The 144,179-nt window shown below is 39.3% G+C and overlaps 4 protein-coding genes, 1 non-coding gene and 1 pseudogene across 5 annotated transcripts; 1 reads left to right on the forward strand and 5 right to left on the reverse strand.

The window, feature by feature from the left end:
* Positions 1 to 31,140: 31,140 nt before the first annotated feature.
* Positions 31,141 to 49,065, forward strand: LOC145766304 (cyclin-dependent kinase 6-like). Its single transcript, XM_082577984.1, has 11 exons — positions 31,141 to 31,259; positions 34,712 to 34,902; positions 38,352 to 38,471; positions 40,913 to 41,048; positions 41,930 to 42,097; positions 42,900 to 43,009; positions 43,250 to 43,300; positions 46,179 to 46,314; positions 46,380 to 46,448; positions 47,562 to 47,980; positions 48,638 to 49,065. Exons 2-11 carry the CDS (start codon positions 34,715 to 34,717, stop codon positions 48,972 to 48,974), a joined length of 1,734 nt encoding a protein of 577 aa, XP_082434110.1. The 5' UTR covers positions 31,141 to 31,259; positions 34,712 to 34,714; the 3' UTR covers positions 48,975 to 49,065.
* Positions 49,066 to 51,654: 2,589 nt separating this feature from the next.
* On the reverse strand, positions 51,655 to 77,319 carry LOC145767255 (microsomal triglyceride transfer protein large subunit-like). The gene is made up of 19 exons (XM_082579046.1): positions 77,186 to 77,319; positions 76,665 to 76,796; positions 76,270 to 76,352; positions 75,321 to 75,449; positions 68,760 to 68,867; positions 67,482 to 67,598; positions 66,930 to 67,075; positions 66,178 to 66,266; positions 65,589 to 65,674; positions 64,969 to 65,129; positions 64,194 to 64,362; positions 63,566 to 63,679; positions 62,814 to 63,244; positions 61,666 to 61,764; positions 61,198 to 61,318; positions 60,505 to 60,732; positions 59,360 to 59,484; positions 58,536 to 58,706; positions 51,655 to 54,251 (listed from the first exon to the last, which is right to left on the reverse strand). Exons 1-19 carry the CDS (start codon positions 77,241 to 77,243, stop codon positions 54,107 to 54,109), a joined length of 2,712 nt encoding a protein of 903 aa, XP_082435172.1. The 5' UTR covers positions 77,244 to 77,319; the 3' UTR covers positions 51,655 to 54,106.
* A 1,219-nt stretch (positions 77,320 to 78,538) lies between these two features.
* Positions 78,539 to 78,746, reverse strand: LOC145767711 (small nucleolar RNA U3). The gene has a single exon (XR_014288865.1). It is a non-coding gene; the product is annotated as a small nucleolar RNA U3 (small nucleolar RNA).
* A 3,682-nt stretch (positions 78,747 to 82,428) lies between these two features.
* LOC145767243 (hemoglobin subunit alpha-like) lies at positions 82,429 to 102,668 on the reverse strand. Its single transcript, XM_082579031.1, has 4 exons — positions 102,448 to 102,668; positions 100,687 to 100,803; positions 96,491 to 96,611; positions 82,429 to 85,211 (listed from the first exon to the last, which is right to left on the reverse strand). The coding sequence occupies exons 1-4, from the start codon at positions 102,543 to 102,545 to the stop codon at positions 84,981 to 84,983; spliced, it is 567 nt and encodes a 188-aa protein (XP_082435157.1). The 5' UTR covers positions 102,546 to 102,668; the 3' UTR covers positions 82,429 to 84,980.
* On the reverse strand, positions 92,512 to 92,702 carry LOC145767714 (small nucleolar RNA U3; annotated as a pseudogene).
* Positions 102,669 to 121,788: 19,120 nt separating the features above from the next.
* Positions 121,789 to 136,998, reverse strand: LOC145766866 (protein NLRC5-like). Its single transcript, XM_082578568.1, has 5 exons — positions 135,181 to 136,998; positions 129,880 to 130,041; positions 124,184 to 124,336; positions 122,514 to 122,682; positions 121,789 to 121,802 (listed from the first exon to the last, which is right to left on the reverse strand). Exons 1-5 carry the CDS (start codon positions 136,996 to 136,998, stop codon positions 121,789 to 121,791), a joined length of 2,316 nt encoding a protein of 771 aa, XP_082434694.1.
* Between the last annotated feature and the right edge of the window lie 7,181 nt (positions 136,999 to 144,179).

Consider the following 144,179-nt stretch of genomic DNA (forward strand, 5'->3'; position numbering starts at 1 on the left):
CAATGCGTGGTAAACATTCAATGCGAAGGTCAGGCCTGGACTTCAGGCGCCAGCTTTGTGATCCTGGGCTTTGTGGTAGGCTACTGAGGACAATTCTTGTGTCGCTTCGACATCCTGGCGATTGCGCTTCTTTGTCTTCCTTCCCAAGACAGTTAAAAATCCTTGTTCACAGCGATACGTTGTTGAAAAAGATGTCAGGATATTTAATGCCCGTGTCGCTAATGTTGGTGCGTCCTGGAGTCTGCTAAACCAGAAGGTTTCTAAGCCTTTCCCATTGAAATCAAGTTTCAATGCTTTGTTCATTCGGAGAGTGATAAATTCTTCTTTGGCCGAAAAGTCGTCATCATCCACCTGGCTGTCATCACATGTGAAGGGCTCAGTGCACCATTGAAAACTAGCCGTGTTCAAATTCGGAAAGTAGTTGTCCATCTTCTTGGCTAGCTGGCCTAAGTGGTCAGCTATGTCCTTCTTCAACGCCGCTGTCAACTCAAGTCCATTGCCTCCGAGATACATGTCAAACGTCTAAAACTGTGCTTCTTCCAACTCGCTTGTTCCACAATTTAACCTTTGCGATAAATGCTGCTCCGGCTACTTTGGTGTCGATCACAGTTACATTCTTGCCTTGAATTAAAAGATTGCCTTTGTTCGATTCACCAAAGATATCAGCCAGGTAGCACAGCTGGGAAATCCACTGTTGGTTAGAGAAGTATTCAGTCAAGTCGGACTTCTTTTCTATCAGAAAAACATGGACAGCCTCACGAAGTTCGACCAGGCGGGTTATCCTTTGCCATGAGACAGCCATCGTACTTCTGTGTGGTACAGTAATACTTCGTATATATTTCTCCCATCTTCTTGCACAGTTCCTTGTAAAGACGACTGTTCCATTCCTTCGCTTTTATAAAGTTTACAACCTCCGGTCTCGTTACCCGCCGAAAACAGGTAAATTACCCCCCGGGGGTAATTTACCCCCAGGTTGGGAAACACTGGGTTAAACAATACTTGAGGCTTGTACTGGTTAAACGAGCTGATGGCAAAAGTAGCCATTTTTACATCATTTTAACGCCCTGCAATGTTGCCTTGAAATAAAGTTGTCTCAACTTTTCGGCAGGATATGTATTCTAATTTTAACAATGAGGATTATTGCGTTACATTGATCGTTTGTTAAAAAGAAACGTCACAGAGTAATCAAGTCTCCGCTGGGTTCCGCACGTGCTTAGGCAAATGTGGCGACCTTACTCACGCTGATACAGTTCAGGCAAAAAATATGTACGGTTGAGATATTAAATGTCTGCTGAAAGGGCCAGTCCGGTAGGACATGCTTGACCGCCGGAAAAAAGTACAAATTTTGAGGACTGGATCAATAATGTTCAGGAGCAAGCATCTCATTGATGCACACCTTGCACGGTTGAATAAATAAATCTGTTTTGAAATATATTCTGCTGTTTTTCTCGCATAAACAGTTAGTGGGCCAGGAAAGAAAATATGTTGAGAACCACTGGATTAGATTATAGTTTTGTCATTTTATTGTATGTTACTCTAGCTTTTCTTACATAATACATGCAAAATTACTTTTTCTTTTGCAAAATTACTATATGCAACGAGTCACATACCGGTATCGTAGTAAAAAACATTTGCTATTTAATTTTCATTTGTTACAATGTTAATTGTTGTGGTGTTGTTCAGCTATGTTTGCTTATGGTTAAAAAAAGCAATAGTACAATTCTAAAAACTTGAAAACGCATAGGCCTATCAAAAAAGTAAGTTAATTTTTCAGAATTTATATGAGGAAAAAATAAAACAACAAAACGAAAATAAAAAATAGACAGTTTTTATGTTGATGCCCTTAATGCTATACCCTGGTGCATTATCAAAAGTGCTGATCGCCTTAAGGGGAACAGTGGAACACTCTTGGTGCATTAACTTATCAAGAAGAGGCAAGGTAGACAAAGAAAACCGATGTAGAGATCAAAAAGTTAACACAACTTTCAGATTGCGTATACCCTATACCATACGCAGTCCAGAGTTACTGCCAGAGTAGACCAAAAGTGACCAAACGAGGGTTGCCAGATTTGATGGTTGTAGCAAGTTCAACAAAAATAAGATGAAAGTTAAAACAAAACCTTGCGACAAATATCATTGTTGTGTTTGAATAAACAAATTGTTTGAAACAAGACATCGCTTAGAATGTTTGAACCATGGCAAGCTGAATTGCAAACATAAGCTGCTTGTTTGAGTCGTAGTTGATAAACTGCATAATATTCTACCCATTTGCGAGTTTTCTCAAACCAATTTCGAAACGGCATGCCTCTTGCAATAGCAGTAACTTCTGGACGGCTACAACGGAGTAGCAGTTTAAAAGTTACTGCCAGACTATAAGCTGCAAGAGCTGCCAGGGTGCTAGGCGCGTCGGCAAAGGAGTCAAAAGCGAAAATTTTGGAACTAAGCTAAATTAACCTGTTGCTCTCAAACGGGTGCTAAGTGTTCAGGGGTGAAGTAGGTTGCATCCCTCTCAAACTAAGGCATAATTTTTCAGTTAAATTTAATCCATGCTTAAAATTATCACTGTGACTTATTGAATGGTTAGAACTTTAATTATTTTTCCAAAAAAATTAATGAAATATTTGGCAACCCTGGTCACTTCTAGACTGCAGTGACTTCTGGACCGCTACACAGAAACACAAAATCTTACCACAAAGCCGTTTCAAAACGCAATGCACCAGGCCTTGCAAGACTAACAAAAATGGTACAGAGTGCAGTACAAGTTGAAACAGCATAGAAATTACCGATAATAACCACTACGGTACTTTAGAGCAGGGGTCACCAACCTTTTTTTCACGCGGGCCACTTTGACACTAAGGAGAGCTGTGGCGGGCCGCACTAATAAAATTTTAAGTAGGTTGATTCTTATACTAAAAAAGATTAAAGAACGCATTTCGTACCCAGTATCCAGCGTTACATTTTGTTAATATTTATCTTAGAATACCGCAGCAACAAAATTAGTCAAACAACGCTACTGCCAGTCTAAGCTCCTTCAACAACACTTTTGACTTTTTTAACAATTCCTAATAAACGAGGCCATTTGTTTTGCGCACATAGCGAGGCGAGCGGTTTCATCAGAATATTCATTGCCAAGCAAGAGTACGGTGTTGTTACTTTGCTTTACAAAAGATATCTTGCAAGTTGCAATTAACAACAGTTTCAGTAAACAAGGAAATGTTTGACACATTGCAATACAGGCAACACTAGTGACCTGCAAACATATCAGCGAAAAATAGGCTTCAATAACAAGAAGAAACCAGGCACCATGAAACAAACGCTTGTGGAAATCAAGAAAAAACGCTTCTATTGTAACTCATGAACAGTGGTTTCCTTTAAAAAAGCAATGAGTTGGCTTTTCATCCTTTTTGTGAGAGTCTATAAAACCGTCTTTCTTTGATTAATTATTATTAGACAACTGTCACTTGCGGTGCTTATCAGCATGGCAAGAATTGTTGATTGACAACATTTTGCAGTAGCCTACTAAGCTAAATATTTTCATAATACAGCCAGAAAAAGGCTTTAAATTTATATACAATATTTTGCCAATTTATTATAAATTGAGTTGGCACACCGATCTATTTTGCCAACAAAAACTTGCATAAACAGAACACTGCTTGTGAAACACAATAAACATGAAACGCACACTAGTGTTTACATGGCATTTACAAACTTAAAATAAGCAACCTTATGCTCACAGACAATTTCGAAACCAGACGTTTTAATCAACCACTGGGACAGTGTAGCTGGACGTCTCATTGGAATAATTTTAAGCGACCCCTACCTAGAACAACAATCTAATTGGTCGGTCGGTGGTAGAATCGCATGTAAAGCGAAAATATGCTTCCCGAAAAGTATATTTTGCCTTCATGCTCTTTAACTCCACAAGAAAAGTATTTTTGGTTATACTTGTGCGCTGATACCTTCCGCGGGCCGCACATAGCAGCATGGCGGGCCGCATGCGGCCCGCCAGTTGGTGACCGCTGCTTTAAAGGAATGATAAGCTACGTACCAAACCATAATAAACCACCAACAAGGACCAAGATATATTAGGGGCAACACTAAAAGGCGGAAACGCGGAAATAAGCGCTTAAAACTGCCTACAGCTCAAGAGAAGACATTTTGTAAAGTTGAAACGATAGTAAAGTACAAGTAGAAGTTAAACAACGACTTTAATTTATTATGAGAAACAACACTTTCAAATGTGTTACATTAGATTGGTTTTTGAGTAAGTAAAAAACTCAACCAAATAAAAATATATATACAGTACGCCGAGTACGGTACTATTACGAAATCTCATATATTTGCTTTTTGTCATAAAGTATATTCACAAAATTGGACTGCATTCTTATTAAGGAAAATTGGACTGCATTTAGGAAATTGGACTGCATTTAAGACTGCATTCTTATTTTTTAAAAGTAAAATGCAAATGTTGCAACATTTCATTCTTTCATAATGGAGTTATCGCTATGTTAAACAATATGGACACCAAGATCGTATTTCTGCGTTTTCTACATCGGTGTTAAAGCGCTACTTCTGCAGACAATACGCCATTTCACGCTCGGCTTATTTCCGCGTTTCCGCATTTTAGTGTTGCCCATATATTAGATTAGACCAACTTCTAAAGTTTCTGCATGCTCAATATTGGTACACTAAGACAATATTTTCTAGAGTGCCACCTGACTTTGGTTATCTTTCAGGTCCCTTGTTGTCATCTTTGCTTTGCGAATACAATTTTTCTTACCGGCCTGGGTTTTTTTTCGGTCATTTATCGGTTATTGACCAATTTTTTAACAAAATGTTTGAAAAAAATATAGTCAATTCGGTCAAAATGTCCGATAAAATATATACGATAGTCAATTCAGTCAAAATGTCTGAAAAAAAATATACGTTGTATCAGCTACTTGAAAAGGAATATTGTCATTAGAAAAAATGACCGAAATAAATAAAAAATGACCGAATTTTTTCCAGTCATTTCAGACAGATGACCGAAAAGTCTCAGCGAAAAAAAAAAACCCAGCTTACCGGTACTATAGACTAAAATATCAATATGTATTTCTCTCATTCCTGTTTTTCAAAATGAAAGAAACTGAACTGAGTAAGATACATTTCCTATGTTAAATTAAGAAAGCTGTGCGCTCTTCCTCTGCATCCATTCACCAAGTATCTGTTATTTACATTTCAATTGGCCTGTCTCAATAGACATTAGTTAGGGTTGCTTAACAATGTTAATGTAGGTAAGCTATGTTGGAAACTTTGGTAAGCATTTAGACCATCTGAAACCATCTTACTCATAGAGCATGGCGTGAGTAGTTATGAAGCGAAAGTTTCAAGACATAACCTAAACACAACCTAACTTGGTGACAAATATTAGCCTGTTTTTGTCTGGCTCTTGTCTTGAAGGGGACGGCTCCAAAATCAGTGTTTCCAGTAAAAAAATTAATTTCCTCCCAATTGCCAAACAGTTTTAAGAAACAGTCAAAAAGTGATTCGAAGTTGAATTATTTTGATATTCAATTTAATCCAACATTTGCTTAAAAACTTGAACTTTTCAGATTTTCTATCCAATCTTTGTGTATTTCTGAAGCACAAGATCTTCTCTATTTTCCAACTGCTAATAAGCCAACGTTTTTTTTCCCTGTTATATTTTAGTAAAACTATGGCAAACGCTGTATTATAGCACACAATCACAGATTGGTCGTTGACTTAATCTTGTTTGCTGATTTGAATACTCATCATTGATTTTTTAATCTGGGAATGAAGATTCAAACCCACAGTAGTTTTTTTTTGTTTTCTTTTAGTGTCAGTGGCTAAACCCTTCTTATTTGAAGTAGTGGGCCTGCCTCTGCACACATGTGTGCAGTGATGTACGCGCATACAAAAAAATATTGACGCCGTCAGCGTAAACGCAAAAGTTCAAAAAACCATACGCCGTATGCGTCAACGTAACTTGTAAAAAAAGTTGGCGGCGTCAGCGCATACACTAGCGTAAACTCATTTTGTTTGCTAGGTGCCAAACATTTACACGGTATAAACCACTCGAAACAAACAAGTTTTATTTTGAATTTCCACGAAGAAACACAAGCATCTGAAACAGTGGCGGATTCAGAACGTAATTTGTGGGTGGGCCTAGGAAATATCTTGATGGGCCTTCACCAATAGCAATAGGCCTAATGCCACGGCGGGCCAGCATACAAAAATTTAGTGGTACCGGAGCTTCTACAACCTACACAAGGCGGAGTCTCCTAGGTTTCGAGTTAAAAAAGGTGATTATGTCATCATAATTCGAACTGTCAATGAGTTAGATGTCTTTCGTTAAGTCGTTAGAAAACGTTATGAAAGTTGAAACTGAACTAAAAAAAAACTGAAAACGAAGCACAGCAGATTATTGAAACTAAGTTTACTGAAACTACATTAAGTAAACTGCTGTACTGGCATAGGTAGGCGCGTAGGCCTACTGGTATCCAAAATTTATAAATATGCTTACTAGGATGCTAATTATCGTTCGAAATTCAAAACCACGGAATAGGCTACAATTTGGACTGAGCTAAAACTGACTGAAATGGAACACTATAGGCTACACAAAAACTGTTTTTATGAATGCAAAGGAATGAACAAGCGGTTCGTAAAACAAGTTCGTCTATGATGTGTATAGGCTAGGCTAACAATGCATGCCAATTAAGCTAGCGCAAGACGGACTATATAGTCCGTCTTGAGCTAGCGTGATAAAGAGGTGGCAAGTTTGTGAATGTTTATGGGTTGTTAATATCATGCTGTGAAATATTGCTGCCACAGACAATTCAGTGCCACTTGGTTGTTCTAGTGTTAAACATTAATAGGCCTATGTTTTTTTTTCATGAATCTGATTTTGGGTGGGCCCACTGTCAATCTGGGTGGGCCTGTATCAATCAGGCCCACCCGGTAGATCCGCCCCTGAATTCTGAAAGTGTTCATCTGACATTTTGGTGTGGTTTGGTTTCAATATGTTATTGCCCATTGAAAACATTCTTTCAACTGCAGCGCTGGAAGGTATTGGCGTGTTGTAGCGAAAAAAAGACATTAAAAACTATGCGTTGACGCTGTGCGCTAAAAAACCGCGACAACTTTACGGCGTAGCCTCAAGCGATAACTATCCAAAAAAATGTGGCCGTAAGCGTTAGCGTAAACAAAAAGTCTACGCCGCAAGTCTACGGCGTAGAATTTGCGGCGTATCCGTACATCTCTGCATGTGTGCATGGTTGTGTAATGTGTAGCCTATAGTTAGATTTATAAAGCTTTGGTAGAGAGTTTGCTTTGTTGAACCATAGAGAAATAAAACATAGTAACTATAGCGGGTTTAGCATACTTTATTTCTATACTTTACTTCATTTCATTACTTACTTCATTTCATTTACTTCCTTCATTTACTTACTTCATTTCATTTCTTAGCATACTTTACTTCATTTCATATTATACTTAGCATACTTTACTTTATATTTTGTGTGAAATAAAGTATGCTAAACCCGCTAAAGTTACTATGTTTTATTTCTCTATAGTTAGATTTATTGATAAGACCGCTTATGGCCTTTTGCTACCATCCTAATTGCGCCATAATTACCAACAGCTGTAACTTATAATGCATTGCTTTTAACTTTCATTTACTCTGCTTGTTTGTTTATATGCGACGCTATTGAAACAAATTAAATTGACTTGACTTTTGTTCCCAAGAATTTCGACCTAGCGGTAAAGGCAACGCCACAAATAAACATTTTCAAGCTACTCAATCTGACAAAGAGTTTTGCTCTCCTGAGCTAGTTTGTGTTATCCGCATTGGCTAGTAGCCTATCACGTTCACTAATAATTTGATTTTGGAGCGTGAGAAGATTCGGAGTCTAAAAAATGATGAAATTTGTCGATTCGGATTGAAGTGTGGTTTCATGGAGTACGAGTGGAGTCGCAGTCTACAAAATCCGGTAGCCACTTTAACAAGTCGAAATTCTGCCACTGAAATTGACTACAATGCAACCGCCAACCAATCAGAACGTGTTATAATGAGGCTACCGTCCAATTGTGACCCTTCTAGCACTCATCCAGAGAGTTAATGCTTGTTTTGAACTTTATTTGGTAATTACAGAAGAAAAAGAGCAATAGCAGTGGTGAGAATCGAACACGCGTCAATGAAATGACTACTTTCTAGCCCTAACCCTAACCCCTAAGCCAACCAGCTGACAAAAAAGCCATCACTTAATTTGCTTTCTATGATCTTCTTTTCGCCATTTTTTACGTCACTTAAACCGTAGCTTATGATTGGTTGGCGGTTTCATCCTAGTCAATTTCAGTGGCAGAATTTCGACTTGTTAAGAGTGGCTACCACAAAATCCAGTCTTCTCATCCCTGCTGGCATCCCTATGATGGGTAGCCAGTCTAGCCTCTTGCTCTAGCCTAGAAAAAGTTTTCGTGGGCCACGTTTTGGTACCTGCTTGCTTTCTTGTCCGCCCCGATAGCTCAGTGGTTACGCGCCGGGCTCAAGATCACGCGGCGCTGATTCGACTCTCGGGATGTGCGCATGAGCAACGTATTTCAGGACTGCTCTCCATTCAGCGGCACCTAGTGAATGGAATAATTCCCCGGCAACAAGACTTCAACAATCGGAAAACTTCACTCTGCCAATGTCGATAATCGGCCCTGCGTGAAGAGCCTCTACAAGTAGGCTATGCGAAACTACCAGGAATAACCAGTCAAGGGTTTGTCAGTCCGAGGATAAAGATTCAAAACCAACCAACCTTTTTGCAAAAAAATATTATAAATTGATAAATATCTAGGCTATAGGCTATTGACTTAATCAGAAACTTGTTCCTGTTGTTTCGTATAACGCTATAAGTCCAAGCAGTTTTCATTAACCAATCGACGAGGACGTTGTTGCATTGATGGGACTTGCGACTTGCGAGGTATTTTCCTTGAAGCTCTCTGTGCATTCCAATATGAGATGGTCTGTGGAATGATTTAAGGCGTTGCATTTTGGGCAGTAGCGCTGAGTTGTCATATGCCCCCTCGATAAATGTTGTCATTTGTTTTAGTTTAGTTTTAGAAACTAAGAAATAAAAGCCTACTGCATTTATCATGTCGTCTGATTAGTAGCTAAAGTGCACGACTTTTCACAAGAAGAAACCTCAAAATCAAGCGGCGCTGGTTCGGCTTTCGAAGTGTGCGCTTGAGCAATAATTCGCATACAAAAACTCTTAAACAAACGCGAAAGCTTCACTCTGTCATTTTCAGTCACCGGCCCTGCTTCGGTGGTTCAAAGCAGGGCCAGATAGGCTATGTCTGGATCAAAGCCTCTCTAGAAATAGTTAATAGAAATAGAGAAACTGTCGAGTAATTAACTCATTAGACTAATAGGAAAATTGTAAAAAAAAATTAGTACCGTAGCCTAATTAACCTATTAGAGGCTATGTCAGTCCGAGGATAAAGCTGTAGCCTACACCAAACCAATGTCACAAAAGACAAACTGACAATACAAAACCAATAGGATCTGACAGTAGGTGACATGAACAACGATGAATCTTCGATACTTCCAAATACTTTTTCGCAACAAGTTCAAAGAATTCAATTTAGTTTATTTTTATTACTCCGAAAACAATAGCAATGATAAAATTACAACTAGTGTAGGCTACAGGAACAAAACCAACCAAAGGAAAAGAAAAGAAGAAACATTTTGTTGGTGGTCACAGCGGTAAACCATAATATCTTCGTGGGAAAGTTGTAACATAAACTTCCCGGATCCGTTCGTCTGTATGCAATGACACCGAAACGAAAAAATGCTCTTCTGAAAACGTCCTTTTTCAAGAATTATATTTCAGCAAAAAATGGCTACTGGCTGTCGAAATTTAGATGCAACACGGTACGCCACTAAAACTTGTCACCACAATACAAATTAGTGTGATGAATACGGAAATTTCGTCTAGTTGGTAAACACTAGCCAAAACAGTTTTAATGTGCGACCAATCTTTCCAACTACAATTCTAAAAATGACGAATTGATTGCGATATTTCAAATGCACTTAATCAGCTTCTGTGACGTAACAGTGATAAGCATTATGAAGCAGTTCCAGTGCCAGGTAAACTTGGCTTACGCAAGATTTCGCAATTCAAGATTTAAAATGATGAAATATTTCACAGGTGTTTCAAAAGATGGTGAAATCTGTGTTCATTTTTTGAAATATTCCATGACGTAAGACGCCAGGTCAAGCAGACCATAACGGTTTTATGTGACGTTTGATTTGGTGAACGATTGTCCGGAACAGGTGGAAAGGTTGCTTTGCAATGCTTGCGTATAGTCATAGTCATCTACTGATAGCCTAGGCTACACGCTAAAGTTTAGTGTAGCCTATGCAGAAAGCATTTGGTAGTCTAAGAACCAGAAAAAACAACAAATCTTGAACAAAATTTTTGGAGGTAAATATAGCCTACACTTGGATATACAGAATACCCGGTTGAAGAGCACTGGCCTATGTGAGTGACTTGCGGCTTGCCCAGAAATTCTCCCAACTATTTAGGAGGTTAAGCTTAAAAATGATTTTTGGCGGTAGAGGTCCACACTAAAAAACTTTAAGAACCCTTGGACTGCAGCAGAACCTTAGAGTGTGTGAAGTCCATATTTCTCATCGGAGTAGCACACCGGCAGGCTACGGCGTGTAGGTTTTGATACGTTTTTCAGCCTACTTGGAACCTCTAACCAGACCATTGGTCCCAATACCTGCATGAACTTTTGGCCAAATTCTGTGTTTGATCCTGTAGCTCACCCAGCATGGGGCTAAGGGGTTCAAGCCCCCCCAAACTCGCCACAAAAAATGAAGTTTTTGTATGTTTCCCAATTATCTACCTTTTGCTTGCGGCCTACAGGTTAGATTTGAATAAGACACAGCAATACAACAGGGCTGAGCATTATAACAATATATTTTACATAGCCTATTTACAAATAGTTTTAACTATCGAACGTTCTCGGCTTAATTTAAGCCCTCATCAGGAATCTGAAAACAATTTTAAAAATGCAATAAATTTCAACTTCTTGAAGGTTAATTTACATTAGGAAAAGGCAACTATAGCCTACATAAATAACTACAAAAAAATTTGCACCACAGGGAACGTGATAGGCTACATCAAGTAAATGTTGAGGAGAATAGACTCGCCTCCAGCAAATAGCTTAATTGTTTGTTTAAATTTGGGTTGTAGCGTTTGATTAACGGTGCTTCCTGAATTTTGGTGTCAAATTGAGATTTGCCTTTGCGTAAAATTTTATATGAGTCAGCAGAGAATTTTCAATCTGTGCAAAAAGAACACTCCTTGATATGGTCTTTGATGGCACTTTTCTTTAACTCCCTGAAGTTCAGATGCTCCCGTACTCTCGTGGTCAAGTATCTGGTGGATATACCTACCGTATCGTACGTCAATATGCCGAATCACACGGACATTAGGCTGTCATTCATTATTAGGCTACATGTGTGTTTCTCTCTGTTTTTGTTTTATTTTTTGCTATTTGTTTTTTGGGTTTTGTGGCCGTGCTAACTATTGATATATGATTTTCCATTCAGGCACGTTTTAAACCTTTCAAGGTTTTGCCATCTTTTCCCGTTCATTAGCGTGCTGGTAGGTCTATGTCGATTTTTGTAGTTAGTATCTTTTTCGTCTCGGACGCGTTAATGACGAAAAATAAACTGACTGATTGATTGATTGACATGTAAAACTGTAGGTTATACGACATTTGAGCAGAAAGACGAAGGCGTCTTGGACTTTAATTGAAAATACGAACTAATTTTGAATGTTTTGTAAGTAGGAAAAATGTCCACATCAAATTTACTGTTTACAATAATAGTGTTTTGTTTCAAACAGTTTTCGTGCTTATTTGTGTTGGCAAACGGAAAGCCAATTCTATTTTCGTCATTCGTCATAGCACACGACTAGGGAACTGTGTTCCGAAAGCTATTGCAATTCGATGTTGCCACAGCAAACTCGCAGCATCAGAATAAAACAGATCGGACCTACACTGTGAAGTAAGCAACGATGATGCTGCTAAAAGCGAAACTCAATCAATTGCATAATTCTATTTTGTCATACATGACAAAAAAGTCGAAATCTATAAGTTAGAAGATTGCGAAAGTGGACGTAGGAATGAGGATGCTGGTGGTGCTAGTAGCATCGGGTTCACTAGACCAACTTCTAATCTGACTGAGAGAACGAATCCTGATGTATCGGCCACCGGTGGGTTGTGGGCCGTGAGTGCTTTTAACGCAACAATCCATAATCAACACGACACGTCGCAAAAGGGGATGAGAGCTTCATTAACACCATCAGGACATCATCATCTACCAGCTCATCCATTCCATCACCCACCAGGACAAGAAACAATAACTTAAACTGGATATCAAACCTCAACCGTCTTAGGCTACTGTGTAATGTGCAGTCTGACCATAGAAAGAGCTACCTGCTTTCCTCGGCCACATCGAAACGGGCTTTTGCCTGAGGATGGGTTTCTTTTATGTCCGGTTTTCTTTCTTCTTTCTATTATTATTATGACTGCTCATCCACATCAATATGCGGAACTGGCAAATTCAATCCACAACACTTTTCATTAGGCTGTCACCTGTCATTCATTACTACATGTGTGCTTCTCTGTTGATGGATGGAACCTCAATTGATTGCTCTGGAACCTCAATTGGATTGCTATGGAACCTCGATTGCTCTGTTGATGGAACCTCAAGCACCAACGTAAATTGTGTGACGTCATAATTGGTAGGCGTCGTGTTTTTAGTTCTGTGTTCAGTGTAACACCAGCTCAGTGGCCGAGTGGTTTCGCCTTCGGCTCTGGTGCTGGTAGATCTGAGATCGATTCCAGGTCGGGTCAAACCGAAGACTTTAAAAACGGTACCGATTGTGTTCTATCCTGCATAGCGCAGTGAGAATGAGTCGGGTAATAATGTGATAACATCGTAAACCTGATATCAATTGAAAATGAGCCCTGTCGCTAAAAGACCTTAGCTGTTGTAGAGCGACAATAAATAAAACCATAACATTATTACTATTATTGTTCTTTAGTTGCACCTAGTAGCCTACAGTTGACACGTAATATTTGTTCTCCCTCTCACTCTTTTGTTAACATGGTGGCAGCGAAAACTTTAAGTTGATCAAATGAAAGAAGTTAACTGTTGAAAATATATTGCTTAAAAAAGATGGCAAATAATAACTTTAGAGCGCCCTGTCCGTTAGACTTACGTGATCCTAATTTATCAGAAGCTTAGGCTACAGGAGATGGAGGCAGCATCTAGAAGTTTATTTAAATGCAAGTGGAGCTTACGAAAAAGCAGACAAAATAAAAGCAGCCATCATACTTCAATGTGCAGGACCACAATTTATAGAAGCATTCTTTCAGATGAACTTCGATGAAGAGGGCGACAAGAACAAACCAGACATAGTTTTGAAAAAGATTGAAGAATATTGCCTTCCTAAACAGAACATAGTCATGGAAAGTTATAGATTTTGGATAGTGCAATATCAACAGCCTTTCGACACATTCCTAACTGAACTCAGACAACGAGCTGAAGAATGTAACTTCAAAGAAGCAGACAGAATGATTAGGGACAAAATTGTTTTTTCAATTCCAGACAAATTACAACAAGTTTTGTTAAGAGATCCAGATTTAAATTTAGAAAAAAACTATTCAAATATGCAGGTTGGACGAAACGTCACAAAAACAAGCTAATGAAATGTCTCTTCAAAAATCTGAATCAATAATCCAGAAAGTGCAGAATCCAACACCATCGAAACCACAAGACAACTTGATCAAGAACTGTTTTTGTTTGTTTTATTATCTTTATCCTGCATTGCAGGAAAGCGGACTTGAGCGCTATGCATCGGTGTACGCCTTCCGACGTACACCTGACCCACGCTGCAGCCGACTGCAATGTCTGTTTCCGGTTGTCTACTCTACTTATGACTGAAATTTGGTACTACCCATTACTCGAAATCGATCACTGGGTAGAGGCAATTATCGTAAAGTTTCTTGCCCAGAGAAACAACAGCAAGTGCGGGTGGCTGGAGTCGAACATGCAGGCTCTCGGCTGCGAGCCCAACGCGCTAACCACTCGGCCACTGCACTGGCCACTCGGCCACTGTCCACGATGCGGAAAATGTCATCGCCGAAGGAACTGCCCTGCTTATGGAAAAAAGTGCTTGAAATGCAACAAGATGAATCACTTCAGTACAGTCTGTCGCACGCGTGTTCACTCTATGAAAAAGACGAATAACTACAAGGAAGAGCTGAAAGGTAACCGAGAAACCAACGACAACTTTTTATGTTATGCGTTGAAACATAACGAGACTCGCTTAATGGTGAAACTCAACATTAATAGATAAGACGTCAAATTCCACTTAGACACTGGCGCTGATGTCAACGTTATTCGTGAAGAGAATGTTCACAAACATCAAATAACTTTTAAACCCTATATGCTCTAACCATGTGGAACTCTACACAAGTAAAATCGATTGGTGAAACAGTTTTGCATGCAGTGAATCCTAAAAATAAGGAAGTTCATAAATTACCATTCACTGTTGTAGAAAACAAGTTTGACTGTTTGCTAGGACTAAAGTCGATACGAGATATGGATATTATTAAAGTAAACTTCGATAACTTTATATCTCAAGTTAAACAACCTGACATATTGGGAGATTTAGGCACAGCAAATTTAATTATTGATCCAAACGTGAAATCTCGAATATCACCATGCCGAAAACTTCCCTTTGCCATTCAAGATCAGGTTAAAGAAGAAATCGAACGTCTCGTGAAGCGGAATATTCTATCACCGATTGACAAACCTTCATAATGGGTAAGCCAAATGGCCGTAGTAAAAAAAAACCTAACGAAAAATTACGAATTTGCATAGATCCGCAACCATTGAACGCCGCTTTACAGCGTGAACATTACAAACTACCTACCATTGATGACGTGCTCCCAAAGATGAATAAAGCTAAAATATTCAGCAAACTAGATGTAAAAGAAGCTTATTGGCACATCAAGCTGGATGAAGAGTCAAGAAATCTCACAACCATGATCACTCCATTTGGACGATATCAATGGAATAGATTACCTTTCGGACTAAAAGTGAGTAGCGAAATCTTTCAAAAACGTCTCAATCATGCCCTTGTTGATCTCTCCGGTGTGATAACGGTAGCCGCTGACATTGTTGTAGTAGGTTGTGGTAACACGAGTGAGCAAGCTGAAATTGATCACGAAACCAACATCAAGAAATTGCAAAAACGTTGTCAAGAACAAAACATCATTCTCAACAATGAAAAAGCTGTAATCAAGCAAGAAGAAATCACTTTTATGGGTCACCGAATAACCAAAGAAGGCATTTTAGCCGATAAAGCTAAAGTTGAAGCAATCATGAAAATGCCTGCCCCAACGGATATACACGGTGTGAAAAGATTTAGCCTACCGGTATTATTCAATTCTTGGCAAGATTTATGCCTAACTTGGCGAATGACCTGGAACCAATCAGAGCCCTCGTAAGAAAAGGTGCAGAGTGGAATTGGTCAAGTGAGGCCAAAGAAGCTTTTCATACAATCAAAAAGAAAGTGTCTGAAACATCACTGTTAGCTTACTTCGATCCCGAAAAAGAGCTTTGTCTTCAAGTAGACAGCAGCAAAGATGGTTTAGGAGCCGTACTGATGCAAGAAGGTAAACCTATTGAGTATGCCTCAAGATGCTTAACATCTGCAGAACGTTATTGGGTTCAAATAGAAAAAGAAGCTCTTGCTGTAGTATTTGGTTTGGAACGATTTGACCAGTACGCAATACGATTCTTATGGCAATACGATTCTGGTGGAAAATGATCACAAGCCTCTGAAAATCATCCTAAACAAGCCTCTAAGTCAAGCTCCAAAAAGATTACAAGCACTGATGCTACGACTGCACAGATATAATTTTACTTTTCAATATGTTCCAGGAAAACAACTTATTTTAGCTGACACGGTCGAGCTTACTTAGATATTCCTCTCGTCAATGTCAACTCGATATTAGTCGACGGATTTGGAGATATACCCGATCTTCTGGTAGAAGAAGTAAGAAAAGCTTCCAATGAAGATCCCGACATCCAGAAACTATGAGAAGTTATTTAAAGCGGATGGCCAGATCACCAAAATGAACTCGAGGTATCTATACGACCATACTTTAAGTTGCGGCGATGGCATTGTCCTAAAAGGACAGAGACTTTTAATACCAAAAATTCTCAGACATGAAATGAAGCAGCGCCTTCATAAAGCACACTTAGGATGTGACAGTATGATGCGCCGTGCTCGAAACACCATTTTTTGGAAGCGCATGTGTAAAGAAATTTCTGAAATTGCTAATTCCTGTGATGTTTGTCAAGAATTTAAGCCAAAAAATCAAAAAGAAACTTTAATTCAACATGCCGGAGGTAAAACGTCGTTTGAAAAAGTTGGTGTAGACATTTGTCACTATCAAAACAAAAACTACTTTATCACTGTTGATTATTTTAGTAATTTTTTTGAAGTTGATGTTTTACCAAACTTAACTAGTAGTCAAGTGATTGCATGTATGAAGAAATCGTTTGCTCGTTATGGTATACCTAAATGTGTAATAAGCGACTCTGGTACTCAATTTACTTCCTATGAATTTCTTAAATTTACGAAAGAATGGGGTATCACACACAACACCTCATCTCCAGGACATCAACAAAGCAATGGGAAAGCTGAATCGTCTGTAAAAATTGTAAAAACCTTGATTAAAAAATGTATTCGTGACAATTCAGACCTTTATTTGGCTTTTCTTGAATTTAGAAATACTCCACAACAAAGTACTAATTGTAGCCCCGCTGAACTTGTGTTTGGTCGAGCAACTCGCTCCATCATTCCTTCTGTTAACTCTACCCAATGTACTTTTGATCCTTCGAAAAGGATGAACCGTCAAAAGCAGGTGAAACAATCCTACGACAAAAATGCAAAGGATTTAAGTGTTCTTTATCCAAATCAATCTGTTTATTTCCAACATCCAGATAAGCCTGGCTGGTTTAAAGGAACTGTAATAAAACAATTATTTGATCGTACGTATTTGATTATCACGAGTGATGGTGCCACTTACAAGAGAAACAGAGTTCATGTGCGCTCTAATCATTGTAAAAAGACGTGTGATGAATCTTCGTATTATTACTACCCACTACCAGAAGCCAGTCAACAAGGTGAGCCTTGCAAGCCGCAACAACATGAACAGCAGATGAAGTCTGTCCGAGAGCGTCCTCGGAGAAGTCGAAAACCTCCCGCAAGATTCGCTGATTATGTGTATTATTAATGTTACTTTATATGTTTACTGCATTGCTTGTACTCCTCATAATTGTGGAAACGTAATTCTCTATTCTTAAAGAAAGAAGGATGTTGATGGAACCTCAAGCACCAACGTAAATTGTGTGACGTCATAATTGGTAGGCGTCGTGTTCTTAGTTCTGCGTTCAGTGTATTCATTCTTTAGTTGCGCCTAGTACAGTTGACACGTAATATTTGTTCTCCCTCTCACTCTTTTGTTAACACACAACACTTTTCATTAGGCTGTCACCTGTCATTCATTACTACATGTGTGCTTCTCTCTGTTTTTGTTTTATTTTTTGCTACTTGTTTTTTGGGTTTTGTGGCCGTGCTAACTAGGCTACTGATATATAGCCTACTACATACTTTTTCATTCAGGCACGTTTTAAACCTTTCAAGGTTTTGCCACCTTTTCCCGTTCGTTAACGTGCTGGTAGGTCTATATCGATTTTTGTAGTTAGTATCTTTTTCGTCTCGGACGCGTTAATGACGAAAAATAAAATGATTGATTGATTGATTGATTGAATATGGGATAGGCATTGGCCTATTGTCACTGTCACTATTGTCGCACACGACTCGGCCGACATTTCTGAATTAGCCACCTCCTAATTATTTTTCTGGGTGCTCTACTGGTTTGATCTATTTATAAAATAGTTGTTGCTTGTTTGATATGTAAGTAGGCTGAAAAACTTATTATTTCATTGTTTCAAAAAATAGATCAAATAGGTTAATTTTACGAAGCTACAGTGCATCGTGAGTGATATGTTATGGAAACCAACTTGTCAGTTTCATAATTATGCAATATAGCCAGTGATGTACGCGCATACAAAAAATATTGACGCCATCAGCGTAAACGCAAACGTTCGAAAAACCATACGCCGTATGCGTCAACGTAACCTGTAAAAAAGTTGGCGGCGTCAGCATTAGCGCATACGCCAGCGCAGGGGTCACCAAGCTACGGCCCGCGGGCCGGAACAGGCCCGCGAACTAATTTCATCCGGCCGCCACGTGCTGCGGAACTAACAGCTGCAATACAACTGCTAAGGAAAAACGTTCTTCTTTCATGTGCATCTCTTGGCATTAGCAACCGTCTTTGGCTTTGCTTTTTTGTGTAATAGAGATTTCTTTGATAAAATTGTTCGTTCTTAGGCTATAGTTCGTTGTTGTATGTTGAATTTGTACATTTTTCCACCAGGCAGCCTACATGTTTGTGTTCTGTTTTTATCATAAGGCCACCACAAATGGGGACAGCCTAGGCCACATTTGGAAAAATGTATTGTTTTTTTCAAGACCACGATGCTCTGTAGTGTATCACAGCAGGGGATAACTTTTTCAGCAACCTTTCGATTTTCATCACAACTTTGCTATTCCACCGCTGACTTTGTTATTTATTGTGCTCAATTCAAGTCAATGGAGATTCTAAACAGTTGTATATCTTTTCGCAATTTGTATCCGGCCCGCAGCAGTTAATCTCGCAGCAATCCGGCCCTCAGAGAAAAACGTTTGGTGACCCCTGCACTAGCGTAAACTCATTTTGTTTGCTAGGTGCCAAACATTCACACGGTATAAACTACTTGAAACAAGCAAGTTTTATTTTGAATTTCCGCGAAGAAACACAAGCATCTGAAAGTGTTCATCTGACATTTTTCTGCGTTTTGGTTTCAATATGTCTTTGCCTATTGAAAACATTCTTTCAACTGCAGCACTGGGAGGTATTGGCGTGTTGTAGCGAAAAAAAGACATTAAAAAGTGTGCGTTGACGCCATGCGCTAAACAACCGCGAAAACTTTACGGCGTAGCCTCAAGCGACAACTATCTAAAAAAATATGGCCGTAAACGTGAGCGCAAACAAAAAGTCTGCGCCGCAAATCTACGGCGTAGAATTTGCGGCGTATCCGTACATCTCTGAATATATCCTAACATGTTCAGTCGGAAAATTGAGTAATCTATGCTTACTTTATGGACTTTTTTGTTTACGTTATCTAAAATATGCTTTTTTTGGTGCGTAGGGGAAGGGAAGGTAATTTGATACACTTTTAACATTTTTGTCTGTTAACTGAAAATTATCTGACACAAACTATTGATTTTAAGCTGAAATGAAAGTCTGATCCCTTACACACTTTTTAAAAACATTTTCACTTTTTTATTTTTGTTACTTTTTTTTTAATTAAAATTTTAAAAACGTCACTCAAATGTATCAATTTACCTTCCACGGAAGGTAAATTGATACACCCGAAAGGTAATTTGATACAGTAAAACTAATACAGAAATCCCCTTTGACAGCAAAGCAATAAATGAAAATTTAATATGTGGTTGGCGTGCTTGGGTGCAAAGATGACTGTTGAGGCCCATGTGTGCGGCGAAGCTTCTGCAGCGGGATGGTCATGGGAAGAATCATTGGCTGAAGTTCTTATTCAAGGGGGGTGCTTTGCACTTTTCTCATTTTTTGACAGCAGATAGCGTGTAGGCCTACGAAAGCTTATATAATAGTTGTTTCCCAAAGTAGCAGGTCTTGTTAATAAAGAATAACTTATTTAAATCAAGTAGATCAATGTCAACATTTATTACAGTCACAAAAAAGAATTTAATATACTGTATCAATTTACCTTCTCCACATGTATCAATTTACCTTTTTCAAAAAAAGTTATAAAATACTGATTTTTGTATGCTTGGATGCACATTGCAGAAAAAACGTGACATGCCCTTGAAGCCTTATTAATGAACTGTCAAATGAGTTTGGTTTCATCTTTCAGAAACTTTTCTTTAATTTTCCAGACGAAGATAATCATGAGTTAAAATTTTTACGAAAATACTCAAAAAACACACTTTCACAATTTTATGCCATAAAAGCACGAGTTAGCTGCATGGTGCAATTTTTGTAGGCATTATTTTCACAGATCTTCCACCTAATGACAATATTTTTGACCAATATTTTTTGTACATTTCTGTAGGGGGGGGTGTATCAAATTACCTTCCGTATCAAATTACCTTCCCTTCCCCTACGTTGAAGCGCGGGAACGTTATAACGTTTTATTTTTTTCTCTTGTATTTTAAATGGCAAAATCGTCATTTCCGTAGGGCGGCAATTGATTAGCAGACCGTATGGTCGTTTCGTTGTCTCCCTGTCGGTATGGGAACTTGTGTAAATTTTGCATTGTGTATATTACTGTACTTGCATTTTTCAAACATGTACTCTGTTCCTGTTACTGACAAATAAGCCATTGATTGATATAATATAATATTTATTTGCATCAGACAAAGCTGACCATATCCAAAACAAAGCAACGAAGTAATACACAAACAAACAACAAACAACAACAACAAAATAACAACGAAAATCAACGAAATAATACACAAACTACAAATGCACAAAATCTCACTAAATAGGCTATCTACAGTCAGTGGCGTACGCAGGATTTTCTCAAGGGGGGGGCCCATTGAGAGTAGCGTAGCCAAGAATTTTGAAAGGGGGGGTTTCGACGACCGGCGGGCGAAGACCGACGGCATTTTCGCTTAAGACGACACCCAGCGGCGGGAGGTCTGGGGAGCCTCCCCCAGAAAATTTTGAAAAATTACTTTGAATTTGGTGCATTCTGAGAGCATTTTCAACAAAAATGTGGGTATGAATATTCCTGTAAAATGGTGCTGTCCGGTGGCATAGCAAATGGATAAGGTCATGTTTTCTTGGGCATTTTTCGGAAATAAAGCTAAGTCTCTATGTTTTCTTGTTGTTAATTCCTGGCTGAGATGTTTGGTGTTGGCAAAACTCGCTCTTTTAATGCAGTTTTGTTTAAAATTAGGCAAGTTTTTTTTAGACTGAAACCATCATTCCCAAGCATAAAGAGACTGAAAGCATCATTCTCAATATCGTGACGTCACACGCGTGCCAAAGTGGGTTGTAACCCCCAAGGCCCACCCCCCCCCTCCTTGGCTATGCCACTGGCCATTGATATCCCTAGTTTAGACTTTATCCATTTCTCTCTCACTAATCACTATAATAGGCTTACAGAACACTATGCTACATTGGCATACCTGGGGTGTGAACAAAGACGGTTATTTTTCTTAAATGTATTAACAAAAGAAAAATGATCGAATCGCAATTTCTGCAACAAAATACACAACGTAAGATTGTTAAACTCAACACTAGAACTAGAACAAAAGAAGCTGTTGTTCGCTAGCCTGCCAGAATGAAATGATACAAATAGAACGGAGTACTGCCTCGCGGAGTACACGTGACAAGAGGAGTGCAAAAGTAATCAAGGAAGCATGCTAACTGCAGGCATTTGTGCATCCCCCCCAGCTCGTAAGGCGAAACTGTAGACTTACGAGCTCGAACCCTTGATTACCCATTGACCAGAGGATGCGTCCAAATCCAATGCCGGCCGTCGGGACCGCGTAGAACGGCGCAGAACAGGCGATTTTTCAATATGAGGGACTCCACTTGTGGGTTCGGTTGGTTCCACTGAATCGAAAGGTAGCGGCTGCTTTGGATGTTCAGGTGAGTGCTGTGGCTCACAAAGCTTCGGGCTTAAGGCTGGTGTGGGGCAGGAGAGTGCAGGCGGACTGTGATCTGCATCGAGAGGCAACATCGGTGATTCTCCAATTTCTGGGCTAGGGCCTATCTCGAGATGCGGAGGGTGGGGAGGGCAGTAGTCCGTTTCAGGAGGCTGAGCAAAAGAAGATGATGGGAGGCTCTGTGGGTGAGCATTGATGTTTGGTTGAGGAGGGATGGGATCGGCACATGCTTTAGTATATGGAATTACTCGCAAGAAACGTCGATTCCGTTTTGTGATTCTGCCCGACCCGTCAACTTTCACTACATATTTGTCATGCGGCAACGTTTCGACAACCATTCCCACTTTGTCCCATTTTCGAGGATAGTTACCGTTTTGGTTTTGGATAAATACGCGGTTTCCACATTGTAAAGTACGTAAAGGACGAGTATGCTGAGACAGCGCCTTATCGGTTCGACCAGCTCGCAGGCGAAGGGCGTCTTCCTTTGCCTTCCATGTATCCCGCCATGTACGACGAATGTGACGATTGGAGAACTTGACTAGGCGGTTTACAAAACCGAATGCGTCGCGCAGAGGGTGACCGAACACGATCTCTGCTGGAGAGATATCACAGTCAGGATCAGGTGTGTTACGCAACTGTAACAATGCACGTAAGAAGGAATCGTTGTTCAGGTCTCCGTTTGGGCTCACATTAGTCATGACAGTTTTGACAGCCACCTCAGCTTGACCATTAGATTGAGGGAAGTAAGATGACGATATGCGGTGCTGCACCCCCCAATTTTTAAGAAAGAGTTCAGTAACGGCAGCAGTAAATTCGGGACCCCCATCTGTAGATATTTCCTCAGGAACACCAAACGTGGCAAAGTACGAGCGCAAGAGTTGAGTCAAAGCAGCTGCTCCTGCGGCACTCGATCCTGATGGCGTGGCAAATACATCCGACCACCCCGAGAATCTGTCCCCAATGACCAAAAAGTGACGGCCCCCATAGTCAAAATAATCTGCAAAAATTTTCTCAAATGGTGTAGCTGGGGGATCACATGGCGTCGGGGGAGGAGCTGCTTGAGATGGAGCATTACGATTACATGATGTACACGAATCACGAATAGCATGGATATCATTAGTCATACCGGGCCAAAATACTATAGCACGTGCCCGGCGTTCCATGGCAGACACACCTTGATGACCAGCATGCAACGTTGAGAGTACTCTAGGCCTAAGCGATGGTGGTACAACAATACGATCATGATATAGAACAGGGGTGGGGAACCTTTTTAGTATTGCGGGCCACATAAAATGAGAAATAACAAAGGCGGGCCACTAAAAATTTCGAAATTTTAGCTAGTAGCTTGACAACGGTGACAATGCATTCTTTCACGAATTCTCCATCTGCATGTGGTTTCAGCTTCTTTGTTATCAGTTCAGTATGGTAACTTCATAACTCGTTCTGACAATATCTTCACCCTGTTTGCAGTAGCCTACCTTGACAAAGTGCTTTGCTGCGCTTGTAACTCTCTTCTAAGGACACTAATCTTATCCTGCCTCGCCTGCCCTGTTAGCTGTTTCAAATAGCAGGAGTCATAATGACGCTCTAAATGTGATTTTTTCTTTGCTGCTACAGATTTACCACAAACAATGCACACAGGTTTGCCACTTAGGCTACTTCAACAAAGTACAAGTTTGTCCAATCTTTCTGGAACATTCTGCCTTCATCACTAATCTTTCTTTTCTTTGCAGAAGCCATTATACAACGTAAAATTTTGCTAATTTGAGAAGTAGGCTACTCTGCAAAACACTTTTCACGAATGGCATAACTGACCGATTAACAATAACTGGTCACATTGTTGTTACAAATTGCCTTCTATGATGGATTAACTAGTCATAGAAAGCCATTCGCAATATACCGAGAATGCAGAGCCTAGCCTACTCTTTTTTGAGCTGTTGTTTCAATATATTTTGGGTAAAGAAATATTGACGCGGGCCACATGGAACAGTCACGCGGGCCGCATTTGGCCCGCGGGCCGCAGGTTCCCCACCCCTGATATAGAATAACGTCGTCTTCAACAAAGAACCCGTCACGATAGGGGAGATATGGGCGAATGTCGCCGGTGTTGGGAAAGGTGAATCCCGTTTCAATAGCTACCATTAACTTGCTAAGGTTTGGATCGGCGGCTGTTTCCCGAACGATTTCAGACCATTGCAAGCAAAAGGTATGGGCGGCATCTGCCTGTATGGTAGTAACCAGCGCCATTTCTGCTACATTATTTTCTGCACACGACGCTACAGCAATGAGATCGCATGATACTGGATGACGTGAGGCAACATCGGCTGCGCAGTTGGTTGTGCCGGGTAAGTGTGCGATATCAAAGCGCCACATTAGTGTACGCTGCTTTAAACGAAACAGGCGAGTGTTAGTGATTTCGTCTAACGTACGGTCTCCGAATATTTTTACCAATGGCTTATGATCCGTTGCAATAACCAAATTATCACAGCCTTGCGTAAAATACTTTGTCTGTTCTAGGCCCCACGCAACTGCTAGGGCTTCGCCTTCTATGGGGGCATAACGTCGTTCGGCCGATGAGAGGAATCGGGATCCTGCAAGAGTCACTTTCCAACCTGATGAGCAGCAGTCCGGTATAGTGGAAGCACATACGCAATGTTTTTGGAGAAGGAAATATCCGATGCCTTTATTAGACCAGTCAGGGCGCAAACATGTTCGACGGCAGGGGTCAAAGATTTCTACTCCATGGCGAATAGCGTCAACAATTGCCGATTTGGAGGCGGCAAATGCGGAATCCAGCTCCTGTGACCATTCGAACTTATGCTTTGGGCTAAGGAACGGCTTGAACGGTGCCATTAGGTCACGCAGTTGAGCATAGTTTCCTACTTGGTTGATTAATCCGAACCAGCTGCGTATGTCTGTGATATTATTCGGGACTGGAAATTCTTGGATGGCGAGCAAGTATTTAGGGAGGGGCTCGACCATTGCTTCTGAGATACGGAATCCAGCAAAATCTACGGTGCGTTGGGCAAATTGAAACTTGTCAGGGTTAAGGACAATGCCCGCCCGTCCCACTAAAGTGAGGAATTTTATGGTTCGCCACCAATGTTCTTCCAGTTCGCTATCATAGAACACTGTGTCGTCGACACAGCGTTCTTTTCGCACAAAATCAGTTAATATGGTATTGAAACGGCGATTGTAGCCATCCCCAGAGGATAGGAATCCTTGCGGTGCCCTAGTGTAGCGCCATCTTCCAAAGGGAGTGATGAAAGTTGTGAGGTGCCGATCAGAAGGACGCAGTGGAACACTGTGATAGCCGTTCCATGCGTCAGTCACCGATTTCCAAGTGTTTCTGGGGACACGACGAGATAGCTGGAATGGAGCTTCAGAGGCGAAGGTTTCTCTCTGGCAGAATTTGTTTAAGGGGGAAAGGTCGACAGTACGGCGTGGTGAGCCATCATTTTTGCGTGTGATAACCATACGATGACACCATGTGGTGGGTTCGCCGTGGGGGACTTTTTCAAGGATTCCCAGAGCCTCGTCGCGGAGGAGATCAGCGTGTACTTTTTCTTGCCAATGCAAGGGGATAGACGCTGGTGTATGAACGGCCACTGGTTTCGCGTTTGGGTCAACATGTATTTCTATGGAAGGACCAGCCATACAATGTAGCGCGCGGTGCGGGCAAGTGTTGAAAGTGGATGCGGCGTACCTCTGGAGTAGCCAGTTTGCCATCTTGTCATTGTTTTCAGGTGTGCACGGGAACGGAAGCTTGGTTGGGGGAGCTGGAACTGCACCACGTTGAGGGCAAGTGCACGACTCCAGTTGCTTGCTGGGTAATGTGCAGCCACCGTTAACAAGTCTGACGACGTTGATTTCTGGTTCGATAAGATTGTGCGCCATTTCTTGCTTGATCTGATGTTCCCCTAGAGTTGGGAACTTCGGGGATAGGGCATCTAAATGCAATAGTGTGTCATGAGATAATTATAACTTGTCAACGTCTTGACTGATGTAAATCATGCTCCGACATTCAACATTGCAGCCGTGCGCTGTACCCCGAATGATGGCACGAAATGCTCCTGTAATGGAAATAGTAGAGCGATTTGCAGCTATTAGGTTTGGTGCGGGTACAAGGGTCTCTTGTCCAAAGCCGGATCGCACAAAGTTCTTCAATGACCATACATTTATTTGGGCACCAGTATCTGCGATTGCTGTTACTTGTGCTATCACGCTAGTGTAACTGCCATGATGACATGAGTCATCCATAGATATGTCTACCCAAACTGTGGGATGTTCTCGCATGCGGGATGGTGTCCAATGCCCTTTTTGGAATGTGTGGTGAGGACCACGAATTGTTCACATTGGGTCTCGGGCTACGATGTCAGTTTGTGTTGAGGCAAATGTGCCTATTTGAGGTACAGTAGGTGCTGCACAGAGTGCTCCGACTGATGCATCTTTAGGAGGAGCGCCCCATTTGTTTTTATGACGAGATGACCGAAAGCATTCGAGACAAAGGGAGTAAGGCGTAGTGTTCCAACCTCTGGGGCCTTCTCTGTAACGATTGAATAATCTATTGCATTTAGGGCAGTGAGTTTGTTTAGACCAATTGGGAGAGGAGGGTGCTGCCTGGATGTGTCCACGGTCTCTTGGAATAGGGCTTTGGCTTTTCTTGCGCTTGAAAGTCGACACTACCGAAACGTCATGAGATGGTACCGCATTGCGAGCCATTTCTTTATTCTCGACAAGGGCGATGATGTCGTTAATGGGAATCGACAATACTTTGTCCATTCCCATCATGTCGCGACGAATCTCATTGTCGGAAATTCCACTGAGTAGTGTGTCTCGGATCATGTGATCTGTATAACTGACTTTCAGGCCGCAAGAACATTTAGTAGTGAATGCACATATATCCGCTTTTCCTCGAGCACGAGCTGCAAAAGCGCGAAATTTTTCATCGCGCATTTGGTGCATAGCCATAAACTCTGTCCGTAACACCCCTGTGGCGACAGGTATAACGGCCAGTTGTCGCATTGCAAGCAAAATGTCATCTACAGGTTTACTCACTGTTTCAGCGTCAGCTTGGAGAAGGCTGTCCCCTAGGGCTTGGCCGGTACATTGGAATAACTGGGCTGAAGCTGCTTCATCAAAAATTCTGCACCCTTCTTTGAAAGCCTTCCATCTTCTGGTGAACACGTTCCATTCTTCCGGGGAAACTCCAATGTCTACAGTAGGTCGAATAAGCTTCGGACCAAGGTTTACGGGCGCTGGAACGTTGCGCGTCGTATCAGCATGACTGTACATGTGACTTTGCAGCACCACACAAGCAACAGCTTCGGGCACGTCGGCTGTTTCAAAATTACAGTTGGGAAAGGCGCATGTTATCACCACCATTCCACAAATTTCTTTAGATTAACCTTATCCTATTGCGATTCGATCATGAACAAAGACGATTATTTTTCTTAAATGTATTAACAAAAGAAAAATGATCGAATCGCAATTTCTGCAACAAAATACACAACGTAAGATTGTTAAACTCAACACTAGAACTAGAACAAAAGAAGCTGTTGTTCGCTAGCCTGCCAGAATGAAATGATACGAATAGAACGGAGTACTGCCTCGCGGAGTACACGTGACAAGAGGAGTGCAAAAGTAATCAAGGAAGCATGCTAACTGCAGGCATTTGTGCAGGGTGGGGTAGGTGGATTGGGCTATGTATTTCGTATTGGCTTAGTCTATAAAACAACATTGTTACAGTAATTGCTTTGACAGAGCAATGCAAAACACATTAAATGCCTTAATCTACGTCGTTAACTACTAAAACATTTTTAAGGGGGGGGGCATGGCCCAATGGCCCCCCCTGCGTACGCCACTGTCTACAGTACTGTTACAAGTTTACAGACAATGGCACGGTAGTGTTACAAGTTAGAAGAACTGAAAGTATTCAGAACGATAAAAACAATCAGATGACATGGCAGCCATCAAAACTAGATAACAGCATACATAGAATTATTATAATGAAGACGGTAATTTGATATACGATGGCAATCAAACCTCATCAGGGAGGCAACTATAGAGTTAGACCGGGGTTCACCAAACTGTTTTCTCTGAGGGCCGGATTGCTGCGAGGTTAACAGCTGCGGGCCGGATGCAAATTGCGAAAAGATATACAACTATTTAGAATCTCCATTGACTTGAATTGAGCACAATAAATAACAAAGTCAGCGGTGGAATAGCGAAGTTGTGATGAAAATCGATAGGTTGCTGAAAAAGTTATCCCCTGCTGTGATACACTACAGAGCATCGTGGTCTTGCAAAAAACATTAAATCTTTCCAAATGTGGCCTAGGCTGTCCCCATTTGTGGTGGCCTAACGATAAAAACAGAAAACCAACATGTAGGCTGCCTGGTGGAAAAATGTAGCCTACAAATTCAATATACAACAACGAACTATAAGAACGAACAATTTTAACAAAGAAGTCTCTATTACACAAAAAGGGAAAGCCAAAGACGGTTGCTAATGCCAAGGGAAGCACATGTACAGAATTGTAGTACAGCTGTAATTTCCGCAGCACGTGGCGGGCCGTAGTTTGGTGACCCCTGAGTTAGACGATACTTCGCATCTTCCAACAAAAGAAAAAACATATTTCCGAAGTAATGCATCAAATGTTATAATGTTGCACAAGACTTGATGTTCACGTACGCTATAGTCAGGGCCGGATTAAGGTTTTCATGGACCTGGGGCTATTGGTAATCTGAGGCCTATATTTCATTCCCCTCATTGTACCAATCAGAATTTAAATTTAGACAAAGTAAAGCTGTTAATAACATCATCGGGGTCTATTTTTTTCCAAAATTTTGTTTTCAATGCAGAGTAGAGCTAAGGAATGCAATCTTTTCTGGCCCATGGATGAACGCAGTTGATTCTTTACTCTTTTAAGCACTGAAAATGAGCGCTCGCCTGAACAATTAGAAATCATCAGACAAAGATACATTCTTAGTAGCCTACAACAAGTACGTTAGGAAATGCATACATCAACTCATTTTCATTGATGAATCTAAACATTCGAGTTTCTTTGCTGCATTCGCTGTTAAAATGGTGTTGTTTAGCCTAAGCAGTGCAGAAAAATGAATCATCTCTTCAGGCAGTGATTCTTCTAGAATCTAGATCTCTTCAATTTTACAGTTAAACATGGTGTTTAATTCCGCCAGAAACGAAAATCTTATTTGAAGACGATCGTATGCTGCAATTCGGGATTTCATACACAAAATAATTTGGTCAATGATTGGCAAATATGAGTCTACTTTGAATCTGCTCGATGGATCAAGTGATGTGTCTTCAGATCCACCTTCTCTATCCAAGCATACTTTTCTTCTCTTCCTTCTTGAAATTTTTTCATTCAATATAATGATGACAGCTACTTAATACTCTACCCCAGGGTTAGGCTACTCAACTAATCTTAACAAAGGTCCAGTTTGACAAGTTGTATATTTTTAGCGGTCCGGTGAACAAGTTATTTCACACGCAACCACGAAAGCTAAACTATTTTATCAAGCCACTTTCTTAGGTAAAATGTCACTCGAATTAGATTTCTGAGAAAGTATTGGAGAGTTTGGGAGTCGAAGACCCCCAGCAACTAGGATAATCACAGTAGAAACTGCTTCTTCCCAGTAGAAATATGTTTAAAAAGCCCTGAAACCTGGCAAAGTGGGTATTTTTCCAAAAGCTCTAGGTCCACCATCAACCCCCAGAAGGTTCGGATTCGGACCGCGGTCCGCCAGTTGAGTAGCCCTGCTCCACCCTTTTCTTTGAGTTCTTTTAATTGGGATCTAAATGTTTGAACAAAGTTATGTAGACCCTGAAGCAGATTTGTTGCCTTATTCAAAGTAATTTTTCTATCCTGTAGCGCCCGACTAGTTTTATGAAACCGTTCCATTATGCAAGACCACAACTCAATTAAAATAACGGTTTTAAGCTTTTACATTGACAAGATAAACCCCTTGGCTGTTTCTTTAGTCTGCGATTGTCCGTCATTGTCATCAGACATTGCTTTCAAAACTTGAAGAACTGCTTGATAACTTTTTCTTAACGGATGTATAACGTCATATCGTGTGCCTCCCAACGTGTATCAGACGAAGGCTTAATTGTTGGCCCATAAGGAACCACTGGTTCACACAGTTAGCATTCGTTCTATGATTTTCGTCCTTTATTCTTTCGATCCTGATAATAAGCATGTCAGTTGCTCTTAGTAAGTTGTTATCGGTGGGCCTATTTTTTTGGTGGGCCTGGGGCTGCAGCCCCCGCCTTAATCCGGCCCTGGCTATAGTGTTTAGGCAAATTGTGTATAATTCTAAATGCATTATTGAAGGCAACACGCAGGCGATTAATGTCACGTTGACGATAATTTTCCCACAGATGACATGCATACATTGGAGTAGGCTACAATATGAACGGAATAGAACATTTTTAATATCACTGGAGCACTTGTAAAATTTTGCTTTTAGTTTGTTGGCAGAACAGTAGATTGATCGCACTTGTCGATTTATATCCTTGTCGTCACACATTGCCGTGTCAAGAAATACACCCAAATATTTGACACTGTCTACGAATTTGATCTCACTTCCATTGAGCCGTTTGTAAGTTTGTAAATGGTTTGTATAAGTTTGTAAATTTTATTTTGCATGTTATTCGCTCTGAGGATGCGCATTATTAGGTGCGCGAAACGTCAGTGAAGCAATAAATCACCTGTTTATTGTTGCTTTAATTTTACTTTCATCAGATGAACGTTGCAACTAGCGCTAGAAACGACAATTGTCCTGATAAACACCCAAGCTTTTCAGTATTCAGCTGTAAAATAATTATTTCAGCCCCGCAAGTTTTTTTTTCTTAAAGACGTCATAAACATTACTAAAGTTTGAAACTAATTTTACAACGGTTAAAATTCTTTTTATGGCAATATAATATTTCTAAGGTAGGAAATAAATAAAAAATAGCTTGTTCGCGTTTGAAAAATGAAACAAATGAACCAATAATTATTGCAATGAAGCAATTCATTATCATAAAATAGCAAATTGTTGAAATGGACTCATGCATAACGAAGGTTGATTTTGCGAATGAAACTTTCCACTTGACTGACGCGAAAAAATTACGTCATGTCGGCAGAATGTTTTTGATGTTGTCTTTTTGTATACAAAGGACCTCGTGGCCGATATTGTCCCACGTTGTTTTACTCTGAATTGCGTGGGATCGCTTCTGTAATGCGCTGCGGGCAACTGCTCTGCGTAGGTGTTGAGACATGGTTTCATGCTAAAATCTTCGCTTTAGTTTACAAGAATCTACTTTAGACAAAACTTGGAAAATTAGTAGGTAAGCTTGTTTTGCTGTTATTGCAATTTACTAATTGTTTCTTAATTTTTAACCAGTAATTGTTCTTTTATTTCTTAGTTCCTTTCATTATTTTTAACCAATTGCACCATCCCCCTCCGCCAAATAGAGCAAGAGGACTGTGTGTTTTGGAGGATAAGGTAAAGAACTTGATGCTCTCCAGTAGCTTAATATTACTGGAAAGCTTCATCACCCTAAATGTCCCACACTGAGGCAATTGATTTTTTGTTTTGTTTCCTGAAACACTAACATGGGAAGTGGTGTGCCTGTATCTGAGTGGTTGGCATGATCTTTATCCAAAGAGTGTATAAATTCTAGTTCTTACTGGGTTTTTAATACTAAAAATAATGAAAAAAAATTATACTATACCTACTTAGTATTGATCATATGGCTTCTCTATGAACCTTGGGAAGTGATGTTCAATGGAGCAGCACAATTAGAAAGGCTCAATTATTCAAATTTTTATCCAAAAGACATTATTTTGTCTCAGAATATTATATTTAGTAGCTTAGTTTCAATATTTTGGTTTTAAAGAGTAAGAGTATTTTCACTCTGGCAGCTTGACTATGTTACTAGACTATACCATTTGGTAGCCACTTTAACAAGTCGAAATTCTGCCACTGAAATTGACTACAATGCAACCGCCAACCAATCAGAACGTGTTATAAGAGGCTACCGTCCAATTGTGACCCTTCTAGCACTCATTCAGAGAGTTAATGCTTGTTTTGAACTTTATTTGGTAATTACAGAAGAAAAAGAGCAATAGCAGTGATGAGAATCGAACACGCGTCAATGAAATGACTACTTTCTAGCCCTAACCTTAACCCCTAAGCCAACCAGCTGACAAAAAAACCATCACTTAATTTGCTTTGTATGATCTTCTTTTCGCCATTTTTTACGTCACTTAAACCGTAGCTTATGATTGGTTGGCGGTTTCATTCTAGTCAATTTCAGTGGCAGAATTTCGACTTGTTAAAGTGGCTACCATACCATTTTGATCCTGGAATCATTTTGATAGGGCAGCTATGCAATAGTGTGGTTGCTAAAGCCTGAAAGGTTCTGTTTGCTTAGTCAATGGTTGTAGTTATTTTTAAGATGCATAAAACATTGTATTAGGTGACCGGCTAACACCTTGTTCAGTATTAACTTTTCTTACTCTGCACAAATCAGACTGAGGTCTTTTAAGTCTTCTAATTGAAGTGATGGTCCAATGATTTAACTATAGTCAAGTGGGGTAATTAGCAGACATTTTGTGAAAACGTTGTAATATTTTGTACAATGACTCAAGCTATTTATATGTAAAGTATCTTAATTGCAAGGGTTGGCCTTCATCTTTACATTACCAATTAACCTGATTCTCTACCATGTGTATTTTAGCAGAAATCACAAGTTTTCTTTGTCCGATAATTACCCCATCAAATGAGGGAATTATTGGACAGGGTAGGTGTAATTGCTGGACACTGTCCAGTATTTACCCCTTATGTAAAAAAGTACTAGGAAGTTATTATTATTTGAATTCCTTGACCTTTCTGAAGTGAAATTAGATGTGATGTAGTTTTATGTTTTGTTTATCTATTACAATAAATAAAATTTTGTCTAAAATACAAGCATAAGGTTATATCTACTATGCAATAGGGTACGTCGTGTGCCCCCAATAATTCAAAAAATTATTGCAAACAAACTTATTTATTTTGTTGGTGAGGCTTGACTAAAAAAGCAAAATTACAAATTTTCAAAGAATTTGATCAAGGTTTAGGTGCTCCACATCCCAATCGCCCATATCCCCTTGTTAGTTTGACAATAGGGTGGAGTAAAAAAAAACTGTTTATTTATTTATTTTTTAATTAAAAAAAGGGTGTCTATATCCCTGACAAATTGGCAAAAAACAACAACAAAACTAGTTTCAGAGAGTTGCACCCCCTATTGGCCGTGCTACCCCCCATTTTATTTATGTTGTGGGCAGTGGCGTAGCCAGGAGTTGTGAAAGATGGGGGCTTGACGGTCGGCGGTGGAAGCCCGCCTGCGTCTTCGCCAAAGACGACATCCAGCGGCGGGGGTCTGGGGGCCTCTCCCAGAAAATTTTGAAAAATTAATTTGAATTTGGTGCATTCTGAGAGCAGTTTCAACAAAAATGTGAATATAAATATTCCTGTAAAATGGTGCTGTCCAGTGGCATAGCAAAAGGATAAGATCATGTTTTCTTGGGCATTTTTCGGTAATAAAGCTAAGTCTCTATGTTTTCTTTTTGCTAATTCTTGGCTGAGTTATTTGAATGTTTGGTATTGGCAAAACTCGCTCTTTTAATGCAGTTTCGTTTAAAATTATGCAAACTTTGTTTTAGAGACATGGAGACTGAAAGCATCGTTCTCAATATCGTGACGTCACACGCGTGCTAAAAAGGGGGGGTTGTAACCCCCAAAACCCCCCCTTGACTACGCCACTGGTTCTGGGCATTGTTAAAAAGCTAGCTACTAAAAATACGCTATTCAAAATACCAGCTCCAAAATTACTTGTATACCAGCTCCAAAATTTGTTGAAAAATCGGTTAATTAATATCATGTTTTTGCATATTTGCTGTTGTATTTGAAGGCACTGCTTCCCAAGTAGGGGTAGAGCTAGTCTTCGAGTTTTTATAGGTTATTGCTTAGACTTTTTTCAGTAATATTTGTCGTCGGCATGTGTCTTGCTGTGGAAAAAGGTTGCAAATGCGAGTAAAAAGAAATAGTGTCATGTAGAGACTCGGGACTCGGGTGGAAAAAAAAGTTTAAAATATAAATACAAGTGAAGAAATTTTGCCTTGTGAAAGCCGGTGACTAAACAAACATGGCCTGGCGGGTGCCGGACGTTCCTTATTTTGGACGTTCCTTGGACGTTTATTCCGAACACCATTTAAAGTCTTATAAGCCTGAAATGTTTTGCCAATAAAGATATTAGTGGTCTAAGATCATTTTGAACCTTTTCTCTCTTTGTTTCTCTCTTTGTTTCTTTCTTTGTCAATAATTGTAGGATAATTTATTTGATGCTTCAATTAAGGTAAAGTTGACACTTTAATTAGTATTATATATATTAAAAAATTAAATTCCAACTAGTCACATTTTGTTGTTGTTTGCTTTCAAACTCAACATGTTTAGGCCCAACATCTCAAGCAGCCATATTGTATCTTCTGCAGCTTTTAATTTGCTCTGTAGTCTGTTGTTTTACTAATATTTGATAAAGAGATGATATAGATGTGATGGGTTGTAGTTGGTTAGCATTCATTGTCTGTAGTACATTCACCTCTTTATCGTCTCTAAAATATTGTATCTAAATTATCTTAGAAAGTTTTCATATAAGAGGCAGTGAATGCTTAGAATCAAGTGTAACAATGAAAGAAGAGAAGTATACATCTCAGCTTTAATGACTCATTTTGTAAAACAGTTTTGTTTTTCTTTCAGGATATGTCAACAGGACCTCCTTATGCTGAGGTTCGTCCAGATCCCACTGAGCAACAACCGGAAGTCGAGGAGTCTGCTAGAAGTGATACACGACTAAAGTGGGGTTCAAATCGCTATGAACCGATATCTGAGATTGGAGTTGGAGCTTATGGTGTTGTTTTTAAAGCCAGAGATTTGCAAAATGATGATGGGTAATTACTTTGTGAAACTAAAATCAATGTTCAATTGAAATTCTTTTTCCTCCAAGACTCAGTATATACTAATTACTAATTTCCTGTTTAATTAGTTGGTCAGATTGCTAGTATTTGCAAACTTGCAGCCACGTTTGTCATCACCAACGCAAGATTCAACTTTGGTCAGCAAGAAGTTGAATCTTGATCACTGCTTCTTCAACAGGTAGATCTGAGATCGATTCCAGGTCAGGTCATACCAAACAAAGATCTTAAAAATGGTAGCCATTGTGTTCTTGTACAGTATACCACAGTGAGGATGAATGGTGTAATAATGTGGTGACATCAAAAATATGATATAAAATAAGCCCTGTCGCTAAAAGACCTTAGCAATTGTAGAGGAGCCATAAACAAACCACAATATTATTATTATTTGTGTAATTGCGATAGACCTCATCTAGTGTTTTTAAAAAAAGATTTAAATAAAAGTTTTAATAAACAAAATTGTCAACTGATTAATATTGGATAGAGCAGGGCTTCCCAAACTTTTTTGCTCGCGACCCCTTTTAATCTAAAATTTTCCGCGACCCTATACGATTAAAAGGATAAACCATGCGAAATATACGTTTGTGATATTATATTTATTGAAAAGTTTAATATAAACAAAAACTAAATACAAGCTATCCGTACTCGAAGCCTACTACTTTACTACTTGTAGCCTGCTAGAAACAAAACCAAAAAGTTAGCATATTTATTCAATGTGACAGGTGCGACTGTTCTCTGCCACAAAGCAGTTCTATCCGTTGCTCGATGTTTGTCAATAGGCGGTTTCACGCTGGAACGGTGTTTTATCAACGTTGAAAACAAATCTCCACGTACATATACGTGGAGATTAACGGCAGAAGTGCGGTTACTGCTAAGCCATTAATGGTGAATATTCCGCTCTAACGTAGGGCTTAGCCAAAAAGTGTGAAACTTTTCTCCAAAAAATTCAAGCCACAGCTTAGAGTCAAAAGATAGATCTGCAAATTTTTCCTAAGATTTGAAAGAGAGGTGCTCGGTACTTTGTTTTTGCATCGCAAATGGGTAATGTCCAATTCTAGAAGAAAATACTTTTTAAACTCTTTCAACAGTCTTGACAAGTGTCGATAACCAGAGGCTTAATAACGCTTGATTCCACGCCATTGTTAGCCAGAAACTTTTAAGTAGGCCTAAATGAGAATATTTCAAATAAATCATTTTCAATCTTATGTTTCTAGATGTTTATTTTTTTGATGAATGCTCCTACTTTAGATTTCAATGTAAAACATAGATGCTTTCTCCTTGGAAGGACAAATTAAATTCGTACCCCTTTTTCAAGCAAACCTGACAAATAACAGAATTTGAAAAACCTTCCCAAAACGTGTTTACAAAAACGGCGGACAAAGTGTAAACTTTTTTCCTTTGGAAAAATCATGAATTAATTTTTTTAACACTAATAACTTTAAACTCCTATTCCATATTTCACCATATAAATTTACAAAATACAGGTAGTCTATTGAGTGCACGACTTTTAATAAAGTTAATAACTTTCACAGCATTTAGCACATAAGTATTAATACGCAGTGCTTTGTGTAAAATTTGTATACTTTCTGCGACCCCCAAAATTCGTTCGCGACCGGGTCTGGGGCCACGACCACCACTTTGGGAAGCACTGGGATAGAGAGTCCCTTTTTTATGAGAGCAAATTTTGGAGAACCAAATCATTCGCCATCCCATTGGCATTATCATTTTGTTTAACGCTCCAGGTCCGACTGTGTTTTTTATTAACTTTGTATGGATTCCATTTGCTTACCAGGAATAAAGACTGAGACAATGAAATAAGTTTCATCTGTTCTTGCCAACATAGGCGCCGGGTTTTGAAAATCGCCGGGGGGGGCAAACTTTCTAGCCGACTGATTGCTTGCAGTCAAAATGCTGATGTTTGTTTGTCAGCATTGATGTCTGTTTGCGTCTATATGCCATTGTATATCGCCAAGCTTTATAATGTAGGCTCAGGCCTTGAAATTCACGGCGGACATCGGACATGTCCGCCGTCACAGCATGTGATGTCCGCGGGAAGTACCATCTAGATCGGTCATATTTGTCCGCCGAAAAATAACACAGGAACTAGTGATACAAATCGTCATTGCATAGCACGAGCAATTGTTGCGATAATATAATTTCCAGTGCATTCTAGCGCGCATCTAGAAAATGTGACTACTGTATCCCTTAGCTTCCATTCAAGGAGGAAAAGTTTCGATTTTTACATTGCTTCTACAATTGATGACTTTGAATCAGCGTAACAAAGGTGAATTCTTCGCTAAGAATCGATAGGAGTACAGGTACTTCTACAGTCTACACTAACCACGCGCAATTTAGTTCAAGTTTTACGTCACAATGTCTGGCTTTGATCTCCGAGTGATGATGATACGGCAAGGTTGGTTACTAAATTAAATTATACGAGTAGGCTATTACAGCAAGATGCAACAAAATTTGTTAAGTTTGGGTATTACAGTAAGAAAGAAAAGACCCAAGGAAAATTCACTGTCGCTCACATGACACGCAAAAATAAACTTCAAGAAAAAAGCCTGTGAAACTTTGCACAGCAGAAAATAGTAGCGTTAGTGTAGAAATTTTCTGACTCCTGCCCAGAGCATTGTGACGCAATAAGCCGCACGACCTCGTTCGGTGGAAGTTAATCAGTTATGTGACGTATTGATGACCAGCTACACGGCGCTTTGACTCTTCAAGCGCAAGTCGTTGGTCTGATAAAAGCCTTTCAAAGTAACTTTACTGAATTTTTAAAAAGCCTTCTAAAACCGTAAATAGTTCTGAAATGGCGAAGAATTATTATCAAGATAAATTGATTAAGCATGACGATCGACGGCTAAAACTGGTATGTCAGCCGTGCCCGTGAGACTTAATTTGTCCGCCGAGATAGCTGCTCAGACCGGACACGTTTGTCCGCCGTCAACAAAAACGAATTTCGAGGCCTGTGGGCTACTTCAAATTATATGCTGGTCACTTTGAACTTTAGCTCTGAATACACGTAGATACTAAACTGAGCAAACAGCAAACCGCACCTCGTTATTGACACTCCCAAGAAAAAACAAAGCGGAAGAAATCAAGAAAAACGTTTTTCAATCGTTGTTACTATGCTTCAACTGCACCATGCAGGCGTTTATCAGCTACCGTACTTCTGTTTCTTTTGTTATCTTAGGAGCAGCGCTCTTGTTGCAACAAGTACATCTTTTAATTGAGATCGATCCGCAATGAAGGTCAAACTAACGCAAATCTGAACTTAGAAACATTTGATTTAGGATTTTTTTAAAAAATAATTTGCGGGGGGGCAGCCCCCCCGAGCTAAATTCACGGGGGGGCGCCGCCCCCCCGGAGTCGGCGCCTATGCTTTCCAACAATTGGTTAAGTTGAAATAATTGTTTTTGTAGGTTTGTTGCAATGAAATGTTTGCGTGTGGAGAACACCGAACAAGGAATGCCCCTAAGTATGGTCCGAGAAATTGCTCTCTTGCGCCAGCTAGAGACAAAAGAGCACCCAAATGTCATCAAGTAAGCCTCATCCCAGTCAGCAAAGCGGGTCCTTTTTACATTGATTTAACATCTGCAGATGATGAATCAATGTAAAAAGGACTAGTTTTGCTGGCTGGGATCTGAATCGTTGTTTCAAGTATCCATTGCAAATTGCTTTGCTGTATACATATTCGTTAATCCGACAACATGGAACTGAATGACGAAGTTCTTAATCATCAAAGAACTTTGAGTAGATGTGCAGCATGAACTGTGTTTGTGTCCACTTTGACATGACAGATGTTCCTGATGACTGGTCAGTGGTCATTTGACCTAGCAGAAGATACTTGGTTTTTGGCCCTCGAAGTTTCATTTTCCAGTATATATAATTGAAAACAGTCAGTAGGTTGCAATGATGTCATGAAATCGTCAATTTCGTTTTTTTTTCTGCAACTATTTTCGTATTAAAGCCGTTCTTAAATACTGATGCTTTTTTTTTCACGTCTGTCATTTCGTGTCCATTTCTGTTGTTTTAGTGTGAAAATTTTATATTGACAGAGATACATCAGATTAAAAAGTGTCCACCACAGTAGAATCAGTAATCAGAAAGAAGGAAATTTTTGAGTTGTCAAAGTACGTTAAATTTCACACCAGCGTTCGTTTTTTGAAGCTTGTTAAGTTTGTCCAGTTCAAACTGTTTTATCAGCAAAACATGATCGGTGGCCTTGCAAATACATAGGTTATTCTTTTTTCTCTTTTGTAAATGAGCGGTGACTAAGATTATAACTACTTGCCTCATGTGTGGTAGCTTAGGTTATCAGACTCAGTCTGTGTTACTCATTCCTGCGCTATTTTGTTGTTGCTGTCGGCTACGTGGCCGAATGGTGAGAACGTCTGCGCGACGTTCGATAGGTAGGACGTGGGTCGTGGGTTCGGCCCGCTCCAGAGCACGCGGCCGTGTCTCGGCAAAGACACTTAATGGCTAAATGTAACATCTGCTTCCTGTTGTATGTTGATCGTATCTGTGATGGCAGTGTACTGAATGTTGTCACCAAAGGCGCAAAATAAAACATGATTATTATTGCTCGCACCTCTTCCACCTGAGCCGGGATATCAGTGATCTCAGCATTGGTCACTCTACGGTTTGCAGGGTGGGTTGATGAATTTTTTAATGTTCGCCATTGAGTAATGTTACTGTGTTAAGTGTATTAAGTACACTTCATATATACTGTATTTATATTAAATACACTTGATATATATTAAATACTATTTTCCCTTTGTCCAGTACAAATGCAGAGTTGTTGACATGTGTGATGGGTGAACTCTTTGGCTTAAATTTCAAGTGCTCTTTATCCCATTTTAGTTATTTGCATACAAGAAATAGAAGTATGAAAAAATGAAAATATGTGCTTATGTTTGGTGGCTGGAAATTGGGTTTAAAGTAACTGTTCGCTTACGGCTTACAGGAAGCCATAGCGAATGAACGGCTTATTTTACCCGGATAAATATATGTTCTAAAGTGAGGTTATTGGAGCGACACTAGCTTTACACATAACGCGAGACAAAATTGACTTGTACGAACTAAGAAATGTTATTTTCTGTCTGTGTTGGATTTTTGCAAACGTTTTGCTACCTGTCCCCGAATAAATAATTTGTTGAAAATACACTAATCACGAGGATAATAGGGTTGAGTGCACAAACTTGATGTTATTAAAAATCGAGCGGTTGATATTCACTTGATACCTGTGTTTGCCACCACTGTGACACATGCACCAGGGATTGAAATTTCATGTTTGTAACTGAATTACCTCCGGTAGGCTGTCTAGTTGCGCTAATTTGGAATGTTTGTGATTAGAGCTGGAACTTTTGGATGTAATGTGACACTTGTGTACAAGAATATAAGCACCATGGTTTGGTGAATACTAAATTGAAATAGTACATTCCACAGCGACCACGCCTGCCTGGCACAGCTTGCTTTACAATCATTTTTATATACGGTATTTTGATCACCCACCTACGCATGATGTAAGCGATCACGATTGCTCAGTTTTGAGTAGGTTGAAAGTTGGTTTAAAATTGTTTTTTTTTTAGCAGTAATAGGACCACGCTATTCAGCTCCTGTTGTTAATGTGCATTCCCAAATAAAGAGCGCAGTAAATTCGTTCTGCTTGTCATGCAGACCACAAAGTGCAGCAGTTCACAATCACAACATAAAGATTTATCGTCTGAATAATTTTTCGAGTACTCAGGCTTATGTCCAGTGATTGCAGATTTATATTACAACTAAATGGACGGAAAAACAAGGTCAAGTAAATCTTCAGGCGTGTCGTTAAATGTTTTGCCCGAGACACAGCCGCATGCTCTTGAGCGGTATCGAACCGGCGACCTTCGAATGCCGTGCGGGGACCTTTACAACTCTTCAATTGTCACGTCACGTGTGCATCACTGCAAAGGTTCCATCAACGATCTTTTACGATCCTTAGACTGCTGGATGTTTGTCTTGGGAGGAAGACTAGCCACGAGACCCAGCTGATGTTGGTGTTTGAACACATGGACCAGGATCTGGATATGTATCTTCGACATCTTCCGGAACCTGGATTGAAAGCCAAAGAAATAAAAGTAAGTTGGTTCCGTAGCTAACTGCTCTAGGCTGATGCTGAGCTGCGTCGGAGTCTGCCTCGCTTTCTGACCTAGTCTTATTCTGAAACGATCCCTGTTCCATATCTAGAAAGCTAAAACCTCAATTGCTAAGGTAACAGGGATCAGTTGTCAGTAGATGTTACAGAAAATATATTTCGCACTTATTCAGTGCATCTTAGGTTCTGATGCTTAAGTTGGTTCCGGCAAGGATCCATAACTGAAACCAACTTAACCTTCAATTGCACGAAAATAAGTGAATGGCTTCAAACCAAAATACACAACAACTTGCTTTTAAGTTGGTCAATAGAGGCAAGCAGAAAGTTTCCTTGTAGAGTCATTATCCTTCGGACATCTCCTACTGGTGATTATCTCCCGTGATTCTCTCGCGACACTCCATTGTTCTTCATTTGATTTCGTTGCTTAGCAACATGGGGGAAGGCATTTCACTATTCAAAAGCTTGTGCACTATATTCCACCGAGCTCCGAGCAATAGACCATCTACATGTGCGCTTATGACTCGTTAAAAAAATGGGAGTTTATAGCACTTAGCTCCGTCAAACTATTTAAGGCCTCAGGACTATTAAAAAATGTTGCCTTGTTTTTATGAGACAATTTGTTGTTGTGTTTACTGTTTTCCATTCGTTAACTTGTTCTAAACATATTGATTCCTACTCTTCATGATTTTCATATGTTAATAATTACCCCTGAAACCGGAGTGTTATCCGGAAATTAGTAATTACTAATTAGTTAGCCCGAAGCGTACTCGCCGCCTTGTGGAAGCACCACATCAACTCTTTGCTGCTAATCGAGGTTGTTAGGAAAGGACGAGGCTTGTTGTAATTGTCGGAGCTTCTTTCTAGAGTATCATGCAACAAATCCTCCGTGGGATTGACTTCTTGCACAGCATGCGCGTCATTCATCGCGATCTGAAGCCACAGAACATCCTTATCACTCAATCCGGAACAATAAAGATCGCCGACTTTGGACTGGCCAGGATTCTCAGCTTCGAGATGGCGTTGACTGCAGTGGTGAGTGATGCGGTGTTTCCAAGAATATTGTACACAGGTTATGCGTCGGTGCCGATTTGTCGCACCTCAACTCCATCAAGAATTTGGTGAATATGGTTGGGAGTGAACGTTCTCCTGTCATGAATATTCTGTTACACCAAGTCGAAAAAGAAAGGAGAGTCAAAATCTAACTCAGCCTCAGCCAAAATTTTCAAACTGTCAGGGATAAGCTGATGTAGAATGTGTAGAGGCTTTCTCAGTCTGAGCATAAATATCCGTTAAAAGATTGAGTTGCATTTGAGTTGATGCGTTTCATACTCGAAATGACGGTAAGAAATGACGTATGAATTAATTCTCCTTTCCAGCGGAAGGTTGTGATGTGATTGAGAGCTCACCTTGGCAAAGAATTTACGAGAACAAATTGACCTCACCTCTCATACCGATCTTGACCAGTATAGACCATGTTAGTTGGTTATCAATTATCATAAATGTATGCGGCATTCCTTAGCAAATTTTTGGCACTAGTTAAATATTAATCAAACCCCTCGTGATTATTTCTGAAAATCTTAGCTGGATTTACTACAATAAGCAGCCACGTCCTCACACAGATTGCTGCGTAACCATGGCAACCAGGTAGTGGCTCTCGAAGATTTCAAGTGCACGTTTATGTAGTTCTTTAAAGGCAACAAAAGACTTTTGAGAGGCATTGTTATTTAGTCATATAAACAATAGTTACCAATGAGCGCTCCCGTTCTTCAGTTGGTTTTACTAAAAAACTGGCCAGGGTTGTTTATGGTATAACTTATCATATTGAATATGCCAGGTGGTCACGTTGTGGTACCGGTCTCCCGAGGTTCTCCTCCAGGACAGTTATGCATCCCCGGTGGACTTGTGGAGCGTGGGATGCATCTTTGCTGAGCTCTACAACAGGAGGTACGGATTGTGTTGTTTTCCACAGCACGTTGTAAAATAATTGCTTTGTTGGGAAGTATACTTCTCGCTGTTTTGACAATGCTCTGTTTGTGACGAAACAATATAATGCGCTTTTCCGCTCTGGCCACAGTGATAGAGCGTGGAGCCGGGTCAGAGCTGATCATGGTGACTTGGTATTGATGTCCTTGTGAGCGCACTGACGATGATTGTTCCGTAATAAGTAGCGGATTGTTTTTCCAGGCCGTTGTTTCGAGGGACTGGAGATGTCAATCAGCTGAAGAAAATATTCAAGTAAGCTGAAATTGAAAGTTTTGAATTTTTGTGGGTGCCTTCTGCTCTGACGTCATCCATTTGCTTTCTTTGAGTATGTCACGTGACTTGGGAGTCATTCTTCGTCAGTTGATAAATTGACTTCTCTGAACGACTGAGCCTGGCGAAGCTTGTCCTCAGCAAGCTAACTGGCTGCGATGAACGATTGTTTGATAGATGGATGTTAAAAGTTGTTTTTAGACATCATATGAACATTATGGACGCAAATTCAACGTCGCACCGGAGCGGTGAGTTCATCCATGAGCGTCACTCAATGAAACAGGAACTGAAATTGATAGTTTCAAGCAACCACAACACGCCAACAACATCTCTGCTAACATTTATGGAATATTGCACCAGTCTGCTGCACATTGTAAAAGTAATGCAAACTTGAAAATACTTCCAAGAATTAGGAAAACCAATGCCACGCTGTTTCCGAACGTGGCTTCCCATCATTGTTGTAGAACACGACTCGTGCAGCGCCTCAACAATACAAGCACTGGGCTAAACGAATGCGGAGACACTCCTAAATTGTTCGTCATTAATTAATTAGCTTTGCTAAGCGTCCGGATCATGACGTCACAATCGTCGATTCTGAGTAATTTTGTTTTTCGCGAAAACTGGTCGCGTCTCCCAGCCCGGGCTAAGTGGTCGTAATAGCATTGTTTCCTTCCCAGGTTAAAAAGCCAACTGGAGTTCACATATTTGCGCCTGTTTTATGAGCTACTTATCGGATCAAGTGGCCCTGTGTTTATAATACATCGATACCATGGAATTAGACGTTACACTAATAAAAGGCGCAAAGCCTATTAGCTTATTTGATGTATTCACAAAAGTAAACATTTTTTTCTAAAGTTGTGTCACTGCACGTTAAACCAACATGGAGTTTTCATCTGTGCTCGCTTGGTGAAATATTTGGAATTTTTTTCTATGTCGATGGCACTCGTGAGTTATTACCAAGCTACTGGAATCCGCCAGTGAGGATTCCAACCTCTTTTGAGGTTCGATTACAGCATGGGCTGTTTTAATATACAAAGTTTTTCAAATTACAGCCTTCGGTTGACTAATTATTACGCGTTTTTGCAAAGTTAATTAATTAAACTGTAGATAAAGGTGAACCCCATACTTAAATCCAACCATGGCGGGGATGAGAAGATATTAGCCTCGGCCTGCTGTGGTGACGAAAGTAAGGTGGTGGCATGTTTCTTGTCCTCGGCCGCTTTTCCTTCAGCTACTGCATCACCCAGATCAATACGCCCTGAATAGAAGGAGCAGTGGTAACCATTGGCGTAATTTTTTTTAAAAATTATCGAAATTAGGGGTGCTCTAAGTTATCTTATGAAAATTGTCAATATAGGCTAATCAATTGAAAACCTGACCGATGGAAAATGTTAAAACAAATGACTCAATCTAATAGTAAATTCAACCATGTTTAGCCTACGTCATGAAACGTCGAATCAATATAAAAGAAGATAATTTTGTCGTATGTGTAATCGAATAGACTGCATCGGCGTGTCAAACGATCAGATAGAAATGAAAACAAGTATTAGGCTACATGCGAGGCGAAAGTGATCTTACATTGAATATTGAAATATATTCGACTTTAATTTGTTCACGTCTGCCTTATAATGCGGCTTGCTATAAATTAATCACATCCAAATTTGTTTCTGCGGGTCGTTGTCTTGGAAACAAACTCCCGTGACAAGTTCTTCCATGTTTAATTTCTCTGCCAATTCGCGATGACTACCTATAACGGCCAAATTGTTCAGTCGTTGTTGCGTTTGAGTGCTGCGAAGGTAGATCTTCAAGCGTCGTAATAACGAAAAGGAAAGTTCGGCTTCACAGGAAGAAGTCGGCATAACAATGTAAGTTACCAAAGCTGCATATATATTTGGCATTATATCGACCATTGACGGCTGTGCAATGAATTTCTGACGTAGCGTATTCACTGTCACAACATCACCGTCACGTTTGCAACAAGCGAACTACTGTTGGCGTTCACGCAGCAAATCCTTGCGTTGCCAGTCACCATCATAAAATTTGCTTACTTTCGTAACATCGGCTTCTTTCATTGTGGGATTCTCTAGCAGCTCTCGTAGCAAGTCTGCCATTCGGTATGATGAAGGGGAACGGCTAACGATTGCATCTGATGCCGTTTGCAGAATGTTTTTGTAGACGTTTGAGTAGAAAACAGCAATTTTCTTCGAGCCAGACAAATTGTTTTCTCTCGAACGGCACTTCTTGACGCAGTGCGCGTGTTTGTGCGTAATTGTTACGCAATAGTACAATCATGTCTGCCCTTGATATGTGTGGCGCTGCGTTCCACACACTAATGTAAAACACTGAAAATATTGCGCTTTCGTGAAACGACTTTCAAGAAAGAAAAAAAAACGTTATTTAGCAATGCAAATTTCCATTTGAATCGGTGTATTTTGTATGCAAACCAGGGCCCAGGGGTGCTCTCGCATTTATGTTGCTACCTCAGATTTTCATTTTGGGGTGCTCAAGCACCCTTAGCACCCCTGAAATGACGCCTATGGTGGTAACAACAACCAGCTTAAGACTAGAAGCCCTGAAATATTTCCCTACCTATAAAGGACGATTGCGGTCATTTTTGACCGGTTGTATGAAACGCGTTTTTTTTACCGTTTTTTCTTTATTTTAGTTCAAACATTGAAACAATCAGGCAATATTTTTTTCGTGTTTTCTAGACCGACAAATACAAAGAAAACAATATAAGGGCTTCTAGTGTTTAAAGCGTTATCACAAACCAGCAACAACCAGTCAAACCATAATTGAAAAGCGAACGCCTTATCCACTGCGCCATACCGCTGTTAGAAATATATAACTTCATTTTCAGCTATATTGGGCGACCTTCGGAGGCAGAATGGCCACGAGATGTCGCCATACCGATTTCATCATTTCCCCCACAGCCCCCCAGGTCGGTCAGGAACTTCGTCCCCAGAATGGACTCTCTCGCTGCCGACTTGTTTTTGGTAAGATGTCGTCAGCATCACGACGTCACAATGGGCTTTGTATGACCAGCTGTCTTCTGTTCCAGAAACTTCTCTCGTTCGACCCTTCCCTACGCCCGAAGGCTAAAGTCGCATTGGAGCACGAATACTTCCAGGTGGGATTCCTGTGAAAGGTTGTGTTTACTGTGTGGAATGAATCGAAAAGCTTTGCTGCACATAGCCTACTCTACTTCTTCTTCCTAAATCATCAAACTGCTTTTTGCTTTTTTGTGATGTCATAGAGGTTGCCATCAAGTTGCTTGGTTCCCAGATGGACAAGTTAATTGAAACTTTGTAGTAATGGATGAAGGTAGCCCTTAGTAATTCTGAGGTTTTTTTTCTGCAGATTGGATTACGGTTATAATATTTAATATCTTTTCAGGAATTACAGGTTTAAAGGTTTTTTTTGCAGATTAAATTACAGTTGTAATATTCAATATCTTTTCAGGAATTATCGATTCATTACTTTTTTTGCATGTTTTTGCAGACCTTCTGATGATCCGTTAGGTGAAACAATTTGTAAAGGCTTCAGATAGTAATAACTATATTTGATTTAATTTGCTCTGCTTTGCTTTTTTGCTTAGCATTGAGCACTTTTTTGTAGTATTGATAGTTTTCATTGTTTTAGCCTACTCTACAGTATGTACAAGATTCTTAATGCTTTTGTACCAACGTCTTCTTCTGATTGGATTGATATAGTCCACGAGTTGACACACTGAACTAAACCATGGCTTCCTGGAGATACCAATGATTTGGTCACAGTCTGCAGAATTTTCTAATTTTGCCAACTTTTGGTGATGGCTTGAATGAAATTTTAACGGATCATTACTGTCTTCCCCAGGTGACACAATGGGTTTTAACATGATCAGACATTGAAAAACAAGGACAGTTTGCTGTATAAAATTTGAGTCAGACTGCTAGCCACTTAGTAACAATTGGATCGAGTGTTTCTTGACTTACGTTTTCTCTTTTTCCCCGCAGCAAAAAGATTTTATATCAGTACAAGTTAGTAATTATGTGAAAATGTAGAAAATTTTAGCCCGGCAGTGGCAGTAGTGACCATGTAAATCTGCAAAATGTGACAAATCCGGCCGCATCTGGGCCGCTCTCCACTCTCCATCTGGGCCGCTCTCCACTCTCCATCTGGGCCGTTCTCCACTCTCCAGGTAGCCATGGCTAAACTATCAAAATACTTATTGCATTTTAACTCATTTGTTTTTGTGTTAAAGGTTGATCCGGTGGTGGAGGAAAGCCGTCTAGTACTTGCAGGGGTGAGTACCTCGTCGGCCTCGTATCAGCATCGGCGCATGCCTTACACCCAACATATGACCCAAGGCAATCCCTACCATTATGACGTTGGTGAGGAAGATGTGACTGGTCTTCGTTGCCACGACAAGGAAGCGGCAACGTCTTCCAAGCAATCTGGTTATGAGTTTGAACGTCCATCTGTAGTCCATCCCCAACCTCCGGAGCCTACGACTTCTCAGAGGAAGAAGAGATCCTTCGGAGACGTCCTCCCGGTCAATGTAAAGGATGGAGCATCAGGTTCTTTGATTGGTCCAGAATCTTCCCTGGAAAGCGCATTCCTCACTCCTCCATCGGATCTTGCTTCTTCCTCCTCTGGATGCGAAACAACGTCATCATCCAGGTAAGGAGCATCATATTAAGCTCAAAGTTTCCTCTGAGGCTTAGTGACAGTTCCACATACTCGTGGAAGCTTCTGATCACTGACGTAGGTCTGAGGTTTCGAAATGGCCCGTTTCGGTGAGTCCGATTCGGTGAGTCCGATCCCTTAACGGGGGATTTTTTCATTTTTTTTTAAAATTATCGGGTATCGTAGCCTAATTAATAATTATCAGGTTAGGGGGTAGGGTTAGGGGTTAGAGGTTAGAAACTCACCGAATCGGACTCGCCGAATAGTAGCAGACCCCTGAGGTTTACCACTTAGAGTTGAAGTGTTAACTGATCGTCAACTCCATTTACAGTGTAGTTGTGCCAATAAAGCAATCTGGTATAATAATATCTTACTCTCATTACCTATATTAATCACGCTTTCGTGACGTAATAAATATACATGTTTTCGGGCTGCTAAATATTATTTGGAAAATAACAAATATCATCCGCCATTAAACTGGATATAAATAGTAAAATAAGCTTACGAAAGTTTACAAAATCTTCCGAAACATAAATACGAATGTTATTGGGAAAGTTTATCGTGGAAGTCTGCACTGTTCCCACAAGAGTAGCCGTTGCTATGGCACTACTGACTGATCTAGATCTATAATGCAAATATGTGCTTCCTCAGGTCATCTCCATGTGAAGATCTTGCTCCTCAGAATCCCCATCCTACCTCACACTCATCTACCTTTCCTGCCATGTCTCATCCGGACCCTAATCCTGCTCCTGATGTCAATGAGGTGGTTAAACGGGATCACAAGGATTCAACGTCGCAGAGCCGGATGTCATGGACTTGCGAGTACAAACCTGATACTGATAGCTCCACTCAGGAGGAGCACCCCATGATTGCTCCTTCCAGTAGAGCAGGTTATAAGACCCCGACTTATCAAATACTGGATTCTGGAAAGTATGTTCCGAATGTCAACCCAGCACCCCCACAACCCAACCCCGGAAAACCACCTTAATCCCAGTAATTTAAAATAAGTTACACACAGGTTGTTCTGTTATCCACTGTTGGTCAGGCATGGCTTCCACTAAAATGAGTAACCCTACTCGTAGTCGTAGATGTAATGCGGATATCACCAAAAGTTGGTACAGTCGGCCCTGGGTATTTGCTGGGGCCAAGAATACTTGGAATTCTCCAAATAGTTTAATAGCGGCTGAATTTACTGTTTAAAACGCCATCTACAATCATCCTGAACGCTTGAAGATACCCACAGGACTGGTGTGAGGCGGTCATTATTCAGCAACGTACGAACGGGCTGCCACTGGTATCCCAAATATACGGACTGTGCTGCTTGTTCTCAGTTTAACCCGTGGAACCGGACGAAATATGAAGCGAATAGTGGAGGACAGACTGTACTTTTCTCATCAAGTTAAATATTCTACCCACGTGGTTGAATAAATCCGATGACTTATGTTGACCTTGACTGACCCATGATGTAACAATCGAGGAATCGACTTCGTTCTGATTTCCGATTATTTTAATTACCACCTGGTGGCTCTATGCATTTTAATTGAGCGACTCATGTGGGCAGACTATTGCAAGCCTAGCTCCCGTGTGGTGGCGCCTTGACAAAGTTGCGATGGCTTGTAATTTCTTGATTGAAGCGAAATTAAAACTCAGGAACTTTTTATTATTTTTGTTGCGAAAAGTTTCTTAATTTTTTCCTTAGTGCGTTTTATAATCCACCTTCCAAGTGGTATCTATCTGCATTGTTTCTATTACCATGAAAGCACCGATGCTGTTTAAAGTATTTCTACTCCACCAGCGCCGCTCTGACGGTTCAACTTCAAGAACCCTCCTATTTTAATTGTGTGAGTTCTTACGCGTGCAGTTCAAAATCTAAGGTTCCTACCCTGGAGAACTGCTTGTTGCATGACGTGATCCGAAGGGCGATGAAGTGCACGAAAAAGTTATACATTTTGTACAGCCTCTGAGAATGTCCACTTCATTCACTGGAGTTCTAGTAACTTCCTTTGGTGCTCAACTGAAGATTACCAAAACGACTTTTGGTTGGTGGATTTGCATGAATCAATGCAAGCAACATTGGTGGGGCGGTTGCTCTCGCTAGCGTTTTCATTTACGTGTGGATGTTTTCACAATTCCCTGCGCCCATTATCTTGTTCTATTTGACAACAGAAAGAATTTCTTGCCTTTCATGCAACGCTCTGCCGCCGCCTGGTGCCCCCCATTTTCTTGTTCTGCACTTATATTTCCTTCGTAGTTTTGTCGCGGCCCACCAGGTTGTTAATTGTGTCGTTACAAACACCTCTGCTGCGACAACGTAATATTTCGTAGCATTTAGATCTCAATGGTTAAACTGTCAGATAATGTCGTGGACTGGTTTCTATCCTTGCCGCTTCCTTATTTAACCACATGATGTCAATTCTTCCATTGTAGGCTAAACATGCCAATAATTTAATAACTTTAAGTTATGGATTTCTCAAGCTCAATGCCAAGTAAAACTTTCCTGCTGTCCTCTCATTGACAATCTTCTTTGAGATCTTTTCACATAATCAATCTACTGGAGACGTCTGTTCAATTGGTTTCAAATTTTTTTTCACATGTTTCACTCAAAATCACTGCCATTTCCTTTTACACTAATTATGTCGTTTCTACCATTTGCTCTGTGGACTTGCCATGATCATACTGCTGGTTATGTGGAGAGGGCAATGTTGCCCCCCCCACTCTAACTTGGGTTAACAAGTTGCCTCGTGTTTTAGTTGGCAACAGGGCAATTAGAAAACTCAGTCCAGTCTCAGTCATCATTGGGGTTCGTTGGATGTGTCTGTGGGGATTCATTCAACGATTGTATGTCGTGGTCAACCACAATGTTGTTACTAGTTCCACTGCATTGAAGTTGTTGCACCCACCAAGGTTTCTATTTGCGCTCACTTGTCATCATCCGAGCTGTCTATCACAAAACTTATTTGCTTTTAACTCGACAATTCCCATAGTTGCTTCACTGAAACCGTTTGTGCTGCAGCGCAGTTTGTTTCTGAATTCACGGTGCATGACGTCATCATTTTTCAGTGTTTTAATGACGTCATGATCGTGTGGTAGAGAGTTTGTGTCGATCTTATATTTCGTTTGCCATCGACACCGTTATGACGTGGTTGCATGACGTCAAAAAATTAATGACGCGTCAACAGGGCAGAATACTGCAGCTGTCGCTTACTCCTTATGTACATACCTCGTCGTCTTACTGGTTTTGCTGCTAAGTTTATTTCAATACATTTCCCTTGCTGCCTCATCGCCCGTGCAATTCCATGCATGCTGAAGCTGGCTTCTATTCATGCGATTATGGTTCGACACCCGGTAAGCCTTCCACCAAAGGTTGTCAACAATGTGGACCTGTTTTACTTTGTCGCCACTTTCGTATTAAACTCAATGTAACTTAAGTGTCTGGGGCTTGTTATTCTTCGACATCGCCATTGCGCTGTTGGCATCACGCTGGTGATGTGTGTGTTCGACAAATACAATTAAACTGAGAACATCGCGGCCCTAAACGCTGGTAGGAATCACCACGGAGTTATGCAACCGACAACTGCCACGAGCGAGAGCCTGAGCACGGTACTCGTTAGTGTGCCGTTCATGAGCTGTCTTAAGTGCCCTGCTAAAATGAAAATAATGTCTGGGGTTGTACAAGATGCGTTTTTACTAAAGACAATTGCGTATTGACCGAAATATTGCAACAAGCGCGACAACGAATGTGGCGTCATAAAACAATGCGCGGCTCGGACGAATACGTTTGCCTCTTCTCACCGTTCACGTGTCAGAGACGAGGAAGATAGTACCAGTTACAATAAACGATCATCGCCCAGTTGATGAACGGGAAAAGGAGGCAACACCTGAATGTTACCTTTGATATAACGATGTCGTTGAAATGTCACAAACCCGGCAACTTTATAGGTGTTCTGACATCGTATGGTGTTTTAAGTCAGTGAATAGCAAACAAAGCAATATGGTTATTTTAACACGATCGGAAGAGGTCATTTGACCAGGCTCTCGTGGGAGGGGTTGCTGGGTCGATCCAACTAAGCGGGAAATGCTCACAAGTTGATAACAGATGAGGGGAAGCTACTGGAAGAACGAAATGGACACATATTTGACACCTAAAGCACAGACATACCCTGATTTCAACAAAGAAACAACGTTTAATCGATGTAGTTTATCGTTAACCAAAACGAGCCAGCAAATCAAGCCTTTCTACATTGATTCAACGTATGCGGACAATGTAAATTTGAATGATTTCTTGGCTGAAAACTGGTTTCCACATGAAAAGTTCATTTTTTCCAAATTAAATCAAGAGAAAATTACTTGAAACACTTCCCAGACAGCAAAATCAGTCATTTATACATTGATTCAACGTCTCGCAGACAATTTTGCTGTTTGGGTTCTTTGCTGGCGCCGATGCTTTGCAACGTTAAGACAATGATGATAATGTAAAAATTCAACTTATTTTTGACAATAATGCAACGTTTACAATAATAAATTGCATGAAATATATCAAAATACCTCAAAACGTTTTTAACTGCAGTATAACTTTACGAAAAGTGATTTTCCCACAACTTAAACCCATGATGGATTACAAAGAAATTGAGTGTTGGTTGTTGGTTTGTTACCTGATTCAAATTTTGAGTTTCCAACTTTTTCTAATGCGAATTTACGACTAGCTAACCAGCTGTTCAACAAACAACGGCATTTTTCAAAAGGCGTAGACATAATTAGAAATTAACACTCAGTGGGATTGCGCGAAAATTGGCAACTTCAAAAATCAACTCGTAAAAAAATCAAATTTTCAAAATCAAGTAAATAGAAAAATGTAAAGAATACGCAAAAACTAATTTGACATTTCACAAGGAAACTTAGTGGGGCTGGGTTTTATCTTGGGTTTGCTCCAAGACATTTAATATTCGACGCCGACATGAGCAATACAAACAAAGCGATGGTAACTGCACAAGGCTCGCAATAATCACGCAGCGCATAGCAAAATCCGTCATCTTTACATTGATTCAACGTCTGGAGACGTTGAATCGATGTAAAAATGACGGATTTTGTTGTCTGGGTTTTCATATAAAACTTTAAGTTAAAAATCAATTGCCGGAAGCAAAACAGGATAAGTTCTTCAACTAATCTATTTCTAAAAGTTGAACAGGCACTACGGACCCGGATGTAAAAACGATTTGAAGATACTGTACGCGAATTGCAGCAAAATACTGTACGTTGGAGGAAACACTCAATCATTGCAGCAACACAAAGTTCACACTATAAACACTAAAATCCATAACACTTGGTGTGATAGAATTGATTGATTTCATCAATTAAGCAGTGCACGACTGCACGTGGCTATGTCAATTGCAACAACTTTGCCGTGTGGTGGCGCCGACGGGCTAGCATGTGACAATAATATCTATTAAACAGGACAGCAGCGGGGTTTGTACACAGGGGTCCGGCATTCAAAGCACGAAGACACTGCGACACACGCTCACTAGTGGCCATTGACGATCAATAAAAAACAAAGTGATTACGAGATAAATGGATGTTGATTATTTGCAGATGGAATATCAGCTTTCCATTGAACTGCAGTAAATTAACACCGAAACAACGGTTATTTTCTCGCCGTAGGCGTTGCGTAGATAGGGGAGCTAACAAACATGGCGATTCAAAAGAACAAATTACCTAATTGAATAAAACAAAAGGTGATAACAAACCAGTGGACGTGTCGCCGCATTTGAAACAGGGGTTTGAAGTGGATGAGAGATGCCTCCTTAGTGAGCACAGAGCACCAGATGGCGTTAGATGTGCCTCATAGAAAACTAATTGCTTCAAAAAACAAAATTCATCCAAAGCCGTAATGAGTTAGCACCAAAGGAATGGTCTCTAACTGTTAGCTGATTGACAGTGAGGTTGGTCGGGTGGGGCGGCTTTGCGGGTCAGACGAAGAATAAAATAAGGCAACAACGAATGAGGATGTGTTCAGAACCCCTGTGTAAGCAGCAGCGACGTCTGGTAGACATCGATATAAATAAGTCGATGATTTGTGCGAACATAGCACTTTGATGCAATGATCTAACCACGAGATGGCGTCGATTAATCCGTCAATATCTTGGAGCACATTTGGGAATTTCCCTGATGAAGAGGCAAGGTGAGCCCTCTGACGTCAGTACGTTGACGCCACATGGACACGAGACGCTTGTCTGAATTCTTAACTCGTTCGTATTTCCTCAGTGATTTCCTGTGGAAGGAAAAAGGAAATTTAATGAGATCTCAGCACAGTTTACATCGGGTCATGTTTAAGACACAGATGCTCTATGACCTGCCAATCAGAAGAATAAATCTTTCTTAAGCTTGGAGCTGAAACCAAAGTGTCAAGGTAGCTGATTTTTTTCAGCCTCCATTTCTACGGAGATGCCTCAACGTGGTGCAGACGTGAACCCAGGCTGAAAGGTAGGATCATTCCTAGCAACTCCTGGGACTCATAGCCCCATGTAAGTCTCCAACGGCAATCTCTTTTTGAGCAGTGTCTGACGGGCAGACATCCTGTAAGGCAGGCCTCGATGAGCAGAGTACCCGGTAGCCCGTTGCAATCAGTTCCCCTAAAGCTGCACGTTTCGATCTCATTGGACCGCAGTGGACAACTGGACATGGAGCTGGCCAAGAGTGTGTGCGTAGCCCTCGCGTAGCTACGACCGCCTTAAACAATCATACAAGTGAATCGCCTTTGTCTCAATTTGGACATGGACCAAACAAAGCCCAATGGCGATGATATCCCGGTAACGGGGGCAGGTTTGGCAGCAAACGAGGTTTGGAACAAGAAAGCGCAGTAGATGGTAAGTTTACCCAAAACCTTTATTATTATGGTAATGTTAAAAGTAATACAGTAGAGTTCGCCTATAACGGCTTCGTTTATAACATCAATTCGCCTATTACATCACATTTCGCTCGGTCCCGGCAGAATTCCTATCTTTTACGTACATTAGGGTGCCACAGGCGCCCTCATGTGGCCGAAATCACCTGAACTTTTTTTCTGGTGTGACATTTCACATATTAAGGCACTTTGCAAAGTTTGATTGAGATTGGACAAAAATTGGATGTGCAGATTGAAAACGAAAGACTAAACTGAAATACAGTAAAATTAGGGGATTTCCCTAGTTTGAACATCAGTTTTTTTGCTATTTCTCATCTTTTTCTCCACATTGAAACAAGGTAAATTCAAGAATTAGGTTAGGAGACCAGTGCCAGTATGTCAAGATCTCAATTGAGGTCAAGCATGACAGCTCTACGCCTGTTACATTGAATCAACATAGCTGGCTTGACCTCACCCAGGGTCTTGGAATAAAGGCTTCCGATATTACTATCAGGTATTGGAGGCTCAAAACTGCTTGGTGTTCCTTATTTGCCTGCACAAACATCCGATTAAAACGGAAAGCAAGCATGGAATTGTTAAACAATTGGAACTGTACTGCATGTCTTGCTGCAATGGTGTTTGACACCACAAGTAGCAATACGGTCCACAAAACTGCGGCCTGTATCCAGTGCTGTAATCGTAAAAAAAGCACAGGGTATACTGTCAGATTTTCCAAAATGATAAATAATACACAACTTACAAAATAGTCTTTATTCTACCATAACATGAATTATCAACACCAAAATTATACGAGTACGGAATTAAGTTCATGGTACACCCAGGTACCGTTGGTCCTCAAATGGTTAAGTAGTTAGTTAGTTAGTAGTTGTCAAGAATCAGTAAGGATAGCATAAGCACTCTCTTTGGAAAACCAGAGGGTATACCATAATTGCTCAAAAAAGCAGAGAGTATACTGCGTATACCGCCGTATACCCTCAAATACAGCACTGCCTGTATCCAAATACAAGATCATCTTGGAAAAGGCCTACTTTGGGCAGCATGCAGGCATCATATTGGGGAGATAATACTGACGCATGTTTGGGAAGAACTCAAAATAGAAAGCAGCAGTGGACCCAACATTTCCATATTTCAATGCTTTAAAAGCAATTTTCAAACTCTTTCTGATAGCGCATCAGGTTGTTTTCATACATCAAAATCGCACGAGGAAATTGATCTGCTTGCCAGCAAGCGGGAAGAATTGTCTGAGCTGATAAATCAGATGAAGCTCCATCCAGAATCATCCAAATTTTTAAGAAGCGACTAATTAGAACTTTTGAATTTGTATCAATTGTACTTAAACTTGAACCACCTACCAGTAAGGATGTGTCTCTCCAAAGACCTGGTGCATTACACAGAGCCAGGTGGATGAGCAAACTTATATATTCACTGAAAATTGTGCTCTTACAAGACGAAATTCATAAATTGCCCCAAAAAAATGTCATCATGAAAGCATCTCAACTCGAAAAGTTAAAGAGGTTTCTACAATTTACAGTTTATTTCTATGTATCATGGTAGTTTACATATGTTGAGGCGAAAAAGAAAGTTGATGCTTTCAGAGTCGTTAATGATGCCGCTGAGCGAGGCGTCAAGTTGGCCCATGACTTCTTGTCAACTTCAAACCTTGAAGAACGCTACCAAAACATTCTCCAAGTAGTCGAAAATGCGAGGAAGGTATTACCTAATCAACGTACTCGACAACTACAGTCTGAGGGCACATGGTTTTTAACCATGTAATTGTCAAAGTACTGACTGTATAACTCCATAAAGTGTTGTCAGCTTACACAACATTGCAATCAGCATTATTTGCAGCCTGTCATAGCATACCAGTAGTCTATTATGCTGCATTTTACTTTGTAATTAGATACTAGATAGTTGTGTGTTATTAATTGCCATTTTACCTTTCCATTTCACTATTATTGCAAGCGTTAAAACAAATGTAGGCCTCCATAAATTTTACGCTATTGTGATTTTGTTGGTAGTGGATGTCTGGACTCTAAGCATTGTGCTTTGTGTTTATCTTTCTGTGTTACGTTGTTACTGACTATGTTTAGTGTGTAAAGATCCAATTTTTTGTTTTTGAGTCCAAGTTCCGTACAAACATAGCTGAGATTTTGATCTTCAAAGACCAAAAAGTTTTCAATAAACAAAAACGATTAGTTAATGAATGTAGCCTACTTTTGATTCTTCAAATGCTGTAGTAATTTTATCTCAATAGGCATTTTCTTTACATGGATCCTTTTTTATAATGCATGAAACCTCATATTTTTAGGCTTTTTTCATAAATTGTTGAACATATACAATTGACACATGGTCTGTACGATTGTAAATTAGTAAGTAAGTTCACCAGAAAGTGTTCGAAGTTCAAATACTCCGTAACTGAGAAGAAAGGTCTGAGTTTTGATGATCTAGAGAAGGTTTTACTATTGAAATTGTGAAAATTTACCTTTAACAACTTTAAACCTAATCTGCACGTCCAAATTTTATCAAAACTTATTGAAATTTCTCACACATGCTTTTTTTACTAAGTGTCACATATAAAAAAAAGTTCAGGTGTATCGGACGCAATTTTAATTTTTGGAGGGCGCCTGTGGCACCCTAACGTACATTGTAGTTCGGCTACAACAGCATCGCCTATAACGTCAATTCGCATGTAACAGCACCCTTTATTGGTCGCCAGGCGTCTTTTGTTCGTTTATAACGTCACTTTAAGCCATCACCTTCACCACGAACGGTCAGTCTTTTAATCCAGTTAGCGCTGCTGCTTGCACAATGTCTTCCCTTTATTTTGCTACGTCGTTCGCAGCAGGGACTTTAATTAACTGAATTAACTTTTTTCCCGCGTGAAAAACTATCACATGTAAAAAGCAGCTCTACAGCTGACCTCTAAACAACTCAAAGCAACAGTTGTACGTGCAGTACTGTATAAACTAATTAACTGAATTAACTTTTTTCCCCGCGTGAAAAACTATCACGTGTAAAAAGCAGCTCTACAGCTGTGTCAAATCCGAAACAGTTGAAGATCAATGCGTTTTTTTGCTAACAAACAATGAACTTCTCTACTACTGTAGCCAATGTAACGAGCTGTAGGCTATTGCGCAAATTTCCTGTACCTTACGCTGTAGATTTTTTTTTTAAACAATTTCTTTGTTTACTGTATTTTCTGCGTGCCTTTTGTCAGTTTGGTGGTACACAGTAACCCTGACTGGATTATACACCTCTTTCTTTAATCAAAAGACAGTTGTGGAATAGTTTGCGGTAGTTCGTCTATAACGTCAATTCGGCTATAACGTCAGTTTTTGCAAATCCCCTAGAGGTGCCGTTATAGGCGAATTCTACTGTACAATAGCGTTAGTAGTAAATGTGATAGATTAATTTATTTTATGCAGAACGCAAGGGTATAAGATAAGTCTGCGGACCCTGGCCAAGCTCGTTCGGTTTACAGACATAGCAACAAAAACTCTCAACAACTAATGATGGGGCGATACGCATCACGATCTTCTGAAGTTTCAAGGAGTATTCTACACTGAAACTAGGTGACTGGTATTTCTTTGTCCTTGTGCATATTACGTCAGCATTACATCTGCCACACATAAAACATTGCAAGATACTTACTCAAAGAAAAATGGTTCGTATGAAAGTCGCATACACGACTTCGGGGGAAGGGACGAGAAGTCGGTGAACACAGAAAATAAAAGAGCAGTTTTCGCGTCGAACTGGTTTCGAACCGACGCCCTTATGATCGGGGATTCCAAAGTCAATCGACACTGTATGGACAGCGCACCACTGCAAAGAACAAAATGCAACAATGGTAAGTTCATGACTCAAGGTCTACAATTAGTCATACTCGTATTATGACGAGACATGCGGTCAACAAACATATCGCATTGATCCTGTGGACCGGATAGAAAGGTTGAGTTTCGAACATAAGCGGAATGTGTCTGTAAGTACTGAAATGAGTGACGGTACTCAATGTCATATTGACATAAACACTGACAAGTTGTAACGGCCATGAATGAAACATTATCGCTTACAGCTACGACCACATGGTCTGGTGGACGTGAATGGTTTGAATCTTTATCCTCGGACTGACAAAGCCTTGATAGGTTATTCCTGGTAGTTTTGCATACTTGTAGAGGCTCTTGACGCAGGGCCGGTTACCGAGATTGACAGAGTGAAGTTTTCCGATGTTTGAAAGGTTGTTGTCGGGGAATTATTCCATTCATTAGGTGCCGCTGAATGGAGAAAAGTCCTTAACGTGCGTTGCTCAAGCGCGCACCCCGAGAGTCGAAGTTGCGCGGCGTGATCTTGAGGCGGGCGCGCAACCACTAAGCTAACGGGGCGAACTTGAAACAAATAGAACTGTGAGAATTAAATCGCGAACATCGTTTACGCTCTTATCTACACACAATTTAAAACCATGCAGTACCGGTTCCTACCCGTTCTTCGATATAATCTCAACGTTCCTGTTCCACAAGGAGAAGCTGATGTCGGCGGTAATCTTGGTGGATATCGCGCCTATCACTTCCGCTTTCACACGCAACCCGGAAGCAAGTGGAATGTGCTGGAGAACATACAACAATGGCCATCGGTCGTGCATGTTTGATGTCAGAGCAAAAAGATTATGGAAGTATATACCATCGTACTAAGGAAGTCACTTTGAAACTTAATTCTGGGGGCTTCGCGTCCTTGCTGACATAGGCACGGGTGTTGATAGTTTGCAGTGTTATTGCCAAATATTCAACTACACGACGAGCTGCCTTTGATGCGTAACGTTACGGGTTCCAACCAGTGTAGCACTAACTAAACGACCGTGAACAGTTTGACAAATTTGTTTAAGAAACAACCTCTTTCAGAACCTACTAGTCAGTCATTCTTGCACATTCAACGTATGCAGATGTAAAACAGACTGATTTTCTGACTGGGTTCCTATACTCGCGCACAGGCGCGGATCTAAGAGTTTTTTTTTGGGGGGGCCAGAAATTTTGAAAATGAATTAAAAAGTAAGAAAAAGAAAAAAAAAGATATGAACAATCAGTGGCGTAGCCAGGAATTTTGGTGGTTTGACGGCCGGCGGGCGTGGCGACACCCAGCGGCGGGGGGTCTGGGGGGCCTCCCCCAAAAATTTTTGAAAAATTACTTTGAATTTGGTGCATTCTGAGAGCATTTTCAACAAAAATATGGGTATAAATATTCCTGTAAAATGGTGCTGTCCGGTGGCATAACAAAAGGATAAGATCATGTTTTCTTCGGCATTTTTCGGTAATAAAGCTAAGTCTCTATGTTTTCTTGTTGCTAATTCCTGGCTGAGATATTTGAATGTTTGGTATTGGCAAAACTCGCTCTTTTAATGCAGTTTCGCTTAAAATTAGGCAAACTTTGTATTAGAGACATGGAGACTGAAAGCATCATTCTCAATATCGTGACGTCACACGCGTGCCAAAAGGGGGTTGTAAGTCCGCTGTGGGACTAATATCAGCTGTTCAGAAGCATATCAAATCATTCAACAATTTCTCACAAAATTTCGGGGGGGCCCGGCCCCTTGGCCCCCCCCCCATAGATCCGCGCCTGCTCGCGCACATACCTGGACATGGTCGGCCAGCATGAGCATGGCCTCAACTCCAGCTGGGTCACCAGAGCTGCCGGCCCATATCAGTGACATCATGTTACTGTAACCCCGGAAGAAGGTCAAAGGTCGCAGTTTGACCCCTAGCATAGACGAGGCCATGCCCACCATGGAATCAAGTTCTTCCTCCCCCTCGTCAGGGGTGCTCCCAGTCAGCCCCTCCAACCCCTGGGCTACGATTCCAAGCTGCAAAGTTAAAATGTAAATTAACCAGGAAACCAAAGAAGCCATTTAGTTCACCTCTCAACTATACAGAACCCGAAAAAACTGTCACATCACGATTTTATGTTGGGGACTAACTTTCCAGTCTATTTTCAACCCTTTCATACTGTTTTACCCTCATAGCTATTTCGAGGGGAAAGCCGTAATGAAAAACTTATGCTGTGTGTTTAACTTTGATGCCTCTTTATACACGGTAGTTAGTCTTGTGGGTGAAGAAGGCCCTAAATAAACCATCCCATGCAACACACGTTGTGCAACTGGTGCATCGCCACACGTAGCGGTGCCCAAGTTTTGTTTCAATCACAAACGTGCGCACTCAGGAAGTCAGTACAAACGTCTACAACACAAGTTGAAGAATCACGATTGAATATATTATGGTTAGCCACCACAACGGGCGGCCCACCTTCCAACCCCGCGCCACTCGGTTACCTGGGTTAGAGCGATGCTGTCGTTCATGGCGTGGATGCTGAAGTCCACAGCAGTCCGTCGCATCATCCCGGCATTGCTGTACTCCATGAACAGAGCGTATGTTGATGATGAGTCTGATGAGCTGTGGACGGATGCAGCAAGGCCAATGGAATGAAAAATTAATGTATTTTTACGGTAAGTAAACGTACACAAAACGAGAGACGCTTGATTGGTTTAAAGGAATATTCATTCATGGACAGAGAAAATCTATTTGGAAGTTTCATCGTGTCAGTTTAAAGTATTCACTGATGCGTGGTGTCCTGCCACTCAATGAACAGACACATAGTGTAGCCCGAGTGCATATCCTAAACACCAATTGCAAGAAATGAAATTACCTGAAGATCTATTTTACTTTGGCAACTTTTGTAATGTTTTCTATTTACCAACTGGGAGGGATCACAACACTAAGGTATACTTTATGAAACCTACTTGAATATACGGCCTGTGTAAGCCGATGCCATCCCAGCTTGGGCCAGGCTCCAGTAGTTTCCATATGAAATGTCGCCCAAGACTTTAAGAAGTACATCACTGTGTAAATGCATGGCTAGGTTAAACAACATATTAAAAACCGCCATCTTAGAACCTTATAATGACATAGATCAACAACTAATAGCCAAAATGCGAGAAACATTGTTATCGCATGTTCAAAGTACATGTAAGTTCAAAGTACATTTGAAGTAACAGTAAGTATTGATTAACATTGAGGACGTAAAAACACAAGGAATGGTAAAATGCTTGCTTTGTAGACTCTATCTACATTTTGTAAGCTAAATTAGCGCAATGAATTAGCCTTTGTATCAAGCTACTGTTTTTACACAATCGTTCGTTCAATCCACCTCAACCAACATAGCACACACGCGAAGGTTTACGTTATGTCGTCACCTACTTATCATCTGATCAAGTGTCACCAAACAAACCACATGCTTGAGGTAACTATTAACCTCCCAGCACGAAGCCTACTTCTGTCACCACTCGTTCACTGGGGTTGCCAGCGAGTGACACAAACACAGCATAGTGACATCACAATGACGTAAAGCAACCATTCAGCATGTGAGTGGAGCTTGCGGAAGTTCATCGCCGTCTGCTTCACCGCGCTCTGTTCCTGAAGCCTCGCTGCTCATTTAATTATTGTCTTGTTGGTTTTTAATTCGTTCTGAGCTTTCTTTCCAATTAACTTGTTACCAGCTCAGTGGCCGAGTGGTTTCGCCATCAGCTCTAGTGCTGGTAGATCTGAGATCGATTCCAGGTCGGGTCAATCCAAAGACTTTAAAAACAATACCGTGTTCTTTCTTGCATGACGTAGTGAGAATAAGTCGGTAATAATGTGATGACATCGTAAACCTGATATAAAATTTAAAATAAGCTCTGTCGCTAACAGACCTTAGCTGTCGTGGAGCAACAATAAATAAAACCACAAAATTATTATTACTTGTTCTGTTGCGGCATTGTGCAGGACAGCAAAGAAGCCGTTTGTGGGTGCTTTTCGTTTACAGATGAAGTTGCCTTTTACTTCAATAAAATCTATTTGAGATAATAACTGTAGCGAGTTTATTTCAACTTATTGGAGTCCCACTCACCTGGATGGATGGGATGTCTTGATCAGATCCATGATCCGAGCGTAGAGAAAGTTGGCCAGTTCTCTTGATTTCAATTGAGGAAGAGACAAGATGATGTTCTCCACATCCCGAACAGACGGGTTAGCCTCCAGGACTAAGTTGGCGGCTGCAGAGCGTACTGTGGTTTCGTATCTTCGCTTGTTTTGGTGGAAAATCCGATTCATGGCTTGGATCACGTGACTCGTAAGGTGGCTGGTGTCAAAGACACCTAGAGTAGTGATCGCTAGGTGGTGCACGAGAGGAAATTTGCTGTTCTCAGCGAAGTTGAGGAGTTTTGGGATGAACTCCGGAAGTCCAGAATTTCTCACGAACTGAATGTAGAGAGTTTGTGTCTCTTCTGTCTCCGCATCCATTAATCCTTCATGGATGAGCGCTTTTGCTTCTTTGGCAACCTGGAGATATATTCTTGTTAGCTTTCATCTACAAGAACTTACGTGTGTTTGTGCCGGCCACATATATCTCTACTTGGCTTTTGAAATAACTATTTGTGCACCTTTAAAAAATCAAAAGCGTTTTCTTCTGTCCATTATCTTGGCATACTTCTGTCAATGAAAGCTAATTCAGAATGACGTGGAGAAAGTGGTGAAAACAACCGAAACAGAGGGAAACAATCGGCTAGCCCCAATAATGGGGACAAAACCGGATAACGATCATGACGGTTTCTAATCGCTGCAACAAACCAAACATTGTGTCGTCATAGTGGCCCATCTCACCTTCTTATCGCAGTTGCCGGGCTTTATCTTGCAGAACTTGTTGAGCACAGCGCCGAGTGACAAAGCGACTGTCTCTCTGATCTTCACGCTAGCGATCTCCCCCTCGAAAGCTTTCTGTAAAGGACGCGCACAACAATTCAACAATGGTGAACTGCAAGGCAAACAACCACGATGTGACGTCATCACACATCCAGAGAAGCCGAACACTGAACCATCATTTTGGAATGCAGTAAAACATTGTAACAATGTTTGAAGAATGCATAGAATTACTAGTGAACAAGAAAATGATATTGTGAACATTGTAAGGTGGTGTGGTAACGCAGCGTATAAGACGTTGGCTTTCCAATAACGCAAACCTGGTTCGACTCCCGGCTTAAGCTGGTTGTTGATAAACAACTCTTACTTTCACTCAAGGTGCAATAAATTGGATGGGCGTAATTGCCGAAGAAAAGGAACTGGCCACCCTACTCTCGTATGTACCAAGGGCCTTAGACTTAATAGGAATAACATCCTTTAAATGAGCGGCTTATCTTTTTATCCCATCATGCTTGGACTCAAGCCTGAGAGCACTTTAACGTTTAATTAAAACAAATCACAGCTAAGAATGCAACATCATCAAAAGACCAACCTTCAAATCAGTGAGAGCGAGTTCGGACGGATGTGATGAGAATGATATCCCTGTGAGCGCCCGCTCGATGTCGCCCGTGTCCTCCGTCTTACTCATATCCAGAGACTTCATGAGCACTGATTGTGACGCGGGAGTCTGTGCAGCGGCTAGCACGTCGATCAAAGTCAACCTGCCACGGTCAATGTCCGATCAGTGACTTGCCATGATAACCGCAATGGAGGGCGAATGTTTTTACTGGCTTTGTACAGCGTGTGGACTATTGCAGAGTACGTGCTTTGTAGAGTGAATTTCTAACCTGGCACCCATGAAAAGTTTCAAGAGGACTCGTTAGTCAGATGAATTAACAAATAAAACTAAGTGGTTAATTACAAAGTCGGTCATCAGAAAGAATGACAAATACACAGAGAAAATGGACTACGGTAGTGGCCTCTAACCTAAAGATCCTACGGAAGTTTTTTGAAAGCCCGTTAATTTTTAAGATTTTAAAAAAGATGTTTTGTGGGTCGGCAGGTTGAGTAACTTCTTGAAAAGGGTCCATGATTATAAAAATGTGAAGAACCGCTGATGTAGTTTAGCCTGGTCTGGTATTTGAATGCAAATATATTTATAGCGCGTTGAAGTCCACGTACGCATAAAAGTCAAACAAAGATGCCAACACAGCAGATTTTAAAGTAAACTCTAAGACATTACTTTTCCAACATTTAAAGGTTTTCAAATTTACTACATTCTGCCTTTGCAAATTCCAGCACTCAATTCACACGTATTGTTGTCGAACCTTATTTCTTTGTTGGCTTTGTCCTTTATCAGCTTGGACAGTGTCTTCTTGTCAGCTTGCCTGGCCGCTCGCACGGCTGTTATGTAAGCCTGCACTGAGCTACTGTTGGCCATGTTGCCACGAGACAACTCGTCGCGGTGACCGTCCACTACGTCCTTTATCTGCATTATGACAATAGTCTATCACGATACATTCGAGAAGTGAATATGTTTTTACACATCGGAGTAAAACATAGCGAACAAGTGAGGGTGCATTGTGTAAAAGATTTCCTAAAAACAATTTGTTTTTTGCGTTGAAAGTGATTTCATTTTTTAAATTTAACAGGATTAGTTGTTCAGATAAAACTTCACAAATCACGCTTATCTCCTCGCAATCATCTATTCTATATAATATTCCGTGAAAAACATCAGTCACGTGACAAGCTGCACCAATGAGATGCAACCAGCAGCCCACACTTTGATACCGCCATGGCACCGAGCAACCACAACCTCGGCACTCCCACGCCTCACAAAACTTCCCACGGCATCATCATTGACAAAAGACATCAGTCACGTGACAAACTGCACCAATGAGATGCAACCAGCAGCCCGCATTGAGACTGCCATGCAACCACGCCTCACCTTGAGACAACCCTCCGCGCATTCCTTTACGTCACGTTGCGTCACCAGCGTGTCCTTTACGTAGGCGTCGCCTTGCTTGCGTCGTTCTGTACAATAATAGCCAAAGACTGTTTATCGTTTGTGAAGAATGTTCTGTATTCACATGTTCGTCAACATGGTAGCAAGCACATTAGTTCTCGTTAGTTCTACAGCAGAGCATCCAAATTAGGGTGTGAAAATTCATTAGGGACCCGAAATTAAATAGAGATTTAGTAGAACATGGATGTAAGAGCTACGGAATCAATCCACGAAGCTGATTTGCTCGAAACGTTTCCATGACAACTTCATTCGAGTTCCAGTTGACTACTGACCAGACCCGAGTCAGCGGTTCTACTCCCAGTGCCCACAGATGCGGAACTAGAATAACTTAGCTTTAGAACAGGCCTTCTCACTACGAGCATGTAAACACTAACAACAACATTCAATTTATAGTGATCACAGGTATCAATCCCACCACCATGGATGGGTTTCCTTTCCATGCAACTTCGTGCCAGTGAAGCAATTTCATGCACATTCAGCACAATCGGGTTGAAGCTGTCACTCTAGTTACCTTTAGCGAATGCTTTGAGGGCTTCGTCTTCACTTTTATAGGTTTTCGGTGTTTTCTGAGCTTCACTGTCCAACAGACCCAGCTTCTGCCTGCAAAGCAAACACTGAAGCAACCGCCGTGTTTGTTTAATTGTAGACTGAGGGTTAGCAGCATCATAACTTTCATGGTTTGTGCGAGCAATGTTTTTAAATACGACGCCTTGTCAATCACGTCTGCAGGTCACGTGACATGTGCAATTTGTGACGCTTCCGTTTTGCGACTTTGATGCACCTTTGCACGCGAGGGGTTTCAAACGAATGGCGCAGGCAATCAGACGTTGTTCACGTAAACATGTTCATCAATGGCTTGGCGGAGGAAGATAACCGTAACCACAGTTGCGCGTTAATAATAATAGTGACAACTATGAAAACTACGAGAACGTGATGGAAAATTTATTTTAGGCCAACTATAGGCCTAAAAAATAGTGGGATGGCGGAACGGATATGACGTTGGCTTTCAATTATGCAAACCTGGTTCAACTTCTGGCTTCAGCTGGTTGTTGAAAACACCGCTCACCTCTACCTAGGATGTAATAAATTGGTGGGCTTAATTGCTGCAGGAAAGGCCCTGCTCTCATTAGTACCGAAGGCTTAGTACAATGAAAACCTTATCTTCTCATCTCCGACACTTGAATCAAATATGAGACCACATTTACCTTACTGCTTCCAATGCCAACGAACCAGCATTGAACCCACAAGTCAGACGTCACGTACCTTCCTTGCACCAGCAGACTGATGTCCTGCTTGATGTTCAAACGAATAGAATGTGACTCCATGGCAACGGCGAAGACAATGTGTGAAGAGTCGTCCGCCAACGTGTACAATGCTCTGCTTGTGGAGGTGCTGGTCACACCAAGGACCTGAGGTTCAAGATAAAACGTTTCCAAGTTAAGCAATTTGCTCAATGGACAGAGCACCTTGAATAAATACAAACCAATGGTTCCTACGTTCAAAGCCAACACGAAAAACTGCATTCATGCTAGAACTATAATAAACGACATTTAAATAGAAATGAAACGAAGTTTAAAAAAAAAAGTTTAAAAGTTATATCATTACTGCATGCAAACAATACACTTATGATTGATGTAATCCATCAACATCTTTAACTTCTGCAGAACAATTTGCAAATTTGTTATGCAGTTGATTTGAGTTTGTATTGGATAGCGTAACAATTTAATAACTTCATTAACTGAGTCATCTTTTCTTTCTATACAATATTTCATAAAGACGTCGACCTCTGAATTAAAGAGCTGTATCTACAATTACCTTATTAAGTGCTGTGAAAGATTCTTCATTGTTCTCGCAGCTGTCCATGTCTTTAATCTTTTTAACTTCATTCCCGTCAACGACATACGAAACATCACATTTCCCTGATGGGTCCTCCTAACGCACATTATGGTTCATAATGATCAATATGCAATCACTGAGTGACACTATAAACAGCGAATTGTGACCAAGATGTCTGTACTTACCATGATATTGATGAAACAGTGATGTTACCAATTACTAGGGCCATTTTTATATGACCATAAAAAATCAATAATGTGACTTTATTTTTTGGAAAATATGACTTTATATGACTTTACGTGAAAATCGTTTATTTTTACATGCGAACAACGTCACTCACGGAACTAAAGAGTAAAACATACGCAACATAACAGCAATACACATCCATTTTTATTTTAAACCACTGTTGTAGTACAGTTTCATGTAGCGTGGAATGTTAGAGTCTTTGAAGTTACGATTTGGACGTAAAATGACTTTAGTAAGGAAAATGAGCGCTCCACAGACGCTGACGTGGGTTGACACTTCTGCAGTTTTGCATAAAGCGCTGGTGAAATGTCTTGTCTTTGTAGCTCCATAATTTGTTTCACATCGTTTTTGTCCAATCGCTTCTTAATGTAATTTTTGAGCTCAAGCGGATCTTTTCCGAAATCAAGGGCATTTAGATCAGCATGGGCCTCTTTGATGGTGTACGTACAACTTTCCATTTTGAGTATTAAGATGAAATATTGTTGTAGTGGAGGCATATTTCTGTTAACTGACTAGTCAACTTTGGATCGTTGACTGAATTTTTGACGCTCTTTACAATAACTCCTTCGCCTTCCCATGCATTGGCTATTTCTTTCACTTTAATGCAATGTGTGACCTCATAAAGTATAGGTCTGTGACTGTAATTGTTATGTAGGCTAATCCTACAGTTTGCCTTCGTTCAATCAGAAATTGTCTTACATTCTTAGTGCTTAATTGCTTCACCGCTTAAATTGGTACTTTTTATTTAAAGTATAAAACGGTATGACTTAATAACTCAAAAATATGACTATATAACTTAAAAAGCTGATTTATGACCTAACCAGGAAAATATGACTTTATATGACTTAATAACTTTCTTAATATACCTCATAGGGATGCGGTTTTTGCGTTAAAACTGATTTCACGACTTACTGATGCCTAGAAAAAAATATGACTTTAATGACTTTAAATGGCCCTACCAATTACTATAAATAAGATAGTTAGAAAATGAAGGATAATAATTAAACATACCTCTGTCCTCGATCCAGTCTTGGTTTGTACTTGGAGCAATCCCAACATTCCACGCTTCACGTTCAGGGAGGAGACGGTTTCTCCGCTGTAGACGTAGAACGCAACGACCTATGGACATGCAAAGTATTGCTATCACATTGAAAACTGTTATTTTAGTCCGGGAGCGGGGATGGTTGACCCTGCATTGTTGTATTAAGTTTTTTTTACTGTTGATTTTGGTAGCCAAGGGTCTCTATTTTCAGAAACTGCTTGATGACATGTTGTCACCTTTGGGAAATTTGAGAAATTCAAGATGGCGTCCAAGATGGCCGCCATTACATATAAATGACCATAACTCCCTATCCTTATCCATTCACCTTAGGAAGGTGATTTTTGTCTCTATACCTAGGTTGTAGGGGTCAAGCTATCCATTAGAACTAATTATTATCTTAATATCGTATTACATAATGGTAATTTCCAAGATGGCCGCCATTACCTTTAAATGACCATAACTCCCTATCTATTTACCTTAGGAAGGTGATTTTTGTCTTCATACCTAGGTTGTAGGGGTCAAGCTATCTATTAGAACTAATTATTATCTTAATATCGTATTACATAATGGTAATTTCCAAGATGGCGTCCAAGATGGCCGCCATTACATATAAATGACCATAACTCCCTATCTATTTACCTTAGGAAGGTGATTTTTGTCTCTATACCTAGGTTGTAGGGGTCAAGCTATCCATTAGAACTAAGAATTATCTTAATATCGTATTACATACACAATGGTAATTTCCAAGATGGCCGCCATTACCTATAAATGAGCATAGCCTACCTCCCTGTAGCCTAAATCCCATGTAAATACCATATTGTAGTAGACGGGCACTAATAATTCACTATTGTCTTTTTAGGAGCTGCCCGTCAGGGCCCGATTTACCATGAAGCACATGAGGCACAGGCCTCAGGCCCCCTGGTTTTAGGGGCCCCCATTTTTTACATTAGTAAAGTATGCGTAGGTAGTGAAAGTTGTTGTGCCAGTGTGTGCACAGTTGTTATTTTTGAGTAACAATTTCAAATTGTGTAACGATTTTGCAGTAACAGTTGAGCACTCCTGCTCTGCATTGAATGCGATTGCCAATAGGGGCCCCTAAACTTAGCTGTGCCTCGGGCCCCCGTCAGCCTTAATCAAGCCCTGCTGCCCGTAGCCTATAGACTATAGTATGACGATCACCAACAGTAAAACATGAATGGAGAACAGTGCTTTTTCGTGTCCAAATTTGGATGTGAGAATAAGGCTGAACCGTTGAAAGACACTGATCCTGTCAGTGTTCAAAACTTTATCAAGCATACCAAAGTCTATGGGGACAGGTACCATGAACTTCTTGAAGAAAAACTTGGTGAAAATCCTGAATGCACAGTTAAATGTCACAGAAACTGTGCTTCAACATACACTTCAAGCCTCCAGGTTCAAAGGCAAAAAAGGAAGAATCCAGAAAGTTACTCGTTTTACATTCCGCCTAAGACCAGGAGACGGTCATCACTATCAGGGTTTATCTTCAAAGTACATTGTTTGTTTTGTGGTGAAACTTGTGTGCTTGAAAAAGATCCGAAACCCCCAAAACGTTGGCGACCAGCATATTCATGTCAGAAATAGGCAGCGCAGATGGCAAGAAGTCGCACGAAGACCTTCACGCAGCTGATGCAAGGTATCATGTGGATTGGTATCATGCGACAAGATTGCCGAAATAGCTTCTTGTCAGAAAAAATGTGGCTTCAGCTGCAACCAAGTCTGATAGCCAAACTAACATTAATCGTGCCTTTGAATCACTTGTTGTAATGACCAAAGACTCATCCGGCTTCCTGAATTCAGTGGAGTTGCATGAAGCATACAAAGAATTCGGGAGTGATAGTCTCACACGTCGTTTAATTGTCCCAAACCAGATTTACGCAAGGGTGATTTGCCTGCAGGTTATTGGGCTGGACAAGGTTGTGCTTGGTCATGAACTTGCGTCAGTTTCAACATCCATGTTTGATGATACTGGAGATATGAGGGTTGCGAAATCTAAATCTACCTTAAAGAAAATTCTCCAAGTTGAGGTGTCTGATAGAGTTGCTGGCAGCGCAGAAGGTTCTACTAACCTCTTCCAAAAACAAGAAGCAACTGATAGTTGATGATTTTGTCCAGAATAAGAAGTTTCATGAGGACAACACACAACATCATAAGTTAGTGGTAACAGGAGCAGATCCGGTGCCAATCAAAATCAGTGAAAGTGAAGTTGTCATCTCACGGGCAGATCTGTTAACTTCACACGAAGAAGCAGATAACGTCATTGTTCAACAGGTCTTAAGTGGTGCCACGCAAAATGCAGAAAGAAAAATCACTGTCGTTGCCGATGACACTGACGTCTTTGTACTGTTGCTGCATTATCATCACATGGCAAATCTCAAGAATGTTGTATTGATGGAGTCCCCAATCAAAGGAAGCGCGGTGCTTGATATAAGAAAAAAACTGTACAGAAGCATTGTCAGGTAGTGAAATGACTACTCACGCACATGCACTTTCTGGCTGTGACATCGTCGCCTCCAATTTCAAAATTGGGAAGGCTACTGCATTCAAAACACTTCGATAGATCAAACAAAATATGGTTGGGTAAAGGATGACCAAAACAAGTCCCTTTAACCAGTCCCCTACCCAGGGCTGCGATTTTTGCCTTTTTCGGTGACGAGGTCACTCGACACGCGCCATCACTATTCGACAAACGCCGTGCCTTACAAAAAAAAAGGAAAATAAAAAGGTAAAAAAAAACTGAGAGAGGACTAAACGTCGTCAGGTCGAGGAACAATCGGGGGGTGGGAACATCACGTGATGCAATCATAAGAGTGCTGACTTACGTAAACTTTCTTGCGCCAGGTACTTCAAAGCAAGGTCTAAATGTGACGCTTCACACGAGAAACTCCCAAGGCGTCAGCGCCGCCATTTTTGAACACTGCGGGAGAATGCTTTGATCGAAGTTCCAACGCCTGGCAACAAACATTTCGCCACACACGTTTTGTGTTATTCGACACAACGGGTTTCCTTTATAGATAAAATAACCGAAGTAAGCTACTTTAATTGTCAACGTGTTTGCAAGTTTGTATTTATGTCTGACTTATGCACTTGTTGTTCCAAGCTTGCAGAAATGTTTTGCACTGTGAATAAGGAATAGTAGACAGATAAACACGGTTGCAACTTGACTTCCATCCACTAAAAGGGTTTCTGTGATTACGTAATGGGCGATTTTGCATTTACAAAAGCACACAACCCAGCTGGCAAAACCCGTCGTTTTTACATTGATTCAACGTCTGCAGACGTTGAATCGAAAAAACGAGAAGCGAAAAATATACTAGAGTAGTCTATCACGAGTCACGACCGCACTGTTTGATTTGTAGTGATGTACCAAAAGTAGCGATACGCACGCTGTTACGTTAAATAACTCAGGGGGAAAAGTAAGTTAATTTTGGGTTGATTCAACGTTCGATTCAGCACAAATCTATTTAATTTTCCTGGCGGGTTACATTGCGTACCCAAACAGCAAAAATCATCATTTTTGCATTGGTTCAACGTCTACAGACGTGAAGTCAATGCAAAAATAACGAATTTTGCTGCCTGCGTAACAATGCCCAAGAAGAAAAGTACGTTTGTTTTACATTAATTCGACATCTAGCGACTTTGAATTTCACTGCGAGATGATTGCCTCGATTTACGTTTACACTAACATAATTTCGGCACAATTGAGATACCGCGAGCAAACACGAGTCTGTTTGATAAAGAACTAGCCGTCAGAATCGGAATCATAAGACGCTGTATGGGAGGATGAGGTTGTTGCGTCATCACTGAAATACTTGAAGACGCAAAACTGCCTGTTCATGAACGCGCAATGCCATATGATCAGAATCCTTATTTTCCTTTTCTGCCGAAGAACCGTTTATCTAATTTCGTATTACTTTTTTAACTTGACCCCTAGCTTTCTAATTTCGATTTGTTTCCGTCATAAAATTCTTTACAAATTTTGCAAAATACCACACTAACTTTTCCTTCTGTTTGATAATCTATAGCAGGTAAATTCCACTTTTTAACTGTATCTTCTTTCACTATAATTTATATTCGCAACGACACCGGTAAACAATAAGCATTCGATGAAAGTATAACATTTGCGTAACAATTAAGCCAGTATTCATAAGGTGGCAAACTTTTTACAGTTCACAAGAGCATTGTCAGCGCATAAAATAGTTTGCGTGATGCTCTGGGCTACCGCCGTGTGACACGCAATGAAGAAGCGCATAAAATTTCGTTTGAATAAACATTAAAGCATACGGCAATTGTCGCAGCAATCTAAGGTGTGTTGATTTGGCGACGGCAATGTTTTTTGCCGTCGTAGATGGAATCACTCAACCAGCGTGCGATTAAAAACAGTAAGTGACTCTGATACCACACAACTTGTGCGGTAACTCGCGGCCAAACGCTTATAATCTGACTCTTGTGACGTCATAGTACTATTCGACAAACAAGCGTAGAACTTTTGGTCGTTCGACAAGAAAGAAAAAATCGCAGCTCTGCCCCTACCTGATGAAGTCGAACTAGCCCCAGAGATGGTACGACGTCTAATAAAATATGGATGCCATAGTACTACTCCATGCAGTTCACGTGCTTGTAGTTGCAACTCGGCAAACATGAAATGCACAATATTTTGCGCCTGCTATAATCGGGTTGCTATAACCTGACATCATAGAATAGTATGTAAGATAATTTAGTGTTACGACGGCCATCTTGGAAACTACCATTATGTATGTAAGACGATATTAAGATAATACTTAGTTCTAATGGATAGCTTGACCCCTACGGCCCTACAACCTAGGTATAGACAAAAATCACCTTCCTAAGGTGAATGGGTAGGAAGTTATGGTCATTTATAGGTAATGGCAGCCATCTTGGACACCATCTTGGAAATTACCATTGTGTATGTAATACGATATTAAGATAATACTTCGTTCTATGGATAGCTTGACCCCTACAACCGAAGTTTAGAGACAAAAATCACCTTTCTAAGGTGAATGGATAGGGAGTTATGGTCATTTATAGGCAATGGCGGCCATCTTGGAAATTGTCATTATGTAATACAATATTAAGATAATACTTAGTTTTAATGAATAGCTTGACCCCTACAACCTAGGTATAGAGACAAAAATCACCTTCCTAAGGTGAATGGGAACGGAGTTATGGTCATTTATATGTAATGTCGGCCATCTTGGACGCCATCTTGGAAATTACCATTATGTAATACGATATTAAGATAATAATCAGTTCTAATGGATAGCTTGACCCCTAAAACCTAGGTATAGAGTCAAAAATCACCTTCCTAAGGTGAATGGATAGGGAGTTATGGTCATTTAAAGGTAATGGCGGCCATCTTGGACGCCATCTTGAATTTCTCAAATTGCCCAAAGGTGACAACATGTCATCAAGCAGTTTCTGAAAATAGAGACCCTTGGCTACCAAAATCAACAGTAAAAAAAACTTAATACCGCAATGCAAGGTTAAGGGAAAAAATGGCGTTTGGACAGACTATTTTCAGACTATTTTCCTCTTCCAGGATTTCCACAAAAACATTTCTTTGCTGACTTATTTAACGATGGCACCGAGTTTACAAAAATGTGAATCAACTAAAAACGAGTCAAGCACTATTGCACTCGAACAAAAACATCTTTGGTCTTACTAAACTAATTTCTAAAAATTTAATGAGGCTGTTGAGTGTTGACCAGGCATTTAGTTAAATAATATCAAATATAATTATTACTTTCTAAAACCTCTACAGCCTGTTTTCAAATAGAATTTACATACTAGATTTTATTTGAAAAAGGACCTTCTGATGATGCCCCCTTTTAAGGTGAAACAGGCCATAGAAGTTGTAGAAAGTAATAACTATATTTGATGTAATTTGCTCTGCTTGGCTTTTTTGGTTGGCATTGAGCACTTGTCGTAGTATTGATGGTATTTACTGTTTAATTAAATAACATGATATGCATTCTGGTGCAAGTTCATGTGAGTTTGTGATAGTTCAGCTTAGTTTACACCAGAAGAACGTATATCATGGCACTTAAACTTATTTCATTGTGGCTTCAGTGATTAGTACCACTGCATATTTGTATAATCAGCAGAGATCTCCAAATTATACAGCGACCGCTATGCAATGCTGGCAGCAACCAATTGGCAAACATATGATACCAGGAGGTACACGACACCTTGTCGCAGCCGACCTGTCGCAAGGACATCTCACCACAGGGTCCATCTCACCGCTAGACAACTTGACGCAAATTATTTACGTTATTTTTTCACATCTTTTTTACCAAAATACCTTATTATGAAAGCCCAGCTAGAGGTATGCCAAAAAATGTCGGTTTGCATGGTGAGGTGTCCTTGTGGCAGGTCAGCCGTGGTCGGTTGTCTAGCGACAGGATGTTCTGTTCCCGATATCAGAAAACCAGGTGTTTATTCATATGATTTGGTTCACACAAGGAATTGACTATGATGTTAGAACATTTCACCTTTCCATCAATCCATCGGAATATTAGAGGCTTGGTGATGCTGCGCAATGACTTGCTGCGACGGACAGAGTGGAATGAGTTGTCACTTTTCAAGCGATCACTGACATTGAATATTTCTGCTTCTTGAAACTGAAACCACGATGATGATGCAACGTTTGTCATCAACAAAAAAGTTGATTAATTTACAACAAACCAGAAACAAAGAACAATTACATTAGTTCATCAACAATCCAATAACTTTAATATGCCATTCAAAGTACTACAATTGGTTATAATGATTTGTTTTGCAATAATAAAATAATATGATAGCAATCATTATTTTTGTAAGTACCGTACTGTACTGGGAAAACTGATACAATTAAAACTAAACTGATACAACTGAGTGTAACCGCAGTCAAAGATAACTTGCTATGAGTTGTAGCAATACTTTCAAACACATCTATAACACTGTTCTTGAAATGAACATATCATATAAATCCACTCGCTATAAGTGGCTATATAATTGATAGCCTAGCCTATATAATTTATAGGAGGGGAAAAAGAAACCAGGAGGGAGAAAAAGACTGAAGAACTGATGGGGATATGTTAGAGATGAGGAAGACTATTGAACAACTCGCCAGGGCAAACGGAGTAAGATGGTATGGGCATATACTAAGGAGGGAAGAAGAAAGTTTTCTTTGAAAGGGTTTCACTCTGAAGATAGATGGGAAGAGGCAACAGGGCATCCAAAATGAACATGAAAGGAACAGGTGAAAAATAAAACAGACAGAGTTGGACTGAAGGAAGAAGATGTGATGGATAAAATGAGATGGAGAATAGGAGTGAAGGCAATTGGTGCAAGGAAAGAATCGGCCACCTCCACTGATGATAAAACCAAATTTGGATGATGATGACAACAGAAGCAAACAAAAATTTATGTTACAAATAATGAATCATGTCATATATATACCTGCATTTCAACAACTTGGTCAAGTGGATTGTTTGGGTTGGTCCATCTTGGGTTCAGCTCAAACACAGCTCCCACTTTCAAACCTTGAAAAAATAGTTTATTTGAAACAATTTTGATATGTACAACACTTTACATGATTTACACCAACAAAAAGAAGCAAAAAAAATGTTTTCAATTCTAACGTAAGTTCAAAGTATGTCTCGAGAATACAGTACGGTAGCAAAATGCATAACATTCCAGAATACTTTCATGCAGATGAATTGCATAACAATGGTTATAATATGAATATCTCAAAACTGGAAATCTCATAGTTATGTCATGTGAGATGTATCTTAAAACGTACCGGTAGTGAAAGAATTCTGGCTCTTACCTACGAGAATGCAAACAAAACCTACCCACATCCGCGTGTATCCTGTGGACTTTATCTTCATTAGCAAGATCTGCTTCATTTAATATGACCTCTCCTTCGTAACTATAACGATATGACTTTGCAGGGTCAAGATGGAGACCAGATGAGCCAACAGGTACTGAAATGGGAAATCAAAAATTATTTTAATTTTAACATTTTGTTAAGTAGTAATTTTTTTTAGTGTCATTACAAGAATGTATCATAAACAGTGAATGATATACAATATTATACATGTAACAGCAGGCATCTGGGAGCAGCAAAGGGACATTTAGCCATCGAATTAGCTACTTCCAATTATTGCGGAATGTCATTCTGTGTCTTTCCAATAAACAGCCACAAACTGTGAAGCAGCATCGAACCCACATACTTTCAAGTGTCACACATACATTCTTACCATTTAACCACAAAGTTAGCACAGTATGTAAACATTAAAAAGCATTTTATAAATTGTAGTTAAAAACAAATTAGGTACAATGTGTTAAATCATTCAAATAATTTGCATCTCACCTGTTATACAACAGCACACACAGAGCATCAAACAGTAAATTCCTTCAACAAATCGCATTATGAAGAAGTTCAAGTAAGTAAGTTAAAGATCTTGGTTGTTAAACACACAGACTAGATGGTTTACAAAAGTGGAAGCTGTTCAAAGATAATCATTTAAAAAACGAAGTGACTATTTTTACCCACTTGTTGCCATGGTTGCAATCAGGTGTTGCCAGAGTTAGGATTAAAGTTAGGAAGGGTTAAGGTAAGGGTTAGAGTTAAGAATAAGGTTAGGGTTTTCATCTTTGCCCAGGACTAAAAAACTTCTCAAAATACAAGTTTTCGTATTGAACAGCTTTAAACTTTTCTCAAATTAGGGCAGAATTCGCTTATCTGGCAACGCTATTGAGTGTAAATATAGCTACAGCCTTTAAAAAAAGGCTTAGACCTGAAATCTGGCTGTAGCTGATCTCCAACATGAATTGCTTTATAGCTAGCCTATTGCAGTTAAAACTGCTGTCAATACGAAAACAGCAGTAGCTTCGACAATACCTCAAGTAATTTGCATTTAAAGTATAGAAATAAGTTACTTTCATTTACGTCTTCACCAAACAATTGATCACATTTTGCACCAAAATTAGTTCTATTGTTTTCAAATGCAACAAACAAACTCTGACAGACATACCTAACAACTGGTTTTTCACCACTCAGTTGTAAGACTATTTTACAATATTTCTCAAGTGAAAAGACAAAAACCAACTGAGTCAGCACAGGCCGCGTGGCATTCAGTTATAAATATGGTCCAAAGTCCAATTGTACTTTGCCCTGCTTACATTGCCACTATTTTCAACATGTTGACTGGATGAAATAAACGCAGAGAAACTTTCAATTTCATCATCTCGTATTTGTCTTTGCAAATTGCATTCTGTAGTTCCCCCGGCTTGCTGCAAGCATTACGCAATGCCTTCCTAACAAACTAGACACAACAGAAGAATAGCAGCAACACTGACTCACAGCTACAACAGCGACGTCCGTGTTTCAACAAACTATGATATTTCACAATCTTACAACCCAAAAGTTCGTGCGCTGAGGTGGTTCATTGAAAGCGATTATTATAAGTTAACTGCATCTTTGACTTGACTGACGAAAAACAAACCTGTTCATTAATGTATTTTTGCAAACACATCAAATGAGTTTGCAAAATTTATCACTTTCTTTTAGAAAGTAATTGATAATATGCTCGGCATAGAGCACTTTTTGTAGTATTTACTGTTTATTCTTACAAATACGTGACCGCATGCTCAGTTGCTCACACAACATTGCTGATGTACAATTCAAATAATACATTTTTATGAACTACTACTACTCAGAACTACTACTCAGAACGAGTTCCCCTCCTCCTGGTCAACCAAGGTCGACTAAGAACACTCATCAAGGACCGAACCTCCCCAGAGGAAGATCCGATCAAGCTTCATGCTCAGAGGGAAACCCTTCGTCTCGTCATCGTAGCTGAGATTTTGTCAACTTTGAGTGACGTTGTCAAGATGCACACTATAGAAATGATCCCTAAAAGTATGATCTTGTTTTTCAAGGTCCTAAAAACGTTACTATACTATAAAATAATTCTAACGTTTGTGGTAGCATAACTAGAGCATTTTCATTGAGTGTTGCCAGATTACAAACGATGCCACACCAATCCAACAAGGAATACAAACATCTTGGTTTCTGCTTATTGTGGGGGCTTTTGTTTGTTTGTTTGTTTGTTTATCTTTATCCTGCATTGCGGGAAAGCGGACTTAAGCGCTATGCATCGGTGTACGCCTTCCGACGTAGGCTACACCTGACCCACGCTGCAGCCGACGGCAATGTCTGTTTCCGGTTGTCTACTCCACGTGTGACTTAAATTTGGTACTACCCATTACTCGAAATCGATCACTGGGTAGAGGCAATTATCGTAAAGTTTCTTGCCCAGAGAAACAACAGCAAGTACGGGTGGCTGGAGTCGAACATGTAGGCTCTCGACTGCGAGCCCAACGCGCTAACCACTCGGCCACTGCTGCCGATACTCGGCCACTGCTGCCGTAACAAAACAATTGGCTATTATTAATGTTTGATTCTTGCTAAAACAAAATTTACAGTACATCATGTACATCATGACTTCTGGCCATTACACACATGCTAAACATAGGCTATGCCTTCGAGTAAGTTTTCTTCCATTAAATCCAAAACACCTTCGATAAATAAAGTCAACAAAATCAATGATGGGTCAATCGCTGATGTATATCCTTTAATTCAAATGTAAAAATCTCAGCATTTTACTAAAATTTACATGAGATTCGTAGCAGCGGGTGTTCAGGCTTCTGCTGGTACGTAACTAATACTTCTACAATATATTTCTTTGTGATTCTAGAAGCCCTTTTCTTAAATTTGCAACTCCCTAATAATATTTATTCAAAATGGCGATAACAAAGAATGGCGATCAGAGTCAGACGATGTTCAAAACTAACAAAACTCCTTGTGGTGGTTTGTGGGAAATTTCATTTATTTTGTTAGGCCTTGTCTACAGGTCGCATATTTGAGTAGCCTCATAATGTCATGATGTCATTTCCGTAGGGTGGCAATTGACTAGTAGACCGGATGGTCGTCTCGTTGTCTCCCTGTCGGTATGGGAACTAGTGTAACTTTTGCACAGTCCCGACTTTTGCATTGTGTATATTACTTGCATATTTCAAACATGTAGCCTACTATGTTCCTGTTACTGACAAATAAACCATTGATTGATTGAATGTATAACAGCGCAAAGAATCAAGTTCATTGCAAAAAAAGAGCAGCGTCAAACAAAAGTTTCCTGCAGAAAGAATTAGGAAAGTTATATTTATATTTTTAGTTTTATATATTTATATATATTATTTATATAAGTTATATTTTTAGTGTAACTTGGCAACTCTGATTCTTCTAATGCGTTTTTTTTCAGAGACAATTTTAGAATTGTTTTCAAATTGGAATGATTTTTCAAACCGAGGGGATTTGAATCATATTGCTTTAGTTTCAAATTATTATTTGCTTGCATACGTCTGACATCATTGAAATGTATACTTTCAGTCGTCCCCGCATGGTTTCATCAACTGGCACACCTCCAGTTGCTTTAGGTATGTGGAGCCAACTGGTTCTTCCAACTAATTCATCTACTTTAAACTGTTAGGTTTGGTGGCCGTGCTTAATTTACTTTCGTGTACGTAACCTCAATTCAATTCAATTCAATTCAATTCAATTTATTTTTCTTTGTCAGAATGCAAAAGAAATGATATTGAGAAAAAGAAATCTTCTTCTTCTTTCGTTTGAGACTAGATCAAATCAAATTTCAGGGCAGGTGATGGAGAGCCAGGTGAGTGTAACTTCGTCCAGCGTTGCTATACCATGCGTTCCATTTGGTGCCTTATAGATCGGACATTCGAGAACGACATGGTCAGCAGTTTGTTCCTCCGCGCCGCATTCGCAGGATGGTGAGGGAGCCAAACCCCACTTGTGCATGTAATGTAAAATACATGTAAAATACAGTAACAAAACTAACAAAAGGAAAAGGTGGCAAAACCTTAATGGTTTAAGACGTGCGTGAAAGGATCTAATATTGCGGTATATGCATCAATAAATATAGTTAAGCACGGCCACCAAACCTGATACTTTAAAATAAGTTGATGAATTAGTTAAGAATCAGTCGCCTCCTCGTTCCTGGAACAACTGGAGCGCCAATTCTTAAAGCAATGAGAACACGACTGAACCCAACATCACAAAAAAAAACTAATATACACAGTTACACACACATATTGAAATTACATAACGGACTATCAAAACAAGGACTATTTACAGATTTCATACAGAAATAAAGTGTTCGCAGCAACGATATTAACCTTTAAATTTGCATCGCATGCACGTTTTAAACTTTTGTAGTTTTGCCACCTTTTCCTTTTGTTGGTTTTGTTCCCGTTCACTATTTGTAACTTTATCATTGCTGTTGTTTTCCGACAAAGAAAAATAAATTGAATTGAATTGAACCTCAGTGACTCGTTGGTGACGTCATGTGGTTAAGTTAAGTTACAGTATGGCACGCACGAGGGCGCGGTAAAACTAACCAGTTGGCATTCAAGCCGCAAACTTGAAGCAAAATGTTTTCTGGGAAGATTATAAGAATTTTCTTACACAGCCAGAAATAAGAGCAAAGCTGTAGAATTATATTTTTGCAATGTTGTCTGTAGCTGCTTATCCAACTATAACTAACTCATTTTTATAGCAACTTTAAAAGTGATAATCGTCCATAATGAAATCAAAACTCGTTTAAAATATTGATTGATTGACATTTTATTTGTTGCGAGTATATACACACATTATTCAACAGAGTTGGATAAAACAAACGATAACGTAGAATGCATTATATGTGGATACTGCAACAGATGGCTGCGAAGTGACCTGGAAGGTTTTCTAGTCGAGCAGCCACCCTCAACAAAAGAAAAAGTAAGAAATTAAACATCAATGGTATTAATATGTAGATGGCAACGCAGCACTATCTGCAGCTTTTGTTTTTATTTCTTTATTATTAGCCTATTTGGTTTATTTTTATAGATATATTACCAAAACCACTGCCGCACTATCCATGAGGTTCATTGAACATGGCCAACAACACGTTGAACAAGTGATTTAAACATGGCCAAAACTAACCTGTGAATGGAATAGTTCCCCGGCAACAACACTTCAACAATCGGATTACTTCACTCTGTCAATCTCGGTAACCGCCCTGCTTCCAGAGCCTCACAAGTATGCGAAACTACCAGGAATAACCAATCAAGGCTTTGTCAGTCCGAGGATAAAGATTCAAAATCAACCAAGCCAGCAGGGTGGCAAGATACAAAAATATTAAAGTAGAAGCAATCAAACGAGCTACAACATTACAAATCTAATCACCAAATAGCTAAACTACTAACTAGAATCAATGTTGGGTAGCTATACCGTGTAAACAAGCTTAGTATTATGGTTACAGTAACCATTGCAATTTTAAACTACACGTTAACTGCAACTGTGCAAGGCTGCTCATATCATTGTGAAAACCTAAACGACTACTCCTCTCAGCACCTACGGTACTCCTCTAACGGGCTCTCTTCCAAACGAACGGGCTACTTTTCCAAACAAACAAAAAAGTTGCTTAAGAACAATTATAAAATACTGAACGATTGAATATTCTCAAGTAGGAAGATGCAGCTGTATTCATAAAACAAAATCAGCCAAAGTGTATTTGCATAAACTAATAACAAGCAAACAACATTCACCATAGGTAGCAACAACATGCATCTACTAAATGGAGCAGAAGGTCTGTCTGTCTTGGATGATGAAATCAAAGAGTAGCTGCTCGTTAGTAACCTTTCGGTATCGTCCTAGCAACATCGCAAGCTAGGAGTGGTAAAATGAATGATTCTAAGTCCCAGAAGCTTTAACGGAGAAGAAATTTCAATGGTAAGTTTATTAACCGTTGCATACAGTGGGGTAGCAAGATGTCTATTCCAGGGTAAAAGATGGAGTTAACGATCCAATTCTAAGAAAAAAACTGCAAATTCTGAAAGTAATTCGGTTGATGTGGGAGTTTGTAAAACTTTGTAGTGCACCAGAATTCAAAATCAAAGGTTTTGAAAGTGACGTCACTACAATTTACGCGTCACGAATTTGCGTAAGAAATCGACGCAATAACTCCAAGTGAGGACAACAAGTAGAAGAAAAAAAAAATGTACGTCATTAAAACGCAATTTTATGATCGTTAGTGACAATTGGCAAAGTTTCTTTTACAATACACTAACAGCAGATAGGAAAAAGGAAAGAATATATTTCGCATACACGGGTTGGAAAAGCTAATGGGAAAAAACGAGCTTGACTTTGAAGGTAAATGAGAAGAGGAAACAGGGGTGTCCAAAATGAACATGGAAGGAACAGGTGAAAAATGAGGCACAAAGGCGGACTAAAGGAAGACGATGCGATGGACAGAACGAGATGGAGAATATGAGTGAAGGCAATCTCTGCAAGGAAAGAATTGGCCACCCCCACTAGTGGGGACAAAACCGAATTTGGATGATGACGATGATGACTTCAATGCTGTAAATGGTTACCAAGCATCCCTATTATTTTATCCAACCCCTGTATCCGTGAAAATGCACACATTTAAACACATTTTTACATCTCTTACGGTTAGTTGTTAGTGATTTGTTTCAAGCAATACGACAACACGATCCATTGTTATCCGGATAAAAGCTGTGAACACGATTTCCAAACGTGTCAAAGAAAGTTCCACATTTCGTACAGTAATTTCCAAATTTCGATTTCAAATAAAAACAGAAATTCGAGAAATTTTTCTTACAAAGAGAATACAGAATTTATTTCAAGATCGAGATAAAAACAAAGTGGAACTGATCTTGCATATCCTTTGGGACTTGTTTGTGTTGAAGTGAGGGCTACACAATGCATATCATCAAAAAAACTTTTGCTTGATTGTTTATGACAGACAGTCATGGCCAAAAGTTTAAGACATGACTTGATTTATGACGTTTTTGTATTACTTCATAACACTGCATCAGATATTGTTTCAGTTGCACCATCTTTATTCTGGGTTGAAATATGATGTAATCAGTCATTATTGAGCAAATATCAATTGAATATTAGCCAGTAGAGATTACTTTTCTGTATTATTTACCTGTCTAAAATGGGTAAAATGTGCTCTCTTTCGGAGGTTCAGTGATGTCAAATTGTTGTTCTCCCCAGGGAAGGATACACAGAACGTCAAATTGGTGAGCGGCTTAGATTTAGTAAAACTGCTGTGCGTCAAGCAATTGTGAAATTTAAAAAATCAGGAACTTATGCTGATGCAAAACGCAGTGGTTGTCCTTGAAAAACAACTCCTAGATATGACATCTTCATGAAAATGGGAGTGGTGAAGTCTCCAACATGTTCAGCCAAACAAATCAGGGTCAATTTGAATGAAGCTGGTATTCCAGTCAACAGGAGAACTGTTAGCCGCCGTTTAGTAGTAGAATTAGGTCTGAAGTCACGAAAACCAGCAAGAAAACTGAGGCTTACACCAGCGATGAAGAAAAAGGGCCTCCTGTTTGCATTGCAGCACAAAGAGTGGACTTCTGCCCAATGGTCTAAAGTTTAATTTTCGGACGAATCAAGTGTCCAACAGTTTAGTGCAAGAAAAAGAAATGTCCGTCGACCCTCAGGAACACAATTTGATGAAAATTATACCCGGAAAAAAATGAAACATCCACCAGGTGTGATGATATGGGGAGTCATTTCGAATAAAGGTACAGCGGAACTATTTTTTTCTAAAACCAGGAACTACGATGAACGGCCAGAAATACTTGAACTTAATGAAAGAAAGCTACAACTGCACAATAATGCACATGTCGGTGCATGAGTGCACGATTTTTGTGCAAGATGGAGCCCTATGCAATGGTTTAAAGATGGTAACAGAGTTTTTTAGGGCTAAAAAAATTACTCTTCTGCAGTGGCCGGGGAACAGTCCCAATCTTAACCTTATCGAAAACTTTTGGACTTTTCTCAAGAGTAAAGTTGCTGAAAAACATCCCTCGAGTATTGCTTCCCTAATTGAAGCAATCAAATTAGTCTGGATCCGTGAAATTCCTGAAGATCTTTGCAAAAATTTAATCGAAAGTATGCCCAGACAAATCAAGGCCGTCATCAAAGCGAAAGGAGGACACATCAAATATTAAAAATTTGAGATTTTGATGCAAAATACAATATTAATGCTTATTACGTTTTCTTATATATAGTTTAGCAAGAAATAAGCAAAAATAACGACAAGAAGTAGGATGGAGAACTGATTTTCTGGAAATTTGCGGTTTGGTCTTGAACTTTTGGCCACGACTATATCTTTGACGATTCCTTCTTTGATTGTGTCATAAGCCGTCTTCCACAGCATTATGACCTCAGGTGTTGCGTCAGCGCCCTTCAGAGATGACGTGATTATTTTCAGAAGGACATGCCCCATCAGCTGAAAAACATAAAAATACCTGACTATGTTTGTAATACATTTTCTGTTTTTGTAAAGGAGTTTCATAGATTAAAGTGAAAGCCACAGTGGCTGTAAACAAATTTCGCACACAATGCACTTCATACCGTAAATGTTCTGGAATTTTCAATATAGAATAATGAAATACATTTAACAACATGCAACCTAAAACGGGTATCTACATATTAGAGTTATAGTTCGATAAATGATATCAACACCACAAGATAGTGCTCAATAGGCTACCAAGCGCAATGCTATGCAAAGCGAATTCAAGTAGGTTGAATCACTATTATCAAAGTAACCTTTACACTACAGCCTGTTTCACCCTTTACAGGATCGTCGGAAGGTGTTTATTCATGTTAGCTTCGCCAATATTAAACCCTCAGCTACCACTTAGGTCTTAGGCTAATAGCATTTGTTTAAGCTGAGCAACTCATAAATAATCTCATTGAAAGAGCTTTTTGCTTTTGTCGTCTGCAATGATCTCAAACTGACTAAGCCCTGGCTTTTATGCACAGAAAAATAACTTGAACTTGAACATGCGCATGAGGTCATCGCTATTCAGGAAAGTCAAATATTAGAATCCATTGTTTTTCCACTTTTAAAAAAACGGTTCATACTTTTTTTTATTTTGTAAAAAATTAATTTACACAAACCAATTAAGAAAACAAATCAATAGTTTTTTTTTTTAAATCTAAACCTTAAAATCATTTGACTAGGCTACCACTCACATCAATCATTACTTTTGTGTTGCTGGACCGCGGTTTTCATCTATTAGGACTCATTAGCACAACTACTGTAGATCGAAACAAAAACAATTTTAAATTGATAATAATAAAATATGAGTACACAACTAGACCGAAGCGAACTAAATTTGGCATTATAGATTGGATAAAAGTCAAGAAACATGATTTTTGTGGGGGGAAGATAAAACTTTGAAGTGACAATCTCCCGCCTAGACCCCGTGGCTACGTTCCTAAAACCAATCAGGGTTTGTCTATTGGTGCTCCATATTAGTGGGGTATCAAACAATGGAAGAGTTTGTTCATTACAGTAATGAGTCTTCTTCTTCGTTTGAACCTTCTTCGCCACTCCAAGGGTCGAGGGGCTCTGCCTTTTACCACCCTTGGGCAGTGGCGGCGACGCGGTCTAGATGTTTGGGCAGGTGTCGAGCAGCCATTCAATTGATTTGTCATCCAGTTCACGCAGACCACGCACACCATTTGGCGCATGGTAGATGGCGCAATTACAAATGGTGTGGTCTACGGTTTGTTCCTCCTTGCCACACTCACAAATCGCGGATGGAGCCATCCCCCATTTGTGCATGTTCGAGCGGAATAGTCCGACGCCAGTACGCAGGCGGTTGAGCCGCACCCAGGCCTTCCTTGGCAAATGCATTCCGGTTGGGTGGTTGCCGGTGTCGGAGATGAAACTTTGGAGTCTTGAGGAGTTCTTCTTCCACTCCGAGCTCCATTGGTGGTCCGCCCAGGTAGCCGCACTGATGGATTGGTCTTCAGCAGTTTTCATCAGGAGTTGTGCGGCACGTACAAATGGGTGTCTCGATTTCAGTCGCTGAGGTTTCTCGTTCACAGACTCATAGAGACTTGAGTAGAGCAAGTGGTTGGGGTTCGTAGCGCGACGAGAAAGAGACAGGATAGCTTCTTCGCGACGAAGCTCAGCTGGTTGGATGCCTGCAAGGACAGGGAGATTTTCCGATGGTGTAGGTCGCAGGCATCCTGTCACGATACGCAAGGCGTCATTTATGGCAGTGTCAATTTGATGGCAGTGGGCACTGCGACTCCAGACAGGTGCACAGTATTCTGCTGGAGCGTGAACTAGCGCGATGGTGGCAATGCGCAGGGTATCGACTCCGGCTCCCCAGCCTGAGCCGGCCAGACGCCTTAGCAAAGCTGTGCGTGTTGAGATCTTTTTGCGTAGTGACTCCAAATGTTGACGGTAAGTGAGCGACCTGTCCAGGACTACCCCTAGATATTTAGGGTTTGGGCAGAAGGGCAGGGTTTTTCCATCGGTGTTGATCTTGAGCTCACGCTTCGCTTCCCGGTTGTTTAAGTGGAAGGCTGTCGTCACTGTTTTGGTTTCGCTGAGCTTCAGTCTCCATCTCTGGAGGTATGCCGAAAGTGTCGACATGTCCTGGTTTAGAGTCTCTTCCAATGTATCCCATTGATTCGACAAGTGTAAAATGGCCAAATCATCGGCGTAGGCGTATTTTGTCTACTGTAGACCAAGTCACTCTCATGACTCAAGACATCGAAGACTGCTTTGAGGCAAAGAAGAAGGCTGGTGCTGTGTTCCTTGACCTCACAGCCGCATACGACACCGTATGGCACCAAGGCCTCACCTGCAAACTCCTCCGCCTGCTCCCGGACAGGCACATGGTCCGCATGATCATGGAGCTCGTTTACAACAGAAGCTTTACCCTCACCACCGGAAGTGGTAAACCAAGCAGGTTACGACGCCTTGAAAATGGCGTCCCTCAGGGATCTGTCCTGGCCCCCCTTCTGTTTAACATCTACATCCACGACTTGCCAATCACAGTAATGAATCTCAGCTAATTTTAAAATCGATAGTTTACTCTGGAATGGATTGATCTTAATTATTCAACTATGATTTAGTGCACTCGCTACTGCTCTAAGTAAGTAGGCCTAAGGCACTTTAAGAAACGCGAAAAAAGTTGGTTTCAATACGGAAATTCTTAGAATTGACATTGTGTTTAACACTTTGCTCCTCAAAGGGAGGCCAGATTTGGCCCCCCCCTCATATTTCCTTTAATTATTTGAAGCACAGTAACGCCATGCACTTGGTTTTTCTTGACTTTTCCTAAAATTGCCAGGCGGATCTGATGATATTAAATTTGATGCTAAAAGTTGTGTAGTTTTCTTGTAAATTCAAGATTTTGGTGAATTTTTGCTGTTTCTAGCTAACTTCCAGCAAAGCGTGAAATGGATTACATTGCGATGACAAGCCATAAGCTCATAATTGCTTCGTGCATCGATATGCGCGAGCAGAGAGAAGCATCCTCTTGCTTTCTTTTGTTTGGTTTGACCCAGGCCACGGTTTGACCTCAATAATACAAAGCGCGTTATTTCTTATGCTGCAAAGAAAAGCCAGTGATCGCAAAGCTGTTAATTAGAAACAATAATAGCAAGCTTTTTTGCGTTATCAGCTCTACAAAGAAGAATAGCAATCCACGATCAAAACAGTAGGCTATGGAGGCCACAAACTATTCAAAACAGTTGTTTCAAGCAGATAATATTCATTGACGAATAAAAAACGTTACAATAAGAAATCTTCTCTTGGATAAAGACACGAAAACCTGGTTTCGAAATAAACGTTCTATGGAAATGCTCTCATTGACAAAACTTGCAATTGAGGAAATGTATCACTGCAAATGCTTTTGGGAGAAGCCGGAGAAATAGCGTTTTTGCAAACAGTAATTGTGAGATACACTCAAAATTATGAGATAGGCTCCATTTACACGTAGCAGCTAACTCGATGGCGTCCCTTCACTGCTTTATGTCGCCTACTTGTTGTTATGTCCTGTATTTTTGTTTCACAGTGCACTGTGTTTTGTTCCAAAGAGCGCAAAATAAAGATGATAATGATAAGATGATAGATGATAGATAATGATAATAAAATGATGATAATGATAATAAGATGATAATATAAGATGATAATATAATAGATGATAATGATAATGATGATAATAAAATATTACAAAAGATGATAATAAAATATTACAAAATATTTTGTAATGTAGGCCTACAAACAAAATGTACAATGTACACAATGTACATTACAAAATATTTTGTACTGTAGACGAGGCATAAATTTAGGCGTCACATAAGACAAACAACAAATCAGCTTTCTTCATCATTGATTCAACATCTGAATACGTTGCGCCAATGTATAAGAGGCCGGCTATTGTGAAGACCCGCCATTTATAAACGATCCGATTATACCAAAAGTGGGACAAACTAGTGGATCAAAGAATGAATAAATAATGCTGAGAAAACTAAATCTAAGTGACGAACAATACCGATGTCTTCATTTATCTTGGAAAAATGCTGCCTAAACTTATCAACAAAAAATACAGTAAATAACGGCAAGGATCCCGAAAGCAGAATTTGCTCGACTTTGGCATGAATTTAGTCAGACATCTACAGTAATAATTCCACACATACAATAACGGGCTCTCAACTGCTGTAAGATACATAATAATCAACCTGGTTCTGGGCGATTTGTGTAACAGTTTAGGGGAAGACACTACTTGAAATGATGCACCACACAAAAGATTTTCAATGAAGACTGAGTCTAAAAACCGATGTGGATAGTGCTGCACAATAACTTCAAGTTTAGGACAGAAGAGGCACAAAATATCACGATAAAAATAAAGACCTTGTGGGAAATTTTCGAGAATCATAACACGATGCAAATACCACAAACGCTTAGTTTGCATGCTGCTCTAAGCTGGCCGGCAACCACAAAGGTAGACAATAGCCTACAGGCAGTTTATAATTCGATAACAGCGCAATAAACATTATAAATACGTAAACCGACAATTTTCTTTTACAAACGTTTTACGTCTAATAGTAAATTTTCCCCCAACAATTTTTTGTGAAGCACTTGCAAACCACGGTTTTGTAAAATAATTCATCATTATTATTTTTTACTTCTCGGATATTGTAAAACGTCATCAGCAAAATCACAAAAAAAATTTCATTACTTCAATGTAGTAGGCCTAAGAATTTTTTATAGAATTGTAGCCACGTTGTTTCAACAAAGAAGCCATTTTTTAGCAATGTAAAGTTATAGAAAATAATTTGCAATCATGCAAATGGTTGGAAAGAATCTAGGAAGTCTTCTCACAATCTGGCACAGAATGATTATGTTTATTGTATCTCAGTAAAATGTTTTACGACAAACTTTGAAGCTTCGTTATAATCATTTTTATCTTTGAAGTCAAACGTTATTTTTTTTTTGGCCAGAAACATAATCACTGCCTTGCTGACGTTGTCGCTTTTACGCGTATTTTTAGTGCTTCAAACAATAAGGACCCAGTCAGCAATCCAGTCCTTTTACATTGATTCAACATTTGTAAACGTTAAATTTATGTAGATTTGCTGACTGTGGGTTATTTCACATTTCCTTTGTTTACGCATGTTCCTCAATTCGCTGTTGCATTATTTCGACGCTGGCTGACTAAAAATGTATTTTCAAATTGATTGACACAATCTTCAATAAAAAGTGAGCTTCGAACTTAGCTTTGTTGATGTAAATGCTGTATTTTTTGTGGATGTAATTTATGAGTCATGTTTATAAACACCCGTAAGCGAAATGACTTATGATGTGGCCTGCATGATATTTGTGATGCGACTTGACACAAATCCACAATTTCAAAAGCACCTAATTTGAACTTAGAAATTTCAGATTATTTCAACAACTTGTTCAATTGTCTTCTCTCTACTAAAAATATTCATACTACAAACTCAATTGTAGACCTAAAATACACAAACGAAGATGTAAACAGCTATTCAAGCAGGCTAAGGTGTTACTTATGAGAAATTTGGTTCCATAAAACTAGAAGCTAGCCATGAGTTTCGGAATGCATTAGTTTAGGATAAAAATGTAAGACAACAAACGCAGTTTTGTTTTTTTCAAATTCGTGTAACACTATTACTCTGATTGTAACTATTTTAGAATCAGTGAGTAGCTTACAATAAGATTTGCTCGCAAGTCGTAAATTCTAATCAATGCAATGATTCGGCACACCGCACACACACTTCGTGCGTTCGATCGAGCTCTTTGTTATTTAGAAGTTTGCATGAAATCGGATTAGCACGGTTAATTAAAGGCGGCAAGTTAAATCAAAATTGTCGTTTTTGGGTACCTTTGCAAAAATTGAAATATCAAGTTTAACATATAAAATTTTAAAATAATGAGTTTTCAAACTTATAGACAAATGATTTGCTTTTACACCAGTGCAACTTCTGTTGAAATAGCATCAGCGGATAACACGTAACAGCTGATTGAATTTGATCCAAAAACGGCCCCCCCTTGAGCAGTTAATTTCCAAAAAAACGTTGAAAAGCAAAGGGTTAAATATTCAAGTATATTAATGACTCTTTTGTTGCTGAGTGTTTCTAGGAACTCAGACTAGTGCGTACAACTATTTTCTCCAAAGCTCCAGCAAAAGGTCATCAACTGCTTATCAAGAAGACAACTCATTTTCCTCTTTTGACAAGAGCTTCGACCCAAAAGTCAGCGTGTTTTCCACAGTTAAAAACATAATCAGCTACGGGGTCCAAATTCCGCAAACATGTTGCCAAATAGTCGCACGCTCTTTTCTAGTGTAAACTTGAACAAGAATTGCACTTCTAAGTTACCAACAAATTCACCACGTAACACAATTTCTGTTTGGCTCCTTTTTTATTGCCCCTTTAAGTTATGTATTTTTGGGTGTTGAGTTCAAAAATCGCGTTATTTTTTCGTACTATTGTTACTTTTTAAGATATTTAATTTTTGTGTTTCATCTGATATAGCTGTAAGTAGCAAATTGTGTTACTCTTGCAATAGATTTCAACTTGACATCAAGGTACCGTTTGGTTTATTGAACAAAAACATAGTTTTGCAAATATGTAAGTAAGTTCAATCAAAAATCTCTTTTTGAGGGAGCCTTTCTTTTATGACCGCTCCTCACTTGCCTTACCAAAGACCAAATGTGGTCTCCCAGCATTGCATTGTCCCAGTAACTTTTATATGATTTTTTCATTGGCTTAGTATCTTGGTGAAATCTCTCACCATGCCCCTCACTGACTGAAGTCACCAACATTTTCTTAAAAAACATCCAGATAAGAACATAAAAAAAGTTTTTGATACATGCGACAACCAATCTTTTGGCATCATTTCATTAAGTTAATTTTTCCACCAACTCTTTGTAATTTCAGTCCTTTTTATTTATCAAAACTCCATTAACCACGCTTCGAGATGATGAACTGTTTTATTTTGGTCAACGACGTACGAGTACAAAATAATTGACACGGCGAGAAGAACACAATAAACATAGCCAGGTCAGAGACTTTAAAGAACCGGCCTGCCACGCCCCGTGGAGGCGGGGAGCGGCGTGATTATGGGTGGCGATGCACCCGGAAGGGAAGTCCACCAGCTTAGGTCGCGGGGGGCAGGCTGGGGAGTCTAGGTACCTGTGGAATCCTTTACTCTTTGTGGCTACTTTTACTAATTTAATTAAAAACTGAGCAACTACTCAGAACGAGTTTCCCTCCTCCCGGTCAACCAAGGTCGACTAAGAACACTCATCAAGGACTGAACCTCTCCAGAGGAAGATTCAGTCAAGCTTCATGCTCAGAGGGAAACCCTTCGTCTCGTCATCTTGTCAACTTTGAGTGACGTTGTCAAGATGCACACTATAGAAATGATCCCTAAAAGTATGATCTTGTTTTTCAAGGTCGGAAAAACGTTAGCATACTATAAAATAATTCTAAGGTTTGTGGTAGCATAACTAGAGCATTTTCATTGAGTGTTGCCAGATTACAAACAATGCCATGCCAATCCACCAGGATATACAAACATCTGGGTTTCTGCTTATTGTGGGGACTTTTTAACAAAAAAAGTTGCTATTATTAATCTTTGATTTTTGCTAAAACAAAATTTAAAGTAGATTATGACTTCTTCTTGTTCTGTGGTCTGTCCAAACTAACTTTATTTTCAGTTCAGTTTATTTTTATTTCTAGCCATTACATACATTCCAAACATATGCGGTATGCCTTGGTTGGAGTAGGTCTTCTTCCATGTTTCATAAAATTTTCGCAGTTAAAAACATGATCAGCCACGTGAAACAACTTTCGCAAACATGTTACCAAGTAGTCGCACGCCCAAGAATTGCACCTCTAAGTTATAAACCAACAAATTATGTACCGGTAGTTAGGCAAAAAACGAGTTAAAAAACTACAAATCGAATTGAAGGTTTTGAACATCTATGTTTTGAAGAAGCAAAACTATAGGGCAAAAACGAGCAACCCGCGACTGCTGAATTTTTCCCACGAATCCGAATCGAAGCGAAACTAGGCCAATTCTGCAGGAAAACCGCAAGACTGGCAATCGTGTGGGCAACAAAGAGCAAACCAGCCTTTGAGGCTACGTAGAGGTCATATGTCAGCAATCAAAAATCGAGCCAACTGATAAAACGGACAAATAAAGTCCAAATATTTCAACTAGCTGAGTCAATCAGATGGAGAAAATAAATTGGCATGAATGGGCATCAAAGACCTGTGGCTTATTTGAATTACTGCACTTAAAAAAGTAAAAATTATTGAACAATTACATCCGCCACATCCGCACCACGTTTCTCATCCGCATTACATTCCGCACAATTGCGTACCATCCCACGGGTTGAAAAACATTATTACGTTCAACCTTCTCAAGCTGCTTCTGTTTTGCGTCAAGGATTTTACATAAACGTTGTGGTCAATGGGCTGAGTGAAGATATCCAGACTGCATTTTTTTTTTTTACATTGATTCAGCTCAATATTTGAACATGCAGATTGCAGACATTGAATTAATGTAAAAAACAACTGATTTGCAGTCTGGATACTTTCACCCTGTTTACTGTACATGTGGCTCAAATGAAGCTATGGAACATTCTTAACTCTTTCGTACATCACTACGAATCTACTACATTGTATAGTGAGTGATTATATAGCTTTAGTATTATAAAGGTTTGGTAGAGAGTTCGCTCTGTTGTACCACAGACATACAAAACCAAGTAACTTCAATGTGTTATACATATTTTATTTTTGTCACACAAATAAAAGTTGTCGGTTATAGTGGATAGTCAAATTTATTATCTAATTCTCACTTTTATGCATATTGCAGATGTAAAATAATTCTTGATGAAGACACAAGTACGTGTTAAAAACGTTTGAAAGTTTATTTTAATTATGTTGTGTTTTCCTTGCGTGATAAAAATAAAATACTGTATGTTAAACCAATTGAAGTTAGTTTGTTTTGTATGTAGGTGCTCTAGTATTTTATCAAACAAAACCTTAAATAAATTGCAGCAATGCCGTCAACCCTAAGATTGCTTTCAATTGTTCAACATTGTGGTTCTTATTGCGCAATCATTCGTCATAAGAAATATATCAACAAGCCTTGTTCCGTCATAATTGATTAAACAATAAATTTCGTCACGAATACGGAGGAGAACAGAAAGCCATCCAAAGTTCATGAGTCGTTTGGACAATTGTTAGACAAACGAGACAATTACAACTCAAATACCGAATACAATAAAGTAATTCACGTTTGGCTGCATTTCATAAATCGTAAATTATTGCTGCATTCTCCGTTTGTGCTACATCCCAGACAGTAAAATCCGTCACTTTTACAATGATTCAACGTAATTCAACATTGATTCAATGTTGAATCAACATAAAAGTGACTGATTTTGCTGTTTAGTTTGTTAAATATCACCATCAAAACGCTTCTATTCACGGATTTCTAATTTTTCTACTTTTGTTTATCCCCTTGTTTGGCTTTGTTTTGTCTCTATTTGATCCACGTTGGCTATTATCATCATTTTCAGCCTGTGAGAGCCCACTGCAGAGCCTAAGCCTTCCCCTTTTCATGCCAATTTACATGATTATGTGCTAGTTGGTACCAATTGGTTGTATTGCATTGTTTGTCAATGTCGTCCCTCCATCTCACTTTCGGTTTTCCTTTCTTTCTTTTGGTTTCTCGTGATGTCCATGTTGTTAATTTTTTAGTCCATCTATTGTCCTGATATCTTGCTATATGACCTGCCCAGGACCATTTTAGTTTCTTGATTGTGCTTAATATATCTCGTAATTTCGTTTGATTTCTGATCCATTCGGCAGTCTTTTTATCTCGCCATGTTAAACCCATCATGATTCGTTCATGTGCTCTCTGCATAGTTCTTAGTTTAAGTGTTAATTTCTTTGTAAGGTTCCAAGTTTCTGCACCATATGTAGCGGTTGGAAGGATGCATTGATGGTAGACTTGTTTCTTGAGAGAAAGAGGCAGTTTTGACTTAAATATCGAACTTGCTCTTCCAAAGGCTTGCCATCCAAGTGATATTCTTCTTTTGATTTCATCTTCTTTATTGGAGTTGATTGTAATTTTTTGGCCAAGATATACAGTATATAGTGATCAACTTTTTCGATAGTCGCTCCGTCCACAAGCACATTGCTCCCGATGTCTGCCAGTTTGTTAAACATAACCTTCGTTTTGTTAAAGTTCATATGAAAGCCAATCTTTTTGCTTTCTGTATTGAGTTCACTTAGCATTGTTTGGAGTTGTTTAGGTTGCTCAGATATAAGGATGATGTCATCAGCAAAACGTAAATGGTTTACGTATTCACCATCAATTTTGATTCCTTTTTCTTCCCAGTTAAGTTGCTTAAAAATCTCTTCTAAGGTTGCTGTAAAAAGTTTTGGAGATATTGTGTCACCTTGACGTACCCCTTTTTGAATCTGAAATGGTTCAGAGTCTTTGTGCAGCCGAATTATACAGTAGATGTATTTTTCGCGTAAATGTTTTTGAGAAGTTGAGTGTATGATTGGTCAATTCCCTGTTTTTCCAGTGCTGAAATGACAGCTGATGTTTCAACAGAGTCAAACGCTTGTTTATAATCTATTAGTCCAAGGCAGAGTGGGATGTTATATTCGTTTGTTTTTTCGATTAATTGGTTGATAGTATGCAAGCGGTCCATGGTTGAAAACCCTTCCCTAAAACCTGCTTGTTCTCTCGGTTGGTGGTAGTCCAAATCTTTAGCAATTCTGTTGGTAATTACTCGGGTAAAAAGTTTGTAAATTGTTGGAAGAAGACTAATCGAACGATAGTTTTCCAAGTCTTTTTGGTCTCCCTTCTTATGAAGAAGTATGATGATAGCATTCTTCCAGTTGGAAGGAATTTGTCTTGTTTTAATGCATTCCTTAAACAGATGGGTTGGCTATTATACTGTACGGAATCTTTGTTTTTTTGTTAAGTCAAACGGATCAATTATGTGACAACACAGAACTTAGATACCAGGGGACTATTTTACTGCTGATTGAGGACCCCCGGAGATTGTTAAAAATATTTTTTATCATTCAGCACAAAACATGTCAAACATCAAACTACTTTCATTTAGTTCCACATTAAATTTCTTGAAAATTTTTGTTTCGACAACCAAAGAGTTGTTTTAAATTACGTTCTATCAAACCACTTACATCAAAATTTGTTGTATCGACTTTCTTTCTGTGGTGAATTGCAGCTAGTCTTTCGAAAACTTTTTGAGGGCCGCTTTCTTGTCCAAGGGAGTCCACTATTTCAGTGATAGAGGAGGCTACACTGAAAATTAAACACGTTGTCATTGTAATTACAGCAATAACAACTCACCGATCGCCAAGTTTACTAGGTCAAGCAAGGTTAAATTTGATTTGAGTTCTTTTGAAAGGTAGTATTCAAATATTGTGAAATCCGCTATATCATTTAATATCACGTGATGACTAACCAAACCTTTGTAAGAACAAACCAGACCACGTGGCAGGCTGTGTCTTGGTGTTAGGTCAATCCCAAATAGTTAGAGCCAATGTTTGATTTTAAATGTAACACTGCCCAAGAGTAGTCGTCAAGGTCAGTCGTCAAGGTCGGTCATCAAGGTCGGTCGTCAAGGTCGGTCATCAAGGTCGGTCGTCAAGGTTAGTGGTCAAGGTCAGTCGCCAATCAGGCGTATTTACACTAGGATGTTAAAATCTGACGCCTTTGACTGTCAACCTCTTTTGATTTGCTTACAACACCGACCATGCGCCGACATTATGATTTGCTTACAAAAAATAGTCCAGTTACAATTTTCTATGTAGAAATTGATTTTTTGTAGTCTCAGTCAAATTATTTGTTTTTGAGGAGTGGCGGGCCAACTGTGACAAATTTGCCCCAGTTGTCAACCCTGGAATTGTTTATCTTACGTCGGGACGACCTATTGGAAAGATAGCTTGTGTTTATTTAAAAAAAATGCAATTTTGTGAACAAAGAAACGATAAGATCAAGCGACGCTAGCTCGACTCTGAAGATTTGCACTTCGTAATATTAAAAAGCTAGGCGAACAGGTAAGTCAGGCGTTCCGCCAACGACGATTGTGGCGAATTCGTCCACCAACAAAAATGCCTCTTGCGCAAGGAACAAGCCAAAATTATGACATGTATGTGTAAGGTAACAATATATGATAGCGTTTAAAATTTTTTGGAAAAAATTGAGCAATTATTTCAAGAAAAACTATCACTTGAAAAATAACTGATTTCCATCAAGAGAAAATCAAAAGACTATCATTTTTCAAAGTGGCTGACTAGCACACATTTTCCGCTAGATGACAGAATTGCGCATCATTTGGACGCTCAAGCATGGACGAATTTGTCACAAGCGACGTTCAGAAAGTTTACTAGAGCATAGCGACGAAATTTCAAAGACAACTCCACGGGACGAATTCGTCACACACGGCGTTAGAGGCGCTCGGACGTACATTTTTACAAGTACAATGTTATGATTAAATCTCATCAAAGAATAGTTATAGCCTATAGACATTCATTCGGGTTGCATGTGTTATCATCATAGAGATTATGGGCGTTTATATCGTCCCTTGGTGGTATCGAACCTAGAACCTTCTGACTGCCAGCTCAATATTTGAACCTGCTTGATTTGCGCAGCCGCTGAAGTTTCTTTGCTAAGTTTGTAGAAGCCACAAGTGAAAGAATCGAACATCTCTGTTTCTGCCGTTGCAGGTCGGAGGAGAAAAGCTTTTTCCGTCGCTCAACGATAAAAAAAAGATGGTTCTTGTGTTTTCTTTTGTTAAAAGTCGTTATAGATATTTACATTGCAAGGGTTCCAACTCAATATGCGATGTATCTACATATTTTGTTGACATCACAACAACTGATAATGAGCGCTGTTGTTTATTGTTTGTATCCTCAACAATGGAGGAATCCAGTATAAGAGCGTCTAATACACTGAAACACAGTTATTGAGAATGATGAACTGTTTGCTGCATGTAACTAGAGCAGCTTCGTCTAAATCCTGGTACAAAGATAAACATCGATTTGAAGGTCTTTCTATTTCTTTCAATCATTGAAATGTGCCCTGACGCTTCTATTGTGTCCGCATAAGTCTATTCCTTAAACATCTGCGTAAGTTAATTGAAGTTAGCGGAAGCACTTGACATCGTTGCACCGATGTAAATGACGGTATCTACAGACCCATCAATCATGGCTTCCTTGAGCAAACATGAAGGGTCTTTGAAAGGTCAAACTAGGGTTCATGACGTCTGGCCTTACCTACCATCATTGACAAACAAAGTATGTGACGTTATTTTGCTACAAATTTCATCATCTGGAAATGCATTGACAGTCTGGATAAATTGAATTGGATTTCAAATGCGGTCTAGTTTCAAAGGAAACGTTTCGTTATAGAAAAGTAAACTTGTTCAGGAACTTTCTTCTCGAAAGAACAAGATACGATATGTATGAAATATGAGTGGATTTTAGGACAACTACCTGACTACTGGGTGACAGTTCACATAGCTTTGTGACAGTCAATTTCCTACAATTTTGAAAGTATGTCCATGCTTTGAAAGTTGTATTTACCTCAAAAAATGAAATAAAAAGAAATAAAAATAAGCTTTTTTATTGCGTTCCGCTATAAAATGTCAAGTTAATCACTCCTAAAATAAGGCCCAGAGACAGTGGCAATTCAGGGGGAGGGGGATTGGGGCGATCGCCACCCCTAAAACACAGAAAAGTAACTTTATTCACGTGTATTTGCAAGGTCGGATTAATGTAGACCGAGGCTACACATTATTGTGTTTTATTGAAATCGTCCCCTCCCTTGAAGCGATTTGCTGGATCCGCCCTTCCCAGAGATTCTTGTCTTTGCGTTCTCATTGCACGTTCGCCTCATCTACAGCATGCTTGCAGTGAAAATAGGAGCAGTGGGATAATGGGACGACTCACTTTTATATATTGTTCATGCGATGTGGACTACTAGAAGGTTGCCGTGGACATCAAGATTAGGCAAAACTGAATAAACAATTTTTCGCTTTTTCATAAATGAAGATCTGAGTTGAAGAACTATATACTTAAGTCCAAAATACGACTTTTGAGATAGTTCTTTCAATCTTGTTTAATCTTTTATTTCTATGCAAACACCATCGTGTGTTATAGAGAAATTAAGCCATTTATCAAATCATTTTTTGCTTGGAGACGGGCAATGACCATCATACAACAATACAACATATATTTGGTGATTTTGATGATCAACTCAGTTTTCACAAAATGTGACTTATGTGGTTTTACTACTTACGACTTGAATTGCATTCTCAGCAAATAAATTGATGAAACTTGGTTGAAATTTTGGGTGCTACCATAGCCTACCGTAAGACAATCGGACTAAAGCGTGAAATCTATTTACCGTTATCACTACAGCGAGAGGCCTACCACTGCATCATCGTGACATCATCATCTCGCAACACCCACATTGAGCGTACGTGGACAGGTCACGTAGGTAGGTACTTAAACATGTTCTGATTGGTTGGCGGTGTCATTGCATTCATTGGGATCTTATTGAGAATTGACCTGTTTAAGTGGCTACCAGTCACGTAGGCTGTACCTAAGTATGCGACATATGGAGGATACCTCATGCTACCGTAGCATAAGTTTGTTATGTCGCTATGACCCTCCCTTTTCCTGTTGTCCACCTTTATTTTCAGTGGGAAATCTCCAACTTTTGCTGACCCTAAGTAAAACCAACAGAATGATGCAACTCACACGAACAAGTTAACCTACGTTCGATGTATTGGGGTAGTTTATCATTAACTCTATTACCCATTGTAGCCTTTGAGGATACATATTACAGCTCCGGGAACCAAACTTTGAGTTACCTTTGGCATCACCTTATCGTTTGTACAAAGGTACAATGGGATAGGTGATGAAGTTGGTTTATGAGTTGGATTAAAAGGTGAAAGAAGTTTCATTCTCAGTGATGAAAGCTACAAGCAGAATAAAAATGATCAAGAAAATAGGGTTTCCCATCTTCCCCCTTCGACACAAATGTAACGCCCCATAAACATAACACGTGGCGGATCCTTTGCTTATATTTTGCTTCAAAGACACGGTGTTTGTAGTAAAAATGTAACCCTTGGGGTCATTTTAGCTATAATCTGTAAGAAGCGGTTGACATAATCTTGTATTTTGACATTTTATGTTATATCTGTATCAATATCATTCAGCTGGATAGCCAAGTTTTGAAAACATAGCACGTCACTCGAATGGAAGTCGGTTCGACGCCGCTAAAGCATCCTGCTGTGTTTTTGGTAAGAAACTTAAACAAATAGTGGTACATCACTGCCGACATTTCCATTTATCCAATTGTCTGTTACCTTTTTGCATGAAAGGCCACTCTTTTGCTAGCTCGCATGCCTTCTATGGTGAGTTCTATGTCGTCCAAGCCCATTCCTTGGAAATAATTCACCGTCTGTGGTTCATCCGTGAACAATCTGCAGGATATGTTTACTTTAGATTTTAAACAATGAAGTGATACATATTGATTATACTTGTATATTCAGTTGTCTGTTGTGTCATTGAAAGCTGAGCGATGGTTTGATTGTTTGCAGCAATGCAATTGTATGAATGCAGAAGTATTTTTATTTTCTAAGTTTATGGAACTGCGTAGTTTGGTTCACGCATTCACAAAAATATATCAACCCTTCTTCTTAGAAAATAATATTGTATCGGCATCAAGAAAATAGAAAAAGCTAGAAAAACAGAAAATAAATTGTTAATTGTAATTTTCCGGCCAAACCCGGCCACAACACATGATAGGCGTAGAAAATTGTTGCGGTAGAACTTTCTAAATCGCAGTGTTTGTTTTGGTCGTAAACATAACGGAAATTTTAGAAATAGCCCACAATATTTAGAAATATTTGAGACCTGAAATCAGAAGAAAACAAATTCATAAACTTTATCTTAAAAGTTCCAAAAAGTTTTTAAACTTTTCCAATTTTAGTCATATCGCTGGTCTGACTCGTAGTGTCCGATTTAAAGTTAAAGTGGAAAAGGTCGGTCATGGATTTAACAAATTTTGTTCATCTTGGATGAATTTTGTTCTGTGGATGTGGCGCTATATAAATATTGTTATTATTATTATTTTTATTGTTATTATTATCTTTATACTGATAAACTTGCTTTCGGCGATTTAATAATTTGTCAGGAAATTAACCTCCCGAGATATTGTCGAGCCTCAAAACTATCGCAAACCAAAAGTTGAAGTTTAAAATAATTAGAAACGTGAGAAAGTGTTCAAATGTACAACAACCTGCGATGCTGCATGCAAGAAAAATCTTGATACACCGCACGGCAGGTTAGGCCTACTTACATGCCATGATACTACTCACTGATGCTTCATAGTTTTAATATTTTAAATATCCGTAGGAGATGGGGGTGCAAGGGGAGGGAAAATCGCATACTCGCGACAAAAAACACATCTCGAATTTCCGGATAAAATATTTAGTTATTTAGGCAAATTGTAAATTGTTGCGTTTTTAAATGTACTGTTGCAAAGACAAGATTTGGGCCAATCTTGTTCGCATCTCCAACATGTTTCATTCTCCTATGGTTATGTTTCCAGGTAATGTCAGATCTCAAGAAGGATGCCAAACCAATCAAATAATTAAGAGCCCAACATATAGATTTTAACTCATGTTTAGAAAACGGTTTAAAAACTTGAAAACTTGACAATCTTCAACTTCAGTTCTATTGGTTGTGATTTTCATCTTTAACACGTTTGGGTGCGCAATGGTTTTTGGGAGACAAATCATTTCCAGGACGCTCGAGAAAGAAAATGCTCGGGGTATCTTTTCAGGATCCGGGAAGAAAAAGCATGATCTGGGCCTGGGACTCTCATTTGAACCAGACCCAAATTATGCGTTTCATCTTTGACACCAGTAGGTCACTATATTAAACTGCAGTGTGTCTAATAACCCAGACTGCAAAATTCATCATTTTTACATTGATTTAACGTTTGCAGACGTTGAATCAATGTAAAACTGAAGAATTTTGCTGTCTGGGTAAGTAACAATTTACATTACGTTTTGATATTCAAAACAAATACAATAACATTGCAAGAACCATTGCAGATTTACCTGTGCAGAATTTTGAGCCCAAGTTCTTCCACTCCGATAGCGGTGAGTTGTCCCCAGGTTCTTTTTAAGGTTTCGATGTTTTCTTGTGACAGCGACATATTTTAACATAAATTACAAACTTGCAAACTCGGATCGCAAAGTCAACGAATAAAATAGTTGCACACCACAAAAGCTTGCTGACTGACTTATGAATTATATTTAAGTATGAATTACAAAGCTCTTCTCTAATAAGTCCAACCTACAAAAAAGAAAACTCATTTATTCTTCAAAGAAATACTCAATGACAACAAAAACTTAAAAACTTTTTAAAATGTTGACATTGTGAATTTTTTGCTTTGTGTCGCCGAACCACAGTGTGCCAGTCTGGCCTTCCCTTTCATTAGCTTTCGCGACAAAAGATTCTTGAGCAATCCAACATACGTGTTAATGGTATTGAAGCATTGTTGAAAAATTCACGGATGAATTACGTAAAAATACAAAAAAAAAAAATAATTTTCTTTATGTGCAGACAATTTCACATTTTTATTTTTTCTGTACAACAGCACAAAAACTGCAATCATACCACACACTATAATAAAATGCTGAGTACCTTGCTGTCCTACTGGTGCTACATGAAAATGACTTCAAGTTCTACTTTTTATTTTCTAAGCATGAAAATATATGACACATTATGATAAAATGCTTTGCAGGCTATGATGCTGCACTGTAGCTAATATTTCCTAATCTGATTTTAATATTTAATTTTGTTCTTCTTGTTTGCTGCTTTTCTTTTCACGTAGCATGCTCGTGGTTTCTCAACTGAACAATTAATCTTCACTAGAAGTTTATCAAGTGTGTAATCTAATTAGCCGTTCAGACAGGCAAACACCCAGAAAAACTAAACTTCAAATATGACTTGGCCAATGGAGTCGTACCCGCTTCAATGCTGATGCTAGGATGCCGAATGAAACTGTTTAGCAGGTAGGCATAGCTATTCAGCCTATTATAAACTTTCCTGCTTTTTTCTGGTAAATGAAATTTTGGAAAAAGCTAATTATTAATTCTAAGATCCTTTAGTAGCGTAGCATATGGTCACCAGAAGAGCGCAAGAAATCGTACAATGCTAAACATGTAAATTATTTTATATCTCCTGTTAGTGAAGGGAGGGCGATCGTTCCCCTTGAAACACAGAAAATTATCTGTATTCACTGTGTTTTTGCAAGGTTGGATTAGTGTAGCTCACTGGACCTACATATTATTGTATTTTTTTAAAATCACCTTTCTTCCTTAAAATTACTTGCTAGATCCGTTCCTGTTTCTTGTTATGTGCGGAATTTCCTAACCCTGTCATCTTTTATACGAACAAATCGATAGAATTGATTAATTTTATATCGCTGTTTCTCGTTAGCTTTCAGTCTATTTGTGCCATCTATCGTAAAAAACCTTCTTTCACTTATTGTTTTATCGCTTTGATCTTCCAATGAACTCTAGACAGACATTTTATATTGTTGTGAACTCGACTGCCCACTACGTTTGTGACGTCACAATTTGTTCAACTTTAGATCTTTAGTCAAAGCGAAAATTCATCACAATCGAACCTAAGACTGGCAGGTAGAATGAAGCAGTTTTTGAGTAACTCAAAGTACTCAACTATTAATAATGATAATAATGTAATACATTTATTGATGATGGTTGATATTATTATTTATGTTTAGTGTATATTCGCATTCGCTTCTTACTGCTCTGCAGCAATGTACCCATATTACAACTTTAACTTGTGCTCACTGCTTACGGTAAGAAAGAACTCACTCGATTATATTTTCTTGGTCTTTGGCGCACCTCAATGTGAAATCGAACCTAGACCGACTGGAAGCAAAAGAAAAACATTTTCCAGCCCTCTATGGAAGTGGCAAGAAGTCAACTAGTGGAGATGTGCCCATCCTAACCTTCACGGTTCGTTGCTCACTTTCGTTTAGTTGCTTCTTTGAGGACGACATGATCCAGACAGCAAATAGACGTTTTTTACATTGATTCAACGTTTACAGATGTTGAATCAATGCAAAACACGTTGATTTGCTGTTTGGGGAAATTAGGTTTATTTAAAACATTGCTATCAAGTAGCAGCCGTTGATTGAAAAAAGTGAGCAAATGTTTAGTTCCAAAATTAGTATTTTGCGTCTTTTCAACATTTAGAGACAACAAATAAAAGCAAACAAAGGTGTCTTCAAAGCACTTCAGTTTCAGCGATAAGGCAACCTTGCTATGACGCAACAAATGCCCTTGGTAAACGATCGTCGCTTCAATGTCAGAGCATATCTCAATGACGTCATGGTATTTGCACTTGCTGCCGCTACGATAAACGCGGACATGGCGAGAATGTTCACTGGGTCGCCGGAGGCTGAAAGACGACGTTCGATAGGACGTGGGCTCGACACCGCTCCAGAGCACGCGGCTGTGTCTCCGCAAAGACACTTAATGGCAAGCCAAAATAAAGAGAGCAGCTGACTCGAAGACTAAATATCGCTTCTGCTTCCTGTCGTCTGTTGTATCTCGTCTGTGATCGCAGTGTTCTGTATGTTGTCGCAATGGGTGCAATCATGGCCATGGTGCAAATAAAACATAATTGTTATTATCATTATTGGTGTAAATCGCTACACTTGCTACACAGTGCCACACTGGACTGCAGAACACACAGTTCTATGTAGTTAGCTTGTAGGTTCGGGAAACATTTATTTTCAATTCGTATTGACCTTTAAGGAGGAACTTGAACTTTCTTCAACTACGATTTCTCAATTTCATCTGCATGTCACATGACAAACCCCGCAATTATTGTTTCAACGCTTACATTATGATGGTTTTGAGAGGTTTTGTCAGTAAAGTTTTGAATTGGAATGCCACACAACTTGTAGCGTCTACGCAGTGTTTCTCAACCTTTTGTGGTTCACGACCCCTTTTAGGTGTTTAATACAGCCTGCGACCCCTTTTCTGCTCTCTTTGCTATAGATAATAACATTTAATTTCAAAGAACTGCTGAATGTCACAACTTTTAATGTTTGGTGTTTCAAACTGGCCTCATGGCGTTGAAATTTTTTTAAATGCTTGCTGATGTGATAGGAATGCTTTGTTTCTAAATGCCGTTTTAACTTTGATGGCTTCATAGATTCAGCACTGAGAACTATATTGCACAAAACACACTGCGGCATCTCAATGCTGTTGCTAATTATGGAAGTAATGCCAAACGTTAAATTCTCTTCAAAATATATTCGTTTCTTGCCCATGGTAAGTATAGAACTGAAATATTTATCAACACCGAAATACGTTTACTCCTGACTCACTAAACGCAACTGCACAATAATTAAAATCTGATGGAGACAAATGTTTTTAACAACTTTGTTCTTCACTTTTACCACAATTTTCTTCACTTCGCCGACCAAGGTTTTTCGACAACTAACGTTTTGAGATTGTTAAACAGGTTGACTCAGTCCATTCGTTCTACTTGAACAAACGATGATAAATTGGCCTACAACCGAGCTACGCGTTCTCTTTCGTAACAGTGCAACCAGTTAGTCCCTTGCTACGACATTACTGCATACAAAATGATTGCTGCAAAGATTTTTCATTTTTCCGGAATTTTTTGCGACCCCCATGACAGAAACTTCGCGACCCCTAGGTTGAGAAACACTGGTCTACTGCTTGAAGGATTGAATTCAGGGTGACAATGTACTCAACTGCTCCTCTGCACGGTTGGACTGAAGATACCTGCTTTGGAAAACTTTGAAACTATTCCTAATCTGCGATAAATACATCGCTATATAAAACCTTCAATATTTTTATTATTTCAATGAAGACCGCAACATAAACTTATGAGACCTCCCTAAAAAATTGCTTGTTGAGTTGACGTTCATTGCCATAAAGTAGATCTAAACTACAAAGTACCAAGTACCTGCTAGGAGAACAAGCTAAACCCATTGCCTTCAAGTTTGTGTTGGCTTGTCGCGCATAGGCGCGTCTTGCAATTGTTACGACACGGAAGTGCTTGAAAATGAAACATTTTTAATACGCTTCTCTCAACAACTTCAATAACCAATCTGCACGTCGCCATCTTGTGTGGCGTTAATGGAGATCCTTTCATTGGTTTTAGTGCATTTTGATAAAACCAATCGTCAACCAATTCGCCAGTCAAACTTTGCTCACGTTGATTCAGCAGACCATGGATCAATGCAAGCAAGGATTGTTGGCAAGCTGAAAATGCTTTTGCTGGGTAAGATTATTTTAGTTTAACAAAGTTTTTGTTATAATCGATATCTTATTAAAAGTTTAATTAAAAGTGGTCTGTGTTTAGTTCTGCTTAAAAAGCCCAAGGGAATTTTTAAAACTGTAAGTGTTCCAAATGCACATTGTTTTGAACATCAAATTACGTGATTATTACTTAAATCGCTAACAAACTTGGCACATAACTTAAAAAACCGTTGTATAAAATATTGCAGCCCTTACAAAAGAACTGAACTGCAAATTTCGAACGCTTAGGTGAGATTTGAACACACGACTTTTGCATCAATAACGAAGATGGGTCGACATATTTGAACAAAGCACAGACGGGTATCAAAAAGTTACCACTTTCTCTAATGCTACCACTCTTTCTGCTTGCCTTTATATATTTAATTGATGCTTTTTTAATCAAAAAAGTTTTATACGCTTTATCGAGCTATAGCTTCGTCATGTTTTTCTTCAGTACATCTAAACGACTTTTGACGCCTTTGAATATTTTTCGCTGTACTTTTATTAAGTTTGAGCATTTTGAAGAAGAAAAACTTTTTTGACATAAACCGTGCCAACGCATTGTTGAACTAACACACTGCTATTTCCGATTTTCAACCCATCCAGCAAATCCGGCCTTTCTACATTGATTCAACGTTTGCAAGTGAAAAATAAGCATTGGAAGTAAAGTATGCTTCCAATCTTCTAGCTGGTATCACACAGCAACACTTCACTAAATGTTCACTAATCATCAGCTTCAGTGCGTGTACCTGTTTGGGGTTTACTTCGGATCACTTTGGGCTTTCCGCTAATCCTGTAAAGGTTAGTTTGTCATGCGTTGAAAGCCAGCTTTATGCTAGCTGAACAACTTGATGCGTTAGTCTATTCTATGTTTTGTTGAATCTCTGCTATCCCAGAAAGCAGATAGAAGATTTGCTGTCTGCTATGTTTGGCATATTTGGTTCTTCTAATCTGCCTTAAGCCGCATGGAAGCAGTACGGCTCATAAAATCACATGGAACCCTATCAAGTAACCCATGTTGATGCGCAATCTGCTGCAAGCGGATATAGCGAATGATTGTTATGTTCGGCATATATTGTGTTTCGTTGTGACGGTCAGAAATGAACCGTTTGTCCAAGTGTTTTTGTTTCTGAAGATACCAAGCCTTTGTCTGGAAGTGAACAAAGGGATATGGCAAGTTGCACTGAGATTTTGTTTCATGTTTTCTTATTTTATATTTTCTGCATTGAGCTTTAAAAAAATTTATTTGTTTCATCTTGCTTAAAGCTTTAGAAAAGCTACTTTTTATCGATGTAATCTCCTCTTACTTGAAATTGCTGCATTTCTGCTTAAATATCATTATTGTAATATACATGGTTGTTTGGCTGTTTGTTGGGTTTCTCAACATCTGTGACGTACCAAGCTCCGATAGCTCAATTGGTTTAGCGCGTCACTTCTGGAGCGAAGAAGATTCAAGATCAAGCGGCGCTGGTTCGACTCTCGGGGTGTGCGCTTGAGCAACGCACGTTAAGGACTGCTCTCCATTCAGAAGTATCTAATGGATGGAATAGTTCCCCGGCAACAGGACTTCAACAATCGGAAACTTCACTCTGTCAATCTCGGTGACCGGGCCTGCGTCAGTGATTCAAAGCCTCTACAAGTATGCGAAACTGCCAGGATTAAGCTCTGCAAGAAGCTTTCCCAGTCCGAGGATAAAGATTCAATCAATCAATCAATCAATGTCGCCTGAAACTAAACTATGTCTGCAGACCTTGAATCAATGCAAAAATGGTTTAAAAAGTTGATTTAATCAATCGTGCGTGGAATGCTGATCTCATACAATAAAACTCTTTTTGCGTTGATTCAGCGATCATGTACGTTATATCAATGTATAAACAAATGATTTTTGATAACTGCCTCTAAGGTCAAGCACGGAAGACAGCCACAGAAGGCTTCCCAGCTTACTCTAGCTCGTGTTGGTCCACCCCGTTAGCTCAGTGGTTACGCGCCCGGTTCAAGATCACGCGGCGCTGGTTCGGCTCTCGGGGTGTGCGCTTGAGCAACGCATTTCAGGACTGCTCTCTATTCAGTGGCACCTGATGAATAGAATAATTCCCCGGCAACAACACTTTAACAATCTGAAAACTTCTCTCTGCCAATCTCGGTAACCGGCCCTGTGTCAAGAGCCTCCTACAAGTATGCGAAACTACCAGGAATAACGCATCAAGGCTTTGTCAGTCCGAGGAAGATTCAAAACCAACCAACCTCTCCAAGTAAACTGCTGCAGTGCCATAGACGTCTGCTGTCTGCATTTTTCTGCCTTCACTTTTGATATAGTAATTGAAAGCACTTTCCTTCAAATTTTGGTTTGTGGGTCAGTCACCCTTGTGCTCTGTCTTGTTGGGTTGCACCTGCACCAGTTGTACATATGGACACTCTCATGGCTCTAAATAAACATTAAGTTGTCCACATGACTTCAATGTAAAGTACTCTGTGATTGACATAATATTGCACTCAGTGGGTTTGGTATATTGGTACCGTGGTGCAGTAAGTATGCATCTCCTATCTCAATCAATCAGAAATGAGTTTTAATGTCTGAATGAATACTTCATTCTAGACCAGAGGTGGTCAGATCTTTTCCATAAAAGAGCCATTTTGTTATACTTTTCAGCAGATATGACCAGCAAACAGTCACAAAAAGGAATGCAGCCAACATATTTTGTGGTGTTTTTGTAAATATGAATCGAAACTCAGTTTTCCTGCTCCCTTAGAAAACAATTCCTTTATGCAATCTCCGTCTATAAACGGCTTTCTAAGCTTTACAATCTCTTGAGCTGCTTCAGAACTAGCAACATTGTGCTGTGGCATGGGATTTTATCCGTTTATTACTCTGCTTCGCTTTTACTTTGTAACAAATGCTCTATAAATTGTGTTCTGGAAATGTTTTTGTACGTCACATTTTTTGTTGTTTTCGGATTTTCCTTACATGGTAAGCATGCAGGTATGCCAACATCATTTGCATTGCCTGCAAAGTTATCTGTCCGTGCTAAGTTAAATCTTTTGTTTTCGTTTAATCCCTTTCGTTTTTTACTTCTGCAATGCGCGCATGGCTACTGATAGAAAGGTATTCTGTTGTTAACTGTTTACTGACCTGGTAGTCAAAACTTCAATGGAAAAAGTTGTAAAAAATCTCTTGTTTTATGACACACACACAGTAGCCTGTCAACACGCACTGAGGGCTCATGGTTGCATCATAATTGTATGACTTGTAAACAATGCTTTGGTACTATTTTATTGATCATAGGCTAAGTTATTAGTCAACTTTAACTTTAGTATAATCAAACGGAAATTTAAATTTTAAGCTTTGTCAAATTTAGGGAGAACGCTTCTGAGAAGCTGAAGATCAACAGGTTACCGAACCCTGTTCTAGACATTCTGACCGAATTTTCCCGCAGATGTATAAAGAAAGCATATGGCAAACGGGTATGCAATAAATTAAATAAAAGCAAATAATCAAAAATATATTTCTATGGCTGATCTACAAATAACTTCGCAGCAGAAGATTCCGTTGTTATTTTTACAATAATCAGACGATATTTGGCGATTTTTTAGCGAAAATAAACTATTTTTAATAACCGTCTTCTTCAAATATTTGATCAAGTTGATCAACTGGCAAATGATATTCATGGTACGAATATAGTTTGTCATTGAAACAGAGAATTGCACAAGAGCATTGTACTTGCCTGCACTGTTTACTCTACCGTATCTTTCGCTTACTACAAAGTAGGAAACCATGTATGAGACGTACTTTGACGTTGCTATCGCGATTTGACGCGTTGATGTTGAAACTTAAAGTCGGTGGAGGTCAACCAAAGTCATAGAACAAATTCCGTCGTTTCTAGCAAAAAGCGTCTGCAGACGTTGAATCAATGTAAAAATGATGGAATTTGTTGTGGGGGCAGTGACTTCCCTTCCTCGCAATTTTCAACGCGTTTTGAGATTTTGTTTTAATTGCATTTCATTGAGTCAGAACAACAAATCTTCTACACACGCTTACCCTGTAGCATGATATCTTGGCTATCCCACTGGTAGCTAATCATGGTGTGACCAATGACCCTCTTTGTACGACTAGAAGGTGCAAGACAACAGTATTGAAGTCAATATAGAAGAAACCGTTGAATGCATTCTAAATAGAAGTTTACGGACTGAATTCATCGCTATCATCGTTAGCTATTGTTTGAATGTTCTTTGCAAAGACATTTTTTCTTCTCTAGTCTAAAGATCGACGGACTCCGCCTGTTATTACTTTTGAGCAATGGTGGTGATTGGAGTTAGATGTTGGGACAGGTGTTCTTGAAATGCTGTGGTCAAGCGCTCATCCGGAGAGTCGAACTGGTGTTGATTGGTCTTGTCGTTTATTTCATCACAAACTCGGCGCTTATTGAACTGACCAATCAGTGCGGACAATATTGAAGACTTGTGCTCAAGCAATTGTCCTCCGGATAGATCAATTTAAGGCCTCAGCATTGTAAACGGAAAAAAACGACAATAAGCGGCGCTGGTTTTACTCTGGGGTGTGCGTTTTTGAAAATAATTTTAAGAACATCTTTTTATTCAACTGCACCTGCGATCTACGTCACTGGTTAAAAATCAAAGCCCCTCACAAGTATGTGAAATTGTTAGGAATAATCTTTGAAGAGGTTTCTTAAATCCGATGACGAAGAATCAGACAATGAATCATTCAGCAAAGTAGTAAACATGAGTTTCTGTTTTGGTTCAGTGATGACAAAGTATTTTGCGATAAAAACATTAAAAAGAGGAACTAAGACCCAAGATGGTGGCTAAGTGAAGGAATTGGCTTCACTTTTCGTGACGTCATTGTCGGCTGCATAGCCGAGTGGTGAGAGCTCTGCAACTGCAATCGAAAGGGCGCCGGTTCGACACCGCTTAAGAGCATGTGGCTGTGTCTTTGGCATGTCACGTAAAGGCATGCCTGAAGGTGGACACGAAGATTGGCTTCCTTGCCTTCCCTTCCACTTAATCTAAATCTTCAACCACCGGGCGTCAGCCTGGATACGACAAACAACATTGCATTTTATGTTTATTTGCACTCCAAAACTCACACTCCAAAACTCACTCAACCTTAGCTATTTACATGGGGTCTGCTACTATTCGGTGAGTCCGATTCGGTGAGTTCCTAACCTCTAACCCCTACCCCTAAAACGGCAATGATAATTAGGCTACGGTACCCGATAATTTAAAAAAAAATTGAAAAAATCCCCCGTTAAGGGATCTGACTCACCGAATCGGACTCACCGAAACGGGCCATTCCGATTTACACAGGTAGCCCCTTAACAAGAAAAGTTCTGTCACTACATCTGAAACCTAGAACCCATAAGCTCCGTTTTTCGTGATGTGAGAAAGGGCGAAAAGAACTATTTGTTCTTCTGTAACTACCAAATAAAGCTCAAAACAAGGTTTATAACTCTCTGGTTGAGTACCAGAAGGGTCACAATTGGACGGTAGCCTCTAGTAACATGTTTTGATTGGTTAAACGTAGCTTCTGATCGGTTCAAGATTTCAGGTGGAGTGGCAGAATTTTTTCTTGTTAAAGTGGCTACCATTTAAACGAGAGAATACATTAATACAGGAAAATTGCAAAACAAACGCTGGAAAATTACTTTCGTTGAAATCAACATCACCGATGTTATCTGAGTGTGAGGTTGGTTGAAGATTGATAAACTATTTACATTCCCGCAAGATGGCGCCAGCAACGTCGTCCACATTGAATCGTATTTGACATTTCATTCTCTGCACTAGTTGGCGTTGAAGGTTTATGTGAGTGGCCAGATACTAGCAGATGAATGGAATGGTTGGTGCCTCTAGTTAGTTTCAAATCTATCATCCGAGTTGCTATCCATTCAATTATGACACAATATAGTAGGCTACAATTCTGCACAAACAATGCATTCTTAGTGCAGCAGATTAGCGCTACAGAATACACACTACATATACTACGCAAAATGAAGTAGTGAAGGATTAATTACTAATTAAACTATAAATTGATCTACTCCAGCAGAGATGCAATTAAGTTGTCGTCGTTTGCATCATAATGGATGCTGCCATTGATGCGTCAACGATGAATCATAATCGACACTTCAACCTTCACACCGGTGGGCGGTAGAGGTTTATATGAGTGGAAACAAGCTAGCAGATGAAAGGAATTTTAAAACTCTTAGTTAGTTATAAAAGTTTCACCTTAAAACCTTTTTCAATTTATGTTGCTATTACAACATACAGTAGCCTACAATTGCGCACAAGAATTGCAATCTAAATACAGTAAAAGAGCCCTGCAGGGTGTATATATGTTACATATACTACAGCAGATGACTGGAGCGGTTGAAGCTGCCAGTAAGTTTTTAACTTGAAAACCGCGTAGATATCCATGCAATGATGACAAAATAAACTACAATTGTGCACAAACAATGCAATCTAAATGCAACAGAAAAGCGTTACAAAATACACGCTTCATACACTACGTAACATAATGGAATCAGTAAAAAATTGCTCATCAAATAGCACGTTGAGCTGTCACGATTTGTGCTGCTGGTTAGTTTAAAATTTAAAAACCGCGTTGCTGTCCATTCGACAAAATGCAGCACAAGTCTAAATACAGTGAAATAGTCATGCTGGGTAGCCTAAATGCTGCAGCCTACTAGCCTACTGAAGATGAATGGAATGGTTGGTGCTCCTAGTTAGTTTTAAATCAGTCTACTACTGAAGATGAATGGAATGGTTAGTGCCGGTAGTTAGTTTTAAACCTTGAAATAACGTTGCTGTTACTGGAGTGATGACATGATAATGCACAATTCTGCACAAACAATGCAATCTAAATACAACAGCAGAATAGCGCTACATACTGCACAACATAATGAAATAAGTGAAGGATTGAATATACTAATCTAACTACATGTTAATCTACACAACGGATGAAATGCATGGCAACGTTGTATGTTTCATAACCATGCAGACATTGATGTGACAGCAATGCTTCCACAAATGAATCATAATAGATCGTTCAAGCTTCACACTAGTAGCCAGTAGGCATTAGAGGTTTACATGAGTGTCAACAAATTCGCAAATAGAGGGAGAGAATGGAAGCTGTCAATTAGTACAAACAATGCAATCTAAAAACGGTAAGATAGCGCTACAGCGTATATGTTACATACACTACTCTATATAATAGAAGCAGAAAACATTACGTAGTCACTGACAAAGCTGCTTCTTTTTGGCATGTCATTAAATAGTTTGCAAATACACAGCAATGTGTTCTTGGTGGGTTCGAACCAACAACCTTCAGAACATAGATGAGATATCTTCATCACTCCGGTGAGAAGTTGGGGTGAAGGTGCTCTGGAAAGATAATTCATTCTTTGGTAAAAGAAACAAAATCCTTGTGATTTAGATATTATAGTAAAACATCAAGTGAATTTCAAGATGACATTTAGAAGTACATGCAAACATGTGGGCTGCATTATCATTCAGATAATCATTTAATTAATGTATCTTTGAAACCTTGTGAGATTTGACAATATCTTTTCCTGTATTGATGTGTTCGTAATTTGTATATTGCATTTTGTAGTTTTTGTGCAGTCTCTGATACTTCAATAATGAAAATTAAAATATGAGAAACAAGTTAACGATAATTTTTATGGCACGCTGTTAGTGAGTTTTGGACGACAAGTGGCTCCTCGTGCCCCATCTTGTGAGTAACATCTGCATCCAAGCAGATGCCAAACGAAACTTGTCAACAAAGAGCCTCCACCCCGACGGCACAGCTGCAAAGGGCAATGGACAAGTTCAGACGCCCCACCATTCTGCAGCTCAACATAGAACGCTACACAACAAGCAAGATCAAAGTTGTGGAGCAGATTGCCCATACCAACCGGGCACTCGTCATCCTCCTCCAAGAGACCTACTGCACCTCTGCAGATAGGCTAGCTATTCCCAACTACACGCTAGCCGGGTCTACCCTAAGCAGGAAGCACGGTATTGCCACGTTTGTGCATGAAAGCCTGAAGTGGACCTTTGTCGACCAATCTCCAACTGATGCTGAGATTGAGTGGGTGTGCATTTGTATCTCAGACTACAACATCGTCAACATCAACAAGCCCCCACCCTCGCGAATGTTGCCACCATCCCAACGCTCCCCTCCCCCAGTCTCTACGCTGGCGATTTCAACTGCCAGCACATCGACTGGGGCTACAGCAACACAAGCAGCGACGAAGAATTGCTGGCTGACTGGGCCTCTAAAAACCATCTTGCCCTCCAATTCAATCCAAAGGAACCAGCCAGTTTCTACTCCGGCCGGCCGCTGGGGAACAGGGACAAACCCTGACTTGGCCTTCGCGAGTGTCGACAGCTCTCTTCCAGACAGACGTGTGCTTGAGAAGTTCCCGCGGTCCCAACACCGGCCGTCGATCATCATCGCCACAAAACTTGTGGCTCCTGTCCCGAGTTCACCGGTGAAGCGATGGAACTTCAAAAAAGCCGATTGGAATCAATACAGCCTCCTGACAAATGAGTCTGCTGCAAAGTTACCATCGACTGAAACATGCAACGCAGATGAGGCATACCAGGACTTCTGCAATGTCATAATAACTGTGGCAAAGGCCACAATACCACGTGGCCATCGAACCAGCTACACACCATGCTGGGACTCTGAGTGTGAAGCTCTCTATCGCTTCTACCTAGGCGCCACAAGTGGTGCTGCTTCTAACACCGCCGCCACCAGACTATTTGAGCGGCTAGACACAAAGAAGCTTGAGCGATGGAACGAAGCTGTCCAAACCATCGACTTTTCACACTCAAGCCGCAAAGCATGGAGCATCAACAACCTCACTGGGCGCTCAGCAAACTCCCCTCGTCAGTGCCCCGTTTCTGCTAATGCCATCGCTTCCCAGCTAGTGCAGAACGAGGTCTACAAGACAAAGGACGGCAAGGCATCCCGCCTGGTTGCCAAGGAAGTATCTGCCCTGTGGCGTGTGGAAGCATCACAAGAAGAAACAATCTCTGGAGACTTTACTCCAGAGGAATTCGCCATCGCCCTCCGCCTAGTAAAACCACACAAGTCTCCAGGGCCGGATAAGATCTGCCCTGAGCTTGTGCTCCATGCTGGCCATGCCTTAAAGTCCTGTTTACGTAGATTCCTCTCTTCCTGCTTGCACCACCTCACAATCCCAAAAATCTGGGGAAGAGCTATAGTAGTTGTGATCCCTAAGCCTCACAAGCCACCAGACGACCCAAGGAGTTATCGTCCGATATCCCTCCTCTGTGTTCCTTTCAAGATCCTCGAAAGACTGATCTATGCCCGCGTCAACCCAATCATCGACCCGCTCCTTCCAAAAGAACAAGTTGGGTTTCGGCGCGGAAAATCCATCGTAGATCAGGCCACACTCTTAACCTAAGACATCGAGGATTGCTTTGAGACAAAAAAGAAGGCCGGCGCTGTCTTTCTAGATCTCACAGCTGCCTATGACACCGTATGGCATCGTGGCCTTACTTGCAAGCTGCTTCGCCTGCTTCCTGACCGACATATGGTTCATATGATTATGGAACTCGTCAGGAAACGAAGCTTCACCCTCACCACCAGTAGCCCACGGCGAAGCAGACTGAGACGCCTAAAAAACGGCGTCCCATAGGGATCGGTCCTGGCTCCACTTCTTTTCAACATCTACACCCACGACCTGGCAACTACGGTCTCCGCAAAATACGCTTATGCGGACAACCTGGCAATTCTCCACTCCACAAAATCGTTGGAAAATCTAGAAGACATTTTGAGCCTGGACATGAAAACTCTCTCAGCTTATCTCCAGAACTGGCGACTGAAACTCAGCGAAACCAAAACTGTGGCAGCAGCTTTCCACCTCCACAATCGGGAAGCTGATCGTGGGCTACACGTCCAGAACAATGGAAAACCTCTATCCTTCTGCCCCGAACCAAGATATCTTGGGGTGACACTGGACAGATTGCTCACATACCGCCACCATTTGGTGTCACTGCGCAAGAAACTCACATCCCGCGCTGCGCTACTCAAGCGCCTGGCAGGCTCTAGCTGGGGGGCGATGGCTGATACTTTGCGTATAGCAGCTTTAGCCCTTGTCTACTCTTCATCAGAGTACTGTGCACCTGTCTGGTGCCGCAGTGTTCACTACCATAACATCGACACTGCCATAAACAGCGCCCTGCGCACAGTGACCGTATGCCTGCGTCCCACACCATTGGACAATCTCCCCATTCTCGCTGGCATCCAACCTGCTGAGTTTCGTCGCGAAGTAGCCACTCTGTCTCTCGGTCGACGGGCACCCCCGTCGACTGAAATCGAGCACCCATTCGTGCCAGGCGCTCAACTTCTCATCAACGAAGCTGATGTACAAGACATCTCTGCGGCTACTTGGGCGGACCATAAATGGAGTTCTGAATGGAAGTCAAGCGCCACCAGACTCTATTCGTTCATCCCCGACGCCGACAAGCGCCCTATCGGCCTGACACTACCAAGACAGGCATGGGCACGCCTCAACCGTCTCCGTACGGGCGTCGGGATTGCACCAATGGGGAATGGCCTCTTCCTCATCTTTTGAAGGTGGTGCCGAGGAACAGACCGCAGACCATATCATCAATGACTGTTCCATCTTCAAGCCACCTAACGGAGTGGAAGGTCTGCGAGTCATGGATGATGAAACCAAAGACTGGCTGCTTTCTAGTAGCCTTCCAGTGTAGTCCGGGAACATCGTGAATCTGGGGTGGTAAAAGGATAGACCCTCGGCCCCAGAGGCTCACACGACGACGACGAGTGAGTTTTAACAATTTTAGTTTAAACCAATGACAACGTCGAAGGTACCAAAAGGGGTCCGCCAAAACAAAAAGTTGAGAATCACTGCCCTAGAGACTCTTTCTAATAATTATGCAAGTGATTACCAAGGCTCAACTTCTTGGATTGATCACTGCCTAACCTCTTTTATGTTCATCAATCAATTTCTAAAATGACTAAAATGACTCGGATCATAGACCACTTTCTGTGTAGGCTACTTTCCTTGTAGAAATCTACCTGTTCTTAAAGAAGTTTCAAATGACTCTTCTCATAATACGATCAATTGGAACTATGTCTCCCAAGAGCAAAAATATGTTTTTGGTCTGGAATCTAAAAAATATCTATCTAAAATTTCCTTGCCAAATGAAAGTATTGAATGCAATAATTCTCACTGTTCAGATGCTTCTCATGTTGCTTCAATAGACTCTTTCTATAATAGTATAACTGCTGGTCTCAAAGCAGCTTCTGTTGTTGATGAGAAGAAATGTAACAAATTTTCTGTCCCTGGTTGGAATAATGATGTTAAGCAGGCTCATGCTACTTCCAGAGAAACTTACATCATGTGGGTGAAAAATGGGAAACAATAAAATGGTTTTCTATATGAGTTGATGCAGAACAAACGATTAAAAAAGCCTTTTGCCGTTGTGAACATGCCTCTGAACAACATAGAGCAAATGCACTTGCCTCAGCAGTCAACTTAGACACCTCACAAAAGTCATTTTGGCAGAAGGTAAAAAAGCCTACTGGCAAACATAGTTCTCTTCCTGTAAATATTGGTGGAGCAAAGGTCCTGAAGCAATTGCTGAGATGTGAAAACATCATTACAGCTCCTTGCTAAATTCTAGAAAAACCAAAACTGAAATCGAATTTGTGAATCGTGTTCATCTAGTTCTAGGGATAAATATTGTAATTTTTCAATATTTCGTTGTAACATGGACACAATTGGTTCCTTGCTTGTCAAACTGCCATTAAATCGCGCTGCTGAGTGCTGGTGCTGATAAAATTTCATCTGAACATCTTGTTTATGCTAATTATCCTATTTGTTTTTATATTTGTGTAATTTTTAATATGTGTCTTGGTCATGGTGTTGTACCAAATTCTTGCTTGGACACTGTCTTAGTCCCAATTATAAAGAATTTGAATGGCGACATTCAAGATTCAGGTAACTATAGACCTACCGGTAGTCCGGTATTGCTGTAACCACAGTAATCACAAAACTGTTTGACCGTTTTATTTTGAATCATCTATTGCCTTTTTTGAATACCAGTGACAATCAATTTAGGTTTAAGTCTGGTCATAGTACTGACATGAGTATTTTCTTTATTAAAAAAAGCAGTGTCCTCTCATATCAGTCATGACACTCCTGTATATTCTGTCTTTTTAGATGCTTCAAAAGTCTTCGACAAAGTCAATCATGATTTATTGTTTAAAACGCTTATCACACGTAACGTGCCTATGTATTTTGTTCGCTTATTGGAATACTGGTATAGTAAACAAATCATGCAAGTGAGGTGGGGAGGTCATCTGTCCCAATCATTTAATGTGTCCAATGGAGTCAGACAATAGGGTGTTAAGCCCCTATCTTTTTGCCAGCTTTCTTATGAGTTCGATAGAACGAAAGTTGATTTCTATGTCGGTAACTCTTGTTTAAATCATATTATGTTTGCTGCATCTCGCCTAATTTGTGCGGCTTACAAAATTTGTTAGATGTTTGCCACAAGTATGCTGTTGAACATGAAATTACTTTTAATTCTAAAAAATCATTTGATATGTTATTCTCCCCCCAAAACTTTTATCTTTCACGTGCTCTTTTGCTACATCTAGGTAAATCTGAAATTGTGTTCACAGACTCTGTAAAATACCTGGGTGTATTTATTGAGTTCTCTCTCAGATGAAAATGATATTTCAAAGCAGGTACGCTCTCAGTACTGTGCTGCAAACAATGCAAAATCTCATTTCGCTAAATGCTCACCCGCTGTAAAAAACATTGTATGTCGCTCTTATTGTATGTCGTTTTACACATCCCAGTTGTGGAACAAGTTTAGATCTTCCATTATAAAACGATTACGTGTTGCTTACAATGATTCTTTCAGAATATTGCACAATTTGCATCGTTATGTTAGTGCCCGTGAATATCTAAGTAATAAATAATATAACAACGTTTGATGCTTTGTTGAGAAAAAACATTTTTTCGTTTATCAACTGTTGCATACACTCCTCAAATCGCGTTATACCAGACCTGATGTCATCTGATTGTTTTTATCGTTCTGAATACTTTCAACTCTTTCAATGCTCATTGTATGTAAATTTGTAACAGTAGATATTTAGTGAGCTCTTAAACTGTCGACATCCAAAGTGGCTCTTTGTGACCTTTGTGCACTTGCAGTTTGTGTATTATTTCGTTGTTTTGTTATGGCTATGGAAAGCTTGTCTGACGCAAATAAATAATAATAATAATATAATAACATAAAAATAAACTAAAAATTTCAAACGTTTTCGGCCATAGGCCTACTCATGTTAGCCCTTTTCAAGTAAATATCTGACTGATGTTCTGCATAAATTGAAGTTACAAAAAGTATTTACATACACAAGAATTCAATTTTGGTAAAGAGGTCACTTTTTTCAACCACAGACATATACAACCAAGCAACCACACGGCATTTAACATAATCCATTAAAATTGAACATAAACTATAAGCTACAAACGTTTTCGGCCATACACACGTTAGCCCTTATCAAGCAACAAAAAAATAACTGCTTATCATATCTACAATGAAAATGAATAACTGATCTAAACACTGAATTGAAAAAAGAAATGCAAAAAGAAACGGCAGAGCATAGGAGAAAGGCACATCACATGGCGTTTAAATTACACGAGGCAAAGACGCATCATATGACGCATCAAGAAAAGACGTTGAGTAAATGAGAAGCACCTGAGGCAAACAACTGTGTATTGAGGCGAGGATTGTATGATTTTATTAGCAAAGCCTCGTGGATTTTAGTGTCGAATTCGGTGAAACATTTACGCATAATTCTAAACGACTCCAAGGAAGGTTTGTTATTTGAACATGTTTGACAATCGAATATGTGATCTTTAATGGCACTTTGGTTGTTCAAATTAGTTTAATCTAAGTGCTCCCTCACTCTCGTGGCCAAATGCCGCGTAGACATACCGATGTATGTACAATTCGCGTCATGCGAACAAGTGAACTTGTACACGACATTTGAACACAAGTAGGAGGGAGTCCTAGATTTAAGCTGAAAATAATAGCCAACTTTGAACGTTTTATACACAGGAACAATATCCACGTTGAACTTCATTTTGATAAAACTTGACATATTACTGACAAAGCGTCTCAATGCTTTACCCACAAAGGGAACTGTAAGACAGTTTTTTCCATTCACGTTCGTCCGCTTGAGAGTGCGTAGAACGTGAATCCAAAAACCCCCTCAGCACCTTATTGAAAAACCATGTGGGGTAGTTGTTCGCAATAAAATAAGACCGTAAACGATTGACTTCAACATTAAAATTATCAAAATTAGAGCAAATATCTTGTGCTCGCTTGAGCAGGCATTTAATTAATCCAGATTTGTAGGTAGAAGGACATACAGCATTAAAATTGAGAAGGAGGTTGGTATTGGTTGGTTTTCGAGAGATAGTCGGTTGGGTTTCGAGAGATAGTTGTTACACAAGAGTTGAAAAAGAAAAACACATAAGGAATGAAACAGCAAGGCAAAGGAGAGGAAAAATTACATGACGCTTAATTGGGCAAGAAAAAAAACACACATAAATGAAGCAAAATTACGTGAAAACATTTAGCAGGTAGGGGGTTGGCGGCAAACAACTGCCTATTGCAAACAGGATTTTATGAGCAAAGCCTCGTGGATTTTAGTATCGAATTCGGTGGAGCATTTACGCATAATTCTAAAATACTCCAGGGATGGTTTGTTGTTTGAACAAGTTTGGCAGTCGAGTAAACGATCTTTAATGGCACTTTTCTATTGAGAGCAGTTCAATCCAAATGCTATCTCACTCTTGTGGCCGAATTTCGCGTGGACATACAAATGTATGTACAGTTTGCGTTATGCGAACGAATGAACTAGTACACGAGATTAGAACACAAAAAGGAGGGAGTCTCAGATTTACAGTAAGCTTAAAATAATAACCAACTTTAAATGTTTTATAGCCTACATAGGAATAATATCACTGTTCAACAAAGTTTTTTACTTCGCGTTCACGTTCCTTTGTCTGCGAGTCAGTAGAACTTGAATCCAAAAACCCTCTCAGCACTTTATTAAAATCCACGAGAGATAGTTGTTAGCATTAAAATAAAAGCGTAATCGATTGACTTCATTATTAAAACGATCAGAATTGGAGAAAATGTCACGTGCTCGCTTAAACAGGCGATCAATCCAGACTTGTAGTTAGAGGAGTATATAGCGTTGAAATTCTGAAGGAGGTTAGTATTGGTTGGTTTTCGCTAGACTAGGGTTACCATATTTGAAAAAGCAAAATTCCGGACAGTGCATGACTATTTTCATGAGACCGTATATATGCGCTACCGAAATGCTAAAGCTGCAAACGTTGTACGATACTCATGCTAAAGCGCCAGCTACCGAAATGAAAAGTATTGTCTTCTGTCACGAGCAGAATCTCACACCAGGCAGGGTAAGCACTCTCTAAGTATAGCTACAGACCGTCACTGAAAAAAATCTCAACTTCAGAGTGAAAAATAATAATGAGAATTAGGTTGTGCCGAAAAAGGAAGAACAGCAATTACATGCTTAAAACAAATTGAAGACACGCTTGTAAGTCAAGTCACTACAAATTTACTCTTCTGACCATGCAAATTTTTCTGAAGATCTAATTCTCTTCAATAGGGCCTTGTGTGATTTCAAAAATGAAAAAAATTCACTACACAGCACATATCTTTGAAATTATATTGAAAAGTCAATATGCCTTTCATAGTCGCAACGCTCAACTCTTGTTTTTCATAGTCGTTCATAGTCGCAACGCTCAACTCTTGTTTTTCATAGTCGTTCATAGTCGCAACGCTCAACTCTTGTTTTTCATAGTCGTTCATAGTCGCAACGCTCAAACTTGATGAAGCCTTTAGAATTAAATGAAGCTAAAAAAAAAAAAGAACAGAATAAACCAAATTGAAGTAGAAATACACTAAAAAATAAACCAACGTACAATACTGATAAATCGCATTACGACACATGAAGCTAAACAAAAAAGACCAGTATAAGCCAAATTGATTGATTGATTGATTGAATCTTTATCCTCGGACTGGGAAAGCTTCTTGCAGAGCTTAATCCTGGCAGTTTCGCATACTTGTAGAGGCTTTGAATCACTGACGCAGGCCCGGTCACCGAGATTGACAGAGTGAAGTTTCCGATTGTTGAAATCTTGTTGCCGGGGAACTATTCCATCCATTAGATGCCGCTGAATGGAAAGCAGTCCTTAACGTGCGTTGCTCAAGCGTACACCCCGAGAGTCGAACCAGCGCCGCTTGATCTTGAAGCTTCTTCGTTCCAGAAGTGACGCGCTAACCAATTGAGCTATCGGGGCGGAAACTGCGGAAATAAACTAAAAAATTTGTTCGAGTGAAATAATCACTGCAACAAACCGAATACCTGACGTAAAGTATGTTAAAAATACAAATTATATATAAACCAAAAAAAAAATAAATAATAATAAACCAAATCGAAAAATAATAAACCAAACGGTTGCAAAATAAACCAAATTTGGTTTTAAAAAGACTAAAATGGTAACACTGACTTCTAAGTGGTAAACATCATTGATAAGGAAAACGCTCTGTTACATCATAATTCCGTACAACCTCGTAGTAAAAAAAATGCACAATGGTACTAAATAACAGTGTTCTGGATTGGCAGTGTGCACAGTACGATTGCAGATGCAGTAAAATGAGCTGGCTGAGCGAATTTTCTAGGACACCCCTAATTTACAGGATTATTCCTGCAATTTTCTTTTCCCCAAAACGCCCATCATAAAATTCCGGACATTTGAGCATTTTTTAAAATTCCTCCCGGACGAAAAATTTAACCCTAAATTCCGGACATGTCCGGAATTTTCCGGACGGTATGGCAACCCTACGCTAGACCCAAGTATCAAATTTGTTGGTATTAATTTTGAATTCGACATCGAGAAAGGGGATGATTTGATTGTTTTTTTTTCTAGTGTAAAAGTTATATTGGGATATTGTGAGTCAAGTATGTTAAGAACTGCATACAAGAATTCTCATTATTGAATATAGCAAAAATGTTGTCAATATAATGTAAGTACAATTTAGGATGGCAATTCACATCAGTTTTAGCAAAAATTTATTCTCTCCACGTGCCACAAATAAATTAGCAGAGGCGAGCCCATTGTCTTGCCGTCAATTTGTTTATATAATATTTCCTTATAAAGAATCATACTTTCTGTGGCCATATGCACGAGTTAAATCAAAATGTCTTTGCTGATGGTTGCATAGCACTGGTCTTGCAAAAAAATACAATTGGCGATAATGTTTATAGTTTCATTTAAAGGAACATTGGTGAACAATGATTTATTAATTCAGATTAATTCGTATTAAAACTATGTAAATATTGCTAAATACTTACTGGTTGATGCATTGCATCTGAAATCATGATCATGGCTTTGCTGGTAAGATTGCAACTTTCCAGAGTCAACTTTTTAATGTTTGGAATTGCTTCTGTCAACTTGGCAGCCGCGTCATCCTCAATGGAATTCCCACTAAGATCGAGCTCATCCATCTACAAAAAAAATGTATCAGAACAAATAAAAGAAATTTGTTAAAGTAAATTAATTAGCAATAAAGCGTATTGATGTTAAATTGATTTTAAACAAACCATGAAGAAACGAACTATAAGAGTTGAATATCGTGTTTTACATCAAACACATTAAAAAGCATTAATATCTGAAAAATGTCTAGTTTTCGGCGCATAAGCACTCGATTTTTGGATTCTACACCCAGAAATACTTTTGAAAAAATCTTCCTTAAATTTCCTAATGAAAACATAGCACTTTAAATTGAAAAGTAGTGGAATTGCGACTGACAATAATGTAGCTTTTCTCCGCTACTGCTACATTGGAAAAAAAGTAGCACAAACTCCCAGAAAGCAAGGAACATGTTATTGTTTATAATTGGCCTAGCCTATGTAGTCCTTTTTCCCACGATAGAATGAGCCTACTTTGGAACAAAAGTAATTTTTCGCATAACAAAAGTCAGATTTTTCATAGAAAGATGTAAATGGAAGTTGATTTAAAAACTACAGTCATTTAGTCATGTTATATATTGTAACATAAAATTACTTCTTGGACACTATGGAAACTTCAGTGACAAGTTCCGATGTGGGTCATGTCCGGGAATATGCCTAATGTATGGAAATCAATGATGATTTCAACTATTGCTAGTGATGGCAAACGCCTACTTGTATTTTAAACATTGTTGCAATAACTAGTGTTTAGCAGGCAGGAGTGTCTGAATCGTAAAATTTGATCAAACACGAGTCTGATTCACATGAACAAGCTGCATATTCTATTGCAGAAGTAGGAACAGGCCTGGTTCAAGGAAGAGATGGATCAAGATGGCAAAAGATTGCTGCATTACCCGCTGCTCAAGGCCGCTTACAATCTCATAATATTCTTCAATTTCGACCTGGACCAACATCTTATTCAACCAGTCGTGTAGTTTCTGTTAGCCCAGATTCACCATTTCGAATACTATTTGATCCGGGACTTTAACTGCGGAACGGAGAACTGAAAAAAATTACGAAGTTTTCCGTGGCAGGATTAGGGTCACTCTGCGACTGCAGAAGACTGTCACAAGTTTTGTACTGGACGGTGTCTTGTTTTTAGCGCTTGTTTGTACCATTAAGCAGGCAAAACATAATATTTTCAGTTTAGATATAATAGAAAAATAAAACAAAGTAACTTCAGCGGGTTTAACATGATGTATTACATACACAAACATAACATAATTAAAAATAAACTCTAACGTTTTCGACACGTACGTGTGTCCTCATCAGGAATTACATATCTGCAATATACATAAAATGAAAATTGTAAGGTAAATTTGACTTTGCAGTGTAACTGTGTACTAACGACACTCCAGACTGAAAAGCACAAACTGAAGGGGTGACACAGGAATGATTACAAGTAAATTATACGGTGGAAAACAGATCACATGAGGTGTAAACTACAGGCACTTGACAAACAATTAGAACACACACAAGAGGAACGATGAGCCACAGGCGAATAACTGCCGGTTGAGAGGCGGATTATTACGCTTGATTCTTAAGGCTTCCATGATCTTAGTCTGAAATTCAGATCTGCCTCGAGAGATGATTTTAAATAGCTCCCCGGCCCTTGCCAACAAATGTCTGGTTGACATACCAATGCATGTCTGGTTTGCGTCACGCAAACAACTAAATTTATACACAACATTCGAAGAAAGAGCAAAGGGGGTAGGCGACTTCAGTTGAAAATATTGGTGCACTTTAAATGTTTTATATACACGATGAATGTCACATGAAAATTTCTTTTTTATAAGTTTAGCTACTGTAGGTTTTTTGCAAAGCTTGTTGAATCTTTTCCTAAAAAGGTTATACTAATAAAATAACTAAAATCTACTTCTTCAGGCGTGCTTTTGGTTCATCAGCTAGGATAGGTGTTTAAGATTGTTTGAAAAAGTGGGAAGGATATCTATTTAAACAAAACATGTTTTTCAATTTTTTTGATTTCTTTCTGAAACAACTGATTATCAGAACACACCAAACGAGCACGAGACAACAGACACAAAATTAAACCAGATTTTCATTTGTTAGGGCATAGAGCGTTATAATTTAAAAGTAAGCCAGTGTTGGTAGGTTTTCGCCAAATCCATGTGTCAAAAGATTTGTGTTTAATTTCAATTTCTGCATCAAGAAAAGCGATGGTACCATTAGATTTTTCAAGTGTAAATTCGATATTTTTATGCTGCGAGTTTAAGCGGTTTAAAAATTTTGAGCACGATTCATCATCATCAAAAATGGCAAAAATATCATTGATATAACGTAAATACAGTTTGGGATAAAAATCACGATAGAATTCAAATATTTTGGTTTCGATGTGTGCCAAGAAGAAGTTTGCCAGTGTTGGGCCCAATGGGGAACCCATAAATCAAGCGTAATAATCCGCCTCTCAACCGGCAGTTATTCGCCTGTGGCTCATCGTTCCTCTTGTGTGTGTTCTAATTGTTTGTCAAATGCCTGTAGTTTACACCTCATGTGATCTGTTTTCCACCGTATAATTTACTTGTAATTATTCCTGTGTCACTCGTTCAGTTTGTGCTTTTCAGTCCGGAGTGTCGTTAGTATACAGTTAAACTGCAAAGTCAAATTTACCTTACAATTTTCATTTTATGTATATTGCAGATATGTAATTCCTGATGAAGACACACGTACGTGTCGAAAACGTTAGAGTTTATTTTTAACCCTTTGACCGCCAGCACTCATATTTGAGTGCAAGTCTAAAAACCACAACATCTTGCTAACGGTGGCATCGTTGATGCTCGTTGACCTTTTAAATCAAAGATAAAGCAATGGAGAAGTAAAATATATATTAAAAAAATATGGTTTGTATTTAGACTTTTTGAGATTTTTACTGCCAAACTTGGACAAAAATTTTTGCTTAGACTTTCCGCGCTCGCTTCAGACGAGAGAGCGTTACCGTCGCGCTAGAAACTGTTTTTTCAGTGTTGCCGATAATATTTCAAACATTTTATTTAATTTCAACACCAAAAGAGCTGAAAATTTAGCTTTTATTTGGGGTTGAAGTGAGAAAAGTATGAAAAAAAATGCAGATAACTTTGCGAGGTCAAAAATTAATTAATATAACTGTATAAAATAATCTTTTTACGTTTTTGAAAAGAGAAAGAATTGCTCTTCGACATTCATGTGAAGGTTATTGAGTGGGGATTCATACATGAGGTATTTAAGGCCAACAAACTCGTGATCACTCATGCGTGACGGTAGGCTAAATTTTTGGTGGCGGTCAAAGGGTTAATTAGGTTATGTTTGTGTATGTAATACATCATGCTAAACCCGCTGAAGTTACTTTGTTTTATTTCTTTATGGTTCAACAAAGCAAACTCTCTACCAAAGCTTTAGATAGAACAATGTGAAATAAAAATGTTTTCTTTAAAGTATTAACATCCAAGCTGAGAATAATTTATAAATACTAGAAAAGCATTGAACTTAGATGTCTGAACAATCTCATATTCAATCAAATACGAAGTTTGCTTCTGTTTGTCTAATTTAGTGATTAGTATTTTGGAAAAGAAACCAAATGGTTTGTTGTTTAGTGCAGGTGTTAAATACAAAACTTTGCATTGCCATATGATTTCTCAGTAGCCTATCATTGTTGAAAAATGCCATCAAAGTTGCTGGTCAGATATGGAATACTGTAGCAGCTGTTTGTTAATGCTTACAGGGTAATCTTTCTAAATATTTTATCAGACAAAAAACTTGTTTCTAGCTTTTACAGGGTGTAGCTTGAGATATCTTGTTTTGGGTTATTCATGTTGTGTTTCTGGCTGTACCTATCTACTGTATGACTGCAGGGTAGGAGTCTAAAAAATACGAAGGCTGTCACATTGGGTGGCAGATTATGTAGAAAATGAATATTTATTCAACAGTAGGCTATTCCTTACGTAAGTGAAGATGATACCAGGGACCAAAAGTGAGTGTATCAAGTCATGTTGCATTGCAACTAATGGCTCCGGTTTTCCAGAAAGGTTACAATGTTACATGTGATAATTTTTTCACCTCCCTTGATCTGGCATTGCGAAGAGTAGTTTTGTTGAGATATTGCGCAAATACAAGAGAAAACTCCAAGAGGAGTGCAAAAAGAAAAAAGAATTGCACATAACCGAAGTTCTTAGGTATGACGGACAACAAGCCACCACTCTCAGTTTCTACTAGAAATCTAGCAGTTTTGATCAGTCTACACCTAAATGTTCAGGTGTCCACCAACAAAAATACAAAGAAGAAACCAGACACAATAAGGTATTAAAATATGAAAAAAGTTGGGGTGGATGTCTATGAACAAATGACAAGGATTTAATTCGTAAAATCAGCAAGCAGGCGGTGGCCTGTGCATGTATTTTATAACGTGGTTGATATGGTCCTCATAAAAGTTGTATTATTTACATAAACGTATTTCGGAGCACTATCAGCCGCAGAGCATACATGCAGACGACAGCAGAAGATCTGACTGGAAGTTTATCGAGGTTACCTCGCAGACAGTAGCGTAGCCAGGAATTTTGAAAGGGGGGGTTTTGACAACCGGCGGGCGAAGCCCGACGGCATGTTCACCTAAGACGACACCCAGCGGCGGGGGGTCTGGGGGGGCCTCCCCCAGAAAATTTTGAAAAATTACTTCGAAGTTGGTGCATTCTGAGAGCATTTTCAACAAAAATGTGGGTATGAATATTCCTATAAAATGGTGCTGTCAGGTGGCATAGCAAAAGGATAAGATCATGTTTTATTCGGCATTTTTCGGAAATAAAGCTAAGTCTCTATGCTTTCTTGTTGCTAATTCCTGGTTGAGATGTTTGAATGTTTGGTATTGGCAAAAATCACTCTTTTAAATGCAGTTTTGTTTAAAATTAGTCAATTTTTTTTAGACTGAAAGCATCATTCTCAATATCGTGACGTCACACGCGTGCCAAAGGGGGGGGTTGTTACCCCAACCCCCCCCCCCTTGGCTACGCCACTGCTCGCAGACGTTCAGCTAAACAAGCTTTTAGCTCCGCTAGCACGAATACCACGCCTGTTGAAAACTACGTCGCACCTGCGCAACTTTATGATACAGAAATTGCACCACTGTCAGATATCAAGCTTGTATGCAACCAGTGTGTGGACGATGTGATTCGAGAACCTACAAAATGTGTGCATAGCAAAACGTTTGCTTGAGTAAGAACATACTGGTTATTTCAAACTGACAGTTGAATTTGAATATGCGTGTGTTCGATTCATTTATTGAAAATAATCAAACATTTATCGAAAACAGGTTTTAAAATCAAAGCGCAGTTATGTGAAATTAATGTCGAAAGTCAAAAATAATTTTTTTCTTTCATGATTGAATAACTTCATTGCTCCATGTTCCTTGTGATGTCATTGTACAATCGGATAATTCTTTTGTATTCGCATTAACGAGAGTTATTCAGTTTGAACAGGGTGTTGATGAAAAATATTTTGGTGTATATGAAACGTAAACTAACATTAAAACTATGTAAATGTTGCTAAATACTTACTGGTTGTTGCAAGCAAGCGATCGCATCTGAAATTTTGAACATGGGTTTGCTGGTAAGATCGCAACCAATCAGAGACAACTTTCTAATGTTCGGTATCGCTTCTGTCAACTTGGCAGCCGCGTCATCCTCAATGGAATTCCAACTAAGATCGAGCTCATCCATCTACAAACACAAATGCATCCTAACAAATGAGATAAGTTGTTGAAGTTAATTAATTAGCAATAGAGTGTATTGATGTGATTTTAAATAAACCATGAGGAATCAAGTGGTCTAACTATCGCTAATGAAATACATTTTATGTTAGATTGCAAAATACGAATAAAGTTAAATGCAATTTGTTTTTGTAATAATCTCAAGCTTTGCGAACCTTTCTTGCCATTTCAAAATGATTCATTGTTTCACGGTTGAAAGTTATTAAAGATACAGACCCAGTTTGCAGGAAGGAAAGGGTAACGTATGGACAGAGGTGGGCATCCGCTACTTCAAAAAGTATCGCGCTACCAGCTACCCATACTCGGGCTAAAGTAACGCGCGCTACCACGACTTCTCCAGCTACTATTTTCTTAAACGGTCGCAGCACTTTGTGACGTCAAAATGATCTTGAAAACGAACGATATCATTCGTTTAAACAGCCATTTCAACGCTGTTATAGAAAAGCACGTTGAAGGTGAAATTTGTTGTTATACGCATCTTTCAAAATCACGAGCTTTTCAATTCAAATTTCAAAATGCGAATCATTGACTCCGGCCCTCTTTAAAGGGCGGGGAAACCCAAATTAACTAAATTGCGAGTTTTTGTTTCAGCGTGATGTCATTGTGTACAACATGCGTTTTAGCAAAAAAAAATCCAAATTTTGTTGCCCTCGTCTCGCTAAGGCCGCTTTTGTTTGATACCCGTTTGCGAGGTCTCGTTGCGCATCAAGCTGTGATGCTGTTCGCTGTGACGTCACGAGGTACATATAGTTGTGGCCAAAAGTTTAAGACCAGACTTGATTTATGACAATTTTTGCATTACTTCAAAATACTGCATCAGATATAAGATGATGCATAAAGATGATGCAACTGAAACAATATCTGATGCATTATTTTGAAGTAATGCAAAAATGGTCATAAATCAAGTCTGGTCTTAAAATTTTGGCCACAACTATATGTACCTTGTGACGTCACAGCAAACAGCGTCACAGCTTGATGCGCACGAGACCTCGCAAACGGGTATCAAACAAAAGCGGCCTTAGCGAGACAAGGGAAACAAAATTTAGATTTTTTTTATTGCTAAAACGCATGTTGTACACAATGACATCACGCTGAAACAAAAAACTCGCAAAAAGGTAATTTGGGTTTCCCCGCCCTTTAACGTTCAACACAACTTTTCTAACGGAGAAAAGTCTTTCCACCACAGCAATGGAAGGAATGGGGATGTTGTATTTAATGAACAGACGTTTTAAATCGGTAATTGGAAAGCTCAAGGAATTGATTATGTCTAAACAAATGACTCCACAATTAATTTTTCTTTCCGATAGGACTTTTCATACGATTGCACCAATCTGGGCACCAGCAAACAAATTCATCTTCGGAGTCGTGACTGGTGTTGGACTGTTGGTGTGTTGGTGTCACTCTTGTCGGTATCAACGTGGCTTGATGTTTTCCGCAATAGTCGAATAATTTCTGCCTTGATTTGTTCACACACTGTTGTCAAAATTATCTCCAAAAAGAAATCATTTTTTTAAACTTTAAATTGTAAAGTAGCGGGTAGCGGAAGTGAAACTGAAAGAAATGTAGCGCTTCTCCGCTACTGCTAGATTGGAAAAAAAGTAGCGCAAAGTACCTCAAAGCATGGCTACCTAAAGATACGGCCTGATTAGTCACAACCGGCTCGGTGGCTTAGTAGTTAGTGCGCCCGCCTCTGAATCGGTAGACATGGGTTCGATACCTTGTCGGATCATACCAAAGACTTTTTAAAAATGATACTGAATCTAATTCCTGCTTGGCGCTGAACAATGGAGTGGATTCGGGTAATAATGTACTCAATTGCGCCTCCATACGGTTGCATTGACACTGTCTGCTTTGTAAAGCGCTGAGGAGTAACGCATTCTGTGATGGATACAGCGCTATATAAAAACTAACATTATTATTATTATTTTGCAGAAATTTCCAGAATTTGCTAGCTTTGGGCGAATGTTTGCATAAATGTTTCTAAAAATTATATTTTTACGCTTACTTTACTGTTTTCCCCAGATGACACAGTAGGTTTTAACATCCTCACATGTTGAAAAACAAAGAAAATTTGATTTCAAAGATTTTAGTCAGACTGTTAATTTCTCAATAACAGTTTGATTCAGCGTTTTTCAACTTACTTTTTCTCACTTGCTATTACTTTCATTAGGCAACAGAAATCTTTTATATCATTAGGAGACCACAAAAAGTAAAAAATCTCAGAAAATATCAGTCAAACACTAGCAGTAGCGGTAATCAAAATCTGCAAAATGTGAAAAATCAGGCCGCATCTCGAGGTGGCCATGTTCAAAACAACATGTTATTGTTTATAATTGGCCTAACCCATGCAGTTCTTTTTCCAACAATAGAATGAGCCAACTTTGCGACAAAAATAATTTTCCTCACAACAAAAGTCAGATTTTTTCATAGAAATATTTACCTGGAATTTTTTTAAAAAACTACAACCATTTGGTCATGGTATATGTTGTAACATAAAATTACACTTAAGATACTATAGAAATTTTACTGACAAGGTCCGATGTGTAGGTCATGTCCAGGAATAGGCCTAATGTATGGAAATTAATGATGATTTCAACTATTGCTAGTGATGGCAATCGCCTACTTGTAATTATACAGTAAAACAATATAAATTTGCATTGATGGACTTAAGGTCAAGCTAGTTAATATCCATAGCTGGCTGAGCTTCCACAAGTTTACCAAATGCCGTGAAGCCAAAGCTCTTCATATTTGGCTTGTGGGTCAAAAAACAATCGATGAAATACGGTAAGTTTCAAGAAAAACACTTCATTTATGAATATTTCCTGGAGTACATTGTATTCGGTTTCAAGGAAGGACATCTCGAAAGTTCACTTTACAATACTGGTGTATTGTCTTCTCTCGTGTTGTCGCTATATGTCAGGGCATCAGTTGGTTAGCCACTGCCTGGTGTCGTCATCGATAGAAACTAGGCCTTCCATACCATGAGGTGGTCTGTATAGCCGGCAATCCTTGCTAATGTGGGCTGCCGTCTGCATTTCACCACACTCACACGCAGCACTCTCTGCCAAGCCCCAACGCAACTTGTCTGCACCATAGCATCCAACACCAGTGAGCAAACGGTTAAGCCTTGATGAGCCAAGTCTACTGTAAAGAGGCCATGACCCAGCTGGTTCTTGGACATGGATCTGAATACTTGGCGAAGTGGGGATGTGCTGCTTGACCATTGTTCACACCACGACACGTGGCACCACTGTTTGCCAGGGCTTCCACCAGAGGCTGCCAGAAGGTCTTGTGCAGCGCTTACAAATGGCTTTCTTGATTTTAGCCGCTGCTTTGGTTGATGTCTCAGCGTGGTTGCGTGTTGCGGATGGCCGGGGTTTAGGGCTTTACGGCTCAGGTAAAGAACAGCACACGTTGGCGCCGCAGTGTAGCTGGCTCAATGGTTGCAAGGACAAGCAAACAGTCAGTTAGAGTTGTATTGTCTAGTGTCCCTTTAATAATATTGTAATAGTTTATTTATTGTTGCTCTACAACAGCTAAGATCTTTTAGAGACAGAGCTCATTTCCAATTATATATATTGTTTACAATGCCACTACATTATTACTCGACTTATTCGTGCTGCGTTGTGCAGGAAAGAACACACTCGGTTCCGTTTTTAAACTCTTCGGTTTGACCCGACCTGGAATCGATCTCAGATATACCAGCATCAGAGCAGAAGGCGAAACCACTCGGCCACTGAGCTGGTGCGGTGTCCTTTTGATAAAGCTTTTTCAACAGCCACTTCTTATCAACCACCATCCATTAGGCCTACAACACCTTTGCACGCAATATTGCCTCAGAGGCATCTTGAGTAGCATTTGTCAGCCTGAGGTTTTCAATTGATTGTTACAGTAGAAGCATACAAACCAAGGGGAAGCTGATTAAACTGAAACTAGCAGACAAAATAGACAGCAAGACAAAAAGGGATTGAGCCGAAAAGCTCAGAATGGGGACTTAAATTGAAAATACAAAGTAACTTTTGCAGATAGAAGCTAAAGAGCTTTGATAATTTCAATGAGTTGTCATCGCAAGACAAGTTAAATGCAATTTTTTTAAATAGTTTTTTTTTCGAGATACGTTTTGGTCAATTTACGGTTTTTGGTTAATTAACCTTCCTTCTTATGCATAGGTAACCAGCTAGCTACTTATACTTTATCATTAAATTTGTTTATTATTAAACAATATTAACATATTGCCACAAATGTCATTTAAAATTTGGTAATGGAGATACAAAAATATATTGAAATAGAAACCTGAGAGACGTTTATTTCTAATTACACAGGTCTACTAAAAAATTTTTTTTTGCTCCATTACCTTTGAAGACTGATTTAGAGTAACATTGGGGTGCTGAATCCGAATCTGACCCCAGATTTATCTTATCACGTCAAGTTTGTGTGATATGATAACAACAAATTGTTACTTTTGTCAAAAGTGGAAGATTTGGCGTTGCGTTTACCACCAACATATGCAGTGCTATAACGAAAGGTAAGTGTTAGACAGGCCAAAACAGCTTAAATAAGGTTACTGGACAAGCATTGACACAGGCCTGCAAATCTTTGTGGTTTTATACAAAGCATTGACGAGGGACGGGGTCAGTTATACTTTTAGCTTCCCTTTTAGCTTGTTTTTACTGCCTTGTTAATAATGTTGCTTAGAAGACAAATTGATACCAAAATCATAGTTGGTGGGTGTATTTCAGCTACTTATGCATCACATGGCCTGGATTTCTGGATAAGACACAATGTGTATGTGAATAAACGCAACGTCAAATTTTCCACTTTTGGAAAAAGCAACAGTTTGTTGTTATCATATCTCACAAACCTGACTTGATAGGCAAAATCTGAGGTCAGATTTGGATTCAGCACCCCAAAATTACTCCAAATCAGTTTTCAAAGTTCATGGAGCAAAAATCGTGTAGACCAGTGTTATTTATTATTCAAATAGTTAATTATTTAAATGCTATTCAACTAACCAAACAATATTTGCCCAAGCTTAATATTGTATGAAGCATGCTTCATGAAATGTGCAGTATTATAAAATTGAACTAACTTTCATTTTTGACGTAGATATTCTTTTTAAGAATCTTAGTAGCCCATCTTGGTGGAAATGAACGTTTGATGCGTGAAACGAAATTCTCTTCTTCACTTTTTCCAAAACATACATTAAACAAGAGACATCCATTGGAAGCATTGATTTCATAAGGATTATTTTATCTGGAAGCTGACTGGCTACTGTGTTTGTCAAATCCAAATCATGAGCTTCCTGAACCCAAGAGCAAATTCGAAAAAGCGACAACTGAATGTCGTCACCCCCTTTAATCTTTGTGTCAAGTGTATATTGTTTCGTCAGGTCTACGGTCAGTTTATGAAGCTTCATCTTTTTCATGTTAAAATCTTCAGCAACGTCATAAGAAAACAACCCTTCGACCTTGTCCACTACTGCAGGATGCATGAGCCCAAACATAAATTTGCTTACAACTTCCCACAGTGGATTTGTAAGTTCATTGAGATATTGCTCGAACTCTTCTTTTGGCAATACAAACATTGCATAGATAGCAGCGAACAACTCTTGCCAAATCAAGTGGGAAAAACAGAACTTCTTATCTACATCCAAAATTTTAAACTTGATGTTTCTGTTTGTTGAAGGAACAAGAAATGATTGGAGCACTTCAGGATTCATGTCCATGGTCTTCACATCTTTTGAGTTGAAAACAATTTTGCGGTTTACAAATCCGTTCCATGCAAGCCTTGCTAACTTCGAAATTTCGTTCTCATTTCCATGAAAATGATCAGACCTGACGTAATGACCAAGTGCTTCAGCAAGTACATTCGTCAACGATAGAATGGAAATTTCCCTACCTTTCTCCATTGACGAATCGACATTCTCTGAAATATCGTCCACTGACATAACAATAACACCATGTATAATGATGCAATTGACAGGGACAAAACATGATGCTGAAACATCAGGATGGGTATGCAGGAACTCTTGCACTTTTTCAAACTTGCCCTGGCAGATTCGTTTACTTATTTCGTGTTGGGATTGTTGGTTCAATCCAAGAATATCTATTGCAAATTGTGGTCTGCACTTGGGGTCTAGCTCAAAGAATTGTCTGGGGCGAGAAGTGACGACTTTTTTAGACAAAGGAAATAATTGACCATTGAATATTCTTCGTGCAAAGGTACTTGTAGATTTACTTTTTGTTGAATATTTCTGGGACATTTCATCAGTATTTGCTTTATCCAGACCATCAAATACAAACACTACATTTGGATTGTTTTTAAGTGTGTCTATCCACATTTTGTCAGACTCATCAGAATGTTCCCAATCGCAACCAGTCATCATAAAGCGAAATAATGTTGTTTCAGATGAAAAATCAATTTCTCTAAACCGGATGTAAAAAATATATTGAATTTCTGGAAGTACTTTATGATCTAGAATGAGTTGAACCATTCTTTTAGTCAAAGTCGTCTTCCCAATTCCTGTTTGTCCAATAAGAGCTACAATGTTTCCATGGCGATTAATAAATGCTTTACGAGCTTCCTCTGTTCTGAATTGTTTTAGTTTTGCTTCAGCTTTGGCCTTTTCCATAGCGAGATCAAATATTTCTTCAAGATTTACGTTTCCTTTCACAGGGCGCATAGCAGTATTTTCAAATTCTCTTCTTGTATTGTATTGACCACCTTCATCAAGCTCTTTAAATGACCTTTGAACTCCAGTTTGTAATTGTAAGTTTTCAAAATCGACAGAAAGATCAAGGTCGATTGGAAGTGATGGGGTATCAGAAATTATTTTTGCTCGATTGTTTAAAACTTCTATCAACTTGCTCTCTGAAAAAAAAATGCCAAAATTAGTCCATACGAGCATTTTATGTAGCCTAAGTCTCACGGTGATTTTATGTGGCTATGTTATCAACTACGTAACATATCCTATGCTATCTCTCTTTTATAAGAAGGAATTGTGTTTTAAAGTAAAAATGTTAAAGGGATATTGAAGGAAAAACCTGACTTGGCGATTGTACACGTTCTTTGTGTTTAACATGCTACCATAAAAACATTTTCAAAATTTTTTTTCCCCATTGTGGTCTGATCAGCATTCCGCGCGTGCTTTTGTTGTGCAACTGTACACTGGAGTGTACAGTAGATGGCTCATTTTCCTTGATGTTCTTTAAAATTTTCGTCAGTTTGGAATAATGTTCCATTTTGCTCACTGATATTTGTAAACCAAAAATTTTTGTTGGGTTTTGACCTTTGACCCTGGTTCACCCAAGGAGAAATTCTGAATTTTTCTGAAAAATTAGTAAATTTCGAAGTGGTTTAGCAGTATCTGAAGAGAGGATTTCTGAAAATTTGATCACGTGATTTTGACGTCACTTCCTCTGTTAACTTCCACGTGGAACATCTTCACCCTACTCCAAGTCTGAGAGTCACTAATAGTGCATGCTTTTAGTGTCATTTTAGTTGATTTTACAGCCTTTTCGCAGTCAGTGAATTTATAACATAGACCAACAAAAAAAATTTGGCACAGAAGATGAGAGTCATTATAGAGTATTTCAGGGCCCCTGATTCCGAAAATGCACTTAGTTTTTTAGAATTGGCTCTAGTTTTGGAGATATTCGAAGATGAAAATATTTTTGAAATCGTTATACTCAAAATCCTTCATTTAGCAAATTACTTATTTTCAGCCCTGTTTACCATTATGATGTCATAATTGCACTTGTCTAGTTTAATTGGTTCATATTGCACGAAAGTTCAAAACGCAAGCAAAGGTTGAAATGAACTGTGTTTAACGTAAGGGAGACATAAATACTCAATGAAAACAGTTGTGAATCAGTAGGCCTACCTCACAAGAAAAATATCTCGAAAGTCATGTGTTTATGAATGCAGCTTTATATTGAATAGGTAGGCCTATGGAAATGGATACTTTACAAATGAAATTTTATTCTAAGCCTTTGCTAAGGCCAAGTCTTTGCTGCAAGAAGTTTTTTTTCTGGTCTATAGGGCTAAATAAATGGCATATAGGCTAATAAAATATGCCTTTGACAAGTAGGATGCTGTACAAACAACCCAGATATATTTTGCTGCATGAGGCAACGCAGAGGAGCAACGCATTCTGCGATAGATACAGCGCTATATAAAAACAAGCATTATTATTATTATTACTTTGACATGAAGCTGGGTGATCAAGATAAGTCCTGGGTTCCTCCTATAAAGTATGCAAACATTGCACGCAAACCCGTTTCTGGGCTCAAGGCTAAGAAGTGCCTTGGCATAAAGAAAACCGTGGCATCACCATGAAAATTGATACTTCTGCACGGTGAGAATGTTCGAAGGAAGTTGAAACATTATGTTTACATGGAGTGTGCGAGGCAGTCATTGCATGGACGTTGCTATTTCTGTTTTTTGTTTGCCCTCTCTAGTTTCAAGTGGTGATTTGCTTGAAACAATAGGAAAACGGGGATGACTGAGAGTAACCTCAATACCTTCAGTAGTGTTTTGGAGCAAGGTCAAGTTTTTTTTCTCAAAACCATTTCTACCACCTACTGTAGTAGTAAAAGATTTAGCCATCAAAAGTGGTAGCTGGAATCTTGGCTCCTCATCTCGATCAACATGGCATTCTTGACTCTAAGGCCAAGATTACGTTCTTCCGTAACAAGGATATAATTCTGAGCAGCTACTTTACTGAATAACATAACTTTGTATTCTGTAATTATATAAATGGCCTTCATACCTTGATGGGGTGTTGCTCAGTAGGCCAATCATAATAAAGAGTTGCGTTTGTTCATCGACAGCTTTGTTTTGCTTATTTGTATAGTTTGTTAAGCAAAACAATGTATGCATTTTGTTTGTACTCAGTAGCTCACTTAGTAAGTCTGATACTGTTGAAGTCAACAAATATATTAATGCAGAACGCAAGTTATAGGCCTATATTCTACATCTTGTATCCTCAGGCTTACTTCACGTCGTATTTTGATTGTTACTGGGCCAGTAAACGTTAAATAGCTGTTTGTTTGGGTTGTAATCAACGTGATTGGTTTCAAATAGCGTTTATACATTTCAGACATGTGCCTGGGATTACTTCCAGTTTTGTCTATGTAGTAAACGACACGACGTTAAATCTATAGGGTCTCAAAAATTACGAAAAAAATATTTTTGCTGTAACTCAAAAACTAGAGCCAATTCGAGAAAACTTAGTGCATTTTCAGAATTAGGGGCCTCGAAATACCTTAAAATGACCTTAAAATGACTGCCTTTATATAAAAAAAAGTTTTGTTGGCCTGTGAAAATCGATAAACATCGTCAAATGATTCTAGAAACTGAAAGCAGTAGATATTTACTACGGTGAACGGTGCACAAAGAAAATCATGTCTGAAATGTGGTAGAATTCGACATTTTGAGAGTAATACACGTGTCAGTGTTCATGGAGTTGCTAATTAAACCACTTTGCTTGCTACAAGTTTGTGTTATTGCCTCTTATTGTGTCCATTAAGATACTAGAGTGCGTTAGAAGATAGCGGGTGAGCAGTTTCAGGGATAAGCGAAAATTCGACATTTTGAAAAAATTGAAACCAGGTGAACCAGGGTCAAACGTTAATATTTTTTTGTGAAATTTGGTGTAGGAGATACATTTACCAAAAGGAACAATATTCCAAACTGACGAAAAGTTTAAAAGAAAAATTTTTTTTTTCGAGATTTTGCGCCAGCCTAGTGTACAGTCACTATAGAATAGCAATCAGCTGATCGCGCAATAATTGTTACTGTGGCGATTTAACTGTAGGCTATGCATGTATGTACATCAAAACATCAGATTTCAACATCAAAACATCAGACAGTTTGCTCAAAACATCAGATCTGATGTTAAAACGTCCGATGTGGTAACGTGGCTTTTGTTATTGCTGTCGATAGTGACGTATTCTCGAGCAGTGTTTGCACTTTTTGGTAATTTTGAAAAAAATTAAAATTAAATGAAACATTGGACTTTGGGCCTTGCCAGTGCCATTGAAAACATTTTTTTTTCGGTAATTTTTTTGAAATGTATTCTTGAATGTTCAGTTTAAGCGTTTTAACCGTATTTGTTACTGCTTCCTTTTGGCGGCAAGACTTACTGACCGAGACCATCAGGTCTACGTCTCTCTTATTGCTAATTACTCCGTCGGCTTATATCAAATAACAACGGGAAAAAGTATGCCGTTGGTCAAAAGCCTTATCTATCACTTCAATCAATTTATTTCGCAAAATATGTTAGTGATTGTGTATTTTAGCCTAGGTAGAAAAGGTGATAAAGACTCGATTTTTGACCTATTTTCGCCATTTCTTGGTCAAATTTCTCATTTTACATTTTATTTTTAAAGTCCTCTTGCACAGAACACAGAATTTCATCAATTTTGTTTTTTCCGTTTCTGTGCAAACAGTATTCCATGCACTTTTTCCACCACAAAGCAATTTGCGCAAATAACAAATTACCTTCCTAATTAATGTCTGTGAACAAAGAATGACTCATATCGCGCCAGAGACCGACTCACTACCCAGACAGCAATATCGACGTTGAATTAATGTAAAAATGACGGATTTTGCTGCCTGGGTTCAGAATGGAATGTTAGCACCGTCGCGTTATGAGTGACAAACACAAAATTAAACGCGCACGCTAATAGAAAACTGTCAATCAAGCTATAGAATATCAGCAAATTTCTTGCATTTCATAACTGGCTGTGACAAAAGATTTGTTGTGAACTTCACACTTATCCGATACCAACATAATTGTGATTAAAAGTTGGGGCAAGAAAAAAAAGTAAAAGTCCAGAAATCTCAGATTTCTAGGGTCACTGTTTCTATGTGAAATTGCTGAATTAGCAGAGGGCGAGACCATAGGGTCTACGCCAGCAACAGGTACGGAAAGACCTACTAAATGAAATTTTCAAACGGGAATTAAGCATTAAAATGCGTAAACTGAACATTCAAGTATACATTTCAAAAAAAATTATCGAAAAAAGATTGTTTTCAATGGCGCTGGCAAGGCCCAAGGTCCAATGTTTCATTCATTTTCATTTTTTTCAAAATGACCAAAAAGTGGTAACACTGCTGAAAAATACATCACTAACTTACAGACTGCAATAACAAAAGCCACGTTACCACATCTGATGTTTTAACATCAGATCTGATGTTTTGAGCGAAAAAAATTTCAGTCTTAAACAAAAATTAACTTGCCAAAATTGCGGAATATACATTGCAACACGCACTATATGTCACGAACACTATGTAGGCCAAACCATCACAAAGTTTTCCACACGTTGGTCCACACACAGATCTATTTGGAACAGTTTTAATCACTCTTGTAGACGTCAATTTAGTGTGTTTTTGTATTGTGTGCTTGTGCGATTATTTTCTCCTGTATCAATCACCTGCTCTAAGTTATGTAACAGAAAGGAAATCTTAATTTGTTTTCGTCATCCTGCACTAGCTCCACAAATCCATCATTGTTAAATCCTTCAAAGGATGACATCTTGCCTGGTGTGAGACAAATTTCCTGCAGACTTGTGTGCAAGTGCAAAATCGCCCATTACGTAATCAAGGAAACCCTTTTAACGGAAGGAAGTCGATTGGCAACCGAGTTTATCTGTCTACTATTCTTTATTTCTATGTTGTAAACTATTTCTCCTATGTTGGAACAACAAGTGCATAAGACTTCTGACGTCACAATTTGTTGTTGCGTAAACTTCTTCCCTTGGGAATAGACTTCAAACACAATGTATGAATTCCTTTGTAACTGCAACGATATATATATACTTGTCGCTTTACCTTGAAAATCAGAAAGTGGTAATCAGAATAGATGCATGAAGTTATTACATTACTAATGTTTGAAGTTAACATAATTTATGGTACTTCATATTTCATAGTTTTTACGAAGTTAAGTTCTAAGTAGTGCAGGTGAAAGTTCTGAATAATGATTGTATTACTTCTTATTTAATGTTTACAAAATTAACTTTATTGTGTTTCTATTTGAATAAGGGTATCGCAATCAATGTTTTTAAATCTCTCTTTTTCTCTCTATCTAATCTCACTCTTTGAAACTGATGCTTCTGCGCTTATGACAACCAATATACTGCTTGCGAAACTTGCGGAGTGTTACGTCAACGAAAAGGCAGCAATCGTTAGTTCATTGTGGAGAAGGGTCGAAGAGAGCATTTGAAGTGAGCGTAGGTACCTTCTCATAGAATCTGTAGGCTGACGCCTACAACTCTGATAAATCCGGTGACAAAGCAGCATTATTGAAACACTATGCAAATTTCACAACAGTGAACTAAAAAAGAAACCAGCTCTGGCAGACTGCTTTGTCGTCATTTTCGCCGAACAACCCAGCAAACAATATTTAGACATCGCTGAAGATAAATGGCTACATAAAATTAAAGCCACCAATAACATACAAAAATTGATTCGACCAACCACTTAGTCTGCTTTGTTACTCCCATGTTATCAGCAACCTCCGACCCCTGTAGTGTAGATTATTCAACCATGTCCATCCACAAGTTATTTTTTTGGCGTTATATCAATGTAAACTTATGACATTGGACTGTAATCTAAATTGCGTTTTTCTTTGTATTCGTCTGGTTGAACGATTGTAATTTACTTGATGGATGATAATGTTCATGTGTTCTTGAATTTTGTACCAGTATAGTGTTGAAAATCGTGGCAGAACACCAGTTTAAGATTTAGGCTTGCAGGTTTTGATTTTAATGTTAATTTTATGTAACCATCTATTTAGAATAGAATTTTATGCATGTTGATAATATCGGAGTTTGCTTTATTTGTTCGTTTTACGTATTTTTAAATTTTCTTTTTTACATGTGCTAGCTGAAGATGCTAATACTATAGCGAAATAGATTCTTACTTAATAAATAACACCAATAGGTTAGATTGTTGTGCAAATGCCAGCATTTGATGAATGCAAAATAACAGTACCATCTTTTGAGCAAACTATCTGATGTTTTGATGTTGAAATGTGATGTTTGATGTACATTGTACATACATACAAAGCCTACAGTTCAATCGCCCGCAGTAACAACTATTTCGCGATCAGCTGATTGCTATTCTATAGTGACGTAGACTGTACAGCCGCACGCTTGGCTGCTCAGGCCCAATAGTGTAGGCATATTTGTAATTTCGTGTTGTTTTTTTGTTAAAAGCAAAAACTCACTTGTTTTTGAAAGAAGACATGATAAGCTTAAAAAAAAATTAGGGTGGCATTTTTTCTGAACATTTTCGGGCCACGAAATCCAAGATGGCGTCCAAAACAGGGCACAACGATAATTATGCAATATTTTCGCAAGTATATAGGCTACAAATAAAATATCTGAATATATGTTTTCTGAGCCAGTAAATCTAATGGAATCATCGAATTTAGGTTACATATGTGACATACATGTGCCAAATTTTAAAATGTTATTCAAAATCGCACCCGAAACGTATGCTAAGCTACCTACGTAATTTTGTAATTTTACACCAAGGACTGTATTAACTTAAATGCGTGCATTTTTCACAAAGAATACGCAACTAGAAAGCCAATGAACTGATCTAAAAACAATAAAACTTGAATATTAATGTTCGATCCTTTAAGTCGTATTACACGCGAAAGATGTAAGAAGTCTTAGGCCTTCTGATTAAATGGCAGTTATCGTTAACAACCGACATCTACGGAATTTATAATATTTATTGAATGTCAAAAAAAGCAATTCATCTTCAAATTTTCAGTCTTCATTTATCACTGGTTGGATAGTTTTGTTTTTACAGCTGAGACTACAGCCACAGACTTCTTTACATGGAATATTGTTCTTGTGGCAGCTGCACCTTCCTTCGCATCCACGTTTACACCCTCACTTTATGAGTTGCAATACTGCTTTAGGAGCTGGTGGATTTAAACAACGATCTGGCGTGAAGTGACTTGAACCTGCGTCAAACGTCCAACCAAATGCAGTTGGTGCTGGAAGGCAGGGATGGGCTTTGCTAGCTTTTCTCCAAGTCATACATACATAATGAGCCCGGCGAATGTGCAAA

This window comes from Aplidium turbinatum, chromosome 3 (genome assembly GCF_918807975.1).
Source record: "Aplidium turbinatum chromosome 3, kaAplTurb1.1, whole genome shotgun sequence".
NCBI classification, from domain to species: domain Eukaryota; kingdom Metazoa; phylum Chordata; class Ascidiacea; order Aplousobranchia; family Polyclinidae; genus Aplidium; species Aplidium turbinatum.

Excerpts from the sequence above, each read along its gene's own strand:
- LOC145766304 (XM_082577984.1), top strand. The coding sequence starts at position 34,715 with ATGTCAACAGGACCTCCTTATGCTGAGGTTCGTCCAGATCCCACTGAG. Across the intron at positions 34,903-38,351 it reads GATTTGCAAAATGATGATGG|GTTTGTTGCAATGAAATGTT; the intron begins GTAATTACTTTG and ends TTGTTTTTGTAG. Across the intron at positions 43,010-43,249 it reads GCTGAGCTCTACAACAGGAG|GCCGTTGTTTCGAGGGACTG; the intron begins GTACGGATTGTG and ends TTGTTTTTCCAG.
- LOC145767255 (XM_082579046.1), bottom strand. The coding sequence starts at position 77,243 with ATGCGATTTGTTGAAGGAATTTACTGTTTGATGCTCTGTGTGTGCTGT. Across the intron at positions 64,363-64,968 it reads AAAGCCAACAAAGAAATAAG|GTTGACTTTGATCGACGTGC; the intron begins GTTCGACAACAA and ends TGACCGTGGCAG. Across the intron at positions 61,319-61,665 it reads TACACAGGCCGTATATTCAA|CTCATCAGACTCATCATCAA; the intron begins GTAGGTTTCATA and ends ATCCGTCCACAG.
- LOC145767243 (XM_082579031.1), bottom strand. The coding sequence starts at position 102,545 with ATGTCGCTGTCACAAGAAAACATCGAAACCTTAAAAAGAACCTGGGGA. Across the intron at positions 100,804-102,447 it reads GGGCTCAAAATTCTGCACAG|ATTGTTCACGGATGAACCAC; the intron begins GTAAATCTGCAA and ends CATATCCTGCAG. Across the intron at positions 96,612-100,686 it reads GTGGCCTTTCATGCAAAAAG|TGTAGCCTCCTCTATCACTG; the intron begins GTAACAGACAAT and ends TTTAATTTTCAG.
- LOC145766866 (XM_082578568.1), bottom strand. The coding sequence starts at position 136,998 with ATGCTCGTATGGACTAATTTTGGCATTTTTTTTTCAGAGAGCAAGTTG. Across the intron at positions 130,042-135,180 it reads TATCTACGTCAAAAATGAAA|ATGGATGAGCTCGATCTTAG; the intron begins GTTAGTTCAATT and ends TTGTGTTTGTAG. Across the intron at positions 122,683-124,183 it reads CAGATGCAATGCATCAACCA|CTTCATTTAATTCTAAAGGC; the intron begins GTAAGTATTTAG and ends TTTTTTTTTTAG.